At 33.2% G+C, this 127,725-nt stretch overlaps 7 protein-coding genes across 23 annotated transcripts; 6 read left to right on the top strand and 1 right to left on the bottom strand.

Moving 5' to 3' along the window:
* The first annotated feature begins 19,793 nt into the window (after window positions 1–19,793).
* Window positions 19,794–39,710, top strand: LOC132735711 (uncharacterized). 9 transcript variants are annotated; one of them, XR_009626492.1, is made up of 18 exons: window positions 19,794–19,953; window positions 20,782–20,900; window positions 22,340–22,457; window positions 26,259–26,434; window positions 27,356–27,581; window positions 29,123–29,215; window positions 29,410–29,679; window positions 30,181–30,273; window positions 30,468–30,737; window positions 31,459–31,515; window positions 32,447–32,602; window positions 32,791–32,847; window positions 33,286–33,399; window positions 34,118–34,228; window positions 34,674–35,274; window positions 35,998–36,108; window positions 36,630–36,740; window positions 38,267–38,291. XR_009626492.1 is itself a non-coding variant. In XM_060722696.1 (14 exons), the coding sequence occupies exons 2-14, from the start codon at window positions 20,835–20,837 to the stop codon at window positions 38,968–38,970; spliced, it is 2,340 nt and encodes a 779-aa protein (XP_060578679.1). In that variant the 5' UTR covers window positions 19,816–19,953; window positions 20,782–20,834; the 3' UTR covers window positions 38,971–39,710. The 9 variants fall into 9 exon arrangements, 6 of the variants coding, with proteins under 6 accessions (XP_060578679.1, XP_060578678.1, XP_060578676.1 ...); XR_009626493.1 differs by lacking the exon at window positions 35,998–36,108 and having other exon boundaries at window positions 38,270–38,295; XR_009626491.1 differs by lacking the exon at window positions 35,998–36,108 and having other exon boundaries at window positions 38,267–38,294.
* Window positions 39,711–40,416: 706 nt separating this feature from the next.
* Window positions 40,417–56,490, bottom strand: LOC132735712 (interferon-induced protein 44-like). Of its 2 annotated transcripts, none has more exons than XM_060722699.1 (10): window positions 56,335–56,490; window positions 52,615–52,697; window positions 50,959–51,137; window positions 50,549–50,624; window positions 50,059–50,085; window positions 49,495–49,707; window positions 48,329–48,478; window positions 47,725–47,902; window positions 46,967–47,076; window positions 40,417–43,000 (listed from the first exon to the last, which is right to left on the bottom strand). In XM_060722699.1, the coding sequence occupies exons 1-10, from the start codon at window positions 56,351–56,353 to the stop codon at window positions 42,821–42,823; spliced, it is 1,215 nt and encodes a 404-aa protein (XP_060578682.1). In that variant the 5' UTR covers window positions 56,354–56,490; the 3' UTR covers window positions 40,417–42,820. The 2 variants fall into 2 exon arrangements, with proteins under 2 accessions (XP_060578682.1, XP_060578681.1); XM_060722698.1 differs by lacking the exon at window positions 40,417–43,000 and adding an exon at window positions 44,592–46,466 and having other exon boundaries at window positions 56,335–56,489.
* A 752-nt stretch (window positions 56,491–57,242) lies between these two features.
* Window positions 57,243–68,239, top strand: LOC132735713 (interferon-induced protein 44-like). Its single transcript, XM_060722700.1, has 8 exons — window positions 57,243–57,255; window positions 60,956–61,411; window positions 63,585–63,664; window positions 64,365–64,577; window positions 65,194–65,346; window positions 65,716–65,896; window positions 66,271–66,380; window positions 66,723–68,239. Exons 1-8 carry the CDS (start codon window positions 57,243–57,245, stop codon window positions 66,921–66,923), a joined length of 1,407 nt encoding a protein of 468 aa, XP_060578683.1. The 3' UTR covers window positions 66,924–68,239.
* A 4,244-nt stretch (window positions 68,240–72,483) lies between these two features.
* Window positions 72,484–81,600, top strand: LOC132735721 (interferon-induced protein 44-like). Of its 2 annotated transcripts, none has more exons than XM_060722713.1 (7): window positions 72,484–72,595; window positions 75,390–75,469; window positions 77,033–77,245; window positions 77,794–77,946; window positions 78,329–78,509; window positions 78,755–78,864; window positions 79,627–81,600. In XM_060722713.1, exons 2-7 carry the CDS (start codon window positions 75,395–75,397, stop codon window positions 79,825–79,827), a joined length of 933 nt encoding a protein of 310 aa, XP_060578696.1. In that variant the 5' UTR covers window positions 72,484–72,595; window positions 75,390–75,394; the 3' UTR covers window positions 79,828–81,600. The 2 variants fall into 2 exon arrangements, with proteins under 2 accessions (XP_060578696.1, XP_060578697.1); XM_060722714.1 differs by lacking the exon at window positions 72,484–72,595 and adding an exon at window positions 74,287–74,310.
* A 4,630-nt stretch (window positions 81,601–86,230) lies between these two features.
* Window positions 86,231–94,537, top strand: LOC132735717 (interferon-induced protein 44-like). Of its 2 annotated transcripts, XM_060722705.1 has the most exons (8): window positions 86,231–86,370; window positions 87,552–87,806; window positions 90,254–90,336; window positions 90,671–90,883; window positions 91,329–91,481; window positions 92,272–92,452; window positions 92,846–92,955; window positions 93,305–94,537. In XM_060722705.1, the coding sequence occupies exons 1-8, from the start codon at window positions 86,358–86,360 to the stop codon at window positions 93,494–93,496; spliced, it is 1,200 nt and encodes a 399-aa protein (XP_060578688.1). In that variant the 5' UTR covers window positions 86,231–86,357; the 3' UTR covers window positions 93,497–94,537. The 2 variants fall into 2 exon arrangements, with proteins under 2 accessions (XP_060578688.1, XP_060578689.1); XM_060722706.1 differs by lacking the exons at window positions 86,231–86,370; window positions 87,552–87,806 and adding an exon at window positions 88,642–88,716.
* Window positions 94,538–95,559: 1,022 nt separating this feature from the next.
* Window positions 95,560–106,266, top strand: LOC132735718 (interferon-induced protein 44-like). Of its 6 annotated transcripts, none has more exons than XM_060722708.1 (8): window positions 95,659–96,229; window positions 98,017–98,179; window positions 98,432–98,452; window positions 98,978–99,190; window positions 100,105–100,257; window positions 102,311–102,491; window positions 104,565–104,674; window positions 105,022–106,266. In XM_060722708.1, the coding sequence occupies exons 2-8, from the start codon at window positions 98,105–98,107 to the stop codon at window positions 105,211–105,213; spliced, it is 945 nt and encodes a 314-aa protein (XP_060578691.1). In that variant the 5' UTR covers window positions 95,659–96,229; window positions 98,017–98,104; the 3' UTR covers window positions 105,214–106,266. The 6 variants fall into 6 exon arrangements, with proteins under 6 accessions (XP_060578695.1, XP_060578691.1, XP_060578692.1 ...); XM_060722709.1 differs by having other exon boundaries at window positions 95,659–96,233; window positions 98,097–98,179; XM_060722707.1 differs by having other exon boundaries at window positions 95,661–96,229; window positions 98,097–98,179.
* Window positions 106,267–111,057: 4,791 nt separating this feature from the next.
* LOC132735709 (uncharacterized) lies at window positions 111,058–125,599 on the top strand. The gene is made up of 8 exons (XM_060722690.1): window positions 111,058–111,217; window positions 113,512–114,507; window positions 116,255–116,317; window positions 117,011–117,066; window positions 118,319–118,385; window positions 119,834–119,911; window positions 120,653–120,855; window positions 125,439–125,599. Exons 1-8 carry the CDS (start codon window positions 111,124–111,126, stop codon window positions 125,454–125,456), a joined length of 1,575 nt encoding a protein of 524 aa, XP_060578673.1. The 5' UTR covers window positions 111,058–111,123; the 3' UTR covers window positions 125,457–125,599.
* Window positions 125,600–127,725: the final 2,126 nt, after the last annotated feature.

Genomic DNA, 127,725 nt, shown 5'->3' with positions numbered 1-127,725 from the left:
CCATTGAAATTATACAAAGTTTAGGTACTTCTTCCCTCATTGCTAAAAAAGATGTTAAATCTGCTTTTAATTTATGTCCAGTCTACCCCTGGTGACTTTGATTTATTAGGTATCTTTTTTGATGACACATACTGGATTCAAAAAATGTTGCCACAAGGAGCATCTATATCTTGTGCAATTTTTGAAAAATTTGCAACATTTATACAATTTTGTGTTTCAAAAAAGGCAAACTCTAATAATATGATCACTTTCTAGATGAATTTTTCTTTGCTGCAAAAAAATAGAAATCAATGTCAAATCCTTTTAGATGCTTTTGATAGTATTTGTTATGAATATGGGAATTCCTGTTAATGATGAAAAAACAGAAGGCCCAACCACGAAAATGGAATACTTGGGTCTCGAAATTGACACTGCTGAGGGCACCATTAAAGTACCATCAGATAAAATTGAAAAAGCTAAATCCATGTTAGAAGAAGCTTTATGTTCCAAAAAAATAACTTTGAAGAAATTACAATCAATGGTAGCGTCTTCTTAATTTTTTCTCAAAAGCTATTCCATCTGGAAGGGCATTTAATTGCCCGCTTTTATGCAGCCATGTCTCAAGTTAAGAAACCATACCATTTAGTAAGACTTTCTTTAGGCATGAAAGAAGATTTTAGAATTTGGTTGCTTTTTTATGAAATTTTAATGGTCAAACCATTTTTAGTGACCTTCTCTGGACACCTGCCAATCAGCTTGAATTATTTACTGATGCTGCAGGTTCAAAACAATTAGGATGTGGGGCATATTTCCAGGGTAGCTGGGTTTATTTTAAATGGTCACATTTTTTGAATAATGAAACCATGAGGGACATCACTGTTTTAGAAGTTGTCCCTATCTTACTAGCATTTTTGGGATTCCAAATTAAAAGGAAAAAAGTTATTTTAAGATCAGATAATCTTTCTGTCGTTGACATCATCAATAAAAAATCTTCCCGCAACTCTAGAGTTATGTATCTCATTCGTCATTTAATGTTAGCTCTTTTACTAAATAATGTACAAATTAAGGCCAGACATATATCTGGAAAGAAAAATCAAATTTTCTGATGCTATTAGTCGATTTCAGTGGTCAACTCTATGGAATTTACTCCCAGCAGGAGCCTCAAGAACCCCATCACCAATCCCAGAATCCTTCCTTCAACTCTCAACCAGAAATAGGGCAGGTTAATTCATGCATCTTTGTCTGAAACACCCATAAAACTTATAATAGCGGAAGAAACGCATTTGACACTTTTCGTATTAACATGCATTATGGAAGATGTTGGCCCCCACCGTTATGGCATGTTGTTGAATACATTGCCTATATGTCACTAAATAATTATGCTTCTAAAACAGTAAATTGTCACCTTGCAGCTGTAAGTTACTATAATAAGATAAATGGTTATCTTGACGTAACACAGTCTTTCATTGTAAAACAAATGCTATCTGGTTTAAATAGAATTCAATTCCATAAAGATAACAGATTACCAATCACAATTAACTTGTTGCACAAATTACTTCCAAATTTGAAACATGTCTGTTCATCACAATACGAAGCTTGCCTTTTTTCTGTTGCTTATACTTAGCATTCAGTGCTCTTTTAAGAGTCAGTGAATTAACATTATCAAACAAAAACCGATTTATGTAAAGCTTTAAAATTTAAAGATATCCAAATCACAGCAACTACATAAGGCTGTTCTTGCATGGTTCAAAAAATGACCAAATTGGCGAAGGTGCTGAAATTTTTATTCCAATCACTTATAGAAACAAATTTCTCTATGACGCCTTGCAAGATTATTTATCTTCTAGACCAAAATTGATGGGCTTTTCTTATGCCACTTTGATGGTTCACCAGTTACATCATATCAGTTCAACAATATCCTGAAAAAAGTTCTACTTTTTTCTGGTGTTGGTACCACATTTATAAATCCCATAGTTTTCGAATAGGTGGAGCAACTTACTTACATTCTATAGGAAAAACTGATGAGGAAATCAAACAAATATTGGGTCCGCTGGAACATCAAATGCATATAAAAAGTTATATTCGCTTTGAATATTCCAGATCTTATACATATAGTTTCATCATTAAAAGAAATTTAAGAATTTTTTTAGATCCTTTTTCAAGTATGGGTGAATTGGATCATCAATGATCCGAGAAAATGCTTCGCAAAGATCTCAACTCAGACCAGATGTGTTAATCTTGGCTTGGAGCACATCAATGGCTCAATCCTGTGGGATTTTCAGCCAGCAATGAAAAACTTGATCACTTTTTTCAAGGTTACATAATTTAATTTTAACTAAACCTTTGCCACGATATGGTTATAATTCATTGTGGTGGAAATGACATTGGTCAAAACAGCTATCTTATATCGTTAATTATTTTAAAATATCTTATGAAAGAATTGTTTACCACTTATCCAATATTTGTTTATTTGGTCGGGAATTATCCCTCGCATTGCATTTCGTAACGAAATATTAACATTCAAAGTTGAAGAGCAAGAAAAAGAAAACAAACAGTTCAATGGGGAAATTTCTTAAATAATAAATGGAGGGGTTTACTACAATATGTCCCAGAATAACAGAGTCTTTCCCCAGAATTATTTAGGGAACTCTACCCAACTGACAGACCTAGTGTTGATATATGCTCACACATTACGATATCCACACTTCCAAGAGATATTTTCCCATAGTATTTTCTAATATTTTTAACAAGATTTTGTCCATTGTTTATTTGACATTGGGAACACTACATATCACATCTATCACATATATAAGCATAAGTTCACATATGGGGGACACTTGGCATCGTTGAATTTACTCTGCGTCTGGCATTTGCCAGCAACGGTCTCTTTTCCAAAATATAACATTTATATCTCGTAATCGGATGTAACTCACTCATATGGTCTTGTTAATAAGTGTATCAGCCCATCATGGGCTTTAGTCATATTGTAATCATTATAACTCATATGTATTTCCGATATCCCGGAATACTAGTCCAGAGCCATTGGACAAAATTTGCCAAAATTAGTAACATATTTTAATCCTAAAAACGTGGGTTGTTATATACTTTCTAACTAATAGATTGTGCGATTTGCGAAATCTTGTTATTTTAATAATGCTTTTAGTAGGGAGATAATCATGTGCTTATTAATGTTTCATGTGGGTTATAGCTAGTTCCTCCCTTTTGAAATCTGGAAAAGGTAAAGCCGTTTCTCGTAATGCTAAGAGTATTTAAATGATAATGTTATAATGTTAAACGATCAAACCCACCCTGTCCCTCCCCTAATGATTTTCTGCCTTTGTTGTGCTTTCCTAATTTATATTTTCAGATATATCTATGAAGAACTTTAGAGAGATAAGAGAAGCATCATGAATGTATTTCATTGAAACAAAACGTCATGGCTGGATTTACAATGTGACTGTTGACATTTGAGACAAGTGCTTACAGACATTATTATTTAGTAATATTAAGTTAGTTTCTGTTATTTGTTATTTCTCTTCCGAGTGTTCCGGAGTGAAAATCAACATTCTTGTATATGACATTATATATGTATCAGTCAGTCATTATATCATTTACAATATATGTTTAAGCATGGCATTTGCCAGCACGTTGTCTCTTTTCAAAATATAAAAATTCACTTCCGACTGTCCGGAGTGTAATCAGCCATATGGGCTTTTGTAAAATTCACTTCCGATTGTCCGGAGTGTAATCAGCCATATGGGCTTTTAGTCATATTGTAATCATTATACTATATGTATTTCCGATTATCCGGAATACATATCCAGCCATTGGACAAAATTCTGCCAAAACCATAGTAAATAGTTTTTAATCTAAAAACTTGGGTTGTTATATATCTTTCCTATCTTAATAATTATGACTATGTCACGATTCGTTTTATTTGTTATGTTAATTGTTTATTTTGCCGTGCACTGTTCGTCATTTAGTCGCGGGAAAAGTAATCTTAATGTCTGCGCATGCGTCGATTACCGTTTGTCTCCGTGGCGTCTGTTATCGTCTGCTATTGTATTGTATCGGATGGGTCCGTAATGTACGCTTTTTATCGGAAATTCACGGAAACAGCCGAAAACAATTCAACTATGTCTGTATCTCGTGCAATTTTGTGAACTGTTTTTGTATGTCAATCGTTTTGTACGTTGTATGAAAGAGTTTTGAGAGAAAGTTTTAGATTGGTTTTTAACATTTCCTTTCTTCCAAAATTCCCGCGAACTTTCCTTCTTCACTTCACTTCGTCTTTATTCTCTACGAGTTTAGAATAACAGTTGTACTTTCATTGAATTCCTTATAAGTTGTTATTCTCATAGACTTTTGCATAAAAATAAACTTATTATTAGGGTTATTTCTTTTGTTGAACGGTCGTGGTAAGATTATTTTCCATTTTAATTCATTTACTGAAAATAAGTCTATTTCATGGTTCAATTTGTTGTATTGTTGTATTTTATGTAGTTTAATTAACTTGTATTATAATCATTTTTAATTTTAGCTTTTTCTTCGTATCTAAATAATTAAATTGACGAACCTACGCCAGGATTTGTAATTATTAATTCTCACCCGCCTTGAATACTGCTATAGTATACCAAGGATAGATGTACATTTTCTTGATGCCCAGACAGATTATCTACCTTTATCACCGGTGCCGAAAACCCGTCTTACCCCCCAATCGTAAGACAATGGAGTGCTTTAAATAACGTCATTGTGGCGCGCATTTTATGAAAGAACTGCGTTCTTAGGATGACGTCATTTTACGGTTATGAATGAAGTTGTAAGTTCATACGTTTTGTCGCGCTGTCGTCCTGTCTCTAGCGCAGGGCGTCAAACTCTGCGTTTTCGTGAAGCACTTTGTCGCGATGTCGCCCAGCCATTTTGGCTTATAAGTCAATCCTTCAATTTAAACCGAGCGACAATGTGACAGCGCGACAACACACCGCACGACAACGCGCTGTTTAGCGCTTTGTTGTGTTGTTGCTAGCGCCAACGCGACGGACAAAAGCGTACCAAATCAGCCACCATAGTTTAGCGAAAACTCGGCAGAGCATCGTTACCGCCCAAAACATGTACCCTCGAGCTAGATATGCCGGTCTGTACCGGGAGCCAGTAAAGATTCTTATAAAATCATTCATATAAATAATGACCTTCTCCTTTATCTTCCTACTTTTTTGTTCCTGCTGGGCTCCTTGCTGGTGGTCCTGTGTAAGGGGACGCGTTCATTAAATGCCGCCCTTCGTTGTTGGTGTTTTTGTTACATATTTTAACGTGCTCAATGAACATAATATTGAATCTCTTTGACATTACTCGTAATATATTCTTTATTCTTTTCACAATATTTTCCAGTCTTTGGGGCAGAAGCGGAAATTGCAACTTTGGTTGTAACTTATGCCTATTACAACTACTGTCTCAATTTGTACTCACAAAACTTTAAATGTAAAATTGATTTGATATCTGGCATATATTTATTGAACATGGAACTATAGCAAAGCTGGTAACAATAAGTAAAATTTCATGACTAATAAGACCATAGTCAACCACGGAACAAACTTCAAGTGCGACAATTGTTAAGTCATGAATATATTTTGATATACATTTTTGTATATTCTTTTATATGTAAAATGTACTTTTACAATATAATCTTTGAGATAGTTACTATCGGAATGTTTCTGTCTAACGGTCATTAAAGTGCTTCAAACTAGACATGTGCCATCCTAATGTCCATGAATTTCCATGAAATATAAAAACAAAATATAAAACTGAAAACTGAAAAATTGAAAATGTGGCAGACTCTATTCATTGATGGTGCTGGCAAGTGCGCATCAACACAAAAGCGTCAAATGACATGGTTGTGTCATATCTTTACAAGCGGCAAATGGTTTCTTAGAAAAAGAATGCATATGTCGTCAACAAGACATCAATAGGCGCGACTAAAGGATTAAATGGTAATTTGAGACTTTTAAAAGTTATGAATCCTGTGTAACAAATTCGACTTATCTTGAAGTAAATAATATTGCGTTTTATCACGATAAAACTAAAAATATCTAATGTACAAATATACATAGAATCATATATCATACAACAAAGTTACACAAGGGCAATTTTCTCATTTAATTTTGACAGTTTATGCACAAATGCATTACATATAAGTGATTTCGCACATAAAACCCAAAAAAACATTTGTAAATGTTACTGCTTCATTGATTCGTAGGATTTATTTCATTTGTGAGTTTAAAATTTCTTAATGTTTGATATTTGCTGATTATTTATTATTTAAAAATTAAATGTGTCAGTTTTTGTGTAACTTAATGCAGACTGGATGTCTTTGGCCATATTTAGTATGGTAAATGGTCAAAAAGGCATTTATAATGCCGATTTGCCAATAAATGAAATTGAAATATATGATAATTTTGAGCTATTATATGTTTTCGCTACGTCAATTTTTAACTATCTTTGAATTTGTAAAACTAAAATGATATTTTGTCAGTAATATCTTCCTTGAAGTCAGCTCAGTAACATTTTCCTTGAAGTCAGCGAAAAATATAACAAGATCTTTGCCAAACGGTTTATTTATCATTAATGCGTGAATGCAGTTATTTGTTACTTTTTTAAATATCATATATACTATTGTACTGCTTTCATTAATGGTAAGAATAATAAGTTTGTCCATGTCATTTTTTTGTGTTAACTATTGTTGAATTGAGAGTCGCTGATTTAAACGTTGTCAATACTATTAAATATATCATCATCTGAATCCAAAAAATCATTAGATACATCCGCCATTAAATGCTTCTCCATACAACTTATCTTTTCTTTTAACTTGGCGTTTTCTTCTTGAATCAATTTATTATCGCTCACTAATTGTATCATTTTCTTAGAAATGGACTCCTTTTCGTTGTTCAGTGTAACCCATTTTCCTTCAGTTTTCTTCAATTTTGTTCTTAATTGTTTCATTTCATTTTCGTTTTCTTCCATTTCTCTTAGAATTTTATCATTTCTGACATGTAAAGTTTTTGATGTACTCTTGATAACCTTAGCTATTCTTTTTAATTCAGGTATGATCTCATTATTGATGTTCTGCTCGGAGGGATCGTTCTGCAATTTGTGAACGTTTCCAAGCAACTGAAGTTCTAAAGCACTTACATTTTCAATTACGTTTTTATCCATTGTTGTATATTATCTGAAAGAAGATATAACTTTAATTATACATAAAATTTCTTTAGATTCTTTAATAGATGTAACAACTCTAAAGAGGCTATATTCCATACTGATTATAATCACTCAAGTGGAAAGGACGAGAATAACTCTTCAGCACATGATTACCGAACAAATGTATTAATTTTATAGATTATACAACAGTTTTTTTAAAAAAAAACAACAAATTTTTCTCCCATTTCTAGAAATAATATTTAACGAATAAGAATTAAAAACACTTTAAAAGTTAAAGAAAGCACACCTTTCGGATCTTTACTTAATCTTTTACTCGTTTCACAAAGATTTGCCCCTGAAAATGTTTAACTTCCGTAATAAATATTGACACAGACTATATTTCAGTACAGTCACATAAAATCTTCCGTTTAATTTATCTATTTACGAAATTCATTACCCATTTCTTTTTAAAATAGACTTTGCTGATAAAGGCATTGATAGCAAAGGTTATAAACAATGAGATATTATCTAAATGCATATATATGTGTGCCAATATCACCTTGTATATCCAGTAACACAAGTATGTGAAAATAACACAGACATTGTTTAAAGATAACCCCGAATTGCTCGATTCTATTGCCGAATCGAGCACCAAGATAAGAAATGTACCAATATAATTTATAGTAAATCAAATTGAAAGAAATGAATTAGCACATACGGTTGTTGGGGCATTTTTTGATATTGTAAATGGTGCCCCAAACGCAACATTAGCTCTTAATAACCGACGAACCGATAATCATAGTATAATGACCTACTTAGTTTGACTAATGTGTAAAGGAATACTAACTATTCATAGTAAATGTAGGTTTGAAGTCTAATTATATTTATTTGAAAAGAGAATCACTGAAATTCGTCCCTCGAAAGATACGTACTTGCAGAGGTCATCTCTTTAGATGTACAAACAAACCGCCATATTTAAATGCTATAATGGTAAGATGTCATATTAGCCTATTGCGCTTATGCATTTCTTTAAATTTGATTAACTATAAAATATTTGTTACCTTTATTCACTATGTATCTCTTTTCGGTCATAACATTGTATTGAATCGGCGCAGCGTTTGCAAAACATATTTCATCAACTATTTTCAGTTTTATGAATATAAACTGCCAATATATCACAATATCGACACTAATTGAATGTTTGCATGGACTCCACCACATTTGTAGAGCTCTTACACATTTTCGATGATGCCAGTACCTTGTCGATGGCTCGATCACATTAAATGAATTTAAGTACTTTATTTTTCACCAAGCACTTATATTTTTGTATGTTAAGCCAAAGGTGAGGTAGGTACAATGTTACATACAAGATTATGTGTGTCAACATTAAGTTTATGGTAGAGAAACCACTCAAGATTTGTCTCCTTGTGAAAGAAAACACAATACTTAATATTTGGTTAAGGTTCTAGTATCGTCATTTTGGGATACATCTCTTTCGTATCGAAATCGCATCCCATATGATGAAAGTAATGTTATACATGGCACATCATTCTTTGATTGTTAAAAACACTCATGTTCTTTTAAAACAGATATGACTTCATCTTTCACATTTGTTTTGGTCCATGGCTCTACAACGGAAGTGTCAAACGCTCACCAAAATGTGGTAGATCCACTGTTTAAGTAGTGGTGAGAATGTACGGCTGTGCATTTTTTCAAAAGTCACGTGAACTCTTTGCAAATTTTGACTATATTACAATTTGAGAAAACCTTACCCCGGGAACAGACTTTATTATACCAACGTACTTAACTTAGACAAACCCTTTGGTAGAGGTCCAACGAGATGTTCATGGCCAAAAACTCTAACTTTTTGCAGCTTCAGAAGATTTTGTTTTGTTCGTTTGTTGGTTTTTTTTTTTGTATCCTACGTTTGTTCCCTTACAAGCACGATAATACAGAACATCATGTCATGTCCCCCCAAATACACTGGCAATTGGTTTAAGAGGATCGACTAGACCCAAGTTTCATGCCGTTTATCTAACCTTTAGCTTTTGTGGTTTAAGAGCAGATTTTTTTTAATCTTTGCAATACCAAAAGGCCGACCAATTTAGTTCAAATGACTATTTTACTAGGCAATATATCATCAATAGGCGTAACCAAAGAATAAAATATGTATCTTCTGCTGGCATATATTTAACTTTTTTTGGCAGAGAAAGTCCAGCGGAGACAAGCCAACCTACTGCGTTACCGTGTAGCAATGTTAATACATAATATGTTACTGTTTAGCGAGTAAAATCGGTTTGAGGGTCAAAGGGCAAAGCGTGTAAAAAGCCGTTTGTACTCAGGTTTTAGAGGCAACGGTAAGTAAATAAAATTGAAGATATAATTTTTCAATGGTGAGGGCGACATTTCTAAATTGTTGTCAAGACAAAAAATATAGAGTCTACTGGCGGCATATGAGTCCGCGGGCATTTAATTGTGGAGTCTCGAATGTCCAAAACATAACCGGGGCTTTACGTCTAGTCGTTACGAAAATAAACCGGAATCGGTCAAGATGCCTTTACTGTAACTAATGCGACATCTGAAATTTGCAGAATAGATTGTGAACTACGTCAACAAATTTTGTTATTTGACGAATTATTATGTTTCGGATACTGATAATTTCCGATGTCATATGCGCGAAAAAGAAACAATTTCTGCAACACATAAGATGATTTCGCATTGCAGCCTTGTTTGATTTTCACAAAGTCGACCCAAAGTGTAAGTAGGCAATTGTTTGATTTTTCTGTGTGCTTTAAATACAAATGTTGCGGCATGACCAAGTGGGTAACGTGTCAGACAAGTAATCTATGGATTGCTGGCCGCAAGTGTTCGAACCCAGTCAGGGGCAAGCCGTTGTTTTCTAGAGCAAAAACTTAACACTCATTGCTTAGTAATGGTTGGTTCCAGGAACAAATTCGACAGTGTTTCAATAAGCTTATAGCTTTCAACACAATCGGACTAAAATAAATTCGTATACTCTAATCCAAATAGGCTCTAGGTCAGGTAATGATAAGTAAACACAGACATTTTCCAGTTAGAACCATGTTTTGCATAATCTACGACACCACCACCAATTCTTTTACAGGAGCTCCGAAATTTGGTATTCTTATATCATCGTTAGGTGAAAGCTATGCTTCAGAGAAACGCGAATATTGTTTCATATTTTTATAAATTAAATGAAAACACTTAGTCTTCAAATAGACTGTACCAAAATTAGATTCATAATTTGATAAATAAAACGCTTTGTCTTCAAATATACTGTTACAAAGTTAGGACAGAACAAAACTAGTACACAAATCAGTACTTTAAAGGGTTATATTTTATACGACAATATAGTAATTTATGAGCAAATTATACAATAAAACGCGTCGAAAGTAACATGCGTATGTATAAAAATATACAAACAGAATATTCAAATCTCAGCAGAATTTTGTATTATGTATATGTATACATGTATATAACTTGTGTAAAATCGGCATACATTGTCGCTATTCTCATTCCTTTATTTGAATATCAAATACAATAGAGACAAAAAAATCTTTAAGAATTTATATGTTTTAAACTTGCCATTCTATAGCCTTTATGCTGCAAAAACAACTTTTGTCTTAACATGTCATGAGAGAAAATAAATTTTAAAATGGCACGCAAAGAAGAAATTTTTCTCATAAGAATGTTTTAAATTATTTTCTCTTAACACAACATGCAGACAAAACTTTTTCATTGTCATGAAATGAAATCGATTTCACTTAACACAGAATTTTTTCTCGTAACATAACTTTTGATGCTTTTTACCATGCAAGGGATATATTAATCTATAATGATGAAAATGTAATTGTTTTTTTTTTGTTTTGTTTTGTTTTGGCACAGTATAGGTCATATCGCGTTTTATTGGTGGAGGAAGACCTCAGGTGCCCTTCCGTGCATTATTTCAGGCACGAACGGGCACCTGAGTAGAACCACCGACGTTCCGTAAGCTAGCTGGATAGCTTCCTCACATGAACGAATCCAAAGTCCCTGTCGGGATTCGAACCAACAGCGGTGAGGGGCAAGTGAAAAATGTAATTGAATCAATGGAAGAACGATAAGACGGCATTTTATTTAACTACAGCATAGATACATTCAGTAAGTAAATTATGTAACAGTTTTCCGTATGTACAGTGCGATAACCGGAAGTTGTCATATAGTCCCAATTGACCCTGATTAATTGAATTAATATATAATTTATTCAATATTACAAATATGTCAATCCGAAATTTATATTGTTCTACTTTAAAGAAAAAACATGAATCAGATGTAATTGAATTTATTAGTTTATGTAAAGTATTATCCCTATATATTCTAATAAAATTAATGTGTAGAGTATATTTGTTTGTTATTGTGTGCGATGAAATTTTATTTAACCGAGTGAGCATGAATACATGAAGACTGAAGGAACATATTATGTTTCCATCTGTCTTGTCATGATTGAAGTCAAAAGTAATCAATAAACTTCCTTTTCTTTTAACCCGTGTTTTTCTTTTACTGAAAACAATTTGAATTTAAAAACAGACGCACAGATTGGAATTTATGGTTTTGCCAACGGCCTTAAATACACATTACTATAAGATATAAGTATGTTTTTTTCCTCTTTTTCTTCTTTTTTTTTAACTGTACTTTTATTGTTGTGGTAGATTGTAAAGTGTATATTTCTTCCTCAAAACCAGCTGCAATAATAATTTAAAGCATAATAAAAACATACCCGAAAAAAACAAAAAGTAACACTTTTTTCTTTAAATTTTGATAAGATCAAAAAAACAGAAAAAAAAAAAGATTGAAAAACCCAAATTCCCCTGGTTATGAAAGAAATTTTTTTTTGTTTTAAAAATTTTTAATTTTTTTTCATTTCCTTTTTAGAAATGAGTTTATTTTAAAAACTTTTTTTAAAATTTAATATAAAATTTGCCCCCAAAGGGGCAGTTTTTTTAAAACCCAAAAAAACTTTAAAAATTTTTAAAAATGTACCCCACTTTTCCCTATAAAAGGTACTAAAGAAGACTTTGTAGCAAATTGTATGCAATGGTTCTACAAAGAAATAACCGCTGGATAGATTTAGGACAGATTTAGTCTGGTCTATCTTACAAAAAACGTGAACCGTTTTGGTGTCCATCGGTCTACACTTTCTCGGCTTCACAAGCGTTTTCGCACTAAACTACAGACCGAATAGCGTCAGATTCCACAGGCGGATATTCGCACCGTAAGGTCTATGAGGCGACGATGTACATCTGTAAGAGATGCTGATGGAGGACATTGTCGTTTCTAAAGATCCCGACGGTGACATTACGAATAGACATTAATGAGCGACTTTGTTTTGGATTTTCATTTTGGTTTTTGCCTTTGTTAAGTTTGCATAACTGTGGTTAAAGAGTGTGATTTTGGGATTTTCACCTTAGGTTCTTACTGGTGCACATTTGATTTCAAATATATTGAATTATTTACAGTTGTTAAGTTTGCGTTTTGTATTAAAGTTATATATATCTAATGGAGTTTTGTTTTCATGTCATAAAATGCATATAGTGCGGGCGTGCGTTTTCATTGTCCTTAAGTATATATATATATAAAGAAACAAAGTCACATTTAAGCAACAAAACAACAGTTTTCAGAAACTCTTAACCTGATGAAATATATATAAAAATGTATTAAATAAAGCGACACGACATAAAAAAGAACAACTTTAGATTGAGGTTGAATTCTATAACAACAATTAAATGTGACATCCTTTTATGTAAGACACGACTGACTGGATTCTTGCCCTTGGATGAAGAGTAAATATTAAGTAATTTAACAATACGACAAATGAACAATTAACAAGTTAAAATGACAGTAGTGCGGAGCAAAAGCACGTTAATTAGCGGGGGCGCTGATTTTATTAATGTTAAAAACGGCGGGGCACAGAGCGAAAACACAGCGTGGGTGTGAGGCAAAAACTCGAGATTTTAACTACAAAAACGTTGGGTGTGCGTGCTAATTACCGGGGGCGCGGAGCGAAATGTCGATCTTTTTAAGATTAATCATAGGGCGGTAATTGACAATAAATATTTCGCTTCGCAGCTCCGACGTATTTAATAATTAAATCTCGACTTTTCGCCCCGCGCCCCCGCTAATTAGCATGTTTTCGTTCAGTACCCCCGCCATTTCAACTTGTTAATTCTCGACTTTTCGCTTGGCGGGGTCACGTTGCGAAAACACGAAATAGCATAAATCAGCCACCATATTAAACAGCTATAATATTCAAGTGTCTTTGTCCCTATAGTCGGAAAATATGTTATTTTTAAACATTGCGTAAGAAGACAAGTGTATTGTAAATACACTAAAATTCTTTCCGATATTAACTACACAAAAAGATGAGTCACAAAATCATTTGGTATTTCATTGAAATAAATTGTTCCGAAACAACAATTTAATGAAGTAAAAGTCTCATATGATCCGACTGATATTCTAGAAGTATTTTGACAGATATAATAATTTATTATTATCCCTAAAAGTTTCACATTAGCATGTGCACCCAAGTTTTGCCATTCTGAATTACATCAAAAATAACCAGACTGTGGGGACCTTTGCCTCCTTTTAAAAATTCCCTGGCATGTCCACCCATCTTCGCCTATTTGTAAGAAAATACATAATTTACCATCTTCATCTGTTTGTATTTAAATCGTGTGAGATCGTTATACATTAATACTTCACAGGATTAAAATGTTTATCAAGGCATTTGTTCCTTTCACTTGTACTTCGTCTGTTTTATTTTATTTTGAGTATACTTGCCAGTGTTAATAACTGCATGTAGTTCAATTTAAATTTAAAGTACCTGTGTCATTTTTTAAGTAATTTATATACGAATACAATAAATAACTGTTGAATACACTATTGAAGAGTATTGAAGTTTTAATTTATTAAACTTGGGATAAGATTACAGAAACCTTTAAGTGTCAAATATGATAAACAAGATCAACAAGGAAAGGCGGCGTTCAATGAAAGCAACCCCCACACGACCCAGCAACAAGAACCAGCGACAAGGAGCCCAGGCGGACCCCCCCCCCCCAAAAAAAAAGTCATTTTGCAAGACGTCTGCTTTTAAATACAGCAATTATTCATTTGGAGTTATGATAATATTAATATAGGTTGGAAAGTTATTAACTTTATATGCATTTAGCATAAATAGAAAAGTTTCATTCAAAAATATTTTGTTTGAATTCAATGAAATTAATAAAAGTGGGAGAAGTTCGTCCTTTTAGCTCAAAATGAATAAAATGGCTCTATTTCGGTATTAGTATCTTTCTCAAATGCTCATGCTCTGCACCTTTTCTTCCACCTTGAAAGATTTTTTTACAATCTTTCGAAAAATAAAATATATAAATATGATCTTAACATTTAAATTCATTGCCGTTTTTTCTTTGCTTTAATTGTCAACTTGTTGCCGACTTTTATGCTGCAGCATTGTTGAAAAGCAGACAAATGCTCTTTTTTGGTCATCTTTTTCATACATTTTTATTTTAATTATTTTTAGTAATTTTATTAATTTTATTTTGAGTCATTTTGCTAAGTTTAAAACAATTCAGTTGAAAATAAATTTGCTATAATGAGTAATGATACTGAACATTTTCTGAAATGACCATAACTTTGATTAGGAAACTATTTAATGAAATATGTTGCAAACAAAATGCGTGAAGTCACATAAAAAATTAACTCAGTTTCAGAGGCGGGTAACCTCTGTGACGGTGACCTCATTTTTGCATGATCATTCTCTCTTTTATCATGGACATACATAAGGGCATTTAAGCTAACAATTGTTGGTTACGTAAATATTATATTTTTCAGTATTTTACCATGACACGATTAGTATATACTATAGGTTTACAGATAAATACACCTTCTATTATCACGTGCTCATAAATCTAGATGTGTTACACTTAAACTCGAAATTATAACAAGTAATGAGGTTTTCCAAAGCATTACATTACTACAGGTTTCCCACTATTTATATTCCAATTCCTATTTAAGATTTAAGTTGGTTTAAATAGGTGATTTTATAACGGAAATACCCTAACAAATACACTCATTTTAATTTTACGAAATACTTTAAATATATGAGCCGCGTCACGACAAAACCAACATAGTGGGTTTGCGACCAGCATGTATCCAGACTAGCCTGCGCATCCGCGCAGTCTGATCAGGATTCATGCTGTTCGCTTTCTGTTTCTCTACTTCTATCTTCTACTTCTATGTTGATCTCGTCTGTAAATCCGCTGTGCAGACATCAGCGACGAGTGGTGATGTGAAATGTGCTCCATAAAAAACGTGGGCTAAAAACCTGTCCCCCATGTGCGGCACCAGGCGTTCGAGTTAAAATAATGTGAAAACGTAGTGTGAAGTAAAATCCAACATGTTTGTACACTATACACGATTTTAATAATTTACACATATACGTATGACTGGACAGCAGTTTTAAAACTGTCCAGATTGTCCACAGTTGTGATGTTAGTTGGTAAGTTGTTCCAATAAGGTACAGTTCTTGGAAAGAATGAATGTTTGTACGCATTAAGTCTGCAGTGATAAGTGACGAACTTTACCGAGTTTGTGTATCTTGTAGATAGTTGTGGGTGGTATTCAACTGGTACAGCCACCAGGTTATTAAATACTTTATACATAAGAATTAAGTCCGCGCACTGACGACGTTGTTCAAGTGTTGGCCATTTTAGGTCGTGTAGCATTGATGTTACGCTAGATGGATTGTTACGATTGAATGGTTTATTCATGACGAATCTTGCCCCGTTCCGTTGTATTTGTTCAAGTTTCTTTGATGTATTAAGTTGTTGGGGATTCCAAATTGGTGACGCATATTCCAGTTTAGGTCGAACCAAAGTTTGATAAGCTCTTTCCTTTACTGTGGTCGGGCAATGTTTTAAGTTCCGTTTGATGAAACCAAGAGTACTAGAAGCTTTTGCTGTAATTGAATCGATGTGTAGGTTATATTTCATAGTATCTGCTAGTTCAACTCCCAGATATGGATGTTTTTTAACAACATGAAGTGATTGATTTTTCATTTTGTAGTCAAATACAGATTTGTTACGTTTATTTGTAATTGACATGGTTGCACATTTATCGACGTTAAATTCCATTTGCCAGATATTACTCCAATCAACTAAAGTGTCCAGGTCTTTTTGTAAAATATTATGATCTTCACTGGTGAGTATGGGTCTATAAATTACACAATCGTCAGCAAATAGGCGAATTGATGACTTAATATCCGAGGCGATGTCGTTAATATATAGTAAAAACAATGCAGGACCAAGCACGGTTCCCTGGGGCACGCCAGATGTTACCAGTGACGGTCTTGATGATTCTCCGTCTACTACTTCTCGTTGATAACGACCGTTAAGGAATTCATTAATCCATAAGTTGGTTTCATTACATATACCATAATATTGCATTTTCACAGAGAGACGCTGATGTGACACTTTATCGAAAGCCTTAGAAAAGTCAAGCACCGCCATATCAACCCGGTGACCAAGATTAACACTACGAGCAATGTCATCTGTAGTTAATAGAAGTTGAGATTCACACGAGCGTTTAGCCCTGAACCCATGTTGGTTTTCATGAAAAATGTTCTGGCTGTCTAAATGGTTCATTACTTGCGAAACTATTATATGTTCAATCATTTTAGAAACAACTGCGGTTAAACTTACAGGGCGGTAGTTCGATGGTTTGGTTCTGTCGCCTTTTTTGAAAATTGGTACAATGTTAGCGTTTTTCCAGTCCAATGGTACTTCAGATTTATCAATTGACTGTTGGAATAAAGACCGTATAATTGGTGCTATTTCAGTTACACATTCTTTCAAGACTATGATAGGTATTTTATCTGGCCCAGAAGATTTCTTGGGATTAAGTCTGTTAATACACTTAACAACGCCATTTAATGTAACGTTTATCTTGGGCATCGAGCGGTATGGCGAAGTTCCTTTATTTGGTAGATTGTCCAAAGATTCTTTCGTAAATACTGAACAAAATTGGTTGTTAAGCATTTCTGCCTTATGACTAGCGGATTCGGCGATTTGACCGTTGTTTTTCAATGTTCCAATGTTCACGCTGTCTTGTTTACGAGACTTTATATATTTCCAAAAGGATTTCGAAGATTTATCGTTTTCTGGATCTAGAAGATTACTAATGTAATTGTAGTAGGAAGTATGTAATTTATTCCTTACAGTTTCGCGAAGAAGGTCACTAAATTTTTTTATAGTCACTTGCGTTATTACTTTTTCTTGCAATGTTATATAAGTAGCGTTTTTTCTTAATAAGCCGTTTGATATTCTTTGATAACCACGGTATGTCCGATTTCCCTTTTACAGTTTTCTTCGGTATATATTGTTCCATTGATTCTAATAATATTTGTTTAAAATTGTTCCAGTTTACATCAACTGTGTTGTTATGTATATTACGCAGAAAACTCGTGTTTGAAAATGATAGCACACGATCTTTAATTTTCCGCCAGTCCGCTTTTCTATAATTAAACACGGTTCTCGGCGGTAGTTTGTTAATAACCGGCTTGATAAATGTTGTTACAGATAAGATATCATGGTCACTAAGCCCGATAGGTGGTCCGACTACGTGTCGTTGTATGAGTGTTGGATGTCTCGTAAAGAATAAGTCTAAAATCCTACCCTTACGTGTAGGGGTTCTGTTAATTTGTTCAATAAAACAAGTTGAAGTTATATCGATTAATTTATCACAAAAAGTCTTATCCCTAGCATTTGGCAATGTACATCCGTTATCCCAGTCCTAGTCTCCGAGGTTGAAATCACCCCCTAGAAATTTCTTCATATTTTTGTATGGAGAAGTACAGTTCGCTTTTAATAGTGAATTTTCAAGTTCATCTAATGTTTCTAAAGTAGCCTTTGGTTCACGGTAGAAAGATCCAACCAAAACTTGTTCGTTTTTATCAATTTTGATTTTAATCCATTTTATTTCACAGACAGAGTCTAAATCTGAACATTCCTCAGCTTGTAAGCCAGGTCTAACCATTATAATAACACCACCGCCGCGTTTGTTCACTAATTCTGACCGATCTTTCCTGAATATTTGATATTTGTCAATAGACGGGATATTTGTTGGTAAGAGTTCAGCACTCAGATCCTCACTATTCAAATGCGTTTCAGTGCCTAAGATAACATCCGGCGCTTTACTAGCTATAATGTTGTATAACTCCGTTTTCTTATTACGAATACTCTGGAAATTTATCACTTCGAATTTCAAGTGAGACTTATTAACGTGGAGTGATTTTGAAAGTGAATGAATACTATCCACAGATGGGTTATCACTACTTGATTCCATGTCACCCAAAAATGATGATGTAAGCTCAGATTCAACACTACCCGAATGTGTTGATGTTACGTTAGAAATATGTGAAATGTTACTATCCAGATCGGTAGACGGTAGTAATACGCGCGGTGTTGATGCTACAAACGATAAACTATCTGGTTTCAAGGGACGAGAGATTCTCCTCCGAGGTGGGGACGAAGATAAGTTAATGTTTACTGGTGGTACTGGTTGCGTACTGCTAATTCTAGCAGAGTCTTTCACTAATGGCGAGAAAGTATTTTCTAATAAAAAGTCATCTAAGTCAAAAGAGCACACTCTAGATAGGTTTGGGATGCCACAATCATCTTTTTTACAGATCCAAACTACCTCTGAAATATCAAGGTATGCAAGAGTTTCACTACTGATTTTTGCACAGTTAGCATGGTACCAAGTGTCACAGCAGTCACATTGTACAGCTTTAACATTCCAGGAACCAATATTTTTATTACAAATTCCACAAGGATATTTCAAGGTTTTAGGTCCAGGATTAATTTCTATGTCACCCGACTGGATCAATAATAAACACAATATAAAGTTTGTTCCAACATTGTTTTTAATATAACATGCGCTTCGCCATTTGATGGTTCTTGTAGCAATTGCAAGCTTCATGATACTGGGTTTCGAGGGTTCAATCAATGTCTGGAAAGAATTAGTAGCATTTAGTTCGCTAGGCAAAGCTATAACTAGTAAAAATAGTGCTAAACATAGCAAATGTAAAGTTCCCTTGTTCTTCATGGGCGCGGCCATTGTTGCTGCGCAATAGGATGCGCGCGCTTGTCGATTTTTGGAATCCTGCGCAAAATGATGCGCACTCAAACTAATGTAAAAGTAGGTGGGTGGGGTAAGGTGGTCGTAATTTTCACCCAAAATTACACGCAAAAGTTACAACAAATTTCAAAAGTTCCTTTTCCAAATGATACTATCGATCATAATCCACGTTTTCAACAAGTGTCGTCATCTATCTTGCAGTAATTACCATGAAAAAATTAAATTAAATTAAATTTTGTCGGAGCACATTTTCGAACGCCTGGTGTCGCACATGACGTCACATCCTTTCAAAACTTGTAAAAGGTTTATAAGCGAACAGCATGGATCCTGATTAGACTGCGCGGACGCGCAGGCTGGTCTTGATCAATGCTGGTCGCAAACCCATTATGTTGGTTTTGTCATGACGCGGCTCATATATTTAAAGTATTTCGTAAAATTAAAATGAGTGTATTTGTTAGGGTATTTCCGTTATAAAATCACCTATTTAAACCAACTTAAATCTTCTACGCACATACACCAAATTGATGGGTATAAAAGCTTATGACGCTTGCGGCATCGCAAACGGTGGAACATTATCTACAGTTTACGGTTAGACTTTTTATTTCTTGTTTAATATTTGATTGTCGCATTTTGGTCATAACATTTAGTGGAGTTATACAAATTATTCATCAATCAAATTTGTAAGATAGATATATTACGACTATTTAAACCATTTAGAAGATTTCAGAATTTATAGAAAGTATCGATTGCGGTTTAAATACAAAAAGTACACTCATTTTTGTTTGTATGGTTAAACATTTTAAACAGCATTTTCAATAAAAAAACATTTGTCGGTGTATATTTTGTCGATAAAAAGTACAGTGGAACTATGATGATAAGGATGATAAACAATTTTATGAATTGTATAAACTTTGCATTGCCACTTTGTTCACCCTGAGGGCATAAATATCTGTATGTGTTATAAGACAATTTGTTTTTCACCTTTTTTGAATAAGTCAGGATTTTAGCAAATGTTAAATCATGAAATGCATTATGTATATAGATTTCTTTCAACTAAGACGCAGTAATAAAACGAGATGTATGTGAAAAGGTGATTGAAAGGAACGTATAATTAAAAATATATTAGAAACACATCTGGAAACATTTAATAACTAACTAACTATTTATCTGTTGCTACATGTAATTCACAAATTCAATTGAATAAAAGATAATTGTCAAATAAAATAGTGTTAGAAAATAGAAGATTAAAATAATAAATGATTTAGAAAATAAACAGCTCAGCAATCTCCCTGAGAGGAATTTAACCATGCGACTAGTTTCGGTTAATATTTCTTGTGGCAATAAATAAAGTTAAATTGTAATGATGTTTAGCATTGAGAAATATATATGCATAAATGTATTTTTTTTATTTTTTAGAATTCCTTTAAGCAGAATTAATTTTCTATTAAAACAATAAAACACAACAGATAATGGGGAAAAGGGGAGCAAGGTTCTATCCGCCAGCAGAAAAGCCAGCATTACCTAATAAAAATGAAGTAAGTGTTTTCCTACGAGTTTTATTTTATTAATGCGGGACTGAGGATAAATGCGTTGCTTTACGATTAACATGATGGATTTATGCTTTTCCAATTAGCTTTTTTAATTACAAAATATATGCACAATATCAAAATGTTCGGTTGATGCCTAACAGATTAACAGTCATTGTAGAGATCGTAGATATCGATAATCATTTCATAAATGATTAGCCATGACCGTCCGATTGTCGTATAAAAGTATTTATTTTAGTCTTATGTTTAAAAAGAATTATTGAAGTCAATTCAATTTAGATGCTGATACTAGCAAAGAATAATACCGTAAATGAACAGAGCATACATATTGATAACCATAGTCTCTACATTTCCGTTGACAATAATCCCCGTATGGTTAATAAAACATTCAAGAAATTACAACGAATATCTTGTGTACGATAGCAATAAAACTTAAACCACTTTAAGCATTTTATATTACTTGTCAAATAATCATTGAGATACAAATGCTTTGTTAAAGAACTAGGTTATTTACGCGTGAGTAAAAAACGTAATATTTAATTTTAAACTGATCAAATGTGTTTATTTTTCCAGTCCAAAATCTAACTAAATGTAAGAGACTAATTTTGTGATCCATATGTATATAAAACTATATTTTATGGAATGATTTATTCATACATATTTCCATTCTGAAATGAGCATGATACATTACACAATCTCCAAATATTTGTCTTAAAGAAAAACTTCAATTTTTTATCAAAAATTGGGGTCGCTTTCAGTCGCTTTAATTTCGAGGCTTTTTCTACACATGCATAAATTCCATGCGTCAGCGCAACGCATTGTCCGCAAAAACGCTATTTTAATGACGTCATAAAATGACGTAGTATGACGATGTCTATTAACGTGTTCGCTTACGCGCAAAGAGTGAAGTTATTACGTGCTGAATTTGTAGCTTTATGTTGTTTTTTTTTGTTGTTTTTTTTTTCCAAAAATTACAAAATAACTCTTTACCTGACGATCCTCATTATTGGTCAATCATATCATAATTTCAGATACACTTGTTACGATTTCTGCCAAAGATTTCAAATTTTAAAGAAAATCGGCAAAAAAATGCTTTTGATAATACATGTGTACGCAAACAACACATATACAAATCTAAATTTTGAAAAACAAAAGACATTAATATAAGGTAAATGAACAAATAGATAAAATAAATACATGCATGCCAATGTAGTAATAATCAGTTGACATTAATGTCTCAGATGCATCGTTTGTTCCATAAATATCTTTATTTCTAACCAACAAAAAATATGTTCAATTAACAGAAAGGATTCGACATCGGAATAAACAACCTTAAATTGCTTAATTAAGTGCATGCAAATAAACCCGATCTTAAAATGTAAATTTTGTAACAGTTTGTTAAGAATTATTTTATAACATATCTTTAGGTAGGTTTCACCACGAATGCAACGAACCGTGAGAATAAAATGGAGCTATATGGACCACCAAATGGAATCCACATGAAAGGGGATATAATCATTATCGTTACAAGTGGAGGGTTCAAAGGTAAAAAGTTATAACTGCCACTTTTGCCGAAATTGACATTTTATGTTTTTTATAATGTACTTATTGTCCTTTATGTCTGACGAAAATATTATATAAATATTCAATCCTTATAAGGGCAAAAAATTAAAAAGTATTTTGTTATAACTTCTTTTCTACAAATTATTTAGGGGTAAAAGGTTCTAAGTGTACTTATTACCTGTTGTTTACTTGTTGTTCCACATGTTGTGAAGAATCTGTAGTGGAAAAAGGTTATAACTGATTTTATCACCTTTTTCCTCTGACAGAATGCTGCATTCATACAGTTCACAGGCACTATCTGTTATCTCTTTTCCCACGAAATTTATCTTTTAGAATTAAATGCAGCGAGAATATAACCGAATATGAAAGACAGAAAATATTCAGTACATACTGGTCAATGGGTGATTACATAAGTCAGAGGCAATTCATTTGTTTCCATGTTGCCAATAAAGAACCAGAGAATGTATCTAAACAGAGAACAAAACAAAGACCCATTTCGAATTCGTTTTTCACACAGGTAGAAAAGAGGGCGTGAGGGATGTTGCACTTATTCATTATCTCTCATGTACAGACTCAATCAAACCGAGTCTGCAATTTTTATGTAATTTTGTTGTGATTAATGCTTCCGAGGGAACATTGTTTCCAGAATTTTTTACTAAAAACTATCGATGTCGGTTCCAAAACAGTTGCAAACGCAGTTAAGCACAAAGTGGCAGGGTTATATGTTGGAAATGACAAGAGAGGGAAAGCTGTGCCTGGAAATAAAACCATGGAATATCACAGATCATTTGTAAAGAAACACAACGAAAGCTTTCTGACTGTTGAATCACACTACACACGAAGACCCAAACAGGAAGTATCTAACGCAAGATTTAAATATAAAACGAATATACTCACTGTATGTAGAAAAATGCAAAGGACAAAATAGAAAGTGTGTTTCAGAGGCTGTGTACAGAATCATTTTTAGTACAGAATATAACTTTTTTCTTCCGTCAATGTCCACTCTGCAATCTGTATGACACTTTGAGAATAGAAGATAGACTAGATGAGGCAACAAAAACAAAATATCAAGTACACCAAGTGACCAAAAAGAAAAAAAACAGTGCAAGAATGCAAAAATCAGCCGATAAAAAACGCACAAAGAAAGATCCAAAGTTTTCTGTGTCGGCATTTGATATCCAGGCTATTTTGAAAACACCACTCAGTTTCATTGGTGATCTTCGTTACAAAAGAAAACTGTGTTGTTGCAATTTGTCATTCTATGAACTGGGAAATGGTAACGGGACTTGTTATCTGTTGGATGAGACACATGGGGAAACCAGGCTCGTGCAAAGTAGGAACTTTTGTGTACTTGTATGTAACCTCTGTTGCAAGTAAGACATCTGGTATTGAAGAAGTGACATTATATAGTAATGCATGTGGAGGACAGAATTGCAATCAGTTTGTTGCAAGTTGCTTAGTTCACTGTGTCCAAGATATACCTCACATCAATGGTAAAACCACACATTTCTTGAAATTGGCCATTCATTAATGGAATGCAAATTCCATACATGCATCTGTCAAGCATGCAAAAAGCCTTACAATAGTTCATGTTCCATCGCAGTGGGAAACAGTTATATCATAAGCACGCCGGAAGCAACCATATATTGTCGTTCTAATAAAATACAATGACATACTAGATTACAAGTTGTACAAAGAACAAAACTTTGGCTCAATGCAAATCGATGTTGATGGTGAACGTGTTAATTGGCTGAATATATATAAAATACATGGTTGATTTAGGGATGGATAAGGCTTATCCGGTGAGTTAGAAAGTGTATCTTGGCGAGCCTTAGCAAGCCAAGATTCACTTTCGCAGTGAATCGGATAAACCTTCTCCAGCCCGACATCAACCATGTATTTGTTTTATCCTGCTTTTAATAATGTTTTTAGAATAATTAAATGGTTTCATTCTCCTTTTCCCCTATAAAATAACATCTATATGTAGTTTTGTTTTGCTGCTAAACATGTGACGTTATCAAATGACGTAATGACTGGAGATAGATAAAGACAAAAATACAGTATTGTTGTGAGCTATGGTTTTGTGGTTAGTGAGCTCAAGGCAGTTAGGTTAATGCAGAAGAAGAACAGAAGCAAAGAATAGTCTCTGCAGGCTCCACGAAAGGCTTATACAGAGAAGCTTCCAATATCTGCTGCAAAAGCTGATTTGATGTCACTTGTTGCCTCTGGAACAATTCCGAAGGAGTGCGAATCATACTATGAGTCATTGCCATGCAGCAAATCTATAAAAGACAAACTTTCAGTGCCTTCTGTTAGTGAGAGTGAAGAAAATGAGTGGAGGTCATAGAATAATTAATGACAAACATTCACATTTTGTGACATGAAAGAGTAGTCTTTATTTACTTAACTATGGTATGGGTCACTAATATCCTTAATTGCTAATGTCTGGGGTCTGTTTGACTTCAGTTCGATTATATACCAGAGAACATTCAAAATAAATGAAATTTGTAAACTTAGATTTTAGTGCGTATTTTCGTAAACTTTTTAGTTATTAATTTATTTCTGTAGAATCTAAATATTGAGCAGGTACATATTTCATATTTCTATGAATGAAAAGTGTGAATTTTGTGTACGAGTATTACTGTGCATTGTGTTAATTACATTACGTAAGGTTCTTCAAAGTAAGGACATAATTGATAAATTTGCAACAGTAACAATTACTGCAACATCTAAATTTTTCAGAGGAACAAGGCTATAACTGCACTTATAACCTTTTACCACAGTTTATCTCAAACTTTTATTGCTAAACCTTCAGAAGTAAAAGGTCGTAAGTGCAGTTATTACCTTTTACCGCTCAAACTTGTAGTCTTGACAGGATCTAAGTACATTTATTACCTTTTACTTCTGTAAAATGATATTATTTTGATCTTAGAACTTTAAAACAAACTATAATTACAGTGTTTTATCAGCACCAAACAATGTAAACTAAACAAAATATGATCTAATGTAGTCAACAAATATGGGAGAATCAAAATTGTTACAACAATATTACGGAAAATAAAGTTGTATTAAAAAAATATGTTTTTTGCGTTTTTCTCGAAATCTTGAAAATGGCAGTTATTACCTTTTACCTTTGAACCCTCGATTATTTAGTAGTCGTGGTATGAATTGATCTTATTAATTTTTTTCTTCATGTTTTTTGTCTTTATGTTCATACATGTGACATAAACTTAAGATCATTATAAAGACAAATTATTTTATATTGTTTTCATGAATGAAATTAGTTACTAGTAAATCATTTTTAAGTGCGCATGATTTATAGAGCAACTATGTGAAATTTGGCAATAACTCAAGAACTACTGAAATAAATGTATAAATATAATTTGTCATTCTGTCTTTTTTTAGGAGGGGTGGGGGAGATAAGAGTGGGGAAAAAAGACCTGCTCGGAATTGTCTGAATTAACTATGATTTCAATGTATTTCAATAACAATATATAATTAAGCATTTCAACTAATACAGTAAAAGACATTTTATATTTAATAACGAACAGGCATTAAGCGATATCCTAAATTGTCATTTTCATGTCATGTGACAAATTTATAGTTTCATACATGTGACTCGTACTCTAAACTTGCCATTATCAAAAATATTATTCTGTAAGTTTTCATAAATGAAAATACTTACAAGTAAATCTTTTTTTCTTAACTTGTATTGAACATAATTTATATAGAGTGAAATTATGATAGATACGTTAAATCACTGCATATCTCAAAAACTTTCAGTAGTGTTTATTAGTATGGTGGCGTGCGAGACAGGAATGTCAACTCGATTATGGATGGTGTGTTCGGCTGCAGCAGATTCAATATTTGGCGTCGGGATCATAGCAATGCTGATAAAGATGATATCAATTGCACAGCGTCAGGGTACAAAGTTAATAAGAGATGCTGTTTCCGAAATCGTATGTTTCAGTTGTATATCATGAATATTGTATGTATGATTTGTGTTCAATACAACTCTATAAACACCAAAATAAGAATGTTGCTCCGAATCATGACAACAAGTCTTTGTCAATAATTTTACATAACATGTTGTTGGTACAACAGAGATGTTCTTATTCAAAAACGTTCTGTCTGATAAGTGTCAAGGTATGACCATGCATCCTTATGCATTATCTCCGCTTTGAAGAGTATTCTAATAGGCGAGAACTACTGTTTAATACATTTAAACTTCTCCGGAGGTCAATTTCTTTTTCCTTTTTTTTCTTTTTAACATAATTAATGTATCTCTCGTATCCCATTTAAGAGGACGAAAGTGTTTGATGTTCATTATTTAATTAATATAAGTATTTATGGCTAAATAATTCAAAGGCAATATGGTACTTGATATTTTCAAAGTGCAATAAAATCAAAACAAGACGGTAGAAGTATTTGATATTTTACAAGATCAACCAGTACACGTTTAAAAAATTATTGAAACTTTGAAAACAGGCACTCATTTTAGTAAATTTAAGGGATTTAATTAATAAGGTTCTCTGAGTAGGATATTGGTAAAACACGTTTTACAAATGGGTGTGGTAGGGTAACATTTTATACATATTTCATTATTTTTGTTTAGAATAAATAAGTTTGCTTATGTGGATTGTTAGCGGAATAGTATATTTTTGTTTTTTACCAAAAATGAAAGAGAAAACATTTTTTATAATGATGATATTGTAGATTATTTAAAGGTTCCTTATTTCTGAAAAAGGGCCCTTCTAACATCCAAGATTAAATTTAAGGAGAGTGGCCAAAGCTCTATTTCCGTACGGATTTTTTTTGTTTAAAAATGGTATTCAGGTGTATTTAGGGTATATCTCTGACCTATTTTGTCAATTTTTTAGTTCCTTGTGGTGCCCGTTAGGATTGCCTACCTTTACTTCAATCAGTCGTTCCTTGGAAAGGTTCGCGTAACGATGATATCGATTGCTTGCGTTTGTTTCCAAACCACAAGACGACATGTTTACATAAATGAGGATAAGTGGAAACTTCCTGTTGAGAATATTGTATTTCAAAATGAGGGCGGACACTCTGTTGGAAACCCGGCAGTTACACGCTGTACAGAAACAGGTAAAACTACTCAGGAATAAAAAAGGAAAAGAATACATACCAGACATGATTATTCAAATGTTAAAGTCCGTGTGAAATAGCGAATTGCTGAATCCATGCCGAAAACAGCAGAATTTAAAATGGTTCAATATTTCAGACTTGGCTTGTTTGAGCATGTCATTGACGATAGTGGTAAATTCATAGGCTTAAGCAGAATCAAACATTCAAACATAAAATAATGGTTACATTTTTTAATTTAAAAACATCCGAGGACGTACTCGTGCCATTGTATGAAAAGACGTTATTTCGAGTCAATTTTTATATCTTTTATATAAATGAAGCCGGTGCTTCGGCTGAAATCATTTTTATGTTTTGACGTAAATTGTATATTCAAACGCTGCATAAACTTATAAAGTATAATATCCGTTTACATAATTTCTTTCGGAACTAAGATTTAAATTCAAACTTCGGCTGTCATCACAGACAGGAATATTTTGCTTTCGGGTAATTTAAAGCTACTGTTTGACATTGACTCGTTATCGTCGTAAAGAGTCAACCTCGAGATACACATTCCGGTTTGTACCTGCAGTCGAAAATGCATGCATTCAAATTTCAAAGAATTAACTTTAAACGTTTTGGTGATATGTAGATTCGGTCAGATTTCCTTGGAAGTATATGAAAATGATCTTATGGAAACAGGTAGAGCATTTTATTGATTGATATAAAGTATTGAAAAATATTCGTTACTAACAATTCTCAAAGTTAATACCGACCCTTATTAAAATAAATCAATTTTCATAATATTATTTTGAAATATTACGCGAGAAACCTCGTGCGTTACAAAGGTTTCGGCATTACGTATTGTATTTTTAAATGCATCAATAAATGAATATTCTTATGGATTTAATTTTGTTTCATTATTAAATCTCTTAATACATAACTGGCGTGAATATTGTTAAGATTTCAAAAACTGTAAAATCAGAAGTTTAATTATTTTTTGTACAAAAAAGTGTCAAGCACATATGGCTTATATACGAAAAATTAACATTGTGGCGCTGTAAATTTGCACAAAATATTTAAAATAGTTAGAGTAAGTCAAACATACGAGCTATATATTGTTGTATAAAATTGGGTAAAACCAAACAAATTAATATTTACCATTTTCTACGCAGTCGACTAACTTCACCTTCGTTTTGCTTTGATAGCAAGGTTTTAGCCGGTGCTTAGGACAACGCGCCAAAGATGTTACACTTAAACAATATCACTTATGATCAGACTAAAAGCAGTATGCCTCAAGATTTATCTAATTTTCATTAAAATTTTGAAAATGTATTTAAACAATGTTGTTATATGAATTAAGATTGTAACTTTCACAATGCAATCGACACTTTAAATCCATTACAAAATAGCTCACATGCAAAGTAGCGCTAACTGCGTTAGTCACGCAGTAGAAATATGGTGAATAACACTTAAAAATCAGTCATTACTCACGTATAAGATGTAAAGCATAACTTAAAAATTTAATCCTTTTTAAGATATTATAACCATTTCGCCTTCTACAGATCAAATGACCTGCGCTGAATTCCCAAGGGAAGAAACTTTTGAACAGGATGTAAATTCGGTCAACGGCAGTGAAAGTAGCAGCAAATATAATGGTAACTAACTTCTTCTTGATAATAAACATTCATTTTAAAAAGGTATAATTATTTAAAGGATTAGTTCGTTTCAAATTATAAACGCTAATTGGTATGCCATTGTATTTATCATTTATCTATTTATTGGTTTGTCCCCGGTATATTTGCGCATGTCAAATGAAAATTAATCATACTAATTCTTTTTAATGCTACAGTATATCTGATGCGTTGCGATTGTGATTCTGACTGTTGTAATTTCTTTCATCCAAAAGAGCGGATCCTCTCCGAATCACAAATCGAAAGATCCTTTGGAAACAATGCTACAATTGACTTTCCGATTTCTGACGTTTCAAAGAAAATAGGTTACATAAAGCAGAAACTATGTCAACATATTCTTCTTGAATCAACGCAGCAAGAAGACTGGTTGCATTTAAACGGATGCGTTTTAGGCTATATACCAGAAATTGCCAGCTGTAAAGACCGAGGTAAGACACTTTTACGGTACAATAATTTTGGTGCAAACTTGTATTTTAGCAAATGAATTAATAGTATTATAATTAAGAATCGTTTCAAATAGCGCTTTTCCTCAACAATATTGATGTAACTTGAAAAATGGCATAATGCAAGTGTTTGTAACGTTTTTTTTTTTTTGCTGTATGAGTTATTAATTCACGTGTGACTATTTTCCACCATTTAAGACATAGTATCGATAGCAATATGTTATCACTTGTATTTCATTAATATTTTGAAAATGTATTTAAACAATGTTGTTATATGAATTAAGATTGTAACTTTCACAATGCAATCGACACTTTAAATCCATTACAAAATAGCTCACATGCAAAGTAGCGCTAACTGCGTTAGTCACGCAGTAGAAATATGGTGAATAACACTTAAAAATCAGTCATTACTCACGTATAAGATGTAAAGCATAACTTAAAAATTTAATCCTTTTTAAGATATTATAACCATTTCGCCTTCTACAGATCAAATGACCTGCGCTGAATTCCCAAGGGAAGAAACTTTTGAACAGGATGTAAATTCGGTCAACGGCAGTGAAAGTAGCAGCAAATATAATGGTAACTAACTTCTTCTTGATAATAAACATTCATTTTAAAAAGGTATAATTATTTAAAGGATTAGTTCGTTTCAAATTATAAACGCTAATTGGTATGCCATTGTATTTATCATTTATCTATTTATTGGTTTGTACCCGGTATATTTGCGCATGTCAAATGAAAATTAATCATACTAATTCTTTTTAATGCTACAGTATATCTTATGCGTTGCGATTGTGATCCTGACTGTTGTAATTTCTTTCATCCAAAAGAGCGGATCCTCTCCGAATCACAAATCGAAAGATCCTTTGGAAACAATGCTACAATTGACTTTCCGATTTCTGACGTTTCAAAGAAAATAGGTTACACAAAGCAGAAAATATGTCAACATATTCTTCTTGAATCAACGCAGCAAGAAGACTGGTCGCATTTAAACGGATGCGTTTCAGGCTATATACCAGAAATTGCCAGCTGTAAAGACCGAGGTAAGACACTTTTACGGTACAATAATTTTGTTGCAAACTTGTATTTTAGCAAATGAATTAATAGTATTATAATTAAGAATCGTTTCAAACAACGCATTTCCTCAAAAATATTAATGTAACTTGAAAAATGGCATAATGCAAGTGTTTGTAACGTTTTATTTGCTGTATGAGTTATTAATTCACGTGTGACTATTTTCCACCATTTAAGACATAGTATCGATAGCAATATGCTATCACTTGTATTCACATGGAAAAAAAAACAACTTTCATACAAAGAAAGTTCATTTAAGTAGTGGAACTCGGGGCTAAACTCACGGATTTGAAGATGTTTTCACATTATCTTTCAATGCATTCATTCCATTGTATGAAAAGACGTTATTCGGTCGTTTAATATAATTTATGATAAATGAAGTTGGTGCTTCGGATGAAATAATTTTTCTGTTTTGACTGACATTGTATATTCAAACGCTGCATTAACTGATAGAGTATAATATCCGTTTTCGTAATTTCTTTCCGACATAAGATTTATAATCACACATCGTCTGTCGGCACAGACAGGAATATTTAGCTTTCAGGTAATTTAAAGCTACTGTTTGGCATTGACTCGTTATCGTCGTAAACTGTCACCCTCGAGATAGATACTGGCAGTTTGCATCTGCAGTCGAAAATGCATGCATTCAAATTTCAAAGAATTAACATTAAACGTATTGGTGATTTGTAGATTCGGTGAACAGTCAGATTTCCTTGGAAGTATATGAAAATGATCTTATGGACACAGGTAGAGCATTTTATTTATTGATATAAAGTATTGAAAAATATTCGTAACTAGCAGTACCGACACTTGATAAGATTAATCATTTTTTCAAAACACTATTTTGAAATATTGCGCGAGATACCTCGTGCGTTACAAAGGTTTCGGCATTAAAAAATATAATTCTAAATGCATCAATAAGTGAATATTTTCATTAATTTATTTTGTTTAAAATATAACTCTTTTAGTACATAACTGGCGTAATATATTGTTTACATTTAATAACTGTTAAAGTTTTATTATTTTTTGTACAAAATAATGTCAAGCACATATGACTTATATACGAAACAATATACATATATGCACAAAAATATTATAATAGTTACAGAAAGTCAAACATAGCTATATATTGTTGCATAAGGGTGGGTCAAACCAAACAAATTAATATATTGTCATTTTCTACTACATATCAGAACACCTTTGCTGATTTGCAAACGGGGAAAAATTTTGAACATTGTGTTATTTCAAATTCTTTTGGACACTTGTCTGTGAGGGGCAACAATAGCTGTAAACAGAGTGGTTAGATTAATTTTTATTTCAACTTTTAAAAAGTGAATACTCATTTCAAAACGTACACGAACGATTTAAAAAATAGTTGCTGCTTTTTTATTAGGTGTCCTTATTGTTATCATGTTTCTTTTTCGTCTTAAAAATACACGAATGTATCGCTAATCGACTTCTTACTCTTGTATTGTCTTTTTTTCAAGACAATCGCGATAGGATATGTGCAAGAGAGCCCTTGAAATCTATGTTTCTATTTATATCATGCATGTGTTTTCATTTTAGCTTAAAATTTTTTTTTTCGTCATTGGCTAGACGTGTATTTTTTTATCAATAATTAAATTTAGATTTATAATGCTAGTTGCTTGGTTTGACTTTCGTATTGTTCTTCGTCAAGATGAAGATAGTTTTCTTGCAATCTCGGCTGAAGAAATAAACACAGAACATGTAGAGCAGGACTTATGGAAATGGTCGCACCTTGATAAGACATATGGAGAAAACACACAAAGGAATTGTGTGGCATATCCGACAGTCAGGAGCTGTACAGAAATAGGTAAAAGTTCTCATAGATGACAAACTGCTGGAAGCTTATTTAAGAAAGTATATATTTTTTTAAAAATTACCTTTGATATTTGAATATCTATTAATCCACTTTCGTAAATAATTAGGATACTGGACATGCAATATCATATAACATGCAAACCTTCAAAACATATTCAACTTTATTTTGCTGTTTTGTAGATTCTGTAATCAGTCAGACTTCCCTGGAAATATATGAAAATGACATAATGGAAACAGGTAAAGCGTTTCTATGATACTGATTGATAAAAATGTATAAATATGTGGAGCCAAACCAAAACTGACAACGTTATTAACACAAATTCGTTTCTGTGTTACAGAGATCTAAGCATTGCTAGATATACCTTTCAAAGTATCATAAAACGTTTCAGTTAATTTTGTTTCAATACCAAATTAGGTCAATTTGTAACGGGCGGAACATATTACTTACATTTATTACAAATTCAAAAATAAAAAAAACGAACTCGCGTTTATTTGTTATTTCTGTTTTTTAGAGTTGCAGCAACACATTTTATAAAGATAACCAATAACAATATAAAATGTTTGGTTGTACATACACAAACACGTATTCTTATAGTAACTGAGAGTACAACATATATCTATATCGTTATGTATAAAAGATAGGAAAAAAATATAAAATAATTTCGCCTTTTACAGATCAAATCACCTGTGCTGAATTTCCAAGTGAAGGAACTTTTAAACAGGATGTAAATTGTAATTCTTCTGGACACTTGTCGGTCAACGGCAATGAGAGCAGCTGTAAACAGAATGGTAACAACATTTTTTACCTAACTTCTTTTTAGTAATAAACATTCATTTTGAAAAGGTACGATTTCTTAAGGATTAGTTGTTTTCAAATAAAGAACGCTTATTTGTATGACATTGTATTTGTCATTTATTTATTTATTACTGTGTTATATCAGGTATATTTACGCATGTCAAATGAAAATGAATCATACTAACATTAATAGCTCTACAGTATATCTAATGCATTGCTATTGTGATTCTGACTGTTGTACTTTCTTTCATCCAGTAGAGGGGATCCTCTTCGAAATCCATATAATGCAAAACAAGGACGCAGTCGACTATCTTCACCTTCGTTTTGCTTTGATAGTAAGACTTAAACTGGTGCTAAGGACAACGCGCGAGAGATGTTACACTTAAACAATATCACCCATGATCAGACTTTAAGCAGAATGTCTCTAGATTCATGTAAAATAGATGAAAATTTTGAAAATGTATTTCAAAGAACAATATTGTTATATGAATTCAGATTGCAATTTCCACAATGCAACCGGCACTTAAAATTCATGTACATGACAAAAATGTATCATAGTATAGTATGCAAAAAGTAGCGCTAACTGCGTTAGTCACGCATTAGAAATATGGTGAAAAACACTTAAAAACCAGTCGTTACTCACGTATATAATGTAAGGTATTACTTGATGTTTTTCTTTTAAAGATATTATTACCATTTTGCCTTCTACAGATCAAATGACGAGTGCTGAATTCCCAAAGGACGAAACTTTTGAACAGGATGTAAATTCTCATTCTTCTGGATACTTGTCGGTCTTCGGCAATGAGAGCGTTAAAGATAATGGTAACATTACTTTCTATCCTGACTTCCTTTTAGTAATAAACATTTCATATTAAAAAGGTTCAATTATTTAAAGGATTATTTCTTTTCAAATTATAAATGCTAATTGTATCACATTGTCTTTATCATTAATCTATTTATTGTTTTGTACCCGGTTTATTTGCGCATGCTAATACTAATTAATAAAATACTAATACTATTAAATACTACAGTATATCTAAAGCATTGCGATTGTGATAATGACTGTTGTACTTTCTTTCATCCAGAAGAGGGGATCCTCTCCGAATTCCAAATCGAGAGATCTTTTGGAAACAGTGCTACACTTTAGTCACGCATTAGAAATATGGTGAAAAACACTTAAAAGTCAGTCATTACTCACATATGAAATGTTAAGTATTTTTGAAAATTTAATCCTTTTAAGATATTATTACCATTTCGCCTTCTACAGATCAAATAACGTGTGCTGAATTCCCAAAGGACGAAACTTTTGAACAGGATGTAAATTCTCATTCTTTTGGACACTTGTCGGTCACCGCCAATGAGAGCAGTAAAGATAATGGTAACAATACTTTCTATCCTAAATTCTTTTTAGTAAATTAAATTTAAATAAACATTTCATTTTAAAAAGGTTCAATTAAGTGAAGGGTTATTTCTTTTCAAATTATTAATGCTAATTGGTATGTAATTGTATTTATCATTAATCTATTTCTTGTTTTGTACCCGGTTTATTTGCGCATGCCAAATGAAATTAATCATACTGATATTTTTTAGTACTACAGTATATCTAATGCATTGCGATTGTGATTATGACTGTTGTACTTTCTTTCATCAAGAAGAGGGGATCCTCTCCGAATTCCAAATCGAAAGATCTTTTGGAAACAGTGCTACACTTGACTTGCCGAGTTCTGACGTTTCAAAGAAAATAGGTTACACAAAGCAGAAAATATGTCAACATATTCTTCTTGAATCAACGCAGCAAGAAGACGGAACACATTTGAATGGATGCTCTTCAGGCTATATGTCAGTAAATGCCAGCTGTAAAGACCGAGGTAAGACACATTTACGTTACAATAATTAAGTTGCAAACTTTTATTCCAGAAAGTGAATTTATAGAATTAAGAATCATTTCATATATCGAAATTTCCTCAACAATATTAATATTTATGAGTCTTTTTGGTCCACATATCGAGCCTGTAAAACAGCTTTAAGATCTTTATAATCTTGAAATCTTGTTCTTAGCAATTGCAAATTGCGAAACTTGTAATAATTGTTGGGACCAAGTCGGACTGTATGTCGAATGATTAAACTATAAGAACTTACTCTCACTGTTTGAAGCTTTGGGCATAATAATGCAAAACAAGGACGCAGTCGACTATCTTCACCTTCGTTTTGCTTTGATAGCAAGACTTAAGCTGGTGCTAAGGACAACGCGTGAAAGATCCTACACCTAAACAATATCACTCATGATCAGACTTAAAGCAGAATGTCTCTAGATTCATGTAATATAGATGAAAATTTTGAAAATGTATTTCAAAGACGCTATTGTTATGTGAATTCAGATTGCAATTTCCACAATGCAACCGGTACTTTATGTTCATGTACATTACAAAAATATATCACAGTATGCAAAAGGTAGCACTAACTGCGTTAGTCACGCATTAGAAATATGGCGAAAAACACTTAAAAATCAGTCATTACTCACGTATGAAATGTAAAGTATTTTTGAAAATTTAATCCTTTTTAAGATATTATTACCATTTCGCCTTCTACAGATCAAATGACGTGTGCTGAATTCCCAAATGACGAAACTTTTGAACAGGATGTAAATTCTCATTTTTCTGGATACTTGTCGGTCAACGGCAATGAGAGCGGTAAAGATAATGGTAACAGTACTTTCTATCCTAACTTCTTTTTAGTAAATTAAATTTAAATAAACATTTCATTTTAAAAAGGTACAAATATTTAAAGGATTATTTCTTTTCAAATTATAAATGCTAATTTGTATGTCATTGTATTTATCATTAATCTATTTATTGTTTTGTATCCGGTTTATTTGCGCATGCCAAATGAAATTAATCGTGAAAAACAGATAGTTATCACTGGGGCCAGGTCTGGGCTGTATGCCAGGTGTCTAAAGATTCATGCTAATTTTCATGATTTTTATTTACAAAATTAATATATTTCAAAGACAAATATTGTTATGTGAATTCAGATTGCACTAAAACTCCATGTATATAACAATAAAATAGCTCACAGTATGCACAAAAACCTTACTGCGTTAGACACGCAGTTGACATATGGTGACAAACACTTAAAAATCAGTCATTACTCACGTATAAGATGTAAAGCATAACTTAAAAATTTAATCCTTTTTAAGATATTATAACCATTTCGCCTTCTACAGATCAAATGACCTGTGCTGAATTCCCAAGGGAAGAAACTTTTGAACAGGATGTAAATTATCATTCTTCTGGACACTTGTCGGTCACCGGCAATGAGAGCTGTAAACAGAATGGTAACAATACTTTTTTATACTAACTTCTTCTTGGTAATAAACATCCATTTTAAAAAGGTACAATTATTTAAAGGATTAGTTCGTTTCAAAATATAAACGCTAATTGGTATGACATTGCATTTATCATTAATCTACTTATTGTTTTCTACCCGGTATATTTGCGCATGCCAAATGTAAATTAATCGTGAAAAACAGATAGTTATCACTGGGGCCAGGTCTGGGCTGTATGCCAGGTGTCTAAAGTTTCAAACTTACTCTCACTTACTTCAACTGAAGCTTTGGGCATAATAGTGCAAACGAGGACGCCATCGGCTAGCTTCTCCTTTGTTTTGCTTTGATAGCAGGACTCAAGCCGGTGCTTGGGACAGCGCGCGAGAGCTGTTATACTTTAACAATATCACTCTTGATCAGACTTGAAGCAGTTTGCCTCCAGATTCATGCTAATTTTCATGACATTTTTGAAAAGTTTAAAGTATTTCAATGTAAAATATTGCTATGTGAATTCAGATTTCAATTTTCGCAATAGAAATGGCATTTAAAATTCATGTACATTATAAAAACTAGCTCAAAGTATGCACGAAAACCTAACTGCGTTAGTCACGTAGAAGAGATATTGTGAAAACACTTAAAAATCAGTCATTACCCTTGTATATCATGTAAAGTATTACTTCAATATTGAATCTTTTTTACCTTTCTTAGGATCTAAGTACCTTTTTTCAAGTTTTTCTTCAAATATCTTTGCTCGTCTTGAGTCAAGCAGCTTTTATAATGGAACCGAGTCCAATTTTCGTATGACATTTTTGTTCCATAGCTTCCGAAAGATCACCCCCTTTATTTGTATTTTCATTGTATTTTTCTGTAATTGAAGTACCAGCAGGCTTGCAATCTAGTATCAGTATGATCCCTTTGGAGTTCAAAAACACGTTAAAAGACATTACATTTACGAATTGTCTTACGCGGGATGAGCTGGGGCTCTTCCATTGCATAGGCTCATTTTTATTATCTCGATCCCAGTGTTGATGTTTCATGTTCTGTTAAGGAATTGTATGGATAATTTCTGGATTGACATTGTACAGTTTTAGAATATATTGACTTTGCTGACGATCTTGCATGTTCTAGTTTATTTGTACCCATTTCGCATATACTTTTGACATGCCTAAATTTTCATGTATCCCATTAAAAAAGCATTTTGAAGCCCAAATTTAAATTATGCTTGTCACTTTGGAATACTTTGTGGCTACTATCACCATACACATCAAACTTGCATTGATGGATTTTTCTGGCGCTTGTTCCCTCATTAATGAGGATCTTTATGGCTGCACTAAAATCCATATTATGACTTCCTATTCATGCTTTTGGAAATAGGTTTTTAACCTAAAAAGAGTGTACGTATTAACTGTTATCATTCAACCTATAAAGGCTTACACGTCACAAAATGAAAAAAGAATTACTTGTAATAAAACTAACAAATTCTGAAAACATAGTGAACTCCACTTGTATATGTTGTATTGATAATATCTTTTCAGCAGACTCGAAACGGCTTGATTGGTATTCGGAACAATCAGACGGAAAAGACCATCCCGATAGCAAAGTGAAAGAAAATGAAGATGATTTATGCAGTAGAGAAACGATAAAGTGTCAACTAGATCGGGTAGAAGAATGGCTAATAAGCAATGATTTTGAAAGAATGAATACAGACATTGATGATTATACAGGTTGTGGTGAACACGAATTCAAACCTTTTGAAAACTCAATAACACAATGTAACAAAGAATGCAAATGTGAAAAAATATCAAAAGATAAGGCAATAACTGATATATCCTGTTTAACAAGATCATGTTCAAATATCAAGGCGAAAAGTTTGAATAAAGACAACGATTCTGGCCAGTTGGATTCTTTTCCGGATGCACACCCGTTGCATGATCGTAGCAAAGCTAATTTACATGAACATTTTGAAACACATGCTAAGATAAAGGGCAACTTCCAAACAAATCCATTGCATTGTATCAGTATAACCCCGAAGACAGAATCAATGTTGTACCCTCAAGAATCTCAGCGCGATTCAAACGAAACCAAAACCATTGCTTCTTCTAGCAGGAAAAGTAATTCCCTGCAAAATATAAGCAATAATGAGTCCAAGCATAAAATCAAAACTTCCCTTTTGGACACAAATCCTGCTCCTCTTACATTACCAGATCCTTTTCACCGAGACGTGCTCGTCGTGGTCTAGGCACAGGGCAGAACATGGTAGGGGCTTAAATAAAAAATAGCTTTTAGCATGTTTTGTCCTGACAAACGTCGGTGTTTTATGTATAGGTTTATTCATGAACATACTTAATCTTCATTTCTCTCTATTAGATTAAAAAAGAGAAATGTGTTACGTGACACTCATTGCTACCTGTATTTTTATATTGAAAAGTTTGGAAGTTGCCCAAAATAAATAACTGTGCATTGATGATTAAATAGTTAGTCTGCTTTCATTTAATTTATGCTACACATTGTTATTTATAGATCATGAATTATTTTATGTTAAATATCGACTCCTGTTTATGAATTTTATAGAGGATATTGAATGAGTTTACGTTTAATTCTAAATTTATTGAACGAGTTTAAGTAAAATTATATTCTATTATTTTATTCAACGACTTCAATAAAAAAGTAATGAAGCTACGCGAATATAATATTTATCACTTATACATAATAGAACTGTTTATAGTCAAATTGAATCACTATTTCATTGACGCGATTTAAGTGTGATGCTAACATTGGGCGCTTCTTTATACTATGTTTCTATGATGCAAATGAAGTAAAGTCAACGAACAGCATGCAATACAATATGTCGGAGTCGCAAAGTGATAAAAACTCTGCATTCTTTCAATTAATGAATTAACGATCACGATATGTGATATTTAATGCTAATAAGTGTAGTGACTTGTCGATATTCCAGTTCAAGACTTTTAAAGCTATATTATTTTTTGGTAATATTTATTTTGTTTAAGTGACATTATGCCTCTCCAAGTGTAAATTGGAAGTGTATAGGCTGACTTGTCGATATTCTAGTTCAAGATTTTTAAAGATATTGTATTTTGGTTAAAATATTTTTGTTATATATATTTTGTTTAAGTGGTATTGGAAGTGTATAGGTAAAAGTAAAATAACAGCATTTTGTCATGTGTCTATTTCATAAATAAAAAGTAAACAAGAAGACCATATTTTTTATATTTTAGGCAGTTAATTATGTTTTATCCCAATGTTTTGTCCCTGTCAATTATTGGTCAGTCGCCATTGAAAAGTCAGTCGTTTGAAATATATTCAGGTTATTCATCTCAAATTGAGAATTGTATCACTTTAATGTTTGTGTTACAGCGCAAAGCATTTACTGCACGTATCATTTGATATTTATTCAACATTATTAATGATGAATATAAAATGACTAGTACAATATTGATTTCATTCTTGTCGGTAAAAAGAAATAATACATTCAAGAAACAATACATTCATGTACTTTGTTTGTTATTTTGAAGCGATTATGTATCAAACGAGCTTACGTCAACAGAAATTACAACTAGCACAAACGTAGATGAACTCGATTGATTTTGAAAAGGCATAAAGACATTATAGTAATTCAATTATATAGATGACATGATAAAAAAGATTTCATTTCGTTTTTTTATAATTATTAATTTAAGACATGCTACAATAAACCTTGAAAATAATTTTATAAGTTGACTTTCCAACTCAATTTATGAAACATAACTGTGTATTAGATCATATTGTTCAAGGACATTGTATCTTCGTGATTTTTATACAATAAATACATGTATAACAACTCGACTTTGTCACTTCTTCAATCACGCCCGCAAATTTTTGCAAGTGTGGTATACACACAGTAACAAAACAATATCAATCACAAAACATACAGGATCTTTAAATGCCTTCGAAATGTCACAGAAGACACATTTTATTTCTTGGTCTTCATCATGGGGCTTTACAAATGTCATTTATAAATGTATTAAAATGCATTGGTTGTTTCATTGTTTCATAATGATCAATTACTTTTCATTTGCTTTTTGTGTCCCTTTAGTTTTCCCAAGACAGCTAAGAAGGAAGTAAGACATAAACAAAAGTTTGTTAAATAAAAGAGAGTGTTGGTGGGCGAATTCATTTGTAGAGGCTAATTTAGTACATATGCTTAAGGTGGATTTTTGCATTCAGGATAGCAGAATATATTTCTTTTAATATGCTCTATCAATGCATTCCTTCCAGTAGTGACCAATAGTGATTGTTGGTATCAATATGGTTGGGGCGGTAGAATCCACCAGTTATTTTTTTTTTGTTTTAACCCAGTCTTGGTCAGGTAATGATCAGCAAATAATACAATAAAACACGACGATTGCAGCATTCAAACGTATAAAAATATACAAAAAAAAGATTAAACTTTCAGCAGATTTTTTATTACTTTTTTACATGTACTCGTATAGCATGTGTAAAACCGGCATACAAAATCACCCTTATTTTCTATATCAATTACAAAAGAGAAAAAAAAAGAACCTTAAATGGTATAAATCTATAAATACTATATTCTAAATGTACCATTATAACCTTTATGCAGATGTTTTCGACTAATGGAATGCAAAGACAACTTTTCTCTTAACATGACATGAAAGAAAATACCTCTTAACATTGCACGCAAAGAAAACTTTTTTCTCATAATTTTTTTAATTATTTTCTCTTAACAAAACATGCAAAGAAATTTTTTTTCGTAAGCAAGACATGCAGATAAATCGTTTTCACATAACATCTAAATCACAGAATTCTTCCTCTTTACATTACGTGTGATGTTTTGGGTTGTTTTTTTGCAAGGAATATACTCGTATTCTTCAATAATGATGAAAACGCAATTGAATCAATGGAAGATTGATAAAACGGCACTTTATTCAACTACAGCATAGAAGCATTAACCATGTGAGCTACAGATGGTAAATTATCTTATTGCTTTCCGTACAAAGTGATGACCGGAACTTGTCATAAAGTCTCAATTGACCCTAATTAATTTAATTAATATTACAAAAAATAAAATAAAATCAATACGCTAATTATATTGTTCTACATTTTAAAAAAGATAAATAAGATGTAAATAATTTATTAGTTTATGCCAAGTACTGTCATTATGTATTCTAATTAAACTAATACAAAGGGATATGTGTTTGTTTTTGTGTACGACGAAATTTTATTTAACCGAGTGGGCATGAATGCATGAAGACTAGAGCTCAAAAGAATAGTTCAAACATCAACGTTAGATGGTGCTAATGTTATTTAATTTGAACAAAACATCATGAATGTTCGCTTGCTTTAATAAAACAATTCTAAAAGATAAAAAAATTACACCATGCCGAGCTCCGATCTGTGAATCGAAAAGTACATAGTGGGCTATCCTAAGCGACAATCTCGTCAGCCCATTGTAAAGATGTGTATGTAACGCGGGGACAGACTGTTATGTAATTTATTAGGAGGGATTTAATTTGTATTTGATAATTTAACTCCAAAGAAATCAATTAACTGCCTTTTCTGTCAACCCGATTTTTTTACTGAAAAAAATTGAACTTCAAAACAGACCCGTATATTGCAGTACTTAATCTGTACTTTACATTGTAGCAAGTAACATAAATTCAGACTATTTAAGTTATTTAACAGACAGCCGTTTTGTAACAAACATATCAACAATGATCAGTGAGCAGTAAATGTGTGTATATATATATTTGGTCACACAACACAGTAATAAATTTGGCATAACGAGTGAATATGTGTATAATTATATGTACAGTGATACCCTAATGTCTTGATGAAAACATGCATGTTTATAAAACTCGCCCTTCCCTACAATACATGTATGTTATAAAACATATCAACAACGAAGTTAGGTCTCCTTTTTTTGGTCCATAAAATACTTCGTTTCTCTGTCTGTGCAATGTAAATTACACAATATATTGCCATGTTTTCCAAGAAAAAATAACATAGTATTTTGTAAGTTAAAGGTAGTCATTGTATTGTTCCATGTTTCTGGAAATTTCCGGATTTTTTCATGATTGATATTTATCCATTTCGTCTCTATGTAACGACAAGAAAGCATCGGCACTGTTCAATATACCTTTCAATGCAAGCAGCGCAAGAATGTCAACATTAGGGTCAAGTTCACATTCTTTCTCGTAGTTTTTGACCGGAAATATACAGTTCTGTGGTAATCCTAACATTTCTGAAACCTGTACAAATATATGGATGATTGTGAAACACTCAAAAATTCAAATTCTCAAATAATTGTATTGCATTAAACATACAATATATGTTTATAGCACATTTATAGCATATCTATCGACAGAAGACATGGATTTTGTCAAGGAGCATGAAAATACAATGCAATGTGAAACATTTATACAACTTAGATCACTATCTTTTACAGAAGAGATTTGAAGCTATATAATGCTTAGAGAAAATAACTTCAGTGACTAATGATGATGGCTGGCATATCCTACTTTTTACATCACAGATTGAATTAAATAAGAACTGTTTACAGCAAAAAGATCAACTTTTTCATAGACGCGTTTATAAAGTAACACCCTAAACTTAAATTGCGATGGCATAATTATCTTACTTTACGTTTTGTGAATTGCCCAAAGGCAAGGGCAATTTGGTCAGGTAAGAAAAAGTCTTTCTTCCTCTCTTTGAAGAGGGTCTGGTAAGACATATCATTAAAATATGTTCCTTTGTAATTTGTATCACATTATATTATTTTTACATCTTGCTATCAATGTTACAGTAGTCAAATCTTGATATAATTGACGGTACTTTTGAGTCTAATTAAGTGATCCTATACAGAAGGTAGCATGACATGGATTATAATAAGATGTTCTAAATATCAAGGCGTAATAAGTTGGGTCATATGGGGGTTGCGTTCATTGAACGCCGCCTTTCCTTGTTGGTCTTGTTTATCATATTTCATCAAAACTCGAATTTTATTTGTTACAATCAAGGCAGTAGTGGTCTATGGTTCACTCGGATCAATTAAGTGTTTAATATCCTTGTCGGTTTCCATGATTTCCTATTTTGAATCACTTATAATAACTATAATTATCACTCGTCCGTGCTTTGTCCTTGTGTCATTTCCTATTTTGTTAGGTGTCTTGCTCCGGTCCTTGCCGGTGGTTCTGTATTGCTGTATTTTGTTGGGGGATGCGTTCACTGAAGGTCGCCCTTCTATATTGGTCTTGTTTTCAAACACAAATAAATGCCTTCGAAATATCACAGAAGACACATTTTATTTCTTGGCATTCATCAGGGGCTTTACAAATGTCATTTTAAATGTATTAAAATGCATTGGTTGTTTCATAATGATCAATTACTTTTTATTTGCTTTTTGTGTCCCATTAGTTTTCACAAGACAGCTAGGAAGGAAGCTATGCATGTCGTTTAAATAATTAGAAGGGTCAGACTTTTTTTTAATACATTGGTATACCTTTTTTTGTTCACAAGGTCAGTAACACATAGACAAAAGTTTGTTATATAAAAGAGTGTGTAGGTGGGCGAATTCATTTGTTGAAGCTAATTTAGTGCATATGCTTAAGGTGGATTTACATTTAGGATAGCAGAATATATGTCTGTTATAATGCTCTATCAATGCATTCCTTCCAGTAGTGACCAATAGTGATTGTTGGTATCAATAAGGTTGGGGCGGTAGAATCCACCAGTTAATTATGTTTGCTTTAACCCAGTCTTGGTCAGGTAATGATCAGCAAATAATACAATAAAACACGACGATTGTAGCATTCATACGTATAAAAATATACAAAATTAAGATTAAACTCTCAGCAGATTTTTTATTACTTTTTACATGTACTCATGTGTAAAACCAGCATACAACATCACCCTTATTTTTTATATCAATTTCAAAAGAGAGAAAAAAGAACCTTAAAGGGTATAAATCTATAAATGCTATATTCTAAATGTACCATTATAACCTATATGCAAATGTTTTCGATGAATGACATGCAAAGACAACTTTTCTCTTAAAATGACATGAAATAAAATACCTCTTAACATTGCACACAAAGAAAACTTTTTCTCACAATTTTTCAAATTATTTTTTCTTAACATAACATGCAAAGAAATTTTTTTTCGTAAGCAAGACATGCAGATAAATGGTTTTCACATAACATGTCAATCACAGAATTTTTCCTCTAAACATAACGTGTGATGTTTTTGGTTGGTTTTTTTTGCAAGGAATATACTCCTATTTTTCTATAATGATGGAAATGCAATTGAATCAATGGAAGATTGATAAAACGGCACTTTATTCAACTACAGCATAGAAGCGTTAACCATGTGAGCTATAGTTAGTAAATTATCTTATTGTTTTCCGTAAAATTTGATGACCGGAACTTATCATAAAGTCTCAATTGACCCTAATTAATCTACAATGTATTTAATATTACAAAAAAATCAATACGCTAATTATATTTTTCTACATTTTAAAAAAGATAAATAAGATGTAAATAATTTATTAGTTTATGCAAAGTACTGTCATTATGTATTCTAATTAAACTAATACAAATGGATATGTGTTTGTTTTGTGTACGATGAAATTTTATTTCATAGTGTGAGCATGAATGCATGAAGACTAGAGCTAAAAAGAATAGTTCAAACATCAACGTTAGATGGTGCTAATGTTATTCATTTTGAACAAAACATCATAAATGATCGCTTGCTTTAATAAATAAAACAAACAATTGTAAAAGATAACAAAAGTTACACCATGCCGAGCTCCGATCTGTGAATCGAAAAGTACATATATAGTGGGCTATCCTAAGCGACAAACTCGCCAGCCCATTTTAAAGTTGTGTATTTAACGCGAGGACAGACTGCTATGTAATTTATTAGGTGGTATATAATTTGTATTTGTATTTTAACTCCTATTCAAAAAGTGAAAGAAATCAATTAACTGCCTTTCTGTAAACCCGTTTTTTTTATTGAAAAAAAATTGAATTTCAAATTTCAAAACAGACCCGGAAATTGCAGTACTTAATCTGTACTTTACATTGTAGCAAGTAACATAGATAAAACATCCTTAACAGTTCCAAAACAGTCAAATCACAGACTATTAAAGTTATTTAACAGACAGCCGTTTTGTAACAAACATATCAACAATGATCAGTGAGCAGTAAATGTGTGTATATATATATTTGGTCAAAAAACACAGTAGGCCTAATGCCCTTGGCATAACAAGTGAATATGTGTATATATGTACAGTGATACCCTAATGTCTTGATGAAAACATGCATGGTCATAAAACTCGCCCTTCCCTACATAATGTCCTACAATTTGTTATAAAACATATCAACAACGAAGCTGTGTCTCCCTTTTGGTCCATAAAATACTTCGTTTTCTGCCTGTGCAATGTAATTGCCATGTTTTCAAAGAAAAAAATAACATAGTATTTTGTAAACTGAAGAAAGTGATTGTATTTTTCCATGTTTCTGGAAATTTCCGGATTTTTCATGATTGATATTTATCCATTTCGTCTCTATGTAACGACAAGAAAGCATCGGCACTGTTCAATATACCTTTCAATGCAAGCAGTGCAAGAATGTCAACATTAGGGTCAAGTTCACACTCTTTTTCGTAGTTCTTGACCGGAAATATACAGTTTTGTGGCAATCCTAACATCTCTGAAACCTGTAAAAATATATATATGATTGACACTCAAAGTTTCAAATTCTCAAATAATTTTATTGCATTAAACATACAGTAAGTGTTGATAGCACATTTATAACATATCTAGGCAGAAGATATGGACTTTTCAATTGGAATGAAAATACAATGCAAAGTGAAACATTTATACAACTTAGATCACTATCATTTACAGAAGAGATTTGAAGCTACATAATGCTTAGAGAAAATAACTTCAGTGACTAATGGTGATGGCTGGCATATCCTACTTTTTACATCACAGATTGAATTAAATTAGAACTGTTTACAGCAAAAAGATCAACTTTTTCATAGAAGCGTTTATAAAGTAACACCCTAAACTTAAATTGCGATATTTGTATGGCATAATTATCTTACTTCATGAAATTTAAATTGCTCATTTGATTAGGCTTCTATTTATACATGCCAAAAACATCATATTTTGTAAACAATGAGTACATTTAAAGAATATATAAAATACCGCATACCTTTGCAACTGTTTTGTCAATGAGTTTGCTCTTTAATGCATTAGACGGGTCGATCTTTGTCTGCTTGCAAACCTTGTCAATACATGTTAGTATAACAACTTGAGGTACATCTGGAAGTTTATGTAGAATTATTTAATGTATTCAATGTAGCTAAATGATAAGGGAACATAAATTAAAAAAGGCAATGTTTTACATACTAATATAGCAATATTTTTGTCACTTTCTACCACACTGTATTATCGAAGCCAGTGATGACAAATTGCTGCAGTGAAAGAAAATCTACAATATACAGATTACTACAGGTAGGTTATAAATTTGGTTGGTATATCTACATTACCTAAATAAGACAATTTCATTGCTATATACCTACTTCTTTTAACTGTGATTACTAGCAGGTAATTTTGGACCTGTTTCCCATTTTATTGAAATATTAATACTAAATACCGAGTTTGTAACATTCTCAAGAAAGAAAAGATACATTGGGTGCGTGACCCTAATGAATGAATTTTTAAGTGTTTTACCCGAAATACCTGTATTTGATTCAAACTTGAGATATTTTTAAGATTTATCATATTTTTATTAATGTTTTTTTCCCCAAGTATTCATTGTTGATCCGCTCAATATATATAAGTATAACCTTGAAATATTGATTACAACTGACATACAATCATTGACAGATGAACATTACGTAAATCACTTCACTATTTCCGTTCGTTTAAATATTTGCTTTTGTTTCAATATTTGCTCTCAAGTCTTACCCAAGCTGTTCATCACAGTTTGCATATCTTTTATGTTCTGTATCGTGTCTTTAATGGCATCAGCAGCGTCGACTGTGCTAGCATCTAGAACAATGGCAGTACAGTGAATCTGGTCTTCCAACTTGGGTTGCTTCAGAAAGCCTGGAGTATTAGGAGCAACTGCCCGACTAGGGTCCAACTGAATTATGAAATCATGTTGGTAAATCACGTTTAAGAAATATATGGATTTTTATGTACAATTTGGTCATATTTAATCTCCCTTCAACTCATCGTCCACATCGGCAATTGCTCTGCTAACTGGCTACTAAGATAATAACACCGGTGCACACAGATTGCAAAGGTTAGCTTATCATTAGAAACGTTTGAACTCATACAAGTATGATATTTGTTAATAATATAGTACAAATAAAACACTTAAAAGTATATAATTTGAATGCTAGCGTATTTACAGTATAAATGAAAGAAAGATATACGTTGTGCATTTTGGACAAAGGAAAGAAAACAGTAGTTTCAACAAGAGTCTAAAACAATTGAAAAATATCATTTTAAGCCCATGAAAATAGTTTTTGTTTTAATTAACTATTAACTATTTTGGAAAAATTACCAAAAACTTATCCTCTATGTGACCATTCAGTATGTATCGCATGTTGTCTTTTTCCATCAAGTGGTTAGGCTCTAAGCCCATGGTGTCACATATACGAAATCCCATCTCCTTGTTGCTGTTACTCTTGGAAATCACGGGGTATTGTCGGAACTGCAGAATAAATCGAGACAGAAAATCTACAGTACATTCTGTTCTCAAGTCATTTTAGTTAAAGAATCTGCAAAAGAGTCGGTGTAGACTAATACAAATTGATGCATATATCACACAGGATTATCTACTATTTTCACCCGTGCTAGAAAAACTTGTCTTACACCCTCCATGTAAGACAAGTTGCGTGCTTTCGATGACATCATTCCGGTGCGTTTGAATGACATGAATGAATTGCGTTTTTAAAATGACGGCATTTAGCCGTTAGGATGAATTTGTAAATTCATACGCTATTATAAGTAAAGAAGTCCTAAACGAAAGTTTTAGTTTTCAGAATTTCTTTTCGAAATATTATTCATGTAATATGTAAGAAAAAGAATCAAACACCGGCTGTCGTCACAGTCGGATATAATTAGCTCTCGGGTACTGCTCAGTTTAGCAGAAACTCGACAGAGCCTCGTTACCGCAACAGTTACCTTCGAGCTAGATATACCGGTCCTTTCCGGCAGCCGGTGTAAGACCCTTAAAATATCCTACAGTGTGACTGAACTCTTCACTATCATACCTTCTTTAACTTACTGAATGGTATAATTTCCATGGCATAAAGAAATAGTAGTTATTACTAAAACCTTGATAACTTTTCAAAACAATAAAACTCATTTTTTTCATATATGTAGGTGGAGCATAACACTAAATACCGTATTCCGGTATATACCGGACAAGGCACTTGATTGATAAAATGCTAAAATCTTGCCTTTTTACCCAACGGAATGAATTTTGAAAGGTCTTATTCATCTTTTCACACCGATTTTTGTATGTAAATGCATGAAAAATGTAATAATCGGCGAAAAAAAACGATATTTGTCTATTTTGTGATCATGAATTTTGCAAGCGTCTAGAGGTACTGCTCCTATCCTGTAATGAGTTAAATCCGTACTTAATAACACCTTGGCGAATATCTAAAATACTTAAGAATTAGGGTTATAAATCTAAACAATAACAAACAGTCAGTAATATACCTTGGTTGTTAAACTATGTTCCGAGCTGCCACTCCGTGCAACACCAAATATCTTCCCTCTAAATATAGAGTTGATGGTGTTGAAGAAACTGGACTTTCCTACGCCTATAGGGCCCATTAACAATATGTTTACACGAGGGAACCGCGTGTCACTACTGAGGAAGTCGTGTATAGGTCGGTAGTTCTCTATGTCCTGTTTCAGTGATTCTCGGGTCTGTTATAAAAAATTACGTAAGAGATGATTTTCAAACTTAAGTTAAAATCTAGTTTTTCAATTTTTTGGTTCAAGCAAAATTTTTTCCCTTTAACAGCGTACTACAAAACTGCATGTTCTATAAATAATAAATTAAATGTAATAAATAAATAAATAAATAAATAACATTATCTGTTACATACATTAGCTGTGGGTCCAACAAGGCTAAAAAAAATCTCTTAAACAGCGAATGCTTAGTGTTTCTACTGGCTTTTATTACAATCAAACTATATAAATGTGTTTGAATTACAATTTTAGAATTTGTTAACAATCTTTTTTATAATGTACATGTATATAACAAAAAATACTCGCCTTCTCCTCTTCCATACTCAACATAAACTGAAACAAATTGAAAAGAGATTATTGCATGGACACCTTGTCAAGGGGGGAAACTAGTGTAACGAAGAACCGTATAATATAACAGGGTTATTTCCCTTCCAATAAAATATACGACAGTGTTTTTGCTTATTCGCTTTTCTTAAAATTTTTGGTTTAATATATGTGTTGCAGCAAACATGCAGGAATGATTGTTTAACTGAAAGTCGGGTCAGTGGTAGCTTATCTATTATTAGTCTAAATGGTTGACACAGAAAAGACAAAATCATTTCCATTGCTACTTGAAAGGCATTCGGAACACCCTTCCGATTATCCATAATAGCAAATCGTTAAACCTACATGAATTATTAAAAACTATGTCCGTTGTTATAACTGTGATGCAAGTCCTTTACTGGAGTTTGACTGAAGACCTCGAGGCCGAAGCATTGCAATTATTTTATTGCTACGTATAATTGTAAGAAATTACCTGTTTTACTGCAGCATTCTCGAATATTGGTTGTAAAGGTTTCACTCTTTTTAAATGTCGTAAAATAGTAGCGCCCCTGTGAAAAGAAATATCAAATTTTTGGAAACAATCAGAAATCGTAAGTCTTAATTAGAATAATTATGTAATAATTATGAAATGTCAAGTTTTTCACGTTATAATTACTATTATTTTGTTTATTGATGTTTTTTCAGTAATAATAGAGCGGATGGTAATGTATTTTTTATCATTGCCCGCCGTCGCATTATCAACCAATACAACGTTGATATTACACAGTGTGTTAGATCGTCAGTTACTTGCAGAAAATGCAAGTCTTTTATTAAACAGTAAACTGATTACCTTGTGTTAAACAAACAAACAAACAAACAAACAAACGAACAAACACTACTCACTTAAATAGAGATAAAAATCCTAGTATCTCAAGAAGACCTCCAATCCGAGTTAAGCCTATAACGGAAAGAAATAGTCCTGCAAGAAACAATGCGAGGGCTTTGCCTTCCCGACTATCTAGAGATAATCTTACAAACTGCTCTAAGTTGCTGATAATATCGTCATGTGTGTTAAAAAATATCTGGAAAAATAAGAACTCAATCATTATGTCATCCGTACAGTTCGTGCCAAAATATGCATGCCTTATAAAGGATAATTCATCGTCTGGTTGGGTGCTGAATGAGGATTATACGTAACGAGTGCATAATTATATGGTTTACCAAGGATGATGATAGTCAAGTTTAAAGTGACAGTATGACCATTCAAGGGTATGTAATGATTGATCGGGTGAAAGTGAAAATAAGTTTTCATTTTGCCATAATTTCTTTCCATTTGCATAGATGATAAATAACTCACGTGGCCCAAGGAAATTGCTGTAAATATCTATCGGTATTTAACAGTAACGTTCAGTTTTAAATTATATACAAAACAGGGCAGGTGAGACAATATTTTTATGTTTTATGCAGATTGATATCTTATATCATAACTATTTTCCAATATCAACTCTTGTTCATCTTCTTAATACCTAATCTTTTGAAATATAAAAACAATTAAGCTGAACTTCACAATGAAAAAAATGAACGTAATATCACAAGTTCTTTGTTATTTGTTTTTGAAACAAAGAGGCAACAGGCGAATTGGTTTTCGTCCCTTGATCTGTATTTTTTTTATTAGGTTATTTTTAATGGGAATTTTCTGTGCGTCTTGGGTAATATGCAATGCACCGTGGAGTCTGTGGTGATGCGACTTCGTGTAAAAAGAAATCAAGAAAGTCAAATACCAGGCCATTGACTTATTCCATCGAGATTTCAAAAAACATGTGTAATATTATGCCAGTTTTGTATTGATTATATAAGAGGTTCCAACTTTTAAACAATTCAACCAAATTACGTGTTGAATAGCTAATCAGAATAAAGCAGATCTACTCATTTATTAAATGTACAGCGGAGCGTTTAGCAATAATAGTAATAATATCCATATTTAAAGAATGTATCACATGAAAACATACCATCGTAAGAATATAATCATTAAATTTTAAATGTGGCCTTCTAAACTTATAAAAACACGCAAAAAACAACAACGAAAACAACTATTACATTGCGTCAATTAAACTTTGGTCCTTTAACAAACATTATTGGATTTTTAGGATATATTAAGTAATCACAAGTCCGTCAACAGAAATATAACAGAACAGAAATATATTTTATTTTGAATTAATTAGGCTTTCACAGCTAATCTGCATATACATCATTATATACACATGCATGAATACGAAAAATTGTAATGCACAACAATAACATATGAGCCGCGTCACGACAAAACCAAAATAATGGGCTTGCGACCAGCATGGATCCAGACCAGCTGCGCATCCGCCAAACCCTATTACAAGTAGAGAAACTGACAGCGTACAGCATGGATCCTGATCACACTGCGCGGATGCGCAGACTGGTCTGGATCCATGCTGGTCGCAAAAGCATTACGTTGGGTTTGTCATGACGCGGCTCATATATACAAACATTGGTTTTCAGTATGATTACAACAAAATAATGAATACGTACAGTTCGTTTTCTAGGTTGCCATTTTACGGACTTGTCTCTCCATGGTGTATCATACAACGCATCACTTCCAACGCTGGTAGACGCTGAAGATAAATAAATAAATAAATGAATGAATAAACAAATAAGTAAGTAAAAAAACAAACAAACAAACAAACAAATAAATAAATAAACAAACAAACAAACAAATAAACAAATAAGTAAGTAAATGAATAAACAAACAAACAAAACAAACAAATAAATAAATGAATAAATAAATAAACAAATGAATAAATAAATAAACAAATAAGTAAGTAAATAAATAAACAAACAAATAAATAAAGAAACAAATAAATAAATAAACAAATAAATAAATAAATAAACAAATAAATAAATAAACAAATAAGTAAGTAAATAAATAAATAAACAAACAAACAAAAAAATAATCAAATAAATAAATGAAAAAATAAATAAACAAATGAATAAATAAACAAATAAGTAAATAAATAAACAAATAAACAAATAAATAAACAAATAAACAAATAAATAAATAAACAAATAAATAAAAAATAAACAAATAAATAAATAAACAAATAAATAAATGAATAAATAAATAAATCAATCAATCAATCAATAAACAAATAAGTAAGTTTTTAAATAAACAGACAAACAAATAAATAAATAAACAAATAAATAAATAACAAATACATAAATAAATAAATAAACAAATAAGTATGTAAATAAATAAATAAACAAACAAACAAATAAATAAATAAATAGACAAACAAATAAATAAATAAATAATTAAACAAATAAATAGATTCTAAATGAATAAATAAATAAATAAACAATTAAATAAATAAACAAACAAACAAACAAGTAAATAAATAAATAAATGAACGAATAAATAAATAAAAAATAAACAAACAAATAAATAAAAAACAAATAAATAAATAAATAAACAGACAAACAAACAAAAATTAATTACTGACTGTTTCATGGTTCACAAAACAGTTTCACAAACATTGTAATATAAATCTGGTGATTATAAAACCCTTGTTGCGATAGTAGAGAATTTTATTTTAATTAATTAATTTATTTATTTATTTATTTATTAATACCTGACTGTTTCATGGTTCACAAAACAGTTTCACTAGCAAATATATCATTTGTTTTCAGGTAAAACATTGTCATATAAATCTGGTGATTATAAAACCCTTGTTGCGATAGTAGAGAATTTTGGAAGTATTTTTTTTTCAAATTACAAACATTTTTTAATGCACTAGATATATAGAGGATATTTGTTTGCTTTGCATGTAAGATTGAAATATAATTTCACTGAGTGAACATCAGATGCAATATTTTCACGAGTGGCGTAGCTGTGTAGTGTTCACGAATGAAATATATTTCAATCTTATATGTAAAACAAATAAATTTTCTTTTTATTTCATGCTTTTTAAGTGATTTTAAGTATTTTTTACTGATTTTGCTGCGTAACCTCGCGCATTCTCCTTTGTGACGTCATCACATCATGACGTCACATCATCAATTTTGAAATATAGTTCTGTTAAATATCTCTAATTTTGTTACATTTTTACATGATGTATGGTGACATCAACTTTCTTTTCCTAAAGAAGCAAAATTTACGTATGACGGCATTTATTTCTGCCTGTTATTCCATTTAGTTATGATTTTCTTTTCATTCGCATTTAGATATAGTCCGGCTACAGTGAAAATTATATTATATAAATTTCACTAGTGGTTTATCAGAATATAATCATATGATATATTACAATAAAACACTGGAAAGCATGAAATAAAAAGCTGTATTCACTTCAAATACGCCTAGCTACGCCACTGATTAAAACAACGCAACAAACAAACAAACGGGAAAACCATATTTAATATTCTTAATATTTTATAGATTAATAACAACAGTTACACTCGCATGTAATGGCTCATAACATAAGGAAATTAATGAAGAGGGAAGTAAGCGATGTAATCTTTGCAGACAATCTCCTACGCAGTAGTCTTCCCTAATCACTACTGCCAAGGGAGGTAATGACTGTGAGGAGTTTGCATTGCAGTTGCGCTAAAAAATTGCTGTTACAGGGCTATAATATTTCTTTTATCTCCATTTTATTAAGTCGGAATTTATTTTGATTTCCCTTGATTTTTGTAATTGTGTATAACTAATAATGCGAACAATTACTTTGTCAGAAAGTTAATCATTAGTCTAAAAATACACATGAGAGGCTAAAAATATATACTTTCTAAAAATAGTTTCATCTTAAGTCGGAAAATCCAAAATAGCTATTTATAATATCAAATTTCCAATTTAATGCGGATGAAAATAGAAACAACAAAAACTCAAGGGGAATACCGCTCTTTTATGAATTCCTCTCTCACCAAGATATTGCAAGCTATTTTAAATGATAACGTATTTAAAGAGGTCATTTACTTCTGTACATGTAAATTTCCTCGTAGAAACCATGGGCGGATAAGGCTGGTTATTTGTTTATGTAGATCCAGACGCGCTATAAATATTTACATATAAATTATTTCAATAACGTCAGCTATTTCGATAGATCTCCAACAATTTTTAATTAATGAAGATGGAGAAATAAGACGCGACATTCAAATCTGAAAAATACACACATGTGCTTGTTTTGTAAACAATATTTTACACGTGCATAATTTTATAGGTCTGAGATTTTCATCTTCCCATAAATTATTTCATCATTGCATTTATTTGTACAGTAGTCTAGCAACCCTCATTAAGACCACCCGTTAAGTAAGACCATCCTTTTATTAAGACCAACTTTTGAACAAATATAATTTTCCGTACTTTAATTATTGATATACTGTCCACTTTTGGGACTTAATCTTAATTTGATACCATTTTTGAGAGCACTGAAAATCCAATCAACCCTTATTTAGACATGAGTGTTGTCGTTATCATCTGCTTGTGCTACTATTCTGACTGAAGCAAGAGGGAGATCACTGGCAGAGCGATCTGTATAGAATAGAATCTCTTATTGCATCATAGTTTTCCTAGAGTTAAATCGTATACCAATGCATGCACAGTGCGTTGACTGGAGTGTTACCTTGAGCAGCATGCTCGTTGATTGGCTCATTTTTCTGGGGTTCAGATAAGGAAAACGATAAGGAAGTCATATTCAGATGCTCGTTAATTAGTAACTCTTTTCTGGGGTTTAATGTTGTGATGACAGGGAGCGTGTTTTAATTTTTGCCTATGACAACTTCAGAACACTCTGATTTGTAGTGTGTGTGTGTGGGGGGGGGGGGGGTTACTTCAAACAAGACCAATAAGAATTTAAATTTTACAATTATTAAATTTCCCTAGAATTATGCTATGCACTCGGTCATAAAATATATAAGTGATGATATTAGAAAAGTCCTTTATATAGGGGGTTTCAACTGTACTTGAAAAGGTAACTAATATTGTTAAACACACAATAATTTATCAAAGGGCTCACTTCATCTATTTTTCAGTGTTTGGTACTTAAAATTAATATCAAAATTTGATTTCGTTCTTTTTACTTTTAAATTTATAGTAGTACCTAATTGTAATAAAACTGGAGACGTACACGTGTATGTTTACAAAAATGAAACGCCTTGACACTTTAATCGCGACAAAGGATACTTGTCTTCGATAAATATTGAACTTAATTGAATTTAACATAACACAATGCGTAATAAAAGAATATATAAAAGATCTACCTGACATAACATTATCCATTTTGTATTCAAAATTCTTGTTTTCTTTCTCTTTTCCGGTTATAATCTTTAGGCCTACTTTCGTTTTCAGGTTGGAAAATATATTTTTAGATTGCTGGGATTCCCTTTAAATATTTTCACAAAATTAAACGTAACCCTTTTGAAAATATATGACACGAAATAAAACTTATCAAAATCATAGGTAATCGGCGCGTTGATTGGTTTCACTTACCCCCGCCCCCCTTCCTCCCCCAATAGGTAATCGGCGCGTTGATTTGGTTCCACCATACCCCCGCACCCCTCCCCCCCCCACACCCACTCTACAGCCCTCCTACCTCTTCAAAAACCATGTAAAAAATACAGTATTTTTCAATTTGGGGAAACATGTTTTAATATTTGGTTTATGCTTTTAATTCAATAACCTTCATTTCCTACAAAAAATTAAAAATTGATACATATATACTAAATATATATGTATCAATTTTTAATTTTTTGTAGGAATCAAATTAAGAATATTGGTTTCGATTTCGATTATATAATGATGTTATATTGATTAATATATTTATGATGACAATAAAATAACATGAATATAACAAAATTAACAACATGAAGGTGACAGCACGAACACCATATAATATTGTGATAACGATATGAACAACATGATAATGACAACATGTATAGAACATAAAACATGCAACATGAACAAAATTATGATAACAGAATAAACACGTTGACGGAACTATATTAAACATAAAATTAAACGACTTAATTAAAACATAACAAGAAAAACAATAATATCATAACAATATAAACAATATGAAAATGGCAATATGTAGAACATGTTAATAACTTCATGAAAAACATGATAGTGACAACGCGGACATCATGATGGTAACAATATAAACACAATGATGACGGCAACAGGTAACCATGATAATGACTCCATGAAAAAACATGATGATAAGATGAGGAGAAAAAAACATGACAAAACGAATAAGATTATAATAACACTATAATCAACCAACATGATGATGGCAATATGTAGAACATGATTATGACTTGCAGACAAACAAATTGACACAAACTACATGATGATAACAATACAAATAACATGATGCTATAAAAAAATAACACCATGACAACAAGATTACAATAAAAACAACATGACTACGATAATTATGAAGGGAATATTGATACAAATGTGATTGTATTGGTAATGGTAATTTTCCCTAGGGAAATTGTTTTGATTTGATACAATTAGCGGGGAAGTAATGATACGTTTGAAAATTTGTTTTGTTTTTGGATAACAATGGGCCGGAAAATAAAATTTTAAATTACGTTTTAACGTTGTTTTTATTTGATTAAAAACAGGGGGGAAGGGAAAAATGATTTAAAAACAATTTTTATTTTTAGATGATTTTTTAAAGAGAAGAAAATTTGTTTCCGATGGCAATTGTATGATTATGATAATTTTAAAAGAAAGTTTTAATGTTTTGGAGGGCAATTGAAAAAAATTTGATAAAAAAACCCGAAAAAAAAACATTTTTACGGGGGGGAAATTTGATGGAAATTTGCTAAATGAGTTTGAATAAATGATTAAAGGACAATTGTACCGATTATGAAAACCAATAGGGGGAAATTTTTAATGGTACGGGGAAATTTATTATAATAAAAAACATCACCCGAGAAAAAAATTTGGTTTTCGATGGCAAGGGTATGATAATGTTAAAATAGCGAGAAATTTTTATATGTTTGAAAAATAATTTGAAAATTTTTTCATAATGATTATAATTAGCAAAAAGATAATGATAAAATTTGACAATTTTTTATAAGGATAACTGAACTAGAATTGATGTTGATTTAAAATTTTAGGGAAAATGATACAATGCGAAAAGAAAATTTTTTTCGATGGCAAATGGTTTAATAATTTGATAATAATAGCGGGGAAGAACATGATAGGAAAATGTTTTGATTTTTGAAGGAATATCCCTGATTGCGTTAAAATTTTTTGAAAAACCCGATAATGATTTTTTAAAAGCGGGGAAGAACATGATAGGGCAAAGTATGATAAGGGATAGCCAGATATATTTGTTTTTCCCTTTACTTTTTTGAAACGTTTAAGTACAAGGTAAATTTGGGTTAATTAAATAACAATAGCGTTTAAGATAAATCCCTAGGACAAGTGTATGTTTTGGTATTTAAAAATTTATGATTAGAAAAAAGGGACGATGACAGTTATTGTAAATGTTTCAGTGATGAAAAATTATTTTTTGGGGAGTTTAATGACTTTGATTTTAAAATTTTTATGTTAATAAATGTGGTAAAAAATTTAGTTTTTGTGAATTATTTTGGGGGATGAGAATGACTTTGAATATAGGTATAATGTTATTATATTATGATGAAATGAATGATATGGTATAAGTGTTATGATGATAATACAATGGTAGTATTGATAAATATATTATGATGAGAATGACATGATATAAATATTATTATGATAATAAATAGTGGTGAAAATGGTAGTATGATGATGAATATATTATGATGAGAATGACATGATATAAAATGTTATTATGATAATAAATGGTGGTAAAAATGGTAGTATGATGATAAAAATAGTGTGACGACCAAAAAGATAATTTTACGGAAGCACAGAGGGCACATTCCGATTTGATTTTATTTTCCTATCTCGGGGCCACGAGATATAACCCAGAAAAAAAGTATATCTTTTGGCCACGAGATATAAGTCAGAAAAAAACAAAACGAAAAACAAAATGGTAATCTCGTTCCCACGATTGCAATATTAGGATGCTAATTATAATATGAAAATATGACATAAAGGGGCAACTTTTTATACGTTTGTTTAATATGATATTTAAAATTGTTATGTTTGGCAATTTTTTGGTCTTTTACAAAAAATAACATGATGGTGGGGAACCGGTATGTTTAAACCGGCTTTTTAATTAGAAAAATATGAGGGAAAAACCGCTTTGTTTTTTTGCAGATGTGTTTCTTTCTGTACCCGTTAGCTCTGTTAAGATATCTTTTTTTTCAAAAAATTCCTTTTTTCGAACGGGAAAATTTAAAAAAAAAAATTTTCCATAACAAAAATTTACCCGCGGGGGAAAATTTAAAAGATTTTATTTAAAAAATTTTTCTTGGACGGCTTATGGTTTTTATGGCCTTTTTATAAAAATTGACGTAAAATGAACGTCGTTTCTCATGGCTATTCTTTGAGGGATGTATTATACGTTTAAAGATTTGTTTACCCTATAGGGTTAAAGGGCCCCTTTTTGAACTTTTTGGTTTTTTATATATAACCCGAGCCGTTTAGGTGTTTGCCCAATTTAGAAAAAACCCACTTTGGTTTTCTTAAATGGGAAAGTTTGCTGTTTTTTAATTAAAAATTTCGTTATACAAAGTCCTGGCGGGTTTTTGGCCGTATAAAAAAGGTTTTTTGTAATAACCCCGGCTGGGAAATATTATGTTAAAACATTTTTATAAAGATTTTAAGCCGCCCAAAAAAAAAAATAGTAGTATAAATAAATTTAAAATTTTTTTAAAAACAACCTTTAGAAAACCACTGCCCTTTTTAACCTTTTAAAAAGGTCTTATTTTTTTTACAAAATTTATTTATTTTTACAAATGGGTCAGCGGTTTGTTATACGGGGTTTTAATTTGGACCACGAAAATAAAATCTGAGGGTATAGTAATTTGAAATACTTGTTTTTAATACCGAAGGGAAATTTAAAAATTTCCCCCTTTACTTAAATTTAGACAATGGCCGTGTAGTTTTTTACCCCGTAAATCTAGACAGAAACAATTTTAATTTATAAAATGTTTACAAAACAAAAATTGAAATATATTGAAATGTTTTTTGGGATTGAAATTTTAATTTTGGAAAAAGCCCAAAAAACAGAAAATTTTTTTAAATAGAAATATTATACAGTGTGAAATTTAAATTTGGGATAAAATAAAATTTTTTTCAGCCCATTTTTTTTACTTCATATATATTTTTAGACTTAACCCCCCCGTATGGTATTTTGCCCTAATGTAGATTTCACTGGGTTTCCCCCGCGGGAATTAAAAACCTAAGCTTTTTCCCTTTGAGCGATTTTATTTATTTTTCCGGTTTTTGACAAAAAAGTCTCAATCTTTTTTTATTTCAAATCTTTCGAACAAAAAATTGTAAATTTTCCCTTTTATTTTTGAACAAATGGCTTTTTACGGGTTTTTGGGAAGGAAATTTTTTTAAATATTTTTTGGAAAAATTTTTACGTGTTTAAATAACGGGATAAAATTTGGGGAACTTTTTTCAAGTTTAAATTTTTTTCCCTTTTTCCCCCCAAATCGAAACAGAAAAATAATAAAAAAAAATAGAATCACTTTTCGGGCTTTTTAACAAATTTTAAATTTAGCTTGAAAAAATTTTTTATTTGTTATTATTTTTTTAAGATAGAAATTTTTTAAGTTTAACCCTTAAACAAGCCCAGCAGCTGGTTTGCGAGTTTAAAAAAAAATTGGAAAAAAGGGAAAGGGTATATTTTTTTTTACAAACTTTTTTTTCGTTTGGGCTTTTAAATTTTCGCAAAACCACCAAGATGTTCGAACCACAGTTAAAAAGTATACTCCCTTCCTAGTCAAATCTATATCATCCCAAAATTTCAAATTTTAACCCGCTTATTATCTCTAGCTACAACAACAGTCGCTACCCCAGTACAAACAACTGCCCCTGCACCTGTTACTGCTACCTCGGTAACAACCACATCAACCGCACAAGCCACTGCCGCATCTACCCAACCTATTGTTACACCGGCTACAGCGCCCGTTGTGGCAGCGACAACAGCACAACCCACTGTTACATCTACACAATCCATTGTTACACCGACTACAGCGACAACACAGCCTGTTGTGACACCTGCAACATCACCATCCGTCACTTCTGTTGTCACGACGGCCACAACCCAGCCAAGTGTCACATCACAAGTTACTAGTACTACAGCGGCTCAGGCATCACAACCTGCTAATATACCAGTGTCAGCGTTTGTGCCAGCCTCTTACAACATGTCAGGCTTCTCAGGTAAGTTTAATCATGATCACTGGTCCAGTTTCGGCACAGGACCTGTTCCGACTCATTCGATGTCATTTGTTTCAATTCATAAGAAAATGAGCTGCCAACATATAGTTTGACATACATTGCATTATGTTATCTAATGTCAGAAATATTTCAATGAAAAACGGCATTGGCATTGCGTTCATTGAACGCCGCCTTTCCTTGTTGATCTTGTTTATCATATTTGAAGAAACCGGAACTGGTCCATCACGGAATAGGTTGGCACATGTTCGATCTTCTGTAGAAATGAATTCAGTATAATATGTTATGCATTGTTGTTGTTATGTGTTATATGTGTTTATTTTCTTATTATCGTGCATTTAATAAAAAAAATATAAAATAAGAAAAACATTCGATCTTTCAGAAATCAAACAGTGATACAGTAATTTAAGTACACGGCTTTTATCTTGATATTTAATTGACCTTTATCCGAACAAAGAAAAAATATCATTATCTTTTTAATTTTCCCGTTTTGTGCCCCATCTTAGGTAGCGGTAAACCATTTTTCTAAAACGAAAGTAGAAGTTCATAATAATTCTTTGAAAATATGCGTAGGGTATTTCCGACCTTGAAACCGAAAGTAAAGCTTTAACTGCGTATATGTGATATTAGTTTGATTAACAATTATTTATTATTTAAAACAAACTGGTATGTAAGTATTTTAATGTCTTTGTGTATTATTGAGCGTTATATTTTCTCGTCGAGATTTACATAATTTTGAAGTCTTAAGGTGATTCCGCTTTGTCAGCCATGTTTGTTTTCACAAAGTCTGTCCAAATTGAAATAGGCCAAAATTCATTAACAACAAAAGCTCTTATTTTAAAAAATGATGAACCATTTTGAAATACACTTCCAGGTTTAGATTTAAGGACAATTATAAACAAAAATAAAAATTGATAACAATAAGATATTTACATTGAATTTGCTACATTTCTGAAACCAAAAACATTCTGTTGCAAAGTGTTATGCACATTTCAATGAATGGCAAATCCTTTTTTAAGTCTGTTTTAGTGCCACAAAAAGCTATTTTTGCAGCCAAATACAAAAATTCTTTCAAAACTTAACTCCAAATAAAATCCATATCTCATTGTCCTCTAGCACATGGCGCCTCATTATTTTTTTGTAAAAAAAGTTTAGTGCAAGAAAACATCATCATTTATGCCTTGATGAACTACATTAAAATGAAAACACAATCAAACTTTAAAATCTAACCTTTTTTATGTGTAACAGTGAAGTTGTGTCTGTTTTGTCATGTACACAAGGATTAGATAAATGATGTTATTCATTGGTACTACTTTTTTTACACATGTTCATGGTGGCCATGTTTTTTCAAGGTAATAAACTTACTTTCCTAAGGTTTATATTTTTTTAAATTTTTTGTATTTCTTGCAAAAAGTGCTTTTGTAGGCACTAAACAGACTTTAAAAAGGATTTTTGCCATTCATGAAATGTGCATAAAAACTTTGCAACAGAATGTTTTTTGGTCTTCAGAATGTAGCACATTCAAGGTAATTTTTCTTATTGTTTATCATTTATTTTTGATTTAAAATAGTCTTTAAAAACATAGAACTGGAAGTGTACTTGCAAATGGCTCATCATATAACAATGGTGAGCTTTGCTGTTATTATAATTTTGGCCCTACTTTCACTTTGGAACCCACATAGTGAAAAACAAACATGGCTGGACAAAGCAGAATCACTAATTAAAGATGTATAGTTACTCAACCTTATTGTATCTGCTGCGACGAGATATTGTCATATTTTCGTGTCTGGGCAATATCTCGCCTCTAAAAAAAGCGAGATTCTGCCCCAGAACGAAAATATCTCAGAATCTAGTCCAACTAATTAGACTTGTCAAAGAGACACCGAGATAATTTTGGACGGGCGCTGTCTTGGTTTGACAGTAATAAAAAAAAAGTCTGTAAAATGGGTCAAACCGTTCACGCCAAATTAATTAGGCTAACACCACGGAAGGTACATGTATCTGATTCTCTACTCTTTAAGGCGTCTCAAAATGCCCTTAGTTTGTTACATATTGCAAACTCTTGATTTTTCAGTATCAAATCTTGAAAAATGTTTATGTGTATAATCAATTGTATTAATAAGTGGAGAGAGAGCAACTGTTTTTATGTGAATTTCAGACAGAATGAGTACCAGTGACGCGAACACCTTGTATGAAAGCCCCTGGGCTAAAACGATTAATTTTCACAACAATTTTGAGGTATTTGATAATAAGTGTATTATATTTTTTCTGTCTTTCTATTCATTTTTTAATTTTGGTGTAATATGTCAAAGTTTTTTGTTAACGGGTTATATGCCGACTTGACGTTCGCGTCTGTCATCGTCTTTTGAGTCAGAGTGTTACTTTAAAAACTCTTAGCTACATTTGTTATTCAGGTCATTCTGTGAAACTATATATTAATGGCCCGGCCTTTAATGGTAATGATTCAAGTCAATTCGCATTCAATTGAGGTAAAGGTAACATGGGAATTTTCCAGCTTTACGGTTTACGGAAGATTATGCACCAGACTGCCATCTGAGTAGAACCACTCACGCTCAGTTAGCTAGCTTGTAAGCTTTCTCATACGAAATAATCCAATGCATATGTACGTCGGGTTTCGAACTCAACAACGATGTCTGGCAACTGGTGGTTTAAGTATTTCTAAGAACTTTGAAAACACAATGTCAGTCAGAAATTGATATGCTTCTAATGCTTATCGATCGTTTTAAATTCTACTGTAGCTTCTACTGTACATAGCGTATTAATTTACCGGTATATTGACTTTTCTGTCGGAGTGAAATATTTGTTTAAAATAAATACCGTCACGTGGTTTCAAGGGTTTTGTTTCTAGAAAGTTTTGAATTTTATATATTTGTAAAAAATCTGTTGACTTATACCACATCATTTATCCTTATTTTAGACAAGAGCTGAACTAAAAGATGCCATAGAGAATTACGAACCCCTCGGGGATATGCTTACAGACGAGTTCCAGTTTCCACTCGTCAATATTCTGCTATTCGGAAGTGTGGGCGCCGGAAAATCCAGTGTTTTCAACACAATTAATTCTATTTTCCGTGGGAAAATTTTCAATGTAGCAAGAAGTGGCAACGCAGAACACAGTCTTACGACAAAGGTTTGAACTTACCAAACCTTTCAAAACATGTTCATCATGGCCAAATAATTTAATGCATGTCGTATCTTTGAACTTAGCCTGTGACATTTTCAGATAGTCCGATATACTATAAATTGCATTGTAAATTCGCAAACTTGTAAATGAGATATATTGTTGTTGTTTTTTTTTGTTTGTTTGGTTTATCGCCGATCCAACACAGTATAGGTCATATAGCGACTTCCCAGCTTTACTCGCTTTAGTTTACTGGTTGAGGAATACCTCAGGTGCCCTTCCGTTGTTGAAGCACCGACGTTCCGTTAGCTATATAGCTGGATAGTACCACATATGAAAAAGTCTAAATTCCATTTCGGAATTCGAACCCACAGCGGTGAGGGGAAAGTGTTTTGAAAAGTCTAAGACCTTAAATGAGTTAAAACGTGTAGAATAAATTGTTAAAGAAAACCTCCGAGTTGAATACCTGCAGAGTATATAAGGAAGAAAATTTGTCAGTGCGGAGACAATACATAGCATAGTATGATGAATTATTATGCATTTTCATCAATGCGTTTGTGTTGGTGGTGAGAGGAGGGGATAAATTTATTGATTATAATATGACTATGCCGGTTTTTTTTTAAAGTTCTCCAAATACCCGGTGATGTCTTCGGGTAGGACCATACCAAAACCGCTGAATTTCAGGATATGTGACATTCGTGGACTTGAACAAGATCATCTGATGTCGAAAGAAAATATGCGACTCCTTCTTGAAGGTCACGTGATGGACAAATTCCCAGTGAGTATTGAGCGCATGTCATGGCAACTATTCAACAAAACTTGTCTTAAATAAACAAATTAAGGCAATTCAAAGCCATATTTTCCTGGGTTATACTGTATTAAGTGAGATCTGTAAACTGTGTATGGAAAGAAAATGGCAAAAAGAAAAAAGTTTTTAATTTAAAAAAGACTTTGTTCGTCTTTCATTTGAGTTCAAATTTCCGATGTTTAAAAGGTAGGTTTCATTTTTACTTTAGAAACAAGTGTCACAATTTCATAGCCGTATTATTTTAAAAGGCTGCATATTTCATATAACAAAATTACACATAAAAATATATTTTACGGAAGGCAATATGCATGTACATTTAATTTTGTTTTTAATTTTAAGTTTGATCCAAGTGGAACTATGTCTGCAGACATGCCGGGGTTCAAGAGACGTCCAGAACTTCACGAGAAGATCCATTGTGTTGTTATTGTTCAAGATGCAACCATTGTTGATGCCATGCATGATCTAAACCCAGAGGTCTCCAAAAATATCAAGGACATGCAAGTTGTTATGAACAGCTTAGGTACAAAGCAAATAAATCCCATTATGCCTTTAATATCAAGTTTGAAGCTTGCTCCCAGAATGATCAAGTCAGCTTTAATATTTGTAGGTTATATTGCAGGAAAAGAAACATCTAGTGAACAGATATGTATGAAGAAAAATGAAATAAAATAGTGATTATAACTTTAAAATAACTGTTATTTTGTGAATATATTTTAAACTACATATTAACTGACAAACGTAATGATAAAGGTTACCACCTTTACGAACATTTATTATTCCACAATTTATTAATTCACTTATATTGGAGGCCACTTCTGTGACTTTGTCAATATTGTTCCGACTTCTTTAGCGTTGTAAGAAAAAAACATGAAAACGATTTTGTTGCATTTTCAGATATTCCACAGGTTGTTCTCCTGACAAAAATAGACAGTGTCTGTGAGAAAACCAAAAACAACATTGCTGATGTATTTCATAGTCCGTTAGTTGAACGCTGTGTGTCTAAGGTAAAATTCAAAACATAGCTATCACTTTATGATTATTTCGATTCACAATTTACTAAAGATAGTTTAAATAGTTTATTTTGATCACTCTATACTTGCTCAAAGCTAGCCATATGTGAATTGTACAACTATAAGTAGGAAAACAAGTTTATATTTATGCCCAAGGTTCGAGTCTACCAGTTGAATTTTTTTCTCTCTCTCTATTACAACTGATTATAGTTATAACTATCGACCGCTGTTCATTATGTAAATAGAACATAACAATGGTATACGTATATTTTAAATGATTTTATATTATATGTTAATATATTACATGAAATTATTTTTTATTATTATCAATTCTAGGCATCTGAGGCTCTCGGTCTGCCCAGGAATTGTATATTTCCCTTGAAGAACTATGAAAACGAGTGTGAGCTGGATGAAAATATAGACGTGCTAACCCTTTTTACCATCAAAAAAATCCTCGACAACTGTGACGCACATCTCTTCAACCATTATAAGGAAATACAAGAAAACTACGGTGTACAAAACAGGAGAAAACCGTGAATCTTCCGAACGTGGTCCAAACAAAGGGAAGCGATCGATTTCGGGATTATTTACTTTACAAACGTAATACATATAAAAATCAAGAAATTGTTGCAGTGGTGGTTTTGAAATACAACCTTGTACAAAATAAAAATACTATTAAATAGATATTGTAATAATGAATGACGCATTTGGACATTATCGTTACAGAATAGACAGATATTTTATCAAACAATTTTAGCCATGATGTTATCCAATCATGGTTAATTTACAATTCAAGCTTTTTAAACTTATACATTGCTATCACTTTTGAGTAAATAATTGGCTTTTTAGATACACAGTTTCATTTTCAGTGGAAAGGAGTATGATAAATGTCACGCTACAGCATGGAATTGTGTAAGAAATATATTTTAATATACATGGTATTAAATGTTTATTGCTTTTTTATTTTTTTTTTCATTTTAAATTTAGCTTGGAAAATGTTTCACTGTAGTATTTTATAAAGATCGTTTGTTTTGTCTGCTTTAAGGACAATCTATATAAGATAACACAGTTTATAGGTCAGTCCAACAACAAAAGTTTGAAACTGAAAAACTAGTGACCTTAGTCAGTTTTATTACTAGTTATTTTTAACAAGGGTTGAACAATGTTTTTGTTGTTGTTTTTTATTTTATTTTTATTAACCTTGATATTAAATTAAATTTTTCTTGACAAATTATACTGATGGAAGTGTTATATTATGCATAAGGTAAATACACATTTTACATATAACTATGATGTCAAACTTTATTAGATATATGTGATTAAATAGAATAAAATATTCGTATGTTTTAATTCATCAGGTCGATATATTTGCATATGAAAAATGTACCAGTTTTTTTTTTAATAATTACTCAAATGAAATTACTTTGTCGCCGAACATCCCGCCATTTGTTGTGCTTTCAAATGTTTGTGGTAAATGGCACGTGTAACTTAAAGTGTCGTTTAATTTCAATTTGAATTTATATGTTTTATTTAGTATTTACACTGAGAAAGGAAAAAGAAAAAACAAGTGCATTTCTGTATTATTATTTTTTTATGTTAAAACGGATTTTTTGCAAATATCGAACTTTTAAAAACCGGTACATATATTTGAAATGTCGAAAATAGCACGCACTATGACAAAGGTTCTTTTATTTGTTTATAGAAATCGGACCGTGATATGTAAATATTTTCATGTATATATTATTAAGGAGAGTATAAACTGTTTTTCTGGTATATCGTGTTAGTATTAATTTCTTTGAAATGAGTCATTTATTCATATATATGATATTTTGTGAATTAAATGTGTAATTGTAGTATCTGTTGTTGTTGTTTTCTGTCGGAACTATCCGATAAACAAGATATGCTATTTACATTCGTGAAAACTTAGTTGGACATATCTTTGTTGCAAATATCTGTTTCTTAGGTTAATACGTATATAACAAAAGTAGAAAAAAAGTCGTGTAAGCATTGTGTACTTCACATTTAACATAACATTATATGTTATTTTGGTTTTGGAGTGATATATGTGGATATATTACCTGTTAAGATTTTATATCACCCGAGCCGTCAGGCGAGGGTGATATTTTATCTTGGCAGGTAATATATCCACATATATCACTCCAAAACCAAAATAATAATTTTATTACCCTTCCCCTGCCGAGTTTAGACGATTTTTTAAAAAATCATTGCTGCTTCAAATGAAACGTCGAAATAAGATTCCCTTTAGGGTACCTCTTCGTCACAACATGACGTCACATAAATACATGACGTATTTTTCCCGTACCTTACGAAAGTAAACAAGAGAATAGAAGTAGTCTATTGAACGCACTTTTTTGTAATTAATATCAAGCTTTCACAAGGTCATATTTGTTTTCGATACTGATGGTAATATGTATCATTACTCTACTTTGGTAAATAATGATCATTTGACAGTTAAAAAGTGCTTTTAAATCGGAATTTACACCGCGTAAAATCGAACCGTACGCGCATCACCTCAGCGCATGTTGTTTACAACGTTTGGTACCAAACGGGGAAATTTAGTGTGTATATTACCTGTCTGGCTCGGTTATATCAATTTCTTTCGGGTGATCAATATCCAATAAAAAAGGCGGACAAAATCTGGAAGGGTAATAAAACGTAATGTAACGTAACGTAACGTAACAAACCACAACATAGATTAGGTGTAAGTCATACCGTATTTTATGCAGAGAAATTCGATGCGTCATAATTTGGTTTTTCCTAGTCTAACTATTATCATTTAGAGCGAATGTGTAATGTCGTCCAGGACGTTAGTCAAGTGTTCGTAAAACTTGGTTATATTATATTTGGAAAAGATAAAGCGTTGAAAAAGTACAGAGCACTCAGGGCCTTAAATAGCATTATAGTGACCCAAATATTTATTGCTCAGCCCGTTCAGTGTTGGACTGACTGGAAGGTAGCTATAATGCTACAAGGTCTAACGTCCTGTGTGCTTCTTCATACCCACCGCAATTACCAGAATAATTAAAATACAAAACACTGGGAGACGGTTAATTGTTATAATGCTAGGACATTGACAAGCGAGGATTAAAGAAAAAGCGCAACAATCGTAAATACAAAATATGGAAAACAAGATCAACAAGGAAAGGCGGCGTTCCTTGGCGGCGTTCATTGAACGCAACATAAATCTCGTTAATTAAGTACCGCCGACGTATACGATCACTTAAGGCACACTATTCAACAATCTCTCTGCTTGTCGCAGTCAGTCAGATGATATGTATCAAGTTTTATCTGCCATGGGTACAAGACCTGTTCGGGGCATTAATATAATCCAGTATGCAACCTACGGCTCATGGCCGTTGAATCATTTACGGCGTTCCTGTCCCTACGCAAATTGTTATTTCTGCGATAGCAGTTAAAAGGTATAGTGTTAATCAAGATCATCTTTGGACGATGAGTATGGTTATTCTAATATCAGTTCATGTCAATCACATGTTACTAATTTTACGGATGACTTTATGAAGACAAATCTGGTCAAAAAGAAATTTGGTCAATAAATTTGGTTGAAGTATAGGTTAAAGTTTATTAGCACGTATTTACAAAAATGTTTGTAAATTTTAACCGGCTTATTGTTTTAAATTATTTTTATAAACGGTCGATTTTCTAGATTGATTAAAAGTTTGCCGATTTACCAAAGTAAATGTGTGACGTTTCATTTGAACTACTGCGATCCTATTGGACAAAAATAATTTCAAACGCTTAAAATCTTTAAAGATGTACAGTTTTGGGATAACATTAATTCAAATTCTTGTCTCAGTAATAGAAAGAGCATCGAAACACGAGACTATCTGATTTTTTACGAGGGGCGTAGCCCCAGAGTGTAAATAAGATTGCCGAGTGTGTTGATGTTCTTTCTCTTTTGTATTATAGTCAAACATAAATACACGTCGTTCCCTGTTCCCCAGAAAAAGTAACAGATGAACGAGCATCTGAATATGAAATTTCTGTCGCTTTCCCTTTCTCAGCCGTAAGAGAGTTGAACCCCAAGTAAAGTAAACCCCGGCAAAAATGAGCCAATCAGTGGACATGCTCTGGAGTGCGGTGCACTCCAGTTAACGCACTGTGCATGTACAGTATACGATTTAACTTTGACACATTTTCAACAGAAACGTCCCTAAACTATGATCAAACTTTAATTGTTGGTAAAACCCTTACAGACACCCCTTCATTTCGAGTAAAGCTTTTTATATGCACAAACATTCACTCACCCCTTAATGAACGTTAGTCATTTTATATTGATAATTTAGTGACAGTATAAATAAATCTAGCACATGTAACAATTTACTTGTATTCGTCATTACGAGATCTAAGAATAAGCAATTATGTATAAGATGTAATTCATTATAAGTGTTGTGTATGTAGATAATATAAAGTTTCCATGTAATCATTTGATGTAAAGCACGGATCTATATATGTAATTTAAATCCGTGATGTAAAGTTATGTATTTCATCTGACATATAACGATTTATGTATTTTCTCCATTAATTTACATGAAAAACCAACAATTTCCAAGTCGCTAACAACATAATTATTAAACATTAATGTAAGCTATTTGTTTTTGTTGTTTACCCCACATATTATAATGATCACGTTGTCCGTCGGGCATCGAAATCTTTCAGCAATTTTAAGGTTTTTTCCAACAAGTACACTGTTATAACTTAATTTATTAGTCCCCTACCGGTTTACCGGAGGGGACTTTAGGTTTACCCTCCGTCCGTCTGTCTGTCTGTCCGTCCGTCCGTCCGTCCGTCTGTCCGTCCGTCAGTCCGTCCGTCCACAAAACTGGATCCCGCGCTAACGCAAAAAGTACTGAAAATATTTTAATGAAACTTGATATATGGATAGATGGCAGTATGGAGATTATGCACGTATTTTTCTTTTCTTCCTATGTTGAAAATTCTGGTTGCTATGGCAACAAATAGACTGAAAATATGGCAAATTTTACACATAACCTGGATCCCACGATAACGCAAAAAGTACTGAAAATATTTTTATGAAATTTGTTATATGGATAGATGGCAGTATGGAGATTATGCACGTATTTTTCTTTTCTTCCTATGTTGAAAATTCTGGTTGCTATGGCAACAAAATAGACTGAAAATATGGCAAATTTTACACATAACCTGGATCCAGTGATAACACAAAAAGTACTGAAAATATGTTTATGAAACTTGACATATTGGTAGATGGCAGTATGGAAATTATGCACATCCTTTTTGTTATCTTCCTATGTTGAAATTCTGGTTGCTATGGCAACAAATAGACTGAATTTCAAGATTTCTGATTCTAGTTTTTAAGTTTTTTTCACTATAAGTTCTTTATTTCTTAAGGTATTTTTTCAAACTTTAAATATAAGTTGCTTGTCATCAACCACATCATAAGTGACAAGGTTTACAACTCTAGCACAGAATTTTTCAGAATTACCTCCCTTGAACTTAAAATTTTCATGAAAAAAACATTGTTTTTTTTTTAATAACTTCTTTTTCTGAATGTATCTACTTCAAACTTCATATAAATGTTTCTTATTATCACTCAACATTAAATTTTGTGAGTGTTCAATACTCTAGCAAGACTATTTCCAGAATTATGCCCCTTTTGAACTTAGACTTTTTTTTGAGAAATTGGTAATTTTTACTCCAACTTCTTCAATCATGATAGGATTTTAAAAATGTTATATTTTGATAACAGGGATGTTTAAAAAATAACTTTAGAGTGTCTTTCAGTCCGTCTGTCTGTACATAAAAACTGTTTCCTGTGATCACTTTTAAAGAACTTTTTCAACAAATTTAATTAAAATAGGAACCTAAGTGAATAGCCCTTCAGAATGTTGCTTGGGCTCTTACCGGTAGGGGACTTATGGATTGCTTGCAATACTATGATAATTGCTTGTTATATGATATATTATCTATTTTACTATTTTAATTGTCCTTTTCCGAATCGATATGATTATATTATTTACAAAAATAAATCAATGAATAAAATATTTTGGGAAACCATTTTATCAAAAACGAAAGTAGATTTTCATAATTCTTTAAATATGCGTGGATTATTTCCGACCTTGAAACCGAAAGTAAACTTAAATTGCGTATATTAACATTATCATTGATTTAAAGTTAAATGGAATAAAAAGGTATGTACGTGTTTAATATCTATGGTTATAACTGATTATATTTTCTAGTCGTCGAGTTTTACATTACCGAGGTCAAAGGGGTACGGCCATAGGTGTTCGGCGCGTTGATTGGTCACTACCCCCGCACCCCCCCCCTCACCCCCACACCCACTCTACAGCCCTCCTACCTCTCAAAACCATGTAAAATACAGTATTTTTCATTTGAAACATGTTTTAATATTTGGTTTATGCTTTTAATTCAATAACCTTCATTTCCTACAAAAAATAAAAAATTGATACATATATATTTTAGTAAAGGTATGCAACTCGCCGCTCAATTTTCAGCACTCATCTTAATATGAACTCCATAACTTCAACATTTTTTCACCAATTTTCAATATTTTGGTACCAAATGGTAGGGAATTGATTACTCTTAAAGGAATTAAAGTTGTCATTACAATCATTTCAAGTTATAAGAAGATGTGTAATCTCGAAGTCACCGCAAGTGTAACTCGACAGTGATCTGACCGCTGGGTTTTCTTCAAAATTACCCGACTAAACGGCAGTTTATTCGAAATGAATGAATATTTCATTGTATTGCGCATATAAATATGATCAAATTATATTATAATTTGTAATAACTGTTCAATCAAAACATCTTATAAAACTATAACAAACCTTTTTTTTCCCATATGCCAAATTCTCCAATCCAAAATGAAAGTACACATGTATAAACGGAAGCATTCGTATGGAGTATTTTCATTGGTCGTGTGAAAACCTTAGACCAATGAAAATACTCCGAACAAAAAATGAAGAGGAGAGCACTCTGTAGAACTATTACTTGCATTATAATTTGGAATTTAACATATAGGAAAAAAGGTTTGTTATAGTTTTATAAGATGTTTTGATTGAACAGTTATTACAAATAATAATATAATTTGATCATATTTATATGCGCAATACAATGAAATATTCATTCATTTCGAATAAACTGCCGTTTAGTCGGGTAATTTTGAAGAAAACCCAGCGGTCAGATCACTGTCGAGTTACACTTGCGGTGACTTCGAGATTACACATCTTCTTATAACTTGAAATGATTGTAATGACAACTTTAATTCCTTTAAGAGTAATCAATTCCCTACCATTTGGTACCAAAATATTGAAAATTGGTGAAAAAATGTTGAAGTTATGGAGTTCATATTAAGATGAGTGCTGAAAATTGAGCGGCGAGTTGCATACCTTTACTAAATATATATGTATCAATTTTTTATTTTTTGTAGGAAATGAAGGTTATTGAATTAAAAGCATAAACCAAATATTAAAACATGTTTCAAATGAAAAATACTGTATTTTACATGGTTTTTGAGAGGTAGGAGGGCTGTAGAGTGGGTGTGGGGGTGAGGGGGGGGGGGGGTGCGGGGGTAGTGACCAATCAACGCGCCGAACACCTATGGGTACGGCTCATTGAATTGTTCACAAAATATGTATTTGATGGTAGAAAACATTTATCCTAAGTCAGAAATGAATTCTAAGTACATTCCCATTACACTATATACTAATATATAGACTATATATATTAGTATATAGTGTAATGGGAATGTACTTAGAATTCATTTCTGACTTAGGATAAATGTTTTCTACCATCAAATACATATTTTGTGAACATTCAATGAGCCGTACCCCTTTGACCGAGGTCAAGCACCACTCGACCAATACACATAGCACGGAGGATACATGTTTCTTAATTCCTTTGAAAAGTCTCAAAATTTATCATGTTTTTAAAATATTGCAAATTATTGTATACTTTTTTCAAAAACGTTTATTTAGAAATTAAATTTAGAATCATTTGATGCCAATCACCCACGCAGTAATCTCCCCTTACAGGTTACTGGGCGTAGCGTGACTGGTGCGCGGAGTTTGGTAGCACGCTCGTTTTGCTAATGCTTTTTCAAGTGTCTTTTAAGCGATTTTTACATTTTTTTCTTAAGGAATTAGCCACGATATGCAAAGACAAAGTATGGGTGTCATAAAAAATGTACATAAATGAAATTATAATGCAAAGTAAGACTCTGTGGTCATGTAAATATCCGTTTGTATCAAATCCAAGCTGTTATAGAAAATTATCGAGATGGTAAAAGTGTTAATATGAGCCGCATCATGACAAATCCAACATAGTGCGTTTGCGACCAGCATGGATCCAGACCAGCCTGCGCATCCGCGCCGTCTGATCAGGATCCATGCTGTTCGCTTACCAACCCTATTACAAGATTAGTAGATAAACTAAGCGAAAAGCATGTATCCTGATCAGCCTGCGCAGGCTGGTCTGGATCCATGCTGGTCGCAAACGCACTATGTTCGTTTTGTCATGGCGCGGCTCATATATATTTGAAGATGTTTTTCATTAAAGTTTTATTTGAACCTACAGTAGAGAGAAACACTGGTTTTAGTTGTTGAAAAAAATATTTTATTTTTCAGCCTGTGAAACTGTGAATTTATTTTATGTGAATGCATTTATCTAAGATAAAAAATATGAAAAAATAAACAACAAAAAAAACAACAGAAAAAACAATGAATACTTGATATTTACAGTCACTTTGTAAGTTGTATAGGTTCAAATGAAAACAAAGACATAGATAATTTCTACAACATATGCAAACATAATTCCTCTTAATATGCTATGGTGATTGAAATTTTAGCAAAAATTCAAAGATGGGGTGTGACACTAGTATAATATTTTTTTTTTCATTTCGGTGACCATTAAAGTATATAATTAATTGTAATTCAGAAGATATCTTCTTATTCATGTGTTTTTCAGAAAGAATGGGTACCAAGGACATGGATATCCTGTATGAAACCCCGTGGGATAAAACGATTAATTTTCACAACAGTTTTGAGGTATTTATTAAGAGTATTATGATTTTTTCTGTTTATTTTTACATATATTTATATATGTTTGTTTACGGGATGTACATGCCGGCTTGACGTTCACGTCTGACTATGTTTAGGGTCGGTGTGTTAAAAAACTGTTCATTCCTGTCAATTAGTGAAACTATTGATTCATGGCCTGGTCTTTTGTGGTCATTCATAAATTGTATAAAGCTACATTTCTGATGCAAAAATTATTGTCTGGATTTAAAAATAAAGAATAAAAATGGCAATAAGTTGCCTTAAAGCGAGTGGCTCATGCACAAATTCATTGCTAAACGGATAAAACTCTAATTAAAATAGCAAAATTATATTTTGTTCCGGGATATTTTATTCTGTTTATGTACATTATGCATATGTGTTAAATACATGTGACAGAGAATTCTATGTTACATCTTTATGTTTATGTTATTACCATTACAAATGAATTAAATATGCATCAATTATATTCTATGTTTCTTGTTTTAAAATGTGGCAAGAATCGTGGATATATTCAGTACATATGTTTATAACCTAATATTTGATGAATATTTATAATTTCACATAGGTTTAAAACTTTAACATTTATCAAATATATATGTTTGGATTACATTTATATCAAATGATACTATACATATCTATGTAAGTTAAACACAACATTAATGTATTCATACTTGAAGATTTTTTATCGATGCGATGTTATGTAATCCATATTTATTTATGTATGTGCACTGTTCGTTGTCTTGTATTATGCTATTATCATGGCATCGTGGGCTTTTAAGCCTAATATGATTGAAATAAAACTATCATATACGAATTTGAAATCTCCGCACGGTCGGGATTCAAACTCAATAGTCAATCAATTCAGTAGAGGCGGTTGGTAATATGATATTCAGATAATGTACAACTTTACATGTACATATACCAGTCGTGTACGTATTACTTGTACTCTAATTAAATCAATTATGGAGATTAACTTTAATTAGCACTTAGTGCTTCTGTCAAAATCCATTGAGTTTATTAAGATAGTATGGTCGTCAAAATGTTTTTTTTTATGTTTTAATCTGATTATATAATATGCGCAGTAAATAGGTTTAAACTAAACTCAACATCGGGGAAGGGCAGCTGATTTATGTATTACTGAGAAATTAGAACACACAGTGTCTGTCAGAAATTTATGTTCGTATTATATTCGTATTATATTCGTATTATATTCGTATTATATTCTTATTTTACTCAGTCTGAGAGTAAAATGAGCCTCGTCACGACAAAACCAACATAATGGGTTTGCGACCAGCATGGATCCAGACCAGCTGCGCATCCGCGCAGTCTGATCAGGATCCATGCTGTTCGCTTTCAGTTTCTCTACTTGTAATAGGGTTTGTAAGCGAACAGCATGGATCCATGCTGGTCGCAAACGCACTATGTTGGTTTTGTCGTGACGAGGCTCAAATGTTGTGTTGGTCCACATTAATACTGGCACAATGTATGTAGAATTTTTTTTAATTGAAAATTATCTGTTGCTTTACCTCACATCATGTATCCTTATTTTAGACAAGAGCTGAACTAAAAGATGCCGTAGAGAATTATGAACCTCTCGGGGACTTACTTACAGATGAGTTCCAGTTTCCAGTCGTGAACATTCTGCTATTCGGAGCTGTTGGCGCCGGAAAATCCTGTGTTTTCAACACAATTAATTCTATTTTCCGTGGGAAGATTTTCAATGTAGCAATAAGTGGCAACGCAGAACACCGTCTTACGACAAAGGTATTAATTCAACAATTATGTCCAAAAATCTGTACCTTGACTAAGTTATTTACAGCATGTCAGACTGCCACTTTTCAGAGATCCTTTTTAATATGCTGTATATTTGAAATTTGCAAACTTAAAAATGAGTTTTTACTTGTAGAATAAAAGGGTTAAAGAAAATCACTTGTAAAAAACTTGCCGTGTAAGCAAGAAAATATAATAGTGTGAAAATAATATGAGCCGTGTCATGACAAAACCAACATAGTGGGTTTGCGACCAGCATGGATCCAGACCAGCCTGCGCATCCGCGCAGTCTGATCAGGATCCATGCTGTTCGCTATCAGTTTCTCTACTTGTAATAGGGTTTGTAAGCAAACAGCATGGATCCTACAGACTGGACGGATGCGCAGGCTGGTCTGGATCCATGCTGGTCGAAAACCCATTATGTTGGTTTTGTCGTGACACGGCTCATTATATAGTATGATACATTACCTTGCAATTTCATCAATTTGCGACACTAAATCGATTCATTATCGTATAGATATGCCGTTTTTCTTTTTTAAAAGTTCACAAAATACCCGGTGATGTCTTCAAGTAGGACCATACCAACACCGCTAAAATTCAGAATTTGTGATATGCGTGGACTTGAAATCGATAATCTGATGTCGAAAGAAAATATGCGCCTCCTTCTTGAAGGTCACGTGATGAACAAATTTCCAGTGAGTTCTGAGCTTATGTCATGGCAACTATTTATCAAACAATATCTTTCTTAGATGACTGCTCTTAAATGACCTAATGATTGCAATTCGATATTTTCTTTTGTTTAACTTTATTAAGTAACATCATTCTGTAAACAATTTATGGAAATAAAATAACAAAAAGAAGTTAAAGAACAACCTTAAGCATTTAAAAAAGAATCAAAAGAAGTTTTTTATAATCTGATGTAAAATTGTTGATGCGTCAAAGTAGGTTTTGTTTCCTATTTAGAAACAAATGTTGCAGCTTGATTAGCAAACTTTTTAAAAGTCTCCATATTTTATATAATAATTTGTGCATAAAATATATGTTACGGATTGCAATAATATTTTTACAAATTTTAAGTTTGATCCAAGTGGAACTTTGTCAGCAGACATGCCGGGGTTCAATAGACATCCAGAACTTCACGAGAAGATCCATTGTGTTGCTATTGTTCAAGATGCAGCCATTGTCGATGCCGTGTCAGACTTGTGCCCTGAGATTACCAAAAATATACAAGACATGCAAGTTGTTATGAACAGCTTAGGTACATAATAAAAACCCCATTATGTTTTTAATATCAAGTTCGAATCTCCTCTTTACCTTTCAGCATTACCTTTATCACGACGAATATTTATTTTTCTTCTTTTTTTTGTTTACTTCTATAGCTATTATTTTTAATGAAAATACAATAGATGAAATATATTGCAGGCACACTTCCGTGACTTTGTCATTTTTGTTCAGCTTCAGAAGCGTTGTAAAAAAACAATTACAATTCTGTTGTATTTTCAGATATTCCACAGGTAGTACTCCTAACACAAATTGACTGCATATGCAAGAAAACCTTTAACAATATTGCTAATGTATTTCATAGTGCGACAATTGAACGCTGTGTTGCTAAGGTAAAACAAACCTTATTTCGATTTCGTACCACTTACTATAGACAGTGTTAAGTGACATTAAGTTCATTTTTAGCTGTCAATTTGAGTTAAATTAGTAATTTATTTCAAGAGATATATGTTCAAAATGGTGATTTACCAATAATTTATATAAAAAATAAAAGACTGACATATTAAAACTGCCTAACTTATAAAAAAACTGCCCCACTTTTTATAGAAATTGTTCTAGCAATATGTATATAAATTTCTGTGGTTCACGTACATTATTGAGTAATTTTTGCATAGTAAAATATAAAATTGAATACAATTATGGCAAAATAAAAAGTTATTTTTACTTTTTACCCGTGCACTTGGGCATAATAATGTCACTTTACATTGAAATGTTATTTTGATTGAGGGCCAAATGACCTATATGAATTTTAGAAATAAATAGCAAAAGGAAGTTTATATTAATGTCAAATTTGTTAGCCTCTCAATTATGTATACAATGTACGCAACCGGCTACTTTACAAGACTTAAAATTAAATGATTGTTAAACATTATCTCAGCATATTCTATAAAGATTAAGTCGTATCACTCGTGTGTACTAAGATTATCTCAGTACACACGACTTGACCTTTTATTACAAAAGTCCACCAGTCTACAAGTATTTTTTATAAATGTTTTCTATCTTTAATTACCTGTTTATTCGATGATTATAATTTAAAACGATAGACAGATGTTCATTATGTAAATTAAATTATCTTAATATTTATTATTACGCAGGCATCTGAGGTTTTCGGCCTGCCAAGGAATTGTATATTTCCCTTTAAGAACTATGAACACGAGTGCCAGCTAGAGCCAGATATAGACGTCCTGACCCTTTTTACATTAAAAAATATCCTCGACAACTGTGACGCCCATCTCTTCAACCATTATAAGGAAATACAAGAAAACTACGGTGTACAAAACAGGAGAAAACCGTGAATCTTCCAAACGTTATCCACACATGGAGAAACGATCAATTGTTTTCATTATTGACAATACATGTTGAGAATGTTAAACGTAATACTCATTAAAATCAAGAGATTGTTGCAGTGGTGATTTTCAGCACTATTTATCGGTCAAACATGCTACACAATAAAAATAAATAATATTGGCATTATGAATTTTGGGCATTGTCAGTGTGATCAAACAATTTTTATTCCTGATATTCTTTCATATCAGACAGGATTTTTTTTTAATTTTTACAGCGGTACTAGGAAACCATGTCTTACAGTCCCGTGTAAAAACCTGGAAACACAGTGAAAAAACGCTTGCTTTAATTGACGTCATTCTCACGCGCCGTAAATATGAATGAATTTGGTTCTTAGAATGACGTCATTTTTCTTTATGAATAAAGTTGTAAATTCATAGGCTATTATAAAAAAGTGCTATAAGAGAATGTAATTTTTCGTAATTTTTTCCTGAAATATTATAATTATTAATGCAACAATCAAACACCGGCAATCGTCACAGACCGGAATATCTAATGTTTAGCAGTAACTCGGCAGAGCCTCGTTTACCGCCGTTAACAGTTAGCCGCGAGCTAGATATTCCGACCGGTGTAAGATCTTTATATTATCTTATCATGGTAAATTTACTGTTAAAACTTTTAAAACTTATAGATCTACCATCGTCGGATACCCACGATTGATAAACATGTCACATAACATGCAGATAAATGTTAATGGTTCGGCCGTGGGTATCCGACGATGTAGATCTACATGCATATCACTTTATAGGGTAAATCAGGGTTTTTAGATACATAATTTTATTTTATTTGGAAAATGATACATTTCATACTGCAGCAGTACATTGTGCAAGAATGATATTTCAGTCTACATTGTTGGCGACGCCGGTGAGCGGCGTCGTCTCTTATGGAATGCTTTTATTTTGGCCTATGGAAGGAGCTGTTATTATTAGCAGTTAATGTCATGTTGTGTTAATTAGTTTTATTTTGATTCGTAAAAATCAAGTAAATAAATATGTTGTTATATATGTATTTAATAACTTTATGTAAAAAGCATGTGCATTGTGATATTATTTTCATGATATTGCAGGCTCAGTTTATCAGCTTGTATTTGTTTGTGTAATTTATTTCATTTTAAATTAGCCTGCACAATGTTTCGATGTAGCATTTTGTCTGCATTTAGGAAAAATCTGTTTATGATAACACCGTATATATATACGTACATATGTCATGTATATTTTTAAAAATGTGGTCGGTATATTTGCATATGAGACATATAGATCTACTCGTTTTTATTATTCAAATGAAATGACCTCGTTGCTAAATGCTCTTCCATTTGTTGTGCTTCAAACTTTTATAGTAACGGCATCTATTATCTGAATTTCACTCTTTTATGGAAAAAAAAGGATTTTTTTGTGCATGTCTTCCACTCAACAATATTTCTTTATGAATTCTTTTAGGACAAAATGGCTTTATTTGAACAATTGAACTATCTTAAACAATTCATTTTAACTGATACATCTATTGGTAAAGTTGAAAAAATGTCACATACTGTGACAAAGATTCTTTCATTTGGTTGTAAAAAATAGGACCTCACGTAATATGTAAATATTTTTATGCATACCAATGATATTATCACGGAGTGTATAAACTTTTCTTGGGTTATTGTGTTGGTGTTTATTTCTGTAAAATGAGTTATTTATTAATGTACACTGTATATGATATTTTGTGAATTAAATGTGTAATTGTAGTCTTTGTTGTTGCTGTTGTTTTCATAACTGACCGATACACATGTAACGTTATTTACATTCGTGAACAACTAGTTAGACCGTCTATGTGACTGTCACTATACCAAACTGCCAGGCACCGTTACATTCGTGAACAACTAGTTAGACCGTACATGTGACTGTCACTATACCAAACTGCCAGGCACCGTTACATTCGTGAACAACTAGTTAAACCGTCTATGTGACTGTCACTATACCAAACTGCCAGGCACCGTTACATTCGTGAACAACTAGTTACACCGTCTATGTGACTGTCACTATACCAAACTGCCAGGCACCGTTACATTCGTGAACAACTAGTTAAACCGTCTATGTGACTGTCACTATACCAAACTGCCAGGCACCGTTACATTCGTGAACAACTAGTTAAACCGTCTATGTGACTGTCACTATACCAAACTGCCAGGCACCGTTACATTCGTGAACAACTAGTTAGACCGTCTATGTGACTGTCACTATACCAAACTGCCAGGTACCGTTACATTCGTGAACAACTAGTTACACCGTCTATGTGACTGTCACTATACCAAACTGCCAGGCACCGTTACATTCGTGAACAACTAGTTACACCGTCTATGTGACTGTCACTATACCAAACTGCGAGGCACCGTTACATTCGTGAACAACTAGTTACACCGTCTATGTGACTGTCACTATACCAAACTGCCAGGCACCGTTACATTCGTGAACAACTAGTTACACCGTCTATGTGACTGTCACTATACCAAACTGCCAGGCACCGTTACATTCGTGAACAACTAGTTACACCGTCTATGTGACTGTCACTATACCAAACTGCCAGGCACCGTTACATTCGTGAACAACTAGTTAGACCGTCTATGTGACTGTCACTATACCAAACTGCCAGACACCGTTACATTCGTGAACAACTAGTTAGACCGTCTTTGTGACTGTCACTATACCAAACTGCCAGGCACCGTTACATTCGTGAACAACTAGTTAGACCGTCTATGTGAATGTCACTTTACCAAACTGCCAGGCACCGTTACATTCGTGAACAACTAGTTAGACCGTATATGTGACTGTCACTATACCAAACTGCCAGACACCGTTACATTCGTGAACAACTAGTTAGACCGTCTATGTGACTGTCACTATACCAAACTGCCAGGCACCGTTACATTTCGTGAACAACTAGTTAAACCGTCTATGTGACTGTCACTATACCAAACTGCCAGGCACCGTTACATTCGTGAACAACTAGTTAAACCGTCTATGTGACTGTCACTATACCAAACTGCCAGGCACCGTTACATTCGTGAACAACTAGTTAGACCGTCTATGTGACTGTCACTATACCAAACTGCCAGGCACCGTTACATTCGTGAACAACTAGTTAGACCGTCTATGTGACTGTCACTATACCAAACTGCCAGGTACCGTTACATTCGTGAACAACTAGTTAGACCGTCTATGTGACTGTCACTATACCAAACTGCCAGGTACCGTTACATTCGTGAACAACTAGTTAGACCGTCTATGTGACTGTCACTATACCAAACTGCCAGGCACCGTTACATTCGTGAACAACTAGTTAGACCGTCTATGTGACTGTCACTATACCAAACTGCCAGGCACCGTTACATTCGTGAACAACTAGTTAGACCGTCTATGTGACTGTCACTATACCAAACTGCCAGGCACCGTTACATTCGTGAACAACTAGTTAAACCGTCTATGTGACTGTCACTATACCAAACTGCCAGGCACCGTTACATTCGTGAACAACTAGTTAAACCGTCTATGTGACTGTCACTATACCAAACTGCCAGGCACCGTTACATTCGTGAACAACTAGTTACACCGTCTATGTGACTGTCACTATACCAAACTGCCAGGCACCGCTCAGAGTTATGATTTGAATGGGGGCAATTTGTTCTATCATAGATTTCCCTATTAGGTCTATTCGAAGTGTGACTCAGTAATAGTCGGATATTTAACGGCTTTGTTAATCAAGCTAGAGCATTTGTGCAATTGCATTTATCTGTTTGTAACGTTAATATATATCAAGTAGACAAAAAAAATTCTCAGCATGTTTGTACCCCAACATTTACATAAGGTGGAAAGCAGCCCAGATTATATACATCATTACGCGATGTGTCATGATTTGATTTTCCTAGTTTAACTTTTATGGCATCACTATTAATTTATCATAATCATTTGGAGGGAAATTTTTGATGAAGTTCAACAGGTCAAGTGTTAGTATAAAATAGGTTATGTTACATTTGGGAAAAAGCAATTTTTACAAGTCATATAAATTCCACATTAGTCATATATGTAGATAGTAAATTTTCAGATGCAAGACCTATCGATTTTACAAAAATATTTCTCTACAAGTTGTGGGAGGGAGATTGGTTGTATTTGACTCCATGGCATATAAATGTATCTGAATATTGAAGCAATGGTTAAAGGGGCTCGACTGAGGTTTTCTGTCGTGTACTTGTTGATGTTGGTCTGGGCCAATGACTAGCGTAGAATATTTCAGATTGTCGCTCTCTTTGTTTTCCCCAGACAAAACTATTTTAATTGTAGAGAATGACCCAAAAAATGAAATTAGTATCAAGAAAAAATAATAATAAAGAATGAAAAATAATATGTATAACATAAAGCAATACGATATTCAATTTAATTTTGAGTAAATATTTTATCATAACTTTTTCATAACATAAATGCCCCAGTAGGCCGTCAATGGAGTTTATATTCCTTACGCTTAATGTCAGGCCTCAGAAAAGTTAAATCAAATTTCAGGAACATGCATTTCATTTTACTTAATGTTTTTTGGCAATTATTGCGATGGCTGATCTAGTGTTCCTATATTGAAATTTTGTTTTGCCTTTACGTGTTTTTTTTCTCCTTATTTTTCTGTATTACCCTTTTTAACTTTTTTTAATTGCATTTGTTTTTTTATGTTTTTTGTGAAGCCTTTCTTTAAGGTTTATTTAGAATGTTTATATTTTAGGAAGCTGCTTGGCTATTTCTGAAATGTAACGCACGTCCATCAAAAATACAAACGGTCAAAAGTATCACAAGTGAAAATTCCCCTCAAAAGTCACACTTTAGTCATAGGTCAGAAATAATTAGTAAATGATTATGACCGGTAAACCCCCGGCATAAATAGTGAGTAACATACAGTAACCTGGGCAGCACAAAATATTTCTACAAAACTCCCCTTCTTTTATTGTCTGATAAAGATGCGAATCACCATCAAACCATAAATCAATAATCAATAAAAACGTCCAACAGTAACAAGATTAATCAATTTCTTTCCGTTTTTTTCTTTTGTAGCTATTTTTAGAAAGCATGAAAATATATGATAGTATGCATGTTTACTTCTTTCATAAACATGATAATCTATTGCTAAGCTCCGTAACATGAGCTGAAGTGAGCGATGAATCAATTATTTTTTTCAAAATTATTGTAGTCGAAAGCCGCTGCTCAAGTTATAATTTTGCATCTTTATTTCTAAATCTTGCACGGTTGTGAAACAAGAAACGTGTTGTTATTTCTTCAAGATGGGACCTATTATAAATTTGCCTTACGCTGAAGTTGATCAAAATGAGCATGCAAACGGTCAATAAAATGCGACAAGTTTGCTAACTTAGCAATTGATTAGATACTAAAGCTAAAATGCACTGGGATTTGGGATTTAATTTCACTGTAATGTTTAAATAATGTGTCTGAAGTTTAATAGTTTACATTAAGTTTTAGATATCAAGTGAGCTAGTTAGTTAGTTAGTTAGTTAGTTAGTTAGTTAGTAAGTTAGTAAGTTAGTTAGTTAGTTAGTTAGTTAGTTAGTTAGTTAGTTAGTTAGTTAGTTAGTTAGTTAGTTAGTTAGTTAGTTAGTTAGTTATCGTTTCCATAGTGGAAACCACAGACTGAATTTTATTCACGACCCCTACCAACGCCCGGCCAAATCCCGCACACTGGAATTTTTTTTTATAGATTATGCATGAAGCTTTGTCGGAGTTCTGAGACCCCATCTGGTACAACAATCCTCGAACCGCACCTTCGATCATCTCATAAAATTAACAACTTTGAAAATCACTTACAGGGGCGTAGCCAGCTTTTTTCAACTTGTACGGCACATAAAAGGGGGTATGGGGGCTTAGCCTCCGGAAGCCATAAACAAGTTTAGATTAAAAAGGAAAATGCGCGTTCCAAAGTATGTTCAAGGAAAATTATCAAAACAATATTTTTAAACTATGAATTTGATTAGATGCATGAGCATGGTAAATCATGCGCACACACTTGATTTGACTATACGGCTTGAACTCACTACCAACTCCACTCACGCCTGTTTTATTGTATTTTTGGGACTTTTGAAAATGTTAATTTCTTGACCAACTTGTGGGGCCCGTGCCTACATGGCTTAATAGTAGCTACGCCACTTATAGATCTTTTACCAAGTAAAGTGGTATCTTGATAGTTTTGTTGTTAACTCGAAAAGTATTTGTGAATTTAGTGCTGTTATTTTTTTTTTTCAATTTTGACGGAGATAGCCCGTGACACTATTATTGCAGCTATATGGAATAAATTATTAAGTATCTAAGGGAATCTATTTGTTACTATTAATATATGTGATACGTGGAATTCTACTTTCGATTTAACTTTTGTACATGTATGTACTGGGAAACCTAACCGTACACATCGATATAAAACTCCTGGTACGTGACAAGTGAAATTTATTCTGCGTAGAATGGCAACGGAAGGTTAGCTGTATGTCTTTTGACTTTCTATTTATTGAAATAATAAAAAAAACTAACTTTTTTAAAAAGAAAAATATATATAAAAAATGATATGCTTGATAAATTATAAGTACTCGAATTATTTATTAGTAGATCTACTTAATAATCACTGTTGAAACAAAATTCAGCTAAGTAATAATTTCGCATTCATTCTAAATCATATAGAAATTACGGGGTGTTTTTTTTTGCCATATTTTTATCCATTTAAGATATTGATTACTTTTATTACTTTCGGTTTGAAAAAAAGAGAAAACTTTAGCGTTCCAAAACAAATTCGTATTATTTTGATCATATAGACTAATAGTAATTTTATTTACGTTTTCAGTTTAAGATTTTAGATTCTATCATTTAATATGACTTTGCTACTTTCGGTTTGAAACAAAACGAAACCACCCGTTCTGTATTTAAAAAAGTTTTATCTTTTTTAAACGCTTTTTTCTTCATTATTTCAGTTTTATACATAATGTAACTTTTGATACCGTATTATACTTTCACTTTTATATCAAATCAACTGATTTTCGGTTAATTATTTAAGGCATCCATTAGTTTTCAGTTAGGGCCAGCGCGTTTTCTCTGAGAACGAAAGCAAGAGGTATGACAGTATACGATGGTGACAGTACGACAGTATACGATGGCAAAGCACGACAGTACGATGGTGACAATACGACAGAACAATGGCGAAGCAAGACTATCACCTTCGTTATGTCGTGCTTCGCCATCGTGCTGTCACCATCGTAGTGTCGCACTTTGCCATCGTACTATCATGTTTCGCGCTTTTTTTTGTTGGCCCCAACGGAACACCGTAGGTGATAAGTTTGCATTAGTAATCATTTGCTAAATAAAATTGGTCAGGAATGGAGCAGCCGTTCAACCAATTAAATTTTTGATTTTTTTTTTTTCAATGAAAAACCATTTTATTTGATAAACAGTCAATTTAATAGACGAATTAGAGGTGAGCCGTTTATTAAGGTAAATTTGTCCAGATTCAACATCTATAAAGACACAAACATAGTCGAGATCAGCGGTGTTGGAATTGATTTAAAAGTAACACTGAATTATACTTAATTACAGTCGAGTTAGTTAGTTAGTTCGTAAGTTAGTTAGTTAATTCACGTGAAAAATATTCTGCATTTCAATATTTTCAGATTTTAGCATTGAAATATTAGAGTACCGTAGTATTGACTCCGAGACACAGGAAACAAGCGTGTCCCTAGCACATTTATCTACCATACCCTATCACACAGGTGGAACAACAGCTGCAGCTGAAACAACAACAACAACATCGTCCGCACAGTCAGGAGTCATAGCGGCCGTGTCTAAAGGAGCGTCCGCTCAACCGATCCCAAAACCAAGAAAGAAAAAACCAGAACTCGTTTACTCACAGGCTTACATCTCAAGAGGTATGTAGATTTGTATGAGCCGTGTCATTACAAAACCAACATAATGGGTTTGCGACCAGCATGGATCCAGACCAGCCTGCGCATCCGCGCAGTCTGATCAGGATCCATGCTGTTCGCTATCAGTTTCTCTACTTGTTATACGGTTTGTCAGCGAACAGCATGGTTCCTGATCAGACTGCGCGGATGCACACATCAGCAACCATATTATATTCATAATACACGAGCGTATTGGTATAGACTGACCTGGCTCCATACTTGTGACATAAGCTTTCATTATGACTGCTCGAACCAGAAGAAACACAGTTTACTCCCCTATAAAGTAATGTCAGATAATTTCTTATTAAATCGGCTCTTGCTTTTGGGGCAAATGTTTCGTGTCTTATATATAAAACGCTGTGTATAATTAAAAATTGATAAGAGGTGCGTGACACATTTGGGGTGTTGGGCCTTTCTACGCACCTGTACAATCAAATATCTATTTAATCGCAGTACATATTTATGGCAGTGCCACAATAAACCGTATCATAAGAGCTGAGAGATTAAAAAATGAACTCCGTTAACTTAGTCCTAAGAAAACCTAGTTACTAGATAGAATATCTAGATTATCATAGAATGTGCCCTTTGTGGGTTGTGCGGCCTCTTTAGCTGTAACTTTGATACATGTATATTTACTATCTTATGAAGTATCTGTAAATACGCCACGAAATGTTCATTCAAATACATTTACAAATCATATACCAATGTAGATAAATAAAAACATTGTATTTCCATTTTCGGTTTATATCCTTACATATCCCTTTGTTCGCCTCACGATAAGGTACAAGTCATTGACAAACTGGGAAACCAAAATTTTGAAACAGAAACTGAAATATTTATATGCAAAATAAAAATTTTCCGATCATGGCATTAGGTAATAATAATTTTAATTTCTTACAATTTAACATAGGTTATTCAAGCGTGTCAAATTATCACTTTAACATAAATACATGTTCTCGTCGCTTCTGAGATTTTTACATTTGAGCCGCGTCACGACAAAGCCAACATAATGGGTTTGCGACCAGCATAGATCCAGACCAGCCTGTGCATCCGCGCAGTCTGATCAGGATCCATGCTGTTCGCTATCAGTTTCTCTTGGTAAGCGAACAGCATGGATCCTGATCAGACTGCGCGGATGCGCAGGCTGGTCTGGATCCATGCTGGTCGCAAACCAATTATATTGGTTTTGTCGTGACGCGGCTCATTTATTTTATTTATAATTACAGATCTTGTGTAAATGCAACATCTCTGTAACTTATTTTTGGTTAAGAGAAAAAAGAATGTGTCCTTTTCTAACATTTTCAATTTAATCAAAACTGCAAAACTTGTACATAGTGATAATATTTATCACACCTATATTTGTGATACAAATTTAATGAAGTACAAAACAAATCAATTAGTTGTTTTCTTAAAATATCTGCTATCTTAAATGAAAAATTGTACACGAAAGATTGGAATTATAGAAACCGAAAGTATAAAATCATGTGTCTAAAGTGACCGATTTCTATGCTTTAAAGACAACTCACGACACAAACTTTGCTCATAATCAAAAATCATGCCTTATGATGATAAAATTATTTCAACGAATTGAAAATGACTTTAACTGTTGTTACTTTATAGTATCTAAATTTAACTTTGTTGAGACGTCAAGTGACTGTGACATTATTTGATCTGTGCCAAATATAGGTTAAATGTGTTTGCTATTTTATCTTGGAATACCGAGAAGCGTTTTATTTAGTATCAATGAAAATCCCCTTATAAAAAGCGGATGAAAACGAAAGTGTATTAACAGTTTAACTCACGAAACTAAAAGTAAGTGCAGGTTAAACTTCATAAAGTCCAAGTATGATGGACTTCATAATTATATAAGTTGAGATCATACTGTGTTTGTAGCAACTTAAGTATAGGTTAAAGGTTATAAGACTAAATAGGTCAGGCGCGGTGCACCTGCGTTTTGTAAATACGTACTAAAAAATTCAACCAGCTTAGTGTTTTAAATTATTTTTAAAAACAGTCGATTTACTACACAGTTAACCGATTTACCACAGTAAGTGTGTTACAATTCATTTGAAATACTGCAATCATATTGGACAAAAAATAATTTTAAACACTAAAATGTTGTTTTTTTCTTCAAAAACTAAATTTTAAAAGCGATATGTGTTTGTAAAAACCAAGCTCCGCTGTTTTTGTTGTTATTATGATAATTTTTTTAGGTTTTTGTCTTTTCTCATGAAATATTTATGATAAAATCACGCGCTACTTAATCGTCACCATGGCTCCCACCTGCTGATAATAGAGAGGGAATAAGAAAGTCGTTTTGGCCTTTTTCCGGAGAATTCAATTATCAAAAAATGAAGGTCCCCACACTTTATCTTGAGGTTACGGCTAAATTGAAACCTTTGTTTTTACAGAAGGCAGAATGAGTCAAATAGATGTAGATGGATTGAGAGAGACCCCATGGAGGAAGACTGTAAACTGGAACAACTCTTTTGAGGTAACAATAATTAATGAGCTTTTAACCCCGAAATGAATGGTATAACACAAAAGTATGTAACTTTATCGAGGGCTTGCTTGTTTTAGACTTTAGTCGAATCTTTCCGCTTTTATAGAGGGGTTGTAGCCTCTCGCGCGCATGAATTAGACTTGGCGGAATCTCAAAGAATTTCCCCTCCTATCGAAGGGTTGTAGCCTCTCGCATCCTTGGTTTAGATTTTTTACTGAAATCTCGGTTGTAGCCTCGCACGTGCTCGTTTAACATTTAAAATGGAATCCCAAGATGAATTGATGCATACTAAAAATATAACATATGATATCTATGCTATTTTTAGACTTTAGCGGAACTTAAAGATGACTGTGAGAATTACGAACCGTTGGGTGAACTTTTGACAGGCGAGGTCCATTTCCCCCAGGTCAATATTCTTCTGTTTGGTGGGGTTGGAGCCGGGAAATCCAGCGTTTTCAACACGATAAACTCATGTTTTCGTGGGAAAATCTTTAATGTGGCGAGAAGTGGTTGCGCTGAGCACAGTCTAACATCAAAGGTAAGTGTGTACAACAAAAAATATGGAGTGCTTTCGTTGGTTAGTCTGAATTAACCGGACAGTTGTTTGAGCTATAAAATATCAAATACCGGTTCATTATTTGAGAGATGTTTGAAGTAAAATGGAGAAGATTGGTGTTACAATAAATGTATTAAATTGTATCCTATTAATGTGACGATACATTGGAAAGGTCGTGCGCATTCAACTTTCCAATGTAGAAAACATTTTTTTTTGTAAATTGGATACCCCAGTATCAAATATAGGACATTTTGCGGTCATGTGAAAGCATTCAAAACCGATGATTGCCATAGAACGATTTTTATTGGAATATAACACATTGTATATGATGCCCCAAGACATTTTATTAATAATAACATCTTTAAAAGCGGTGACCATCTTTAAAGTGAAAGTTATATTATTTCGGATATGTTTTATATTTTAATAGTTCACCAAGTACCCAATAATGTCCGGAAGTAGTACATTGCCATTGCCATTGAAGTTTCGAATCTGTGACATCCGAGGTCTTGAAGTCGATCATCTGATGAACAAGGAAAATATGCGCTATATACTAGAGGGGAATATTGCTGACCGATATCCGGTAAGTACCGTAAACACCATTTATAACGATACCGCTTATAACGATATGCTGCTTATAACGACATACCTCTTACAACGATATTCCGCTTATAACAATATACCGCTTATAACGATACTGTTGGCGCGGTCCCGACTCTTTGCTTTTGTTAAAATCTAACAAACGCATTCAAGGCTTTTCTCTGCCAGTCGATTGCCACCACAATCCAATCCAATGAATTTATTTACATGCTCTCGGTGGCAGGCACATGATAACATTCATACTAAATATCCCTATACCGTTAGTTTGACATATCCCATGTCATGTTTGCGCCAAAACGAACCCATCGCTGTGCCTTGGCAGAGCAGTGACATGGGTAGATTTCACAATATATCTAGGATAAAACTCCGATTAGTTTTCATGCTATTACCAGTTCTAGGCGAAGTTTCATTTGACGGCTGTATTTCAATGAAGCATCCATCCTGACAAATATGAGCCACGCCACGACAAAACCAACATAATGCGTTTGCGACCAGCATGGATCCAGACCAGCCTGCGCAGTCTGATCAGGATCCATGCTGTTCGCTTACCAACTCTAAAACAAGTAGAGAAACTGATAGCGAACAGCATGGTGTTGGTTTTGTCGTGACGCGGCTCAAATGTATACCGATTCGTCTTTTTATTTTAGACAAAGCTTTATACCACCATTTTATGTGTTACATTTTTTGATAAACAATACATTCTTAGGAATATTAAGAATAGTGGATAAATAGTGGATAAATGCAAAAATAATACATTTCGAGACTTATTTCAGCTCGATCCTTGCGGAAACATCTCGTCTGATATGCCAGGATTCAAGAAAAATCCCGGTCTTGACGATAAGATCCACTGTGTTGCTATAGTCCAAGATGCTACCATTGTTGATGCCATGCAAGATTTGAGCCCAGAAGTCACCAAAAATATAAAGGACATGCAAACCGTAATGAATAGTTTAGGTAGGTCTGGTGTATTATAATATACCATTTTTTTCATCACCTTTTAAATATAAATTTTTCATAATGAGAATGGTATTTAGCTTACATTAAAGCAGATCGAAAATTCCAATGTTTGTTTATTTAGACGTTGGGATATCCTTAGTTTAGTTCTAACATGATATCTTCTACATCTTTAAATAAAGTATATTCTCAATAATTTAAAGATAAACGGAATCCCAAAAGAACACACATAATTGAAAATGTTGCAGTTTTCGGTTGGATTGAAATTTACAAATGAAGTCAAGAATAACAGAATAGGGCAGGATCAAGACATGTTTAAATCAAAAGTACGAAATACTTTATGGTTGTTATTAACAATGTATTTCAAGTGTTTAATTTTGTCTTGCCTTTCAGATATTCCTCAAGTTGTTATTTTAAGTAAGGTTGACAGTATTTGTGAAGCGACTAAAGACGACCCAGCTAATGCCTTCAGAAGTCAGAAAGTGGAAAAATGTGTAGCCAAGGTAAAATGTTAAATCTTTAATATCACAGTGTTTTTTTCTTCACAGTTTTAACAGTGGTTTCAAATGATTAGATAAGAAGGAAAACAGGTGTTTTTAAATAATGACATAATTATTTGATATCTACAAATTGTTTTTCCGTAGCAACTTTTTAAATGTTTGTCAGAGTTATAATATTTTGAAGAAGTTCTGTCCCTTTTTAACATATCTCTTAAAATCTCAAAAAACATTTATTCATAAAGACATACACATGAAGTTATATTTTATTGATTCAAGTTTGTATGAACAATTAAAACAATTAAAAGAGAAAAGAAAATGTGTTAAGTCAATTTTGGTAATATTAATTTTCAAGGTATCAGAGGTACTTGGGCTACCTAGAAATATGGTCTTCCCGATGAAAAACTACGAGGCTGAGTACCAACTGGATCCTAGCATTGACATCATGTCCCTTCTAACCCTCAAGGGCATCTTGAACAACTGTGACGCCCATCTGTTTTACCACTATGACGAGATTGTTGAGAGATATGCAGTTACACAGAGATAAAGTTAGTGACTGACCAGTCATTTGATGTGAATTACGTCATAGTTACATTACCATATATAACGCCATCAAGTGCAAAAACACTTGCAGATCACATTTTTTTTACCAAAATTAATGTGGTGATGAGATAACTCATACTTTTTTGTATAAGGTGGAATATATTTTGCACGAACTACTTTTTTGACATGTTTAATCATGTATTTTAATAACAGTTACAGAGATTAGAAAAAATAATTTTACGTTTACATGAGCAGCTTCATGCACCCAGTTTAAAATTCGGGCATGTAGATCTATATTCATCGTAAGTTTACAAACTGACTTCTATGAAGTTTGATTTCCTTCGCCATCTATGAAATTCCAAAATAACTTAAATCTAATTAGAGAAAAAAGTTTAAACTTTCTACCTTTTTCATTTTTTTAAATTTAGTTAAGATTAATGTATTTAGACAATTTAATTCATTCCAACTGAAGTTTGTTTAAACGGTTGTACTTATTCAGTTATTTTTGTTCCAAGTGTTAGATCTACGTCATTGAATGCTGATGTACATGGTTGTTATCAAAACTTAATTATCATATCGTGTTTTGTCAACTTGTTAAAACAAGCATTGAATTTGTAAAAAATGCACCAAATCATGAGGCAGGCCCCTCTCCTACACATCAAATAGCATCGTTTATTTCGGCGTACGCTATCATGGCTATGTTATGTTATCAGAGAAAAGTGTTAACCGATTGCGTTTTCTTTTGTCATTTGTTATTTACATATATCACAACTTCAGTAGCGAACGCTCGCAGATCTATCTGTGGGTTTCTTGATGTTTTGTTCGAGTTAAAACTAAAAATACAAGTATCAGCATTTGAAAAATGCTTCGAATTGCGGTTCAGCAATGAATATAGAACTGATATTTCAACCTAGTACATTTATTATATGTGGTTAACACATAAAGCCAACAAACATACATGATTAACTATACCATTCCGTTCTAGTCAAATATTTTGACGTGCTAAGCTAGATTCTCAGATATTTTTTGTTCTTGATCAGAATCTTGCAATAACAATTAAACGCGTAGTACAATTAGTTGAACTTCAACGCGCTACTCAATTAATGCATCGATGGCTACTTGGGTAATTAACAATAGTTACTTGCTACTTCTTAAAATTGATGTCTTCGTATGTTTTGATACATGCATTCTATAAATGGAATTTCCGTTCTATACTCGCAAATTTTTTGAACCACATTGTGAAATTCATATCATTAATTTCTCAGTATTTAACAGCTTATTAGACATTTCTAGGAAATTAAATAGAAATGTCATTATTGTAAATAAACATAAAACTTGTATTTTCCTCCATTATTTTTTATTTGCTGCATTGTTTCGTAAAATGTGTTGTACATGTATATTTATAGTCTACAAATGTTAATATGAAATGTACTACTTTTACTTATTATAATATTATTTTGTCATATCTTAAGTATGATTTTGTAAATATGACTTTTTTGTTTGTATAATTTTCGTTATTATAGTAATTTTTCAGTGTTTAATAACGAACTTTGTCAAAGTGTCCATGTTTTAAAGAATAGCATGCATGTACATATTTATAGTCATTGTATTGGAATAATTGCTCTTAATGAGATTAAAAAAAAATGTGTTTGTCATATTTTTGTAGAAATGTGTATTTAAAATGACATGATAGGTGGGTAAGGTAATACGCTAAATTTATTGTTCTACTGAATGTGGATAGAATCTCAACACAATGTTCCGTTTTATAACTTAATGTTCCTTTCTAAGTGGAATACCACAAATAATATATAACATATACACAGGTTATCCTGAAGTAAACAAATATATATAAATAAAAACAGTAACAATTATTTCTAGTGGAAAGCCACAATGTTATCACCTGGAAACCCAAAATCTGTCTTTACAAAATTTCTAAAAATTGCTTCGTTTTACACTGACCAATAGAATTTTAACATCTTTGTTTCTTTAATTACAAAATGACCGATCAGATTTCAATACAAAATAATTTTACATATAGCAACATGGAATTTCCAACAACAATCAGCATCTGGACATTTTATCAGTCATAAGGTTTATTTAAATCAATGTCAACTAATGTCAACTAATTTCTTATAAAACTAACGGCTCTTTTATAAAATATCTTTACAAATATTTCGTGTCTTGTATATGTTATATAGGGTGTAATTGAAAATCACTTAGAGGTGCGCAACACACAGGGGGTGTCGAGTCTAGCTACGCACCTGTACGACACAGTTGTAAATAATTGTGAGAGCTTTAAAAATAAAGAATAATTTAACTCGTTAGTCCTTACCAGACCTAGTTGATTATTTGTTTTTAATCAATAAGAATGCATAGGATGTGTTTTCCGTCCTCTTAGAGCTCTAATACATTTTATACATGTGTATTTATCTTACTAAGTAATCTGTTAATGGTCACAAAAGGTTTATTTAAATACCCGTACATGTATTAGTTCATCGTACTTTTATTTTCGGTTTATATCCTTCGTTCGCCTCATGATACGTTACAAAATAAGTCATTGCATAGATTCTACTGGGAAACCAAACCTTTGAAAAAGAAACTAAAATTTTTATTTGTAAAATTAAACATAAAATTCTTTTATTTTGTACACGTCAACTTCGTTTATTCGGCCGTGTCAAATCGTTTTTCTTTATGTCTGTATTGGATAATTGAACACTGAAAACGAAAGTAAGAGAAAGTATGTATCTAGAGATTTTTTTACATTTATTTATTATAAAACATCTTGTGTCTCTGCCAGATCTTTGTACATGTAACTCATTTTTTATTTTGAAAAATAGTATTTGTTTTTTCCCTCTCTTTCTTTCAACCTGTAATTATTGAATTAGATTCAGATCATTTAAATTAAACTGTATTGTGAGATTCATTAATTTTCGTATGGGTTTCGTATAAATTTCTTAATATTTTCTATACTACTTCGATACTTAAATCAATGAATACTGGTTGATGGCCCACAATGGCGTAGTGGACAGAATTGTGATTGCAAGTTCGAAACTCGGACAACCCTTATTATTGTAGTTTTCATAACCTGATCCGGGTGAGCATATAGTCGCCACTGTGTCCGTCTGTCCGTCCGTCTGATTTTCTTGTCCGGGACATGACTCTGAAACGAAAAGAGTTATCAACATGAAACTTTGTAGGTAGATAGATCTCATTGGGTAGATGTGCAGTGTCTAGGAACCGTAACTCTGCCTTTTTCCTAATTTTGGAGTAATTGCCCTTAGTTCATTTTTATACTCGGTACATAACACAGCTAAAACTGTTAGAGATATCAACATGAATTGTGTATGTAGATAGATCTCATTGGGTAGAAATGCAGTGCAAAATAACCGTAACTCTGCCTTGCATCATTTGGGAGTTATTGCCCTTTGTTCATTTTTACACTTTGAATTTTGTGCGGTACATAACTCTAAAACTATAAAAGATATCAACATGGAACTTTGTTGGTAGATGGATCTCATTGGGTAGAAGTGCAGTGCCATAACCTTAACCAGAACCATAACCATGTCTTCCCTAATTTTTGAGTTATTGCCCGTTGCTCATTTTTACACTTTGAACATTGTCCAGGACATAGATGATAGTCCTGAAAGTCTAATAGATATGAACAAGACACTTTGTAGGTAGGTATATTTCATTGGGTTGATGTGCAGTGCAAAAGAACTATAATTCTGTCTTGCCTTAATTTGGATTAATTGCCCTTTGTCCATACATTGTGCAGGGCATAACTCTGACACTATAAGAGATATGAAACTTTGTAGGTAGATATATCTCATTGGCTTGCTTCCGACCGATGTTGGCCCTTGTATATTCTTTAGCGGTCACAAGAAGAGGATGAAAACAAAAGTGCATTGAACTGTTTGACCCACGAAACTTAAAGTGAATAATATTTATTTTTACACGAAGGCAACTATTTTGAAACAGATTAAACATAATTTGGTCAAAGTATGATCGACTTCAGATTAAAGTTTTGATCCATAGTGTATTTATAGCAACTAAAAGTGTGTTTCCTCAAGAAGTAAATTTTTCAATTTTTCAAAGTGATGTGTATTTGTATAAAACAGAGTTACAGCTGGGAATATCAATTATACCTTTTTCTAATTAAAAATGCACAAATTCGCTAAATTATTAAAACCCTGGTCCCAACCTGCTGTTTGAAGCGAGGAAAAATTGTCTTTTCCGGGGAATTCGATAATCGAAAACTTAAAGGAACTCCACCGAGGTCAAAAAGCCTAAAAAGACTTTCTTTCTAAAAGAATTTCTTACAAAGATCAACCACGGCACTTAAACCAGAAACATATGCAAAAGATATTAAAGAAACATAATCTGAATAATTAAAAGTCATTTTTTTACAATTACAATAAACATTCTAGTAAAAATGGAGTAAACGAATTATCTGAAATTCTGCAAGCAAGCTATTGGTCTAGACCTACATCGAATGAAACATTAGTCTCGAAAAATTATTTCCAGACTAGTTTTGTCAAAAACTCTCAGTGGAGTCCCTTTAAAATTAGGTCCCCGGTAACAGCTACATAGGTTTTCTATTACAGATGGCAGAATGAGTGAAAACGAAAAAGATGTATTGAGAGAGACCCCGTGGAGGACGACTGTCAACTGGAACAACCCTTTTGAGGTAAAAATCAAAAAGTCTTTTACCGCATTATTAGATATTTTATTAATTTCAATATTTTGTATCATTCTAATACGTGAGTTTTACTATAAAATGCATTAACTTACTTTCACATTATGCTCAATGCATCTCGTCAAGAGCTATTTTAGACTAATAGGTTGTAGCCTCGTACGTGCTTGTTTTAGACTTCAGTGGAACCTCAATGTTTTACCGCTTCTATCGAGTGTTTGTATCCTCTCATGTGCTTTTTTGTAGACTTCAGTGGAATCTCAATATGTTAGTGATTGTAGCCTCACATGAGCTTTTTTAAGACCTCAGCGTATTCTCAGAGTGTTGACGCTTCTATCAAGGGGTAGTAGCCTCTCACGTTCTTGTTTTAGACCTCAGTGTTATATCAGAGTTATATCAGAGTGTTGACGTTTCTATCGAGGGGTTGTAACCTCTCGTGTGCTTGTTTAAGACTTCATTGTAATCTCAATATGTTAACGCTTTTATCGAGGGGTTGTAGCCTCTCACGTGATTGCTTTAGACTAAGTGTAATCTCCAAGTTTTAACACTTCTATTGAAGGGCTGTAGCCTCACACGTGCTTCTTTTAGACTAGCGGAATTTCAAAGTGTTGACCTTTCAATCGAGGGGTTGTAGCCTGTAGCGTGCTTTTTGTAGGTTAGTGAAATCTCAGGATGATGCCGCTTTTATCATAGCATTGTTGTCTCTCACATGCTTCTTTTAAACTTTAGTGGAATCTCAAAATGAATTGATGCATATTAAAATATAACATATGATATCTATGCAATTTATAGAGTTTAGAAGAACTTAAAGATGACTGCGAGAATTACGAACCGTTGGGTGAACTTTTGCCAGGCGATGTCCATTTCCCCAAGGTCAATATTCTTCTATTAGGCAGGGTTGGAAGCGGAAAATCCAGCGTTTTCAACACGATTAACTCATGTTTTCGTGGAAAAATCTTCAATGTGGCAAGGAGTGGAAGCACTAAACATAGTCTTACAACAAAGGTAAGCGATCACAACAAATGAATCGTACAGGTCACCCACCTTTCCAATAAACAAAACAACATATTGGATACCCCAGTATCAATAACAGTTTTTGTTTTGTTTTGGGGTTTACGTCACATCGACACAGTATAGGTCATATCGCGACGTTCAAACTTTACTGGTGGAGGAAGACCTCAGGTACCCCTCCGTGCATTATTTCAGGCACAAACGGGCACCTGAGTAGAACCACCGACGTTCCGTAAGCTAGCTGGATAGTTTCCTCAAATGAAATAATCAAAAGTCCCTGTCAGGATTCGAACCAACAGCGGTGAGGGGCAAGTGGTTTGAAGTCAACGACATTAACCACTCGGCCACGGACGCCCCATCAATAACAGTAATATACAATCTAACGACCACGCCACAAAGAAGATCACACTGCTATTAATGCCCTTTGTCAAAAAAGCAAACTATCTATTGAGAAATTGATAAGAATATCGCCAACGTATCTTACTTCTTTTTCTATAACTGGCTATAACCTTGTTATCAATAATTGGATTATCCTCTTATTTAGACACAACCTTTTTTAGGTCAAGTCATTCGTGTATATCAAACTCAAGACGAAAATAAAATAATTAAGATCTTAAGAAGTTTATCAACTTATTATAATACATACATGGGTACATACTTGAAATTTTTAATTACATTGGAATGGATAAGTTGTTTAGGAACTTTATTCACTATTAAGTTAATTCCACTGTTAAGACCACTTGAGAGACCAATCATTGGTCTCAATAGAGAGCGTTTACTGTACGGGATGTTTTTTGAGCGATCATGTTTTATAATTCAAAAGCAGTGGTTTACATAGAAATTATATTATTACTTTAAATATGGCACATTATATTCCCATATTTTTGTTTATGTTTTATTTATGATAGTTCACAAAGTATCCAATACTGTCCGGAAGAAGTACATTGCGACTGCCAATGAAGTTTCGAATCTGTGACATGCGAGGTCTTGAAGACGATCATCTGATGAGCAAGGAAAATATGCGTTTTATATTAGAGGGGAATATTCCTGACCGATATCCGGTAAGTACACGTAGTAACCGCTGCTATTGTTATAATCAAATATACCGTGTAATACGCTTTTCCAGACAATTGATAGACCCCTAATATGACCTTCCATTTGAATAACAATAGATTTAGCCACAACATTGACATTGTGCTCTTTTCTTCACAAATATGTTGGGGTGAAATTCTCATTGTCTCCACTAGTCTGATAATTAAAATAAGGTTAGGATCTTTGCATTGTTACCACAACCCTATCTTGGAAATAGCCGGTAATGAACTACTGTGACTTCGATAAAGGCCGTGGCAGGCAGATAATTACATTCACTACAATGTCCTTATGCCGCTACCTGGACATATCCCATGTCATGTTGACTAACAATAAACCCATCCAGGAGACTTTATATATAGAAATATATTTATTTCATAATTGATTATTTTTCCCTGTACTGTGTCCAGTAATTAATTAGCCGAGGTTAGTTTAATCATAATGATATTTAAGTTTACATACATGAAATGAGCCGCGTCAAGACAAAACCAACATAATGGGTTTGCGACCAGCATGGATCCAGATCAGGATCTATGCTGTTCGCTTACAAACCCTATAGCAAGATAGAGAAACTGACAGCGAACAGCATGGATCCTGATCAGACTGCGCGGATGCGCAGGCTGGTCTTGATCCATGCTGGTCGCAAACCCATTATGTTGGGTGACTGACATTCTTCGATCCTAAAAGCTCACCCTGAGCCAGCTCAAGTGAGCTAAAAGGCCTAAGGAGGCCACTTTATCAAAAAATAGATAAGCTGATATCAAATTCAATTTTACATCTAAATCCAAATTTTATAACTGTACATCTAAGGACAAGAAAGTAAATCCCTTTTTCAAAATCTAGGTCAGCTGATATCAAATTTTAAATGTGAACATGGTCCAAACCTCATAGCTGTACATCAATCGACAAAACTAGGTCACTTCATCAAAATCTAGGTCAGCTGTTATCAAAGTTTAATTTACATCTTAATCCGTCTAAAATAGCATACCTGTTCATCAAATGACAAGAAAGTAGGTCACATCATCAAATTCTTGATCAGCTGATATCTAAGTTCGGCCTTAGTGTTACATATAAAGGGAAGTAACCGCTTCAAAAAGCGGACTACTTTCGGCATTTGCAATTAACAGCATTAGAGTCTGCTAGATATGTTTCATAACTTGAACAAGATATTACAATACAGAACAATTTTCACCTTTTAATGATAACGTTTATTTACATGTATCTTATATTTCACAAATGCTGGAAAGCATTGGTGGCACTATATAAAAACAAATTGTTTTATAATCTCACAACCTTCACCTTTCTGACATTCTGAGACCAAAACAAATTCAGCGCCTTCTGTGCTTTGATTTAACTATGGCGGAGAATTGTAAATTGTTGTGGTTGGTTATCGATTTGTAAATAATTATAGAAGATATTGATGAAGTAAGTGAATACAAGGACGGGCAATAATGGAGACAGTAAGACGAATTTCTGTCGTTCTACTACTATACAGACTACTTCATTCAGGTGTTCAAATTACACTTAAAGCACCATGATACAAACATACTGTGAATACATTGAGTGTTTTCTACTCAGTTGATGCTGAGGCATACCTAGACAAATGAGCCGCGTCACGACAAAACCAAAATAGTGCGTTTGCGACCAGCATGGATCCAAACCAGCCTGTGCATCCGCGCAGACTGATCAGGATCCATGCTGTTCGCTAACCAACCATATTACAAGTAGAGAAACTGATAGCGAACAGCATGGATCCTGATCAGTCTGCGCGGATGCGCAGGCTGGTCTGGATCCACGCTGGTCGCAAACCCATTATGTTGGTTTTGTCCTGACGCGGCTCGTATAGTTTAAGTATTTCGTTCTTTGTACCCTATGGCACTTTCGTTTTAGACAAAGGTTTATACCACCATTATTTCTACTTGTAATCATTTTATTAAAAATCTCCCTTTTAATATAAAATACACTTTTTAGGAAATTTAGCACCGTGAATTGAATTAAAGAATAATACATTTGGACTAATTTCAGCTCGATCCTTGCGGACACATTTCGTCTGATATGCCTGGATTCAAGAAAAATCCTGGCCTTGACGATAAGATCCACTGTGTTGCTATAGTCCAAGATGCAACTATTGTTGATGCCATGGCAGATTTGAACCCAGAGGTCACCAAAAATAAAAAGGAAATGCAAACCGTTATGAATAGTTTAGGTAACAGGGGGTCGGACATATAAAGGTCCGTTATTTTTTTAGCGATGTTGAATGGTACGATACGAGATAATGGCGGAGAAAAGTGTTAAAAAGTGTAGGTAAAAGTCGTTTTGTTTTAAAAATTTGTTGTATGTAACTGGAACAGCTTTTGATTAATCATAGCACCAACCCGTTTACTTTGTAGCACGAAGAATTTTAAGTTTCTTTTTCGCATATTTGTACAATATTTCCGTATTTCTTCTTACTGTACGAGTACACACGCTTATTCCTTTGATGAACGGTTGTACGCATGAATTTTGGTTCCTGAGGATAAAATTTTTTGACCGACTGATATCTGTTCCCTGCGCATTGGCAATAAGTAACTAGTATTGTGAAAATCAGTTTACACATTTAATGAACAATTAACTATATCATTATTAATTGCATATGGTCTTAGCATTGGAAATTATACAAGGAAGGACAGTTCTGATTTAGGCAAGAAGTTTTCGCTGCGCTGATTAATAAAATATGACAATATAATTACCTCTTTTGAAGACTATCGACATGTGTTTTCTTTTCAACGTATTTGTGAAAAAAGCTTTGTTCTTGACGAAGCTTCATACTGAAGATTGTGAAATGTGTGTGACATGCTTTATTTTACGACAGACACATGACAGTACACATTTCCCTTCTATATGTGTGCCCTCATTATGGAAAATCATGCCAAAGTATAGACTTGAGCCCGTATGTATGTGGAAAATGTTGTATGATATAATACGTTGCAATGGACATTTACCAGAATATTCGACCAGGCAGCCAGACTTTGAGAGAGAAAAACATATATTAAGATTGTATAATGATTTTATGTGACAGTTTTAAAGAAACAATAAACACTATCTACAGGCTTTACATTTATATCACTATTCAACAATTGTAAATAGTTAGTGAAATTAACTATTATATAGTATTCAAATTACAATGTATACGAAAAACAACTGGATTTGTAGAATCACGAATTTGTACATTTGAACTGCAAACTATCTAAATGGATATACACATTAGTGTTCCCTTGTGCATTGTTTAAGATATTTGTTTCAAAATAAAGTATCAAGTTTTTACTTTTGATGAACTAAGTAGCACGCCCTTTGTTTATCCTAAAACTAACAAAAGCAATATCTGTTTTTCTCCAACCTTGTAACGGATTCTAACAAATATTGCACTCCCGTTGACAATTCCTTTCTCCAAAATAGCACAAAACTACTTTTTACTTTTCCTTTTCCCGGTGCTCTGACATCAAGTTAATTGATTCTGAAAAAACAAAACATTTTAGTAACAAAGGGAATTCAGCTTTGATATATTTTTACTTATTCTTACAAAATGCAACAGTAAAAACACCAACAAATTATAAACAAGCTCATAAGTCGATATTAGATAATTTAAGGTATATAATTTTTAATTAAATTATAAGCACTGTCAAAATTATCTAACCTTTTGTACATGTAGCGTACAGTTATCATATCGTACCAAAACCCACCGTACACATAAATATTTGGACAATACACGTCAATATATATCTATGCACAAGCATATTGTGATCAGTATCTACATAAGTTGTAAGTAGTAATAGCAACTATCATTCACGATAAGGGCTTTGATCTATGATTTTTTTTTCTGACACAAAGTCAGTAACTATCTGTTCACCTTCAATAATTTTTTCACCATTGAACCTAAACTTTATCATTTTAGAAATAAATGACTTTAAGATTTCTATAAAATTTACTCGCTCTGTGTTTTCATTCTCAAAAAATCCGCCATTACTCTGCATCGTACCATTTCACCTCGCTTAAAAAAAGTATCGAACCTAGATACGTTCGACCATCTGAGGTGAGTCTAATCTAATAAGAGGTATATTTTGAATAAAACCGTTAAACTGCAATTTAAGAAGATAGTTAAAAACAAAAGGATAATGTAGACTCAAGACGTTTTTAAATCACATTTTCACATTTAAATACCTCGGATAACTTTTTTAAAGGATAGACTATTGTTAAAGTTAATAATCTTTTTCAAGTTGTTCAATATTGTCTTAACCTTCAGATATCCCGCAAGTTGTTATTTTAACTAAAATTGACAGTATTTCTGATGTGACTGAAGACGACCCGGCAAATGCCTTCAGGAGTCAGAAAGTGGAAAGATGTGTTGGCAAGGTAACAACTTAGATCTTTAATATCACATCGGTTTTTATTTGCAGTTTTTGACAGAGGTTTGATTTGTGCATTGTTGAATGATTGAATAGGAAGATTAAAAGGTGATTTTAAATAATAACATAAGAATAATTTGATGTCTTTGGAGTTCCAGCATTGTTCCTAATGTTTGTCAGAGATATAACATTTAAAGCAATACTTCATGTACTTTTTGAACACATTCCTTTCGAATTATGAAGGAAAATAGTCCTGTTTTACGGGGCTATCTTATTCGTGTTGATTTGAGGATTTAAAAAAAAATAAATACACTAAGAAAAAAGTAGTACATCTATTTTGGTTACACTTTCCAGGTATCAGAGATACTTGGGATAAATAGAAATATGGTTTTTCCGATGATGAACTACGAGGCCGAGGACCAACTGAATCCTAGCATTGACATCATGTCCCTTCTCACCCTTAAGGGCTTATTGAACACTTGTGACGCCCACCTGTTTCATCACTATGACGAAATTGTTGAGAGGTACACCGTTACCCAGAGTTAAAGCCAGTGTCTGATCACTCATTAGATGTGAATTACTAGTACGTCTTGTATAACGTCATATAGTGCAAACAAACAAAAACCTGTTTTTCATCCATGGTTTGTCAAATGAAGGAATGAGATAGCTGTAGACCCGCACTACCTTTTGTATAAAGTGGGAAATATTTAACTACTTTTTGTAGCATGTGCTTTTGTTTGTATTTTGTTTAGTTTTTTTCCATGTTTATTTACTTTATACAGTTACAGGAATTGTTTTAATTATTATATGCTTAGATGAGAAGTCTGAAAGGTATACTCATTACGTTAAGCTGACAAGGCTGTTAATAAAATGAGCCGTGTCACGACAAAACCAAAATAGTGGGTTTGCGACCAGCATGGATCCAGACCAGCCTGCGCATCCTGGCAGTTTGATCAGGATCCATGCTGTTCGCTTACAAACCCTATAACAAGTAGAGAAACTGATAGCGAACAGCATAGATCCTGATCAGACTGCGCGCATGCGCAGGCTGGTCTGGATCAATGCTGGTCGCAAACCCATTATGTTAGTTTTGTCGTGACGCGGCTCATTTAATATAATTTCGCTTCAAAGGGAAATATAAGCTACCTTTATGTACTTTTCAATTAGAACTATTACTACTAGGATAAAAATGGATACTTTAACTTGGGCATGTAAATTTATTTTATTATAAGTAAACTTACTTTTATGAAGTTTGATTTTCTTCACCATTTATGAAATCCTTTGATTTTTTAAAAATAAATAGAGATAAAAAGTTTACTTCCTACATTTTATATTTCTAAATTATGTAAAATTAAGGCATTTAATGCTGTAATAGACAAGTACTCGTATATGCAAGTATACGGATGCGCAGGCTGGTCTGGATCCATGCTGGTCGCAAACGCACTATGTTGGTTTTGTCGTGACGCGGCTCATATATTTTAAAAAGCTGACACCCTTATTTGTTACTGATAAGTTTGATACGTTTATTATTAAAACTGTCTTAAACAAATAAATTTTTATATTATGTTGTTTTTATAATAAAATGACTTGAAACTTGAATTTGGCTTGTTATTTTTTGTCTTGCAACGATACTCCGTGAAAATAAGCGAGTAATGATCTCAGGAAGTGCTTCTAGTGTATTTCCGACTGTTTTCATGTTTTAAATATTCTTCGTTTTTTTAGGCAGCTGGACTGCCAAATTTAGGATGCTAAACTGCCTACTACAGGCTATTGGCTGCCAATTTAGGTTGTTAAGCTGCCAATTTTAGGTTATTAGACTGCTAACTTAAAGTTGCTAGACTGCTAATTATAGGCTGTTCGTCTGCCAATTTAAGGCTGTTAGGCTGCCAACTTGAAGCTGCTAGACTGCCAATTTTAGGCTGAAAGCCTGCCAACATTTGGCTGCCAACTTCAGGCTGTTAGGCTGCCAACTTAAGACTGCAAGGCAGCCAATTTTAGGTTGTAGACTGCAAACTTCATCTGTTATGCTGTATTTATAGGTTTCTAGGTTATCAACTTTAGGCTATACGGCTACTATCTTTCGGCTGCCAATTTAGGGCTGATAGGCTGCCAACTTTAGGCTATGCAGTGCTTTATTTACATCAAACAAAAAGTGAAACTTCTGTCCGAGATCACAGGTTGGTGACACTATAATAAACAAGACCTTTATCTTTTTTACAGTGTAAGTGCAATCTATAGTGTTTAAATTGTAAGTTGTAAAATTTACACAGCTACTTTTAAAGATCTTGTAACTCAAATTTTTAAAGGTTTAATATCATAAATCCGATGCTCAATTAAAGATTAACATTGTAAGTTCAAAAAAAGCATTATTTGCAAAAGATATTACCGAATTTACATTTCGTGTAAATAAGGGAGGTAATTAGAAATCTATTTTCGATAAAAGTGTAAAAAAATGAATACATAGATTTTAATGACTACTGATTATACAAATAACATGTGCAATACACAGCAAAACATATCCTTGGATGCTTGAAAATTGTTTTAGAAGAAAAATTATATGTATGTACATAATCAAATTTCACTGTTGGTACAACCTTATAAATTAATTACACAAATAAAACAAACTCTATTATACAGTTTCAATATGTAACAGTATCATATGCTTTTAAACCTTCATTTGTAATATTTTCTCAAGAGGGAAAAATTACCAATTAAAGACTGTTATAAGGGAGAGAACTATTACATTTACTGCCGAATTTTAAAATTTTTTCAAAGGGAGACAAATCCGCCGCTCTTGACTTTACAAAAGGGAGATTACTCTATTGCTTAACAATTATTTTCTTATATAAGCCGTCAAATTGTAAATATCCTTAACAGTGATTAGACCTAATACTAGTAAATTATTTACACTAAATATATAATTTATATAAAACAAGACACAAGTGGGAATGTGGCTTATTATTGGTAGCATATATCAACAATTATTTTCAAAATCCAGATACTTGTGCTAATATATGTTGCCTGGTGCCTGTGAAACGTCCGTCGCTATCATGGAATAAAGACTTCGTCGAATTGGAAAATCAGCCCTATATGCACTAAGAATAAAGAACATCGAAGAACCAGAAAAATGACCTCTATCTCTGGAAAAGCATCGGATGAAGGAAAACTGAAACGAAAAAATTATTAAAACTTTAACAAATCCAATCTATAACAAAACTTGTCAGTTATAGGATGCACAGACTGGTCTGGATCCATGCTGGTCGCAAACGCACTATGTTGGTTTTGTCGTGACGCGGCTCATTTTAAAAAATCTGTTACATGATCAGAAACACGCGCCGGGTCTGTTCTCGATTACATATGGCAATATTTTTGCTACATTTGTGTATTTTATGTGACTCTCCTACAGCACATAATATATAGAAGCTTTAAAAATTATTGATTTAATAGAGACTATATTCGTCTCAACCCTTTGATAATCAGTTAAATTTAAATATATTGTCTATAGAGTAAAATATAATAATAATATAAAATAATTTGTCGAGTTTCATTCGCATTTGTAAGGATTGTTTCTAAGTTTAAATAAGTGAATGGCCACTAGTCATGATTATGTTATGGATGTGACACAATTTAAATGTTTTTAATTTTTATAAAAAATATTTCATCAGATAAAACTTTATACAATATATATTAAAATATATTGCTTTAAAATACTTATAAAAATTCAAGATTCAAGAGAGATTTCTTTCAGTCGTAAACGATTCCTTTAGCATGCGCCAATCAAATGGTGCATTTTCATGTTTGACATATACTTCTTTATCAAAAAAAATCAACAAACTTTTCATTTATCAACACATGCTGAATATAATTATACATGCATATCTCTGATATTTTTTATAGGTGAAAGAAATGTTAAAGTAAATAAAAATATTATTCGCTTTTCTCGGGCTGTAATTATTGCTTGAAAGTTGACCATACAATCATTGAAAACAAATCGTTACAATTTACGGAAACTATGGAAAAAATAACACCCCGAGAATAAACCAGTCTAAAGTTAATAATGCCGAACAATATCAGATACACACATTATAACACGTGTACATGCATGCTATTGAAGAGTCAGTTTTTCGTGGATTTCATTTTGCACGAAAATTGCGTGCTTCATAAAACATGTGATTTCATTAAGAGGCCCTTCTGGCTAAGCTGTAAATATAAAAAAAGAAATAAAATTATGTACATGTCAATTGTCTCCTTCCCCGACAAATAACGTTTTTTTTTTTTTTGGCAATCGAAACCCACGGTTAAATTCGTTCCCCTTCAAGGACGGCCAAATGGTAAATTTTCATCAAACTGTAAAACTATACCCGCTGCCTCGCGAGACCCCTCCCCCTCCCAAACCAAAACAACAACAAAATCTCGCACAGATATCTTCTGAACCACTGACCTCTTACTCGAAATACCTTACCGTTATTGTTTTCTTTGAAAACAAGCTAAGTGACAGATTTGAAAAAAAAAACGACCATTGAACCGTGAAAATATGTCCGGACGGAATCAAATTAGTCACGTGACACATCAGCTGAATTCGTCAATATTGTCAAGACTACCAAACATATTCATAGTAAGATTATCGCAAAAATGAATTTTTCATGGACGTGATCATCATAATAATCATCATCACTACATCATAAAAACAACAATCATCATCAGAGCATCATAATAGCCATCATCATCAGTGTATCATAATAATCATAAATATTATTATCAGTTCACCATAATCATTATCATCATAATCATCATTATCATCATCAGTATACAATATTCATCATCAATATAATAATCAGTACACCATTATATCATCACCATTACCATCAGAACATCATCATCATCATCATCATACCAATCATTAGTACATCAGCACCATCATCAGTACATCGAAATCATCACCATCAGTACATCATTTAATCATATACAAATTTATGATTAAACTTATTAATAATTATAATAATAACCTTCCTCATCCAAATTATCATCATCATTATCACTCAAATCATAATTATTTTTTCAACATAGTTACTTTAAAGGAACAAATGATAATAAATGCAACATATATGTTTAACTTATTTTATTTATGGTTGGCATAAAATTTCCGTCATGACTGGTCATTTAGTAACATAAAGTTAATAGAGTTTGAACCTTTATATAAAATAGAATATTATAAAATAGGTTTTGCTTCGTTATTGATTGCAAAAACATTTAATTTTATGTTAGATTTTATTTTTCCGTGTTAGTTCACGGCAGCTTTTGGAGCTCGGAGACTGGATTGAAAAGGAATTTGCAAAAGCGTGCTTGGTTTATATACCCAGTTTACTAAGCATGCGCGAACAAGATTGAATGACTTGTTAGGAGGAGGAGCAGCCAAATATACAGGTCATTGCAAAAATACTGTGACGTATAGTGTAAAAATAAAGAGTTTAAACTTAAGCGCTTAAACTGAATATTGTTATCATCTCTAGTATAATATTTTCTCACAGTGTGGTAAGATGATGATGATGCTGATGATGATGATGATGATTATGATACAGATGATGGCGATGATGATGATGTTGATGTATTGAAGAACAAAAATGATGTTCTGTTGTAAACGACGTTGATGATAAAAGATAATACTTCTACTAATAATAATAGAAATATGACGGTAATGAAGGATAGCTAATAGTTATGTTGTACGAATGATGTTTATTATGCTGCTGCTGCTGCTGCTGATGATGATGATATAATAAATGATGGCTGTATATTGATGATTATAATGATGTTTTTCTTTTATGAACTCAATTCACTCATTTTATTGTCAAGTACTGATGATGATGTTCTTATAAAAATAATGATAATGATGATGATGATGATAATGATCTTATAATGATGATGATAAGATACTTATGATGATGATGATGTTGTTGATGATAATGATGATGATGATGATGATGATGATGATAATGATAATGATTTGTTGTTGTTGTTGTTGATGATGATGATGTTGATGATGATGATGATGATGATGATGATGATGATGATGATGATGTTCTGATAAAGATAATGATGATGTTTTGATGATCATCATGATGATGTAAATGATGAACTAATGATGATGTACATTATGAAAATCACTTTACCTTTGTTTTTATAAATGAAAAACACAAAATGTATTACAAAGATGTTTATAACTTTGGGAGCTTTATTTGTTTCAATTGCAATAAGGTGTCGAATAAATCTCGCAAGAGGGAAATACTCACAATTCAATCGCATAATCGCTTTCTCGGCTTATCTATTTATTCACGAAAACGTGCTTTATTTTTGTCGTTGGGGCCTCACTTTGTGTAACTATGGGTATAAATACCGGCGCATGCAACAGCTCCTTCACTTTTCACTTTTCTTCTTGGACAGACGACATAAAATCTAGAAATGCAGCTTCAAGTTTTCATTGCTTTGTGCGTGGTCTTTGTGTGCGGTGTTGATGGCCGCCATGCAGATTTTCAACGACGCCGTTTTCTAGAAGGTAAGGGGTTTCTAGTTTATTTTTAAATTTGTGAAAAAATAGTTTTAAGGGAACGAAGCCACGTGGCTTTGTCAAACTCGCGAGTCACACGTGCACGTGTACTCGTAAAGTGATACGAACGCAAAATAAAGCTGTTATGGTCTGTGTTATAATAATTGTTTTTATAATTATCGTGATTAAAAAAGATATGATGGCGCGTCACGACAAAACCAACATAATAGGTTTGCGACCAGCATGGATCCAGACCAGCCTGCGCATCCGCGCAGTCTGATCAGGATCCATGTTGTTCGCTATCAGTTTCTCTACTTGTACTGGTAAGCGAACAGCATGGATCCTAATCAGACTGCGCGGATGCGCAGGCTGGTCTGGATCAATGCTTATCGCAAACCTATTATGTTGGTTTTGTCGTGACGCGGCTCATATTTGGATGAATGAAAGGTTATCAGAGCAGGACGGTTATAGTTTTTTTCAAAATATTTTCTTGTCGACGGGTCAATGAATCGTTTCAGTTTTCCCGTTGTATTTTAAATTTACACTTAATCCTTAATGTACATGGTCTGTGCGTCAATGTTCTATTATATTGAAATTCTCAATGAATACAGACGATACGTGTTTGAATGATAATCTATTTGTTTCATATATCTCTATATATTGTATAATTATATATTAGGCGTATTTTTATCCGCTCCTGAATAGAATTCGCATAGTTCCTCGGCGATATGTGGCATTGCACCAAACCTTCTTGGGCATATAAATTTGGCATGTATTTTCTTAAAGGGCAAATCGCCCCGGTAAATTATAAGCAACATTATCGAATCCATGCGACGATGCTACAACGTTGTTATAAAATTACGTTGTATTTATTAAAATAAATCGCAATATATTCGTCTTCGCTTTAAACGCACTATAAATTTAATTGGACATGTTTATAAAACGAAATAAATTCATATATCTCTGACAACTGTATTTATAATTCAATTTTGCATTATGGGGCCTTTATTAGAACAGAACCGACAATAAGACTATTTATACTGCAAACTTGTAAGGTATTCTAAATGTTTAAATTTCTGGTACTTTCCGGGGTTAGACTAACTGTATACATGCGCCTATTCCACTCTTCCTTTAGATCATAATTGAGCCGCGTCACGACAAAACCAACATAATGGGTTTGCGACCAGCATGGATCCAGACCAGCCTGCGCATCTGCGCAGTCTGGTCAGGATCCATGCTGTTCGCAGTAAGTTTCTCTACTTGTAATAGGGTTTGTAAGCGATCAGCATGGATCCTGATCAGACTGCGCGGATGCTTAAATTTTGTCCGGCCCATTTCTCTTCAACCAAAAAAGCTATGGACTTGAAACTTCATAGGATGATAGATCTCATTAAGAAGAATGCAGTGCACAATAACGCGTACTCGGCACTTCTTAATTTTTGAGGTATTGCCCTTTGTTAATTTTCATACTTTATTTTTGTCCGGCCGTTTCTCCTAATGTATAAAAGCCATGGACTTGAAACTTCATAGAATGATAGGTCTCATTAAGTAGTGCAGTGCACAAGAACAGGTACTCTGCATTTCTTATTTTTTGAGTTATTGCCCTTTGTTTATTTTCATACTTTAATTTTGTCCGGGCCATTTCTCTTTAAGTATAAAAGCTATGGACTTGAAACTTCATAGGATGATAGATCTCATTAAGAAATAGTGCAGTGCACAAGAATCGGTACTCTGCATTTCTTAATATCTGAGTTATGGCCCTTGTTTATTTTCATACTTAATTTTTGTCCAGGCCATTTCTCCGAAAGAATAAGTTATGGATTAAAACTTCATTGTATGATGGATCTCATTAAGAAAAAGTGCAGTGCATAAGAACTGGTATTCTGCATTTCTTATTTTTTTAGTTATTGCCCTTTGTTGATTTTCTTACTTTATTTTTGTCCTGATCATTTCTCCTCAAGTATGAAAGCTATGGACTTGAAACATCATAGAATGATAGATCTTATTGATAAGAAGTGCAGTGCACAATAACTGCTGCTCTGCACTTATTATTTTTTTTAGTTATTGCACTTATTATTTTTCCCATTTCATTTTTGTCCTGGCCATTTCTTTTAAACTACATTAATCACAAGGCGACACATCCGACTCGCGGAGTTCTAGTTATTTTACGAATATGTAATACGTTTGTGTAATAATTTCAATTTTTTGGTTGGGTATAGCCACTAAAAACTACATGTAGATAAAAAACGTTTTTTGCTTTATTTTTACAATGAAATTTTACTGTATATATGCATCTGTTATAGAGTACAGAGCGTTTAGCGGATCTGGAGAAATGGCGACCGATAACAAGAGGGACCAGTTTCTACAAAAGGCTAGACATAAGGCGGTCAATGGAGCAATGAGTGGGTCTGGGGAAATGGCGACCGATATCCAGAGCGACCTGTTTCTTCAAGAAGAGGCTAGGGATCACGGGGCCAATGGAGCAACAAGTGGGTCTGGGGAAATGGCGACCGATAACAAGAGGGACCAGTTTCTTCAAAAGGCTAGAGATAAGGCGGTCAATGGAGCAATGAGTGGGTCTGGGGAAATGGCGACCGATATCCAGAGCGACGTGTTTCTTCAAGAAAAGGCTAGGGATCACGGGGTCAATGGAGCAACAAGTGGGTCTGGGGAAATGGCGACCGATAACCAGAGCGACGAGTTTCTACAAAAGGCTAGAGATAAGGCGGTCAATGGAGCAACAAGTGGGTCTGGGGAAATGGCGACCGATATCCAGAGCGACGTGTTTCTTCAAGAAAAGGCTAGGGATCACGGGGTCAATGGAGCAACAAGTGGGTCTGGGGAAATGGCGACCGATATCCAGAGCGACGTGTTTCTTCAAGAAAAGGCTAGGGATCACGGGGTCAATGGAGCAACAAGTGGGTCTGGGGAAATGGCGACCGATATCCAGAGCGACGTGTTTCTTCAAGAAAAGGCTAGGGATCACGGGGTCAATGGAGCAACAAGTGGGTCTGGGGAAATGGCGACCGATATCCAGAGCGACGAGTTTCTTCAAGAAGAGGCTAGGGATCACGGGGTCAATGGAGCAACGAGTGGGTCTGGGCAAATGGCGACCGATATCCAGAGCGACGAGTTTCTTCAAGAAAAGGCTAGGGATCACGGGGTCAATGGAGCAACGAGTGGGTCTGGGCAAATGGCGATCGCTAACCTGAGGGCCTACCTTCTCCAGGAAGAGATTCGAGATAACAATGTCATTGGAGAAGCAAACTCTAAAAACTGGCCATATGCGATGATTGAATGTAAGTTTGTGATAATTTTGAAAATGTTACAGATCTATTTATAAATCTGCACTTTTGTAAGGTCGTTTTTCATTAGATGTTAATTATTTTGGATGGACCATCATTAAGCATAGACTACATACATATACATTCTTTCACTCTAGTAAGCAAGTTTGCTATACCGAGTTGAAAAAAAAAGTGCACTTGGTTATACGGAAATTTGTATGCTTATTTAAGCAAAATTGGCATATTTAGCATCAGTATTCGGGTTCGGGTCCATGCAAGCTCGAACACACGTTGATCCTTTAGATAACCGCAACAAATAATGATTAAAGCAGCACGCCTTCAGATAAATGCTTATTTTCATGAAAATTTTAAAAATGTAATTAAAAGTATAAAATTGTATAGTAACCAAAAGGAAGCAATTTACACATTTTCAACAGCCTTTACGTCCCACATTAATTACACAAAAAGAGGTCAAAATATGCAAAAATGCCCTTAACGCGTTAGTAACGCAGTAGAAATATAGTTACACATAATGAAAAATTTACTATTTATCGCTTATAACATGTAAATTATGACTTGAATCTTGCATCTTTCTACTTTTCGTAAAATCATAGTACATTTTTCTCTAAGTTTAATTTGTTGGAATATTTTCGCTAATTTGGAGGCATGCTGCTTAAAGGCCCAAACTTGTTTCCGTTTTACCCACGCCGGAAGTTTTATCTGGCATGTTGGGAGTGGTGCCGGCTGGGTCGCGCGCTACACAATGGCGTGCTTAAGATGAGGAAGTTTTAACCATTTTGAAGTTGTAATTTTATATTTTATAGGCTTTTGTAGGAAAATACTAACTGGTGTAATGACATAAATTTCCGTGAAAAATTGTTTATTAAGGTATGATGGAAAATTGTAAACCTAACCTCTCTAATAGTTTTTCAATTTCTATTCATTATTTTTCCACTTGCTATGTATGTTTACAGAGTTTCCTAGTAACAGAGTGTACACTCTCTTGCATGTAAATAAGTATAAAAGATTTTGACGGGTTTAATGGCCCTATATAAACCGCTAGGTGCCAGCAACCGTTTATATACGGTCATATAACTCGCCCTATATAAACCGCTAGGTGGCAGCAACCGTTTATATACGGTCATATAACTCGCCCTATATAAACCGCTAGGTGCCAGCAACCGTTTATATACGGTCATATAACTCGCCCTATATAAACCGCTAGGTGCCAGCAACCGTTTATATACGGTCATATAACTCGCCCTATATAAACCGCTAGGTGCCAGCAACCGTTTATATACGGTCATATAACTAGTTATGAATATTTATAACGAATTTATACTACAAACATTTTTTTTTTTTGCGGAAAAAGTGAGATTTCCTCAATTAATTGCAGCCGTGTGTATATAAACACGTCAAGTCACGATTACTAATGAGTACCAACGTTAAACACTAATAATATAACCATGCATTTTAGTCATGTGCAAATATGCACTTGCATACATAAACGTAAACACTACATTTTTGTATAGTCTTAATTCATTAAAGACGGAAGCAAACAAAAAATCCTGAAATCGTACAGAATGATTTGTATCGATTTTTTTTATAATTATCTAAAGTTTTTAAGGCTCATTTCATTATCTTGGTTTGCCTAAATCGCTTGAATTTACTGTGAACTGTATTTAATTAGAATTGCGTTCTATTACCCCATTTAAAAACCTTCTACCCTATCACTAACATGTTTATTTTACTCTGTATTTAGTTGCAAGTCTGCTTGGTAGATGTATTACATCACGAGCTGTGACAGAGTCTCTGCCCAACAAACGTAAGTTATTGTTTTATCATTTTAAAAATACATAGACGATATTTGAGTCGCGCCATGACAAAACATAAACATAATGGGTTTGCGACCAGCATGGATCCAAACCATCCGCGCAGTCTGATCAGGATCTATGCTGTTCGCTTTCAGTTTCTCTACTTGTTAAAGGGTTTGTAAGCAAACAGCATGGATCCTGATCGGATTGCGCGGATGCACAGGCTTGTCTGGATCCATGCTGGTCGCAAATGCACTGTTGGTTTTGTCGTGACGCGGCTCAAATATTCAAACCTCCTTTCATGCCATTTCAATTTCAGCAGTCATATATAAAGTGTTTGAAATTTGACATGTCTTAAGGTATCCATTTTTTTGCAAGACGTAAAAATAATTAACATATTTAAGTTTTAAAAGCTTACTTAAACTGTGCAGATTTAAATAACTGCTTAAAAACGTACAGTAAAACTTGTTAACAACGACCATCAAACGCAAAGCCGAATAATGGTCATTTAGACAAGTTGTCTTGATCTGGTGGTTTCTTTATTCCATCTCAGCGGTAAAGAGTTAACAAAAGATGACCTTTATTTACAGGGTTTTCTTTATCTAAAATAATTACATTTATAAGATTCTGCAAAATATTTTTTTTTGATAACAAAATTATTTATGTTGACATACCATTGATGTACGATTTTGTGTACCTTACAGCTAAAAACAAATTCCTGACTGTTGCTTGTCCGCTTATATTGGAAGCGGTTGAATCTGTAAGTATATTTCTATTTGTTTTAGTTCCTTGTCTTAGATCTTGTTTTAAATCTTTTCGACACTTTAAAGGGACTCCACTGAGAGATTTTTGTCACGGCGTGACTTAAACATAATTTAACTATATACCATTTGACTTTGCATCAATGTGTACAAAATTTTAAGAATTTGTTCCTTTTCTATTTTTCTCGGAATAATTATTGTTCAAAATAACTAAAAATGTAAAGCGTTTAAACGTTTTAAACTGGGCTAAATTTTAAAACTGGGCTAATTTTCGCACTATATACCGGCTTAAGATTGAATTCTGGGCATTATTCTCTATCATATCATCATTTACCCTCGTGCAGCTGCGCAACGGTAATTTTAATGTTTTAGGCTTTTGGAAATCGATGGAGTTTCTTTAACATATTGGGGATATAATTAATTCTACTTTTTAAAGAAAACTTTTTTAATATTTGAAGAAATATTTTAAGCTGCAGGATTCCAAATGAGCCAGAATATAAAAATAATCGAAACTGTAGAAAAATATACTTATATTGTAAAAAAAGATTGAAATCAAAATATCATGTTGGATTCATAAAACTGATTTTGCAGAACTTTTCACCATGTGGTTACTGCGTCAGTTTTTTGTTTGTTTTTTGTTTTTTTTGCTCATTTGTTTGAATTGCAAGAGACATTTGCAATGTGTAAATTACTTTATTTGTCCATTAAACAATATTTTATTGTTAAATTATATATACGAGATTTTCATAAAAATAGCACGAATCTGCAGTCATGCTGCTTGTGTCACACTCGCTACCCTTGGAGCGTTTCCAACCTGTTTTTCCGTTTCCAACCTGTTTCTCCGAACAGAGTTTTCGACAATATTTAGAGCTATGTTAAGTGAAAGTCCAAAAGTTTGATTAAGAGGCGTAGAGGCGGAGTGGTTGAATGTCGTTCTCTTTTAACCACTTGCCCCGATCGCTGTATGTTCGAATCCTACCAGGTAAATACTATTTCATGTGAAAACGTCATAGGTTCTTCTACTCAGGTGGCTGCTTGTGCTGAAATCATGTACAGATGGGCAACTTAGGTCTTCTTCCACAACAGTAAAGCATGAACCACGCTATATGATCTAAGTGCGTGGTGAAACCTAATCCAACCCCTACAACAGAAGACAAAAATGCGTTGGATATTCATACAGTTTTCTATAATAAAGTATGCGGTTTCTATCATGTTTCAACATTCTACTTTCTTATACATGCATATTAACAGAAGTCGAAAGAGAAAGTGAAAGATGAAATACGGGACTTTGGTCGAAAGAATTTTGGTCTTTTACAGTGTAAGTAGTTCAATTTCTTTCAATCTGAAATGAGCCGCGTCACGACAAAACCAACATAATGGGTTTGCGACCATCATGGATCCAGACCAGCATGCGCATCCGCGCAATCTGATCAGGATCCATGCTGTTCGCCGTCAGTTTTTCTACTTGTCATAGGGTCGAACAGCATGGATCCTGATCAGACTGCGAGGATGCGCAGGCTGGTCTGGATCCATGCTGGTCGCAAACTCATTATGTTGGTTTTGTCGTGACGCGGCTCAAATGTTTTGTTTATTCGGGTTACTTATGTAAAATAACAAGTCTCTGAGCATCCCGAGAACTGAAACAGGCTTGCTTATACGCAACAGGTTTTTTTCCCATAACAATGTAATACATGATCAGTGGACAGGGGAGAGAAACAGAATAATAAACTTTTAAATGAGATTTAACATTTTTAGCTCGACTTTTCTTTTTGAAAAAAAAAGTAGAGGTATTGTTAGTCAGGTCGGCGTTGCCGTTGCCGTTGCCGTTCCCGTCCGCAAACTTGTACCTGGATCATAACTTTTTTTATTTCTTGGTGTATTGTCTTCATACTTGGCCACAACAACCCTCGGGACAAGACCTTTCAGTAGACCACACTAACCTTGACCTTCATCCATAAATGACCTTTACCTTCAAGGTTAAAAGTCCAATTTTTGCTTGTTCATGCTGTTATTGGCTGTAACTTTGTTATTTTTGAATGGATTGTCTTCAAACTTGAACATAATAATATTCAAGGATATCCCTTAAAAATAACCAGCCAGACCTTGACCTTCACTCATAAATGACCTTGATTTTGAAGGTCAAATTATTGAAATTTTCATTTTTTTGGCTATTATTGGCTGTAACTTTGTTATTTTTGAAAGGATTGTCTTCAAACTTGAACATAATAATATTCAAGGATATCCCTTAAAAATAACTAGACAGACCTTGACCTTCAGTCATAAATGACCTTGACTTTGAAGGCCAAATTATTGAACATTCATTTTTTTTGGCTATAATTGGCTGTAACTTTGTTATTTTTGAATGGATTGTCTTGAATTGCGTCACGATTCTATTTCTACCCGCATCGACAATATTCTTTTAAGTGTGACTGGGGAACCAGTTATATTTATAAAAATTGTAAACCAGACAACGCACTTCCGTTGTTTTAAAACATGGCGGCTGCGAAATCTTGTAGTATTTTTATACAAATTAAATTTTTTTTAAAGAAATTAAAAATCAAAAACAGTTGTGGAACCGAGTGCCTATGATTTCATTCTCAAAGGCTATTTGACACGAATTTGTCATGCACACTATTGAAACAATTTTTGTGCCAAAATGTTATATACAGACAGACTGTTGTAGGTCATTAATAACTCATTCGTATAGACACTTGTTCTTCCAAATGAAAATCTAATTCTTTAAATAACCAAACATTTTGTGTGCAGGTGTGAACCTTCTTGCTGAAAGGGACAATGTTGAAGCCATAACAAAATCAAAGAATTCTCGACGATACAAGCAAGCAGGTAAAGCACGTGATTACACGAACTCTTACATACAGTAGTTTGATACAATTAAGTAGTTTAAATTCATAGCAATTTAGTGAAGAGTAAACCGGTTTTTCTGACCAAAATGATCTAAAAATATACTGACACTGTTGTTACTATACTTTGATGATTAAAATAATTCTATAATGTTTTAAAATCGAAATAATAACAGGATTGTTTTGAAATAATTATATTGTTTTGAAATCATCATAAGTTTTACAATCCGGATAAAGTCACTTATGGTTTGAAAGAGAACATGGATTTAAGCGTCATGTTAACTATTGATAATATTCTCACGTTAAAACTTATTACTTTTAGTGTTTATTGCTGCGTTTGTTTTTCACGCATATGACGTCAGTGTGTTAGTGTAGGCGATGGTCTGTCCGTCCACCGTCTGTTAGCGGTTTAGTTTCCGGTCTGTATCTTTTGAAATGGTTGAAGGAAATAAAAAAAACTACTTTGCAGAAATGTTAAACATAATTAGATCTTGTGCACCGCGCATGTATCTTCCTTTGGTCAAGATCATACTTAATTGTTAACTTAGAATTAACATTCGGGCTTATATTGCCACGACTTGCTCTTGTTTAGCTTTTTTTTCGGTAAATGCTTAACAGTTGTTTATATCTGGAGATATGTTCTCGTCTGTGTTAAGCGACCATTTTCCCCTTGCGATTTCTTGATGGTCTTAATTGAATTTGGAATTTCACAATGTCATTTCAGGACTGAGAGCTGAAACTACAACGCCATGGCCAATGGACGAAATGTCGAAAGTTCTGTTTCAAGAGTCGATAGACCTATATGATTTGTGTCTGCAGACAATTGCCAACACTAGTCAATCTCCCGAGTACTTGGAGGCAAGAACGAACCCTGAAAAGCGTCTTATTGTCACTCTCGGGCTTGCCCTTGTTGTTGGAGCAGCACAGGTAAGCCTCATTGTTTGTTGCAATCTTTAACATAATAAGTCATCTTGTTCTACGAATCTCGTGCTATTTACATACAATAATTTAGGTATTTAAAACAGTGCTAGCAACATACAGATGGCAGATAATTTGATCTATAGCCTTTGACCTTATAGCCTTATAGCCTTTGACCTTATAGCCTTTAAAACTGACTATCTGACCGAAATACCAGTTTATGCCCGTTTATGCCCGTTATCAGTTTTATTCGCGCAATTGGCTTTGTCGTCCAATATCTTTTAAACATTAAATGCCTAAAAGATGCTTGACAACTCGCTTGTATCCATATTTTCAAACTAACCACAAAAGTTGTAATTAATCCCCTTCCGCGGAATAGGCTTTGTCTGTCAGTCCGTCTGTCCGCCAGTCCGTCTGTCAGTCCGTAACACGTTCGTGTCCGCTCCATAACTTTTAAAACTGCCATTTTTTTATGTCCCCGCCATGTAATGGCCGGGGCATGTAGTGTTACCCTGTTCCGTCATTCCATCCTTCCGTCCTTCCGTCATTGTGTCATTCCGTCATCATCAGTTTCCGTTCATTATCTTAAGAACGGTTGCACACATTCAACTCAAATTTGAAATATGGATATGTCATGACAAAATACAGGTCAAGTTCGAATTTGGTCATGGTTCGATGATTTTTGGCAGAGTTATGCCCCTTTTACTTTGAAAATGATAAGAAATTTCAGTTTCCGTTCATTATCTCCCCAACGGTACAACACATTCAACTCAAACTTGACATATGGATATGTCATGAGAAAATACAGGTCAAGTTTGAATTTGGTCATGGTTCGATGATTTTTTGCAGAGTTATGCCCCTTTTACTTTGAAAATAATATGAAATTTTCACTTTCCGTTCATTATCTCCCCAACGGTACAAAACATTCAACTCAAACTTGACATATGAATATGTCATGAGAAAATACAGGTCAAATTCGAATTTGGTTATGGTTCGATGATTTTTGGCAGAGTTATGCCCCTTTTACTTTGAAAATAATATGACATTTTCAGTTTCCATTCATTATCTCCCCAACGGTACAACACATTCAACTCAAACTTGACATATGGATGCGTCAAAGGAATGCGCAGGTCAAGTTCAAATTTGGTCATGGTTCAATGATTTTTGGCAGAGTTATGCCCCTTTCACTTTGAAAGTAATATGAAATTTTCAGTTTCCGTTTATTATCTTCCCAATGGTACAACACATTCAACTCAAATTTGACATATGGATATGTTTTTGGAATGCCGAGGCCAAGTTCGAATTTGGTCATGGTTCAATGATTTTTGGCAGAGTAATGCCCCTTTCACTTTGAAAATAATATGAAATTTACAGTGTCTGTTCATTATCTACCCAACAGTGTTACATATTCAACTTAAATTTGACATATGGATATGTCAAAGGAATGGGCAGGTCAAGTTGGAATTTGCAGAGTTATGTCCCTTTCACTTTGAAAATAATATAGATACATCTTAGGAATAAGCAGTTTAAGTTTGAATTTGGTTGTGGTTCAATGATTTTAGACAAACTTATCTTTCCTGAATGTTGGAAAAATTTTGAACTTTCAGTTTCAGCACATTATTTTGGCTACAAATATGCAATATGCTATTTTTAAAAGGTTAAGACTGAATAATTTCAGTGCCTTGAACATTGTATGAAAATGGTTTGTGTTAACATTGAAAAGTTTTAAGGGCTTTGAACTTAAAAATGAAAAAAATAATTAATGCAGCATCTGAAATTTTGGCTGCATGCGGGGGCATCCGTGGCATGATGACACATTTCTAGTTTCCAAAGAACTTGGCACAAGTGATCGCCATGATAAAATTGTGCAGAGCGCAACTATTGGGTTGCTACGCCAAAGGTCAAGGTCACACTGTAAGGTCAAATGTTAAGTCTTCATTTCATAATTAAAAATTCGTCATTCCGTATCTGCTCCATACCGTCATATATATAAGGCCATACTATCATTTTTGTACTAATTTAATATCGCATAGCTACATGTAATTCACATCTTTTTTTTTCAGTGTAGCCACCCGTCGAGCGTTATAAAGCAATGTATAATTTTCATCTAATTTTTATATTGTTGTAACAGATTTAAGCCCTTAACTTTTAAGCAACACCCCCCCCCCCCCCACAGATACTTGGAACAGGGTTTCGCCTGACCTTAACCTTGTGACTCCCATAATGGACCATATAAGGCATGTTCAATCTAAATATAAAAAGTATCAACATATTAGATTAGAGTGTTATAGTAAGCAAATATTTAGAAATCCATTATTGGCAACCAGTGACTTTGACCCACTAACCCTAAATCAATCTAAAGGAAGACAATGCAAATATCTTCCTGCCAAATATGAAAGAAAATCTATCGTTAAATACAAGTTCTATTGGCAAAAGTGTAAAATAAACAATTGTTGGCATTTGTGACCAAACTTTATCTCTAGCTAAATCCTAGCTAAGAACCTACGTGGTCATCGACCTACCTTGATAAATAAAAGCTGTTTAAGCAAATGTTAAATCATTCATCGGGACGCATAACCTTGTCCCCAAAAACCCTATCCAAAGAAAGACAGTGCAGGTTCTTCCTACCAAATATGAAAAACATCTCTTTAAAAAGTTGTTTGGGGGTGTATAAAAATCTATGTTTAGCACTTGCGAGTTTGATCTAAGTGTACTAACATTCCAAAGGTAGACTGCTTATTCTATGTTCCTTCCAAATATGACATCTGTCAAAAGAAATATACATGTAAAAGTGAAAAAACATGTTTTGACATCGGTGACCTTGACCTAAATATTTGACACTTTACTAAACCCAAGGGAAGAGTACCTACATAGGCATGTCAGTCTTGAACATGAAATACATAAACTAAAAATAAAAGGTTGAATAAAAATGTATAAATCTATTTAACTTTGACCATAGCCCTAGTGTCTCCTTACTCCACTTGTATCATAGTTGGGGGACTTTTCTGTTGAAAATGCGTCAGAGTTAAATCTTATACATATACATGCACAGTGCGGTAACTGGAGTGCAGGTATCAGTTACCCGCACTCCAGATAATGCCAGTTGATTGGTTCATTTTTGCTGGGGTTTACATATTGTAACGGCAGAGAAAGGGAAAGGGGCAGAAATGTCATATTCAAATGCTCGTTCATTGGTTCATTTTTTTCTGGGGTTTCGTATTATGACAACAGGGAACATGCTGTCATGTTTGACTATGATACAAAAGAGAAAGAACACCAAAACACTCGGCAATCTGATTTATACTCGGGGGCTACGCCCTCTCGTACAAATCAGATAGCCTCGTGTTTCGGTGCTCTTTCTATTACAAAGTTGGATCATTTAAGGTATCTACCAACCAAATATGGAAGATATCTCAAATTTAATGAAGTAATAAGGGGAAATTTGTAATAAGGGGAAATTTATAATATATATATATTTAACTTGCCGGACTATGTTAACCATACAAGGCCCTATTTTCATTGATAAAAAGGGAAATAACATGAAAGTATTTATGACACAGCTATATAACTTGGCAACTACCTGTTGTATGTATTGATAAGTATGGACATTATGAAGCCATAAGTGCAGATAGAACATAAGTATACCTACCTTGCCTGTTTATGTTAACCATATCAATATTGTAACCGCTGAAAATAGCAATACCGGTAACTTTCACAGATCATGTACTCTCGATTAGCGTAGAACTTTAGAAAATCCAGCTTGCCATTTAAGGTTAACCACGGACAGATGGACTGACAGTTCAATACCTGTTTCTGGCTGGGGGGAGGGGGTTAAAAACTGCAAATGACGAATCCGATAAGAATATTTTTATCTACTGTATTACATTAGTGTCATCCGACGGTTTTCATCGCGCGAAGGGCCATGATGAAAAATACTGTAGATTTTTTCTCTCCCCAGTATAAAAGAGTTTGGTGGTCAATATTACTGATACCAAGACTGAAAAATGTTTCCCGACCATATACTTTATTATATATCCAGCATATGTAGAAACCTCGCCTGGTAGTTCTTTTAGCCATATGGTAATGATCAGGGCCATTATTACAAAATTGAAAAACGGTAACATGTTGACATATCGGCGTTTGTTGCCACCTCGCTTGGTCATAAGGTCAAGCTCAATGTCTTTACTAAAATGGGAAAACAAAATGATTATATAAATGTAAGTTTGTCAGGTAACATAATTTGATGGTAATGTAATCAACTTGTCATACTTGATTGCCCCAAAACTGATGCACGTTGTTCTCGGAATTAAAATAATTGAAACACTTTCTTTTGTTCATTTTTCTGTTCATTTTTTGGTTATCTGTTGTAAACATCAATTTTTAAAAGACAGTCTTTAGGCCATGCATTTTGTCACATTGATTAATTTTTTTTTAATTAAGCGTTCATAGTTTTATTTATTTTATTAAGGCTTAGAATTCTAAAACAACCGGACAAAAGGTTAGAATTCTGGTATTGCTTGAAAATACAAATTAATCTGTATAATATATATAAAAACATATAAACAAATGTTTGATTTTTTTTATCATTTCAGGTATATCAAGCGGGATAAAAGAAACCTTGTTTTATCGAAGGTATCGAGTGCCATCTTGTTATTTTTGACTATTTTATTTTAACTTTTTTATTGTTATTTTAATTTTTTTTATTGTTAATGAGTTGTTAATGAGAAATATCATTAAATTTTGCTTAAAAGTACATCTGGTTTTCTTTGTATACACTATAGACAAACCGCAGGACATGCATTTCTATGCAGGTTGCCAAATGACTATTTAACACTCAATTAATTAGCATTTTAGCCAACAACACTCAATTAATAAGCATTTAAGCCTGACTATTTAAAGAATAATGAGGCTATGCAACTCGCTTAGCGTCGGCCTCAGCGTAACATTTGGTTGTCTTACTTCCTACAACATATGAACCGCGTCATGACAAAACCAACATAATGGGTCCGCGCAGTCTGATCAGGATCCATGCTGTTCGCTTTCAAACTCTATAACAAGTAGAGAAACTGATAGCGAACAGCATGGATCCTGATCAGACTGCGATGATGCGCAGGCTGGTCTGGATCCATGCTGGTCGCAAACCTATTATGTTGGTTTTGTCGTGGCGCGGCTCAATTATGAACACCACTAATATTTATTTGCCTGTAGCTGCACACTATTTGAGAGCACAAGTCGCTGTTCAAGGCTTCAAGGGATTATTATTTGAGGACATATAGACCTTTTCGAACTTTGAAAATACTTGTAAAAGTGTTGGACCTTTCCGAACTTTGAAAAATCTTCGTAAAGTTTTGTTGCATGTAATAGATATGTCTTACAGAAAAGTATACGCTAAAAATACGTGATTATAATTACTGACCCATACCTCGGAAATGGATTCTAACAATTTAATGACCTACCCTTTTACACACAGAAAAGTTTTTCGTGTTTATTTTCGAGCCTACCAATGATGGCAGAAAGTCTGAAAACTTGATAGTATTCTGACAAAATCGTCGCTCAAATACCAGACTGCACTATAAATGGAACGATTAACTGCATTTCCAAAATTTATTTATTCTAAATCTAGTCCGTTGTGTCACGGTGTTCCTAATAACATTGTATTCTTTTATTAGGAGAAAATATTTTAAAAAGTACGTCTGTTGTATAAAAGCAACTATTTTGTTATCTTGACTTTTGCATTTCTTCTGCCATCGGCAGCCTTGGAAATATACTTTGTTGCAAAACAAAAGAAAAGTAAAACCAGATTGTAATACGTGCGCACGCACTGACATCAAAATACATATCGAGGTACAATAAAATACAAAGCTGCAAAAAGCCTACACATTGATCCCCCTATGTTCCCCCTATTTGAACCGTCTGCGAGGAGTGATGAAGCTGTTGGGAGTTGTTCGTTCTTTACTGCCCTCACACATACCTCGCGACCTTACTGCGACCTTGCTACGACCCAGGACGCAGCACAGTCGCCATGGACGCAGCAGGGACGCAGCGAGGTCGTAGCGAGGAACCCATGGACGCACAAGGTCGCAGACCTTCGGCGACTATTTTGAACATGCACAAAACAGTCGCAGAAACTCTGCGTTCTTGCTGAGTCCTGGTTAGGTCGCAAGAACGTAGTAGGGTCGTCGTACAGTCGCAGGACAGTCGCCGGACAAACGCAATAGTCGTCGTAGAGTCGCCGTAAGGACGCAGAGAACATAGCACAGTCGCAGCTGGGTCGCCGATGATCGCCGTGGGGTCGCCTTGGGGACGCAATACAGTCGCTGTGGAAACGCCATGGACGTAGAAGGGTCGTATTGAGGACATAGAGAAAACGTACTGAACACAAGACTGCAGAGTCCCGAACGTCTGCGAGAGAGATTTTCTGCGAGAGAAATTTGGAAATTTGAAAGAAAACCAACGATTTTCGAAAGAAAAATGCTATTTTACTATTTTTCAGGTCGCAGTAAGGTCGTGGTTTATGTGTGAGGGCAGCATAATTTTCTTTATTCAAACTGATATCTTTCAATATTTATGAGCGCTCGACTGCTCAAGAAAACATTTCAATTTTGATTCGTACAGTGCTTGTGGGTTTTTCTGCATTACTTGTTATATCAATTGTAACTTTTTTTCAATTAAACATTGAAACTATGGCGCCACCCCTGAAAAAATACGAAAGAAAAAGAGGAAAAATAATTCACCCTAACCTCCTTTGGAGAAACCCAAACAACACCAACAAAACAGCCAATAAGACTTGTTTCTAGTTACTGTTTGGTTAAACTGTTTGGCCCTACAATCGTTAGTTTACGGGAAGTTTTTTGCTAGTTTACGCTTGGGATTATCATA

The sequence above is a fragment of the Ruditapes philippinarum genome, unplaced genomic scaffold (genome assembly GCF_026571515.1).
Source record: "Ruditapes philippinarum isolate M1 unplaced genomic scaffold, ASM2657151v2 ctg2228_1_1_1_1, whole genome shotgun sequence".
Classification (NCBI taxonomy): Eukaryota; Metazoa; Mollusca; class Bivalvia; order Venerida; family Veneridae; genus Ruditapes; species Ruditapes philippinarum.
This window is presented reverse-complemented; position numbering and strand designations above follow the sequence as displayed.

Excerpts from the sequence above, each read along its gene's own strand:
- LOC132735712 (XM_060722699.1), bottom strand. Across the intron at positions 49,708-50,058 it reads TGAGTATGGAAGAGGAGAAG|ACCCGAGAATCACTGAAACA; the intron begins GCGAGTATTTTT and ends TTTTTATAACAG. Across the intron at positions 47,077-47,724 it reads AACTGTGATGAACAGCTTGG|ATGTACCTCAAGTTGTTATA; the intron begins GTAAGACTTGAG and ends ATAAACTTCCAG.
- LOC132735711 (XM_060722693.1), top strand. The coding sequence starts at position 20,835 with ATGGGGAAAAGGGGAGCAAGGTTCTATCCGCCAGCAGAAAAGCCAGCA. Across the intron at positions 20,901-22,339 it reads CATTACCTAATAAAAATGAA|GTAGGTTTCACCACGAATGC; the intron begins GTAAGTGTTTTC and ends ACATATCTTTAG. Across the intron at positions 30,738-31,458 it reads TGCCAGCTGTAAAGACCGAG|ATTCGGTGAACAGTCAGATT; the intron begins GTAAGACACTTT and ends GGTGATTTGTAG.
- LOC132735718 (XM_060722708.1), top strand. The coding sequence starts at position 98,105 with ATGAGTGAAAACGAAAAAGATGTATTGAGAGAGACCCCGTGGAGGACG. Across the intron at positions 99,191-100,104 it reads AACATAGTCTTACAACAAAG|TTCACAAAGTATCCAATACT; the intron begins GTAAGCGATCAC and ends TATTTATGATAG. Across the intron at positions 102,492-104,564 it reads AACCGTTATGAATAGTTTAG|ATATCCCGCAAGTTGTTATT; the intron begins GTAACAGGGGGT and ends CTTAACCTTCAG.
- LOC132735713 (XM_060722700.1), top strand. Across the intron at positions 65,347-65,715 it reads ACGTGATGGACAAATTCCCA|TTTGATCCAAGTGGAACTAT; the intron begins GTGAGTATTGAG and ends TTTAATTTTAAG. Across the intron at positions 65,897-66,270 it reads AGTTGTTATGAACAGCTTAG|ATATTCCACAGGTTGTTCTC; the intron begins GTACAAAGCAAA and ends TTGCATTTTCAG.
- LOC132735717 (XM_060722705.1), top strand. Across the intron at positions 92,453-92,845 it reads AACCGTAATGAATAGTTTAG|ATATTCCTCAAGTTGTTATT; the intron begins GTAGGTCTGGTG and ends CTTGCCTTTCAG. Across the intron at positions 92,956-93,304 it reads TGGAAAAATGTGTAGCCAAG|GTATCAGAGGTACTTGGGCT; the intron begins GTAAAATGTTAA and ends TTAATTTTCAAG.
- LOC132735721 (XM_060722713.1), top strand. The coding sequence starts at position 75,395 with ATGGGTACCAAGGACATGGATATCCTGTATGAAACCCCGTGGGATAAA. Across the intron at positions 75,470-77,032 it reads ATTTTCACAACAGTTTTGAG|ACAAGAGCTGAACTAAAAGA; the intron begins GTATTTATTAAG and ends TCCTTATTTTAG. Across the intron at positions 77,947-78,328 it reads ACGTGATGAACAAATTTCCA|TTTGATCCAAGTGGAACTTT; the intron begins GTGAGTTCTGAG and ends ACAAATTTTAAG.
- LOC132735709 (XM_060722690.1), top strand. The coding sequence starts at position 111,124 with ATGCAGCTTCAAGTTTTCATTGCTTTGTGCGTGGTCTTTGTGTGCGGT. Across the intron at positions 114,508-116,254 it reads GCCATATGCGATGATTGAAT|TTGCAAGTCTGCTTGGTAGA; the intron begins GTAAGTTTGTGA and ends CTCTGTATTTAG. Across the intron at positions 119,912-120,652 it reads TCGACGATACAAGCAAGCAG|GACTGAGAGCTGAAACTACA; the intron begins GTAAAGCACGTG and ends ATGTCATTTCAG.